Source organism: Psammomys obesus, unplaced genomic scaffold (genome assembly GCF_907164565.1).
Source record: "Psammomys obesus unplaced genomic scaffold, mPsaObe1.curated_primary_1811, whole genome shotgun sequence".
NCBI lineage: Eukaryota > Metazoa > Chordata > Mammalia > Rodentia > Muridae > Psammomys > Psammomys obesus.
Window position 1 is genome coordinate 55,889,984 of NW_026585895.1, and position 144,179 is coordinate 56,034,162.

Genomic DNA, 144,179 nt, shown 5'->3' on the forward strand with positions numbered 1-144,179 from the left:
AAGATAAATGTCGATTGCTGAAGACACCACATATTCAAATACAGGACTTGGAGTATTTGAGCTGAACTTAGCTTGGAAGTCTTTTCCCTAAGAACTAGCTATACAAGTTGTGCTGTGCAAGTTGCCAATGGAGAAAAGCAATCACTAATCCAATCCACTTGTGACACCTACAAACCACAACAATGACCAGCATGGCAAGATGTTCTTAAATGTGCAATAGTGGCACTCAGTTCTTTCTGGTACCTAACAGCTCCCTACTTGTACTAAACGTCCACTCAATTGGAATGAAATCATGCTTGGTACTGGAAATAGAGGCAACTATGGGCTAGCAGGTCATGGGTCTTAGAAGAGAACCTACTACTGCCATGTACTAAATCTGCATTTACTTAATTGCATTCTAAATATTTATTTTCCATATACCACTGATAAGTCTATCTCTCAGTTGTAGATTTTTCAAGAAACCTACTTTATTTAGGGGTTCTTAAACATTTCTACTTCCCTTCCAACCCACTGACCAGAACTAGGGGACAAAGAATATTATTAGGAAAAGGGGGTTGTAGACCTTTTTAGAAGTAGTTCCTTGGGGTGAGTCCACTTTTCATTGTCCAGATACCACTAGTCCAGTCCAAATACTAACACCAAGCAGCAACAGGAATCAGCAACAGCAACAGAAATCAGCACAATTCAGCAGATAGGAACAAGCAGTGAAAGCCGAAAGACACAGTTGGATTGCCCTGAACATTTTTCTCTGTGAAGTGAAGTGTTGATCCCAAAAGTGCTATCTCACTGTTCATGAGCTTCTATATATCTCCTCAGATGTTTGCAGCTGGCCAAAGTCAAGCCCCTAGACAGCTTGCAGCAAAACATCACCTGCAATGCCCTCTCATAAAACAATTCCAGAAAAACATCACGACACACCCGAGTCTTCAAAGAAACCAGAAACCTCCACTTCACTCAGTTCTCTTCAAATAATCTGATATTTGCAGCAGATAAAGACCATTACAAGAAAATTACAACTGGTCAATATATATCGAACAAATGACGGTAGATTACTCAGCACTAATCGAAACATCTGCGAACCAACTTCTGAACCTAGAGCTTAGGAAACACTTCAGAAGAGGGATGAAAAGATGTAAAACCCAGAAGGCTGCTAAGCCCTTGCTTGATGAGACGGTGTCTGCTATAAATGATAGTGAAGCTACAGTGTGATACTGCAATACTCCGGCTGCCTAAACAATGATAACGCCAGTACACATGCTAATATGGATGAGGCAAATCTCCCAAGGCTCCACCCTGGACAAAGAACTACAGGAAACTCATGATGGCTGAGAAAGAACTGGTCAAGGGCATGGAACAGTACATATTTTAAGATTAAAGCTATGCATTATCTTAGATAATAAAAGATTATACATTATAAAAGATTATAGAAATCCAAGGTAAATAAGGATGGTTGTTAGACTGTTCTCTTAAAGACAGGTTAAATAAGCAGCTGAGTACACAGTAGGATTATGTGGCCAGGTTTTAAGTGACCTCAAGGTTTATTAACTTGGCTGTGAGGTCCAGCAAAAGTTCCTTTCTTTTAATTTAAGACACATTTTCATAATAATGTACCACACACTTTAATCTTCTAGTCAGAACAAAATACTATGCATTTCCAAAAATAGTTTTCAGACCTATTTTGCATTCATGTCTAACAGCATCTTGTGGTATATTTACTTTTCTTAGACATGAATCTCCACTTGGTTTGATTGGTTGTCAACTAGATTCCACCTGGAATCAACAAAAACCCAACTACCTTTGGAAACCTGAGATGAATTTTCTTATTTGGATCATTGAGTTGAGAAGATTCAACTTAAATCTGGTCCATTTGAGGTCAAAAGAACAGGGCCATACCTTCTGGTAGCAGCCTACATGAAAGAATGTGGAGTAAGAAAGCTTTTACTTTTTGCCTGATTACCCACACTCTCATCAGCAAGTTTCTTTATACTGCAGCAGAGGAATTCCTTTGCTGCTATTAAAACCCACTTCTTTAAGATTGCCACACAGACTGAAGACCAGCTGAGGCATGCAGCCTTATGGATTACACAACTACTGGATACTTAACCCCTCTGTCTGACAACAGCCATTATTGGAATAGCCAGATCCTAGCCTCACACTAATAAAGTACCTAATTAAATACATGGAAGCTGTTGTCCAATTTGCTGGCAATTCTTCTGTAAGTATGCAGAATACTAAAAATTCATGATGTAAACTATTTCAGAACTTAATTGAGATAAATGCATTAGGTTATCTCTTATGAGAAGCAAGGAATTTCGTGACATAAAACTTTCGACAATTTGTGGGAAAATATAGAAGATTACAGTGCTGGCTGGTTGCTTCTAGCATTTCTTGATAAATTGACAAAGAAAAACTGAGCTCTTTGATAAAATTAAGCAACTTTTAACACCTCAGGATACACTGCAACAGGAAAAAAATAAACTTGGTGATGTACTAAACTGGTTCCAGGTACACATAAACAGTCTAAATGTTTCTAAGGAAAATCAGACCAAACCCTTGTTATAATTTTGGCTGAATTACAATGAAAGTTGAAGTCTCATCCTCAGAGGGCATCAGTTTACTAAAATAAGGGAATTGATATGCAATTACAATTGATGAAAAAATGCCATAAATTTGAAGGAGAGTGGGGAATATTACATGAAACAGCTTTAAGCAAGGAAAGTAAAGAGAGAAATGTTGTAATTGAAACACAATCTCAAAAACAAACAAAAGCAAGGACACTGATTTACCAATCAGGAATTTACCAATCAGGGATGATACCCTGTTATTTAGGTAGGAAATGTATGGGAGAACCCTACTAAAACCCCATGAGCCCTCAAACTATGAACAGTTTGTCTCACATACAGAAACAAAGCATTTAGTCTCTCCCCCTGTAGCAGAGGATGCGCACTCATCCTTACCCCTTGCAATACTGCCCTTTCTCTTTCTGCCTGTTTGTCATTCATTGTCTGACAAGCTGGCAGTGATTTTCCCTGAAGAAATGCCAGGCAAGATAATAATGATGTCCCTCAGGGACCACAAATTTCTGCCCCTAGACCTATAGCCAGACTGAAACTAATGAAAAAGATTGCTAGAGAGAAGACAGAAAGTATAGGCCATGAAGAAGAACACTATATCACTAAAGAGCTTAAGAAGTTCACTAATTCATTCAAGCAGAACTCTGGGAGATAGTGTGAGAATGGATTTTCAGAGTGTAAGATAATGGTGGAAGGGACATAAAATTGAATCAGGTTGAGTTTATCTCTATGTGCCAACTGAGTGGACATCCCAAGTTTATATGGAAGTTAAAAATGATATCAAAAGTTTTATTGGTTGAATAAAGCATTTGTTAAAAGATGGCGTACCAAAAAGGAACTGGATGTGCCTGATATTACAGAAGGAATATTAAAGCTCTTGGAAATTGCAGTGCTGGGGTGAATGTGCTGAGTAAAACCTGAACTTCCATAATGGGAATGCTCAAAGACGTCTCTCATCCTATAAGACAGAACGTGATGAATGCTCACTGTTAGAATAAACCTTGAACAAACTCTGCTAAAGGGGAGAATTTCTGTTCCCCTGTGGCTTGCTGAAATTCTCTACCCTGTATTGAAATTCTGGGTCCTTCCCCTTCACTGCCAGGACCTTACTCAGTCACCCACTATGACTGGTATCCTGTCAGTTGGGGGTTCAGTGGTTGGTCTGGTGTTATTTATTCTATTGTTAATTATTTTGCTCCCTGAGGTCTGCTTGCTCTCTTTTATGAGCAGACACTCATGTACCCCAAAATGACATTTGTAACCATGCCTAAGAAATTTTTCCGATTTGCTGAATAAAAGGCCTATACCTGGGAAAGGCAGAATGAGAGGCAGAGCTAAGGTTTGAGGGCTTTGGAAACAAAGGATCCCAGAGACAGGTAGAGGGACAGGAAGGAAGCAAAAGCAGCCATGGATTAGTATGGAAAGAAGCACATGGCTGGATAGGTGTGGATGCAGAAAACCAACCCAGATGAGAAGAATAAACAAGTATTTATGAAATTATAGATGGGAAGTAGCCCAGAAAGAAATTATTAGTGTAATTGGCATGGGATGGGTGCTGGGAGGTAAGGGTAGTTTAGAGGATTAATATCTTCCCAGCCCCAGGTAAAATGAGGCTTATCTAAACTCTATCAGGTGTCTGTGTCCTTTATTGATTTGACAGCTGGTTCAATAATACCATCATAATAATTAAAGATTTTAATAATAAACATTACTTAACCATAGTTTTATATTCTACAACACTAGGGCAAGGCAGTTTCTAGAGATAAAATAGCCTTGCCTGGTCAAACCACCCCAGGAAGTAGTAGTGACTGCAGTCAGACATGTAGCTCCCTAAAGCTGTATTTAACTTATTCATTCCCCAATCTCCTTATATAAACTCTATGTGTCCCCTTTCCTCCTCAAACACACTCCTTGACACACTAGAGAGTGTCTGCTCCTTGCTCTTGAAAATCAAGTCTTCTGCTGAAGACAGACTGATCTTTTTCTGCCTCTTGTCTCTCTACACTGCTTCACAAGTCTAAGTCACCAGTATAATTAAGAATTTTGTCATTTCTCTTTTCCTTGAGCCAGACCTTAGGATTGGAAACACAGCTGCTCAATTGGATGAATTAAATGTAATGGGTTAAACTGAACCCTAGACTAGCAGGGCAGCAATGAATCACCAAGTTTATAATAATTAACATAATCACAGGCAAGGCAATGTCTCTAACGGCCTGACCCATAATGGGTAGCACAGGCAAAGTGAATTTTATAGTGGAGTGATTCCTATAGATGGACATTTGTAACAGGATAATCAGCCATAGTGATGCCTGAGTGAAGCCATAAGCCATTTTTGTTCAATTTGTATAAGCAGAGAAAAAAAAAAATCTCAAATGAGAAATACTACCTTGGAGATATCTTCGTTCATGAACCAATTTCCAGACTTCAGCATTTTCAAAATCAGAATTCTTTGAACGGACAAATGACCAGGTCCTCCTGACAAAAGACCAAAGGATTGGAATGTTAGTCTTTCTTGCATTTTTTTTCCCCAGAGAAACCTACTGCCTTATACAAGGGCGACTTTACACTGAGGTAAAGGAAACAATCAGTCTTTCCAGGGTCTACTAGAAACTGGTTCTGAATGAAGTAAAATTCTAGGAAACCCCAAGAAGTATTATGGCACTTTAGTTAACATAGGGACTTATGGAGATCAGGGGTGTGATGGAGTTTCAGCTGGAGTGGTTCCAGTGGGTCTACAAATTTATCCTGTGATTATTTCCCCAGTTCCAGATTGTATAATATACTTAGAAATTGGCAGAATTCCCACACTGTTTCTCTAACCTGAGAAGTAAAGAATATTGGAATCTTTTAAAATTATCTCTACCAGGGAAAATAGTGAATCAAAACTATTTTCTTTTATTATGACTATTTTCTTTTATTATAGAGAGACAGGGCTAAGGACTTAATATCATATGTTAATTGGCATGCTATGTTAATATACTATACTGTGATTAATTATGCTATTACATATTAATATATAGAATATTAATATACTACATTAACTCCCTAGCCCTGTCTCATAACTTAATTTGAATGGACATTGATATTCCATTTCCCACAAAATATGACACTGGTCCAGTACATTGAAGACATTACGCTGATTGGGCAAAGTGAAAAGAAGGTAGTAACCACCTCAGACATTCTGGCAAGGTATATGCAAGTCAAATAATGGGAAATAAATCCAACAAAAATTTAAGGGTCATCTTCTACCTTAGTAAAATTTTGAAAAGTCAAGTAGTGGGAGGCATGTAGACATTCATTAAGAGCTGACAGAAGATTTATTACACCTGGCCTTTCTCATCACCAAAAGAAAAAAAAAGAAGTGCAACATTTAGTGGGCCTGTTTGGATTTTGGAAGCAGCACATTCCTGCCTTGGATGTGACTGAGAAAACTTCAAGCTTTGTATGGGGCACAGAACAAGAAAGGGCTCTTCAACACGTTTAGGCTGCTGTGCAGGCTCATCTACTGCTTGGACCACATGATCCAGCAAATACAGTGGTACTCAAGGTGTCAGTGGTGATGGGGATTCTGCTTGAAGCCTTTGGTGGGCTCCTGTAAGAGATGTTTGGGATTTTGGAGCAAGGTTCTACCATCATGTGCAGACAACTATTCTGCCTCTGAGAGAGCTCTCTAATGCACTTGCTGAATTGTCAGTGACTTGGAAACAGGACAATTGGAAAACAGTTGAGAAAGGCATTTGGGGAAGAAATGTGTGGATTGATCGTCCCTCCAGATGGGCAAAGGATATTAAGATACTTGTGTCCTATGTAAATGTTCACCCAAAGATAACTTCAGCAGAGGAGTTCATTGATTAAATAAATAAGATGTCCTCTTCTGAGCCAGCCTCTTTCCCAAGCCATATCTGCTCTTCCCATAGTGGGTTCATGAAAAAAGTGGTTATGGTGAGAGGGATGAAGGCTCCACATGGGCTTGATAGTTCTGTTTCCCTAATCATAAGTAATACACTTGATGTATAGCAACTCTGAACATTGGAACTGTTCTTACTCTTACTGCTAAACTCCCTGAATGCAATATCTGATGTTCTTTCTAACCTATGTACAAAGAAAATTAGCCTCTATCATTGAATTCCCTAGACAGAAACCTGAGAATTTTCATCATTTTTGGTATCTTATATAAATATAAATCCTTACTATGACAATTGAGAGGTCTATTTGTAACTTATTATTTACAACTCTATTTAGAAGTATGTAAGAATGACTAAAAAAGTTAAACCAGTTTGTTACAAAAAAGCTAAAAAGACATTTTAAATCTTTGGCCAAAAAAATTGTCACAGATGGCTCAAAATTACCTCCAAGCCAAAGGCACATCTAGGTACACGGTTGAGGCTATTTCTATTTCAAACTTCAAGCTTCTCAAATACTCCTTTTCGTTTGCTGTAATATTTTCTCACATCTACACAAATTCTTCCATTCTTCATATTGCAAGACTAAAGGGGATTGTCCTGGTTTCCCTTACATAAAAACGATGAGGGGGAGAGACACTTGATATACTAGTTAACTTTAATGCATGACATTTGTATCTAGTTCTCTTTCTGATGATTACATTAAAAAAATGGTTTTCGAATCCAAGAACACATCAAAGATATCATCCACTATGACCAAGTAGGCTTCATTCCAGGCATGCAGGGGTGGTACAATATACGAAAATCCATCAATGTAATCCACCATAAAAACAAACTGAAAGAAAAAGACCACATGATAATTCATTTAGATGCTGAAAACCCATTTGATAAAATCCAACATTGATTTATGTTTAAAGTCCTGGAGAGATCAGGGATACAAGGCACTTACCTAAACATAGTAAAGACAAAATACAGCAAGCTTATAGCCAACATCAAACTAAATGGAGAGAAACTTAAAGCAATCCCACTGAAATTAAGGACAAGGCAAGGCTGCCCACTCTCTCCATATCTCTTTAACATAGTTTTAACATAGTTCTGGAAGTTCTTCCTAGAGCAATAAGACAATTAAAATAGGCCAATGGGATTCAGTTTGGAAAGGAAGAAGTCAAAGTATCACTATTTGCAGATGATATGATAGTATACCTGGGTGACCCCAAAAATTCTACCAGGGAACTCCTACAGCTGATAAACACCTTCAGCAAAGTAGCTGGATACAAAATTAACACACACACACACACACACACAAAAAAAAAAATCAGTAGCCCTCCTACATACAAAAGACAAAAGGGCTAAGAAAGAAATTAGGGGACAGAGGGTGGGGCAAGATGGCGATGCCGGGAGGACTCTCATTCTGACCAGCAGCACAGCAGGATCGGTACAGTGACCAGCAATCAGAACTCCCAGCCATAAAACACAAGTGATTGTGTTTCACAGGTGAGAGGATACCCCACGGTGAAGGATTCAATCAGCTTTAACTCACCCAGCTAAACCTCAGAAGAGATCCTGGTTCCCCCAGGCACTTGGTCGCCAGCCCAGAGCCACATGCCAGCATGATCTGGTCACTGTCCCAGACTGAACTGTGGGCCCACAACATCACAGACTGGATTTTCCAGTCGAGAGATAACCCCACGGAGCAGGAAACGATTTGGACTGACCTTAGGTCACCCAGACATCCCCTGGAAAAGACTCGGGTTCGAGGGCGCCCCAGGAGCCAGCCCAGAGCCAAAGCCGGGGACCCAGGTGCCTGCACAGAGCCCGGCCTGTGCTCCTGATTCGCCGCCTCAGCTAGAACTGTAGGCCCCAGGGCACCAGGGCACCAGAGACTGAGTTTCACTGTCAGGTGCAAACCCACAGGGAGGGAAATGGCTGGTCTGGTCTCAGAGCACTCAGCTGATACCACCACCTCAAAAAGATCTCGGGAAAATTACCCAGTTTAGGCAGACACCCAAGCTCCCAATGGCCAGAAAGGCAGAGCCACAGGCGGGCGTCTGGGCCTGCAGGTTCTACTCGACATCCCAGACAGAACAGCGGTTCCCAAAGCAAAGACTGGGTGTCTCTGGCAGGAGGAAACCCCACAGCAGGGGGAATCATCAGGTCTAACGCTCAGGACACCCAGCACCAAAAGACTTTCTGGATTCACACGAATCTAGACTGTAGCTTTCTACTGCAGGCAGGAGCGCTGTGCTCAGCCACCATTATTGAGTACCCCTAGGGCACTGGGGCACACAGCTGCATCCTCAGGCCTACAAAAGCCAGAGAGCCAATACAGCAGCCCTCAGATACTGTGCAAAAAATTAACCAGTTATCCCTAGATAGACTGACAAAACTGTGGGAATCCCTGGTCCTTCAAGAGGGCTGCACCCACAGTGTCCGGACCAGAGCAGTGCCTGCAGCTGCCATCCCAAACAAGGACACACAGCTTCTGGTCCAGAGTGAGGCACCCAGCCTCCAGACCAGAGCGGCACCCCCAGGCGCCAACTCAAACTAGGTGCACATTCTCCAGACCCAGAGTGGAGCACTCAGCCTCTGGCCCAGAGACTTGCTGGGCATTCCTCTCACTTTCCCGAACAGAACTCTGTGCCCCAGGATAACAGACTGAGTTTCCCTGTTGGGAGAAAACCCCACAGCTAGGGAATCAGCAGGTTCTTCAAGAGGACTGTACCTGGAAAACTGTAACAACAGCAGCAGCTCACTAAATTTATAATGAGAAACCCAGCAGTGGGGCAGCTGGCTTGAGAACTTCCAGGGGTAAAAGGAGAGCCATCCCTGCCTAACAAAGACCACAGCTACTACTCAGATCTATGCACCTAAGGTGAGCAGTGGCAATTGCTGAGAAACACTGGCCATACAGTGACCATACAAAAAAGCAGAGGAGGACTCCTTCAGGAAAAATCATCTTCTGGCCAAGGGAATTCTCCCTACCTCAGGACTCCAGGAAGCACAGAAACTAACAGCCAACACCTAAAACAGCCCAATGGGTAGAGGTCAGCATAAAAGCTCAACCAACAAAAGACAGAACAATATGGCATCTCCAGAACCCAGCCATCCAGGGACGAACAGCCCTGGAAAATGCAGCATAATAGAAAATCAAGAAGATGACCTTACATCTATGCTGATGAAGAGAATAATAGAGGAAACAAATAAAATATGCAAAAAATTAGAGGAAGATAAAACCAAAAGATCATGGCTATCCATAAAGAAATGAAGTTAAAGACAAGCAAATTATGGCCATCCATGAAGAAATACAGGAAGATGCAGCCAAACAGTTTGTGGCCATTAGAGAAGAAATAATTAAATCACTGAAAGAAGTAAAAGAAACAGAGTTGAAGGAACTAAAAGAAAAACAGGAAAATACAACAGACAGGTGAAGGAAGTAAACAAAACAACTCAAGACCTGAAGATACAACTGGAAAAATTAAAGAAAACATAAATGGAGGAAATAATGGAGAGGAAGAATTTAGGGAAGAAAACAGGAACTACAGAGGTAAGCATAACCAACAGACTACAAGAGATGGAAGAAAGAATCTCAGGTGTAGAAGATACAATGGAAGAAATCAATGTATCTGTCAAAGAAAATGTTAAACCAAAAAATTCCTGACACAGACCGACCAAGAAATTTAAGACAATATGAAAAGACAAAACCTAAGAATAATAGGTATAGAGGAAAAAGAAGACTCCCTTCTCCAAGGCCCAGAAAATATTTTCAACAAAATCATTGAAGAAAATTTCCCCAAGTTAAAGGAGAGGCCAGTAAGAATACATGAGGCCTACAGAACAACCACCAAATTTGACCAGGAAAGAAAATCCTCCCACCACATAATAATCAAAACAGTAAGTATACAGAACAAAGAAAAAATACTAAAAGCTGGAAAGGAAAAAGGCCAAGTAACATATAACGGCAAACCCATTAGAATCACACCTGACTTTTCAACAGAGACTATGAAAGCCAGAAGGGCCTGAACAGATATCATGCAGACCCTAAGAGAACACAGATGTCAGCCCAGGCTACTATACCCTGCAAAACTCTCAGTCCTCACTGATGGAGAAAACAAGATATTCAATGACAAAAACAAATTTCAACAATACCTACACACAAATCCAGCATTACAAAAGACACAGGAAGGGAAAATACAACCCAAGAAAATTAGGTTCTGTCAAGAAAACACAGGAAATAATTAACCTTACTAGAGTAAAACAAAAAGCAACCAAGCACACAACCTTATGACCACAGCCAACATCAAAATCAAAGGATCTAACAACCACTGGTCATTAATCTCTCTCAACATCAATGGACTCAACTCTCCAGTAAAAAGACACAGATTAACAGAATGGATACATAAACAAAACCCAGCACTCTGTTGCATACAAGAAACACACCTAAAACACAAAGATAGACATTACCTGAGGGTAAAAGGTTGGAAGACGACTTTCCAAGCAAATGGACCCAAGAAACAAGCAAGAGTAGCCATTCTAATATCTGATAAAATAGACTTTCAACCAAAATTAATAAAAAGAGATGGGGAAGGACACTTCATACTCATCAAGGGAAAATTCCACCAGGAAGACATCACAATCCTGAACATCTATGCCCCAAATACAAGAGCACCCACATTTGTAAAAGAAACATTGATAAAATTTAAACAACATATACATCCCCACACATTACTACTGGGAGATTTCAACACCCCACTCTCAACAAAGGACAGGTCAACAAAACAGAAATTAAACAAAGAAACAATGTCTCTAACAGAGGTCATGAATCAAATGGACCTAACAGACATTTACAGAACTTTACACCCAAACACAAAAGAATTTACCTTCTTCTCAGCACCTCATGGAACCTTCTCAAAAATAGAACATATAATTGGTCACAAAGCAAGCCTCAACAGATTCAAGAATATTGCAATAACCCCGTGTATCTTGTCTGATCACCATGGAATAAAGCTGGACTTCAACAACAACAGAAATAGCAAAAAGCCTACACACACATGGAAACTGAACAACTTGTTACTAAATGACAGCTGGGTCAGGGAAGAAATAAAGAAAGAAATTAAAGTCTTCCTAGAACTCAATGAAAATGAAGACACAACATACCCAAACTTGTGGGACACACTGAAGGCAGTGCTAAGAGGAAAGTTCATAGCACTAAGTGCCTTCAAGAAGAAATTCGAGACAGCTCATTCAAGCAACTCCATGGCTCACTTAAAAACCCTAGAAAAAGAAGAAGAAGACACACCAAAAAGGAGTAGATGGCTGGATATAATCAAACTCAGGGCTGAAATCAATCAATTAGAAACAAATAAAACTATTCAAAGAATCAATAAAACCAAGAGCTGGTTCTTTGAGAAAATCAACAAGATAGACAAACCCTTAGCCAAGCTAACTAAAAGGCAGAGAAACACCACCCAAATCAACAAAATCAGAAATGAAAAGGGGGCATAACTATAGACACTGAGGAAATCCAAACAATCATTAGGACTTACTTCAAAAGTCTATATGCCACAAAATTTGAAAAGGAAAGAGACAATTTTCTTGATCGATTTGACTTGCCAAAGCTGAATCAGGACCAGGTAAATCAACTAAATAGTCCTATATCCCCCAAAGAAATAGAAGGGGTCATCAAAAGTTTCCCATCCAAAAAAAGACCAGGACCAGATGGCTTCAGCGCAGAATTCTAGCAGACCTTCAAAGTAGAGCTAACTCCAATTCTCTTCAAACTATTCCACAAAATAGAAACAGAAGGCAAATTACCAAAATCATTCTATGAAGCCACAGTCACCTTGGTACCTAAACCTCACAAAGACTCAACAAAGAAAGAGAATTTCAGGCCAATCTCCCTTATGAACATTGATGCAAAAATACTTAACAAAATACTTGCAAACCTAATACCAGAACACATCAAAGATATCATCCACTATGACCAAGTAGGCTTCATCCCAGGTATGCAGGGGTGGTTCAATATACGGAAATCCATCAATGTGATCCACCATATTAATAAACTGAAAAAAGAAAACACATGATAATCTCCCTAGATGCTGAAAAAGCATTTGACAAAATCCAACATCCATTCATGTTTAAAGTATTAGAGAGATCAGGGATACAAGGCACATATCTAAACATAGTAAAGGCAATATACAGCAAGCCTATAGTCAACATCAAACTCAATGTAGAGAAACTTAAAGCAATCCCACTGAAATCAGGGACAAGACAAGACTGCCCACTCTCTCCATATCTCTTCAACATAGTGCTGGAAGTTCTTGCTAAAGCAATAACACAGTTGAAGAAGATCAAGGGGATACAGATTGGAAAGGAAGAAGTCAAATTATCACTATTTGCTGATGATATGATAGTATACATGAGTGACCCCAAAATCTCTAACAGGGAACTCCTACAACTGATAAACATATTCAGCAAAGTGGCTGGATACAAAATTAACTCAAAAAAAATTAGTAGCACTCCTGTATGCAAAGGACAAAAGGGCTGAGAAAGAAATTAGAGAAACAACACCCTTCACAATAGCCACAAATGACATAAAGTACCTTGGTGTAACCCTAACCAAGCAATTCAAAGATTTGTATGAAAAAAATTTCAAGTCTCTGAAGAAAGAATGAGAAGAAGATATGAGAAGATGGAAAGATCTCCCATGCTCATGGTTTGGCAGGATTAACATAGTAAAAATGGCCATCTTACCAAAAGCACTCTATAGATTTAATGCAATTCCCATCAATTTGCCAACACAATTCTTTACAGACCTGGAAAGAAAAATTCTCAACTTCATATGGAATAACAAGAAATCCAGAATTGATAAAACAATCCTCTACAATAAAAGATCTTCTAGAGGTATCTCCATCCCTGATCTCAAGCTGTACTATAGAGCAACAGTTATAAAAACTGCATGGTACTGGCATAGAAACAGACTGGTGGATCAATGGTACCGAACAGAAGACCCAGAAATAAACCCACACACTTACGGACACATGATATTTGACAAAGATGTCAAAACCAAAACAATGGAAAAAAGATAGCATCTTCAACAAATGGTGCTGGTCCAACTGGATGTCTACATGTAGAAAAATGAAAATAGATCCATACTTATCACTCTGCACAAAACTGAAGTCCAAGTGGATCAAAGACCTTAACATAAAACCAGACATATTAAATCGGCTAGAAAAAAAAGTGGGGAATACCCTAGAAATCATTGGTACAGGAGAAAACTTCCTGAACAGAACACCAACAGCACAGGCTCTAAGAGCAACAATCAATATATGAGACCTCATGAAACTGAAAACCTTCAGTAAAACAAAGAACACCATCATCAAAACAAAGCGACTGCCTACAGATTGGGAAAGAATCATCACCAACCCTTTATCTGACAGAGGACTCATATCCAGTATATATAAAGAACTAAAGAAGCTGAAAAGCAGCAAATCAAGTAATCCACTGAAAAAATGGGGAACAGAGCTAAATAGAGAATTCTCTGTAGAAGAATATCAAATGGCAGAGAAGCACTTAAAGAAATGCTCAACCTCATTAGCCATTAGGGAAATGCAAATCAAAACAACCCTGAGATTTCACCTTACACCCATCAGAATGGCCAAGATGAAAAACTCAAGGGACAACACATGCTGGAGAGGTTGTGGAGAAAGGGGAACCCTTCTCCACTGCTGGTGGGAATGTAAACTGGTACAACCACTCTGGAAATCAATCTGGCGCTTTCTCAGACAACTAGGAATAGCGCTTCCTCAAGATCCAGCCATACCACTCCTAGGCATATACCCAAAAGAGGCGCAAGTACACAAAAAAGGACATTTGCTCAACCATGTTTGTAGCAGCTTTATTTGTAATAGCCAGAAGCTGGAAACAACCCAGATGCCCCTCAACTGAAGAATGGATGCCAAAATTGTGATACATCTATACAATGGAGTATTACCCAGCAATGAAAAATAAGGAAATCATAAAATTTGCAGGTAAATGGTGGGACCTGGAAAGGATCATTCTGAGTGAGCTGTTCCAGAAGCAAAAAGACACATACAGTATATACTCACTCATATAAACATACACCATATGGAGTTTCCTTCCCCTCCAGCGCTTACTATTTCCCAGTTCTTACATAAAATTCCATTCACTCTGCCCATCAGTTGTTCATCAGGCTCAGCATCTGCTTTGACAGTCTATACTGCAAAGGCTTTCAGAGGCCCTCTGTGGCAGGTTTCAAGGTTGTTTCCTGTTTTCTTCTGGCTTTCAGAGGCCCTCTGTAGCAGGTTCCGAGGTTGTTTCCTATTTTCTTTTTCTTCTGATGTCCATCCTCTTTGCCTTTCAGGATGGGGATTGAACATTTTAGTTAGGGTCCTCTCTTTTGCTTAGTTTGTTTGGATGTACAGATTTTAGTGGGTTTATTCTATGGTGTATGTTTATATGAGTGAGTATATACCGTGTGTCTTTTTGCTTCTGGGACAACTCACTCAGGATGATCCTTTCCAAATCCCACCATTTACCTGCAAATTTCATGATTTCCTTATTTTTCATTGCTGAGTAATACTCCATTGTATAGATGTACCACAGTTTCTGCATGCATTCTTCAGTTGATGGGCATCTGGGTTGTTTTCAGCTTCTGGCTATTACAAATAAAGCTGCTACAAACATGGTTGAGCAAATGTCCTTTTTGTGTACTTGAGCCTCTTTTGGGTATATAATTTGAACACAGGGAACTTCCCAGAGACTCATACTCCAACCAAGGACTATTCGTGGAGATAACCTAGAACCCCTGCACAGATGTAGCCCATGGCATTTCAGTGTCCAAGTGGGTTACCTAGTAATGGGAAGAGGGACTGTCTCTGACATAATCTGATTGGCCTGCTCGTTGATCACCTCCCCCTGAGGGGGGAGCAGCCTTACCAGGCCATGGTAGAGGACAATGCAGCCACTTTTGATGATAACTGATAGACTAAGATCAGAAAGGAGAGGAGAACCTCCCCTATCAGTGGACTTGGGGAGTGGCATGCATTCAGAAAGGGGAGGAAGGGTGGGATCGGGAGGGGAGGAGGAAGGGGTTTATGGGGGGGATACAAAATGAATAAAGTGTAATTAATAAAATATTAAAAATAAATAAATAAACTCCTATCTAGAGGGTTCTGAAAAAAAAACATACACCATAGAATAAACCCACTAAAATCTGTACATCTAAACAAACTAAGCAAAAGAGAGGACCCTAATTAAAATGTTCTATCCCCACCCTGAAAGGCAAAGAGGATGGACATCAGAAGAAAAAGAAAACAGGAAACAACCTTGGAACCTGCCACAGAGAGCCTCTGAATGCTTCTGCTGTGCAGACTGTCAAAGCAGATGCTGAGCCTGATGGCCAACTGATGGGCAGAGTGAATGGAATTTTATGTAAGAACTGGGAAATAGTAAGAGGTGGAGAGGACAGGAACTCCACAGGGAGAGCAACAAAACAAGAAAATTTGAACACAGGTAACTTCCCAGAGACTCATACTCCAACCAAGGACTATTCATGGAGATAACCTAGAACCCTGACAATGCAGCCACTTCTGATGAGAACTGAAAGACTAAGATCAGAAAGAAGGAGAGGAGGACCTCCCCTATCAGTGGACTTGGGGAGGGGCATGCATGCAGAAAGGGGGGGAGGGTGGGACCGGGAGGGGAGTAGGGTGGGGCTTATGGGGGATATAAAATGAATAAAGTGTAATTAATAAAAGTTAAATAAAAAAATAAAAAAAAACAAATTAGGGAAACAATACTCTTCACAATAGCCACAAAGTACATAAAATACCTTATAACTCCAACCAAGCAAGTCAAAGACTTGTATGAAAAAAAAAATTCAGTCTCTGAAGAAAGAAATAGCAGATATCAGAAGATTTGGAAAGATCTCCCATGCTCATGGCTTGGCAGGATTAACATAGTTAAACTGACCATCCTACCAAAAGGAGTCTACAGATTCAATGCAATTACCAATAAATTACCAACAAATTTTTTTACAGAACTTGAAAGAAAAATTCTCAACTTCATATGGAATGACAAGAAACCCAGAATAGCAAAAACAGTACTCTACAAAAAAAGATCTTCTGGAGGTATCTCCATCCCTGATCTCAAACTGTACTATAGAGCAACAGTTATAGAAACTACATGGTACTGGCATAGAAATGGAATGGTTGATCAATGGAATTGAACAGAACAGGCAGAAATAAACCCACACACTTATGGCCATCTGATTTTTGACAAAGATGCCAAAACCATACAATGGAAAAGAGATCTTCAACAAATGTGCTGGACTAACTGGATGTCTACATGTAGAAAAATGCAAATAGATCCATACTTATCACCCTGCACAAAACAAAAATCCAAGTGGATCAAAGACCTCAACATAAAACCAGACACATTAAATTGGTTAGAAGAAAAAGTGGGAAAGACCTTAGAACTCATGGGTACAGGAGACAACTTCCTGAACAGAACACCAACAGCACAGGCTTTAAGAGCAACAATTAATAAATGGGGCCTCATGAAACTGAAAAGCTTCTGTAAAGCAAAGGACACTCATCAGAACAAAACAACAGCCTACAGATTGGGAAAGGATATTCACCAACCCTATATCTGACAGTGGGCTAATATCAAGAATATATAAAGAACTTAAGAAGTTAAACACCAACAAACTGAGTAATCCAATTAAAAAATGAGGTACAGAGCTAAATAGAGAATTCTCAATAGAGGAACATCAAATGGCAGAGAAACACTTAAAGAAATGGGACCTCATGAAGGTGAAAAGCTTCTATAAAGCAAAGGACACAGTCATCAAAACAAAATGACTGCCTACAGATTGGGAAAGAATTCTCGCCAACCCTTTATCTGACAGAGGGCTAATATCCAGTATATATAAAAAACTAAAGAAGCTGAAAAGTAATCCAATTAAAAAATGGAGAACAGAGCTAATTGGATTACACCAAGTAATCCAATTAAAAAATGGAGAACAGAGCTAAACAGAGAATTCTCGATAGAGGAATATTGAATGGCAGAGAAACACTTAAAGAATTGCTCAACCTCATTAGCCATTAGGGAAATGCAAATCAAAACAACCCTGAGTTTTCACCTTACACCCATCAGAATGGACAAGATGAAAAACTCAAGTGACAATACATGCTGGAGAGGTTGTGGAGAAAGGGGAACCCTCCTCCATTGCTGGTGGGAATGTAAACTGATACAACCACTTTGGAAGTCAATCTGGTGCTTACTCAGACAATTAGGAATAGCACTTCCTCAAGACCCAGCTATACCACTGCTAGGTATATACCCAAAATTTACTCAAGTACACAACAAGGACATTTGCTCAACCATGTTTATAGCAGCTTTATTCATAATAGCCAGAACCTAGAAACAACCCAGATGTCCATCAATGGAGGAATGGATACAGGAATTGTGGTATTTTTACACAATGGAATACTACTCAGCAATCAAAAAGAAGGAAATCATGAAATTTGCAGGCAAATGGTGGGATCTAGAAAAGATCATTCTGAGTGAAGTATCCCAGGAGAAAGACAAATATGGTATATACTCGCTTATATAGACCTACAAGATATGATAAACATAATTAAGTCTATACACCTAAAGAAGATAAACAAGAAAGGAGACACAAGATAAGATGATCAATCCTCACTTAGAAAGACAAATGGGATGTGCATTGGACGTATGACAGGAGTCTACTGCAGAAGTCATCTGAAAGACCCTACTACACAGCATTTCAAAACAGATACTAAGACTCATACCCAAACCTTCGGCAGAAGGGGAGTTAGTATGACGGGGAAAGGATAGGAGCCCCACAAGGACCAAATATAACTGGGCACAGAGGTTTTTTCTGAAACTGTTTCTCCAACCAAGGACCATGTATGGATATAACCTAGAACCTTTACTCGGACGAAGTTTGTGGTAGCTTAATAACCAACTGGTTTCCCATAGTAAGGGGAACAGGGACTATTTCTGACAGGAACTCAATGGCAGGCTTTTGACCTCCCCACCCCCCAAGGGAGGAGCAGTCCTGCTAGGCCACAGAGGAGGACTTTGCAGCTAGCCCTGAAGATACCTGATAAAACAAGGCCAGACGAAAAGGGAGGAGTACCTCCCCAATCAGTGGACTTGGAATGGGGCAGGGAGAAGCTGAGGGAGGGAGAGTGGGATTGGGAGGGAATAAGGGAGTGGGATACAGCTGGGATGCAGAGTTAATAAAATGTAATAATAATAAACAATAAAAAAGAAAGAATTGCTCAACATCCTTAATCATCAGGGAAATTGAAATCAAAACGACCCTGAGATTTCACCTTACACCCATCAGAATGCCTAAGATGAATAATTCTAGTGACAACACATGCTAGAGAGGATGTGGAGAAAGAAGAACCCTCCTCCATTGCTGATGGGAATGTAAACTTGCACAACCACTTTGGAAATCAATCTGGCACTTTCTCAGACAAATAGGAGTAGTGCTACCTCAAGATCCGAGGCATATATATAAAAGATGCTCAATTATACAAGGACATTTGCTCAACCATGTTTGTAGCATCTTTATTTGTAATAGCCAGAACCTGCAAACAACACAGATGTCCCTCAAATGAGGAATGGATACAGAAATTGTTGTACATTTACACAATGGAATACTGCTCAGCAATTAAAAACAAGGAAATCATGAAATTTGCAGGCAAATGGTGGGAACAAGAAAAGATCATCCTGAGTGAGGTATCCCAGAAGCAGAAAGACACACATGGTATATACTTAGTTATAAGTGGATACTAGACATATAATAGAGGATAATCATTCTAAAATCTGTACACCTAAGGAACTAATCAAGAAGGAGGACCCTGGGTAAGATGCTCAATCTTCATTCAGAAAGGCAAATGAGATGGACATCGGAAGAGGGAGAAAACAGGGAACAGGACAGGAGCCTATCTCAGAAGGCCTCTGAAGGACTTCACCCAGCATGGTATCAAAACATGTACTGAGATACATAGCCAAACTTTGGGCAGAGTGCAGGGAATCTTATGAAAAAAGGGGGAGACAGAAGGACCTGGAGGGAACAGGAGCTCCACAAAGGGAGCAACAAAACAAAAAAAATATGGGCACAGGGGTCTTTTCTGAGACTAATACTGCAAACAAGGACCATGCAAGGAGATAACTTAGAACCCCTGGACAGAAGTAGCACAAGGCAGCTCAGTATCCAAGAGGTTTCCCCAATAATAGGACCAGGGATCATCTCTGACATGAACTCATTGGCTGGTTCTTGGATCACCTCCATCTCAGGGGGGAGCAGCCTTGGCAATCCACAGAGGAAGACAAAGAAGCCAGTCCTGATGAGACCTGATAGACTATGGTCAGATGGAAGGAGAGGAAGACTTCCCCTATCATTGGACTGGGGGAGTGGCATAGGAGAAGAAGGAGGAGGAAGGGTGGGATTGAGAGGGGACAGGGGAGGGGGCTACAGCTGGGATACAAAGTGAATAACCTGTATTAATAAAATAAAAAAGTAAAAAAAAAACTGGTTTTACACAGTTATTCTGATCTATACTTAAATATATTTTCTCTTAGTGGGAATTGATTATCAAACAAATCTCTCCAATGTGACTGGAGCTATTAGACTTTTGTTCTTCTTGTTAGAAAATATAAATCATAATTAAGAGGGTTTTCTTTTTGGTAAGTCTAGAGCCCAGTCCTTGGGAACAAAGATACAGCTCAAAATTGTTGAGTTATAATTCAACACACACACACACACACACACACACACGGACAAAAAAAAGAAGGAATTTAAGATGGAAGCACTGACAAATCAAGCCAGTGCAGCACAAAGGGTCCCCTGGTAATTTATAGTGTACAGGCAGCCCAGGAGTTTACTATCATGATGACAAATGCACTGTCATTGTTAATAGAATATTTCCTCGCCAGGACTTCTTGTTATGCAAGTCAGGTTTCATATGCCATGTAGCATTATAGCAATAAAGTCTACAGGAATTTGCAGTGAATTTCAATTATGAAAATATTATAGTTAACGAGCAATATGTGCAGTAAAGATACGGGTTTTTGTATGTGCCTTCTGGTAGTCTATGAGTCAATGATTTATACTATAATTTATATTAGCATTTTTTCAGTATGAAGAGGCACAATTTGGTAAAAAAAAACCTTAATTTATAACATATGAAGATGTATCTATGTAACTCTTGTATTTTTATATTTTATTTTATTTTTATTATTATCATTTATTACAATTTATTCAATTTGGGTCCTGGATTTGGCTCCCTCCCTCATTTCCTTCCAACACTACCCTTCCTCCCTCTTCTCCTCTTCTGCCCCTCCCTTTGTCCAAGATAGGGAAGGTCCTCCTCCCCTTCTGTTTGACCCTAGCCTTTCAGGCCTCATCAGGACTGGTTGCTTTGTCTTCCTCTGTGGACTGGCAAGGCTGCATCCCCACAGGAGAAGGTGATCAGAGAACCTGCCACTGAGTTCATACCACTAAATTTATTTATTTATTTATAAATAAATAAACTTTACTAGGGACCCCACTTGGAGCCTGAGTCTATGAGCTACATCTAAGCTGGGGTTTTAGATCCTCTTCATGCATTGTCTTGGTTGGGGTACCATTCTCTTCAGGGCCGAAGGGCTCTGTTTTTATGGCTCTGTTGTTCTCCTTTTGGAGCTCCTATCCCCTCCAGGTCTTTCAATTTCTGTCTTATTTCATAAGATTCCCTGCACTCTGCCAAAAGTTTGGCTATGAGTCTCAGCATCTGCTTTGATACCTCGATCAATAGAGTCTTTCAGAGGCCATCTGTGGTAGGCTCCTGTCCTGTTCCCTCTCTTCTACTGCTTCCGGTGTCTATCACATTTGTGCTTCTGAATGAGGATTGAGCATCTTCCCTATGGTCTTCCTTGTTGTTTAGCTTCATAAGAGTATAGATTTTAGAATGTCTATCCTATAATATGTGGCTAATATCCACTTATGAGTGATTATACCATATGTGTCTTTCTGCTTCTGGGTTACCTCAGTCATGATCTTTTCTTGTTCCCACCATTTGCCTGCAAATTTCATGATTTCCTTGTTTTTATTTACTGAGTACTAGTCCATTGTGTAAATGTACCACAATTTCTGTATCCATTCCTCATTTGAGGGACATCTGTGTTGTTTCCAGTTTCTGGCTATTACGAATAGTGCTGCTACAAACATGGTTGAGCAAATGTCTTTGTTGTATACTTGAGCATCTTTTGGATATATGCCTAGGAATGGTATGGCTGGATCTTGAGGTAGCACTATTCCTAATTGTCTTAGAAAGCTCCAGATTGATTTCCAAAGTGGTTGTACAAGTGTTTACATTCCCACCAGCAGTGGAGGAAGGTTCCCATTTCTCTACATCCTCTCCAGCATGTATTGTCACTTGAGTGTTTGATCTTAGCCATTCTGATGGGTAAGTTGAAATCTCAGAACAGTTTTGATTTGCATCTCCCTGATGACTAGGAATGTTGAGCATTTCTCTAAGTGTTTCTCTGCCATTTGATGTTCCTCTATTGAGAATTCTCTGTTTAGCTCTATACCTCATTTTTTAATTGGATTACTCAGTTTGTTGGTGTTTAACTTCTTAAGTTCTTTATATATTCTCGGTATTAGACCTCTCTCAGATATAGGGTTGGTAAAGACCTTTTCTCAGTCACTAGCCTGGCATTTTGTTCTGATGAGTGTCCTTTGCTTTACAGAAGCTTTTCTGTTTCATGAGTTCCCATCCATTGATTGATCTTAGAGCCTGTGCTGTTGGTTTTCTTTTAAAGAAGTTGTCTCCTGTGCCAATGAGGTCAAGGCTCTTCCCCACTTTTTCTTCTAACAGGTTTAGTGTGTCTTGTTTTATGTTGAGGCCTTTGATCCACTTACTGTTTGGTTTTGTGCAGGGTGATGAATATGGATCTATTTGCATTTTTCTACATGTAGACATCCAGTTAGACCATCATCATTTGTTGAAGATGCTGTATTTTTTTCCATTATATGGTTTTGGCTTCTTTTTCAAAAATCAAGTATCTGTGGGTGTGTGGGTTTATATCTGGGTCTTCATCCAATTGATCCACTATTCTGTTTCCATGCCAGTACTATGCAGTTTTTATTAATGTTGTTCTATAGTACAGTTTGAGATCAGGGATGGAGATACCTTCAGAATATCTGTTATTGTACAGGATTGTTCAGGCAATTCTGGGTTTTTTGTTTGTTTGTTTGTTTGTTTGTTTTTCCATATGAAATTGAAAATTGTTTTTTCAAGTTCTGTAAAGATTTGTGTTGGTATTTTGATGGATATTGCATTGAATCTGTAGATTGCTTTCGGTAGGATGGCTATTTTCACTATGTTAATCCTACCTATCCATGAGCGTAGGAGATCTTTCCATCTTCTGATATCTTCTTCAATTTCTTTCTTCAGAGACTTGAATTTTTTTTCATATGGGTCTTTCACATGCTTGATTAGAGTCACACCAAGGTACTTTATGTTAGTTGTGGCTATTGTAAAGGGTACTGTTTCTTTAATTTCTTTCTCAGCCCTTTTGTCTTTGTATATAGGAGGGCTACTGATATTTTTGAGTTAACTTTGCTAAAGGTGTTTATCAGCATAATGAGTTCTTTAATAGAATTTTTGGGGTCACTCATGTATACTGTCATATCATCTGCGAATAGTGAAACTTTGACTTCTTCATTTCCAATGTGTATTCCCTTGATCTCCTTTACTTGTCTAATTGCTCTAGCTAGGACTTCAAGTACTATGTTGAAGAGATACAGAGAGAGTGGGCAACCTTGCCTTGTTCCTGATTTCGGTGGGATTGATTTAAGTTTCTCTCCATTTAGTTTGATGTTAGCTATAGGTTTGTTGTATATTGCCTTTAGTCTGTTTAGGTATATGTCTTATATCCCTGATCTTTCCAAAGCTTTAAACATGAATGTGTGTTGGATTTTGTCAAATGCTTCTTCAGCATCTAAGGAGATGATCATGTGGTTTTTTCCCTTCCATTTGTTTATGTAGTGCATACAATGGTAGATTTCCACATATTGAACCACCCCTGCATGGCTGAGATGAAGCCTATTTGGCCATGGTGGATATTTTTTATGTGTTCTTGGATTTGATTTACAAGTATTTTATTGAGTATTTTTGTATCAATATTCATAAGTGGGGTAGGTCTAAAATTCTCCTTTTTTGTTGGGTCTTTGGCTGGTTTAGGTGATATGTAGGCTTATGTAGGTGATTGTGGTTTCATAGAATGAGTTTGGTAATGTTCCTTCTTTTTCTATTTTGTGGTATAGTTTGGAGAGAATTGGAGTTAGCTCTTCTTTTAATGTCTGGTAGTATTCTGTGCTGCAACTATCAAGCCCTGGGCTTTCTTTGGCAGGGTGTATTTTTATTTTTAATGAACTCAAGAACATTGTCCTTTTTCCTGAATAGTACTCTTGGTTAAAAATTTTTGTTATAAAGCAATAGTGTGAAAGATAATGTCTTTAAATTGAATTTATCATCTTTTGTGTTAATTTGTTTGTTAACTCTATTCTGCAATTAACATTTATAAATTAATATGTGATTTGATGTGTGCTTTTTCAAATATTAGTATAAATTCAAAAAATGTGTAAGCATTCATGTTAAATTAAGATTAATTTGTAATCTACAACTTATAGTTTCTTTTGATATGGAGAGCAACAGCTGTATTTTAAATATCTAGATGGTGTGTGTGTGTGTGTGTGTGTGTGTGTGTGTGTGTGTGTGTGTAGCACTCAGACATGTAGATTTAGTTATTATTATAATGGTTAGTTTTTGTCGATTTGACAGAAACTAGAGTTACCTGGGAAAGGGAACCTTTATTGAAGAATTGCCTGCCTCAGAGTAGTCTTTATGAATGTTTATGGGGAAATTTCTTTATTGCTGATTGATGTGGAAGGACACATTCTCCTGTGGATGGTACTGTTCCTGGGGGAGTGACTGTGAGCTGCATAAAAAAGGTAGAAAGTCAGTAAAATTTCATCTGTGGTCCCTGCTTGAATACCTGCATTCAGGTTCCTACCGTGGGTTTCTACAAGGACTGTGACACAGAAGGGTAAACTAAAATAAACTCTTTCCTCCCCAAGTCACTTTTGTCAGAATGTTATATAACTGTATTAGAAAGCAAACGATAACCACACATTCACATATGCCATCTGACAAAAACAAAAGAAGTTAAAATATAAACAGTAACTTAGAAAATAGCCAGGCAGTAGTGACCCATGCCTTTAACCCCAGCACTCAGAAGGCAGAGGCAGGCAGATCTCTGAGCTCAAGGCCAGTCTAGTCTACAGAGCAAGTTCCAGGACAACCAGGGGTACCCAGAGAAATTTTGTTTCAAAAAAACAACCAACAAGCAAGCAACAACAATAAATACAAAAAAAATTACAAAAATAAAAATAATTTACTAAGAATTTCCAAATTTAAAAACACTGTGATGTTGGAACTGGAGAGATGGCTTAGAGGTTAAGAGCACTGGCTGCTCTTTCAAAGGTGCTGAGTTCAATCTCCAGCAACCACACAGTGGCTCACAACCATCTATAATGAGATCTGGTGCCCTCTTCTGGTGTGCATCTGTACATGCAGGCAGAATGCTGAATAAATAATAAATAAATAAATCTTTTTAAAAGTAAAACACTGTGATGGATAATCTTGGTTGTCAACATGACTACATCTGGAGTAAATTAAAACCCGAGCAGTTCTCTGGTTTTCAGATCCTACTGATTATGAGTGATTACAAAACTGAGCTTAATTTCTATTTAACACACACCCTTGGTTAAGGGTGTTGGTTCTCAAAAAATTTCCAGTGTAGGTATTTTCATATAACAAGGAGGACCCTGTGGAGGGTGCACAGTTCTAATTCCGGTCAAATTGAATAGGCACTGGAAGAGCTATAGTCTTCGAGCCTTGAGACAGCAGGTGATGTAGGTATTCATTTAGGGCTGAATCTTCAACGGTTACTTAGTCTCACCCTCAAAGTAGTTTTGATTCTCTGTTTTAACTCTAATCACTGCAAAAAAGAAGTTTATCTGATGAGGGGTAATATCTACACTAATCTATGGTAATAGACATGAATGTTATAAACATCAAAGCAGTTTGATGCCATGTCAATTTAGCAAAATAATAGTAGGATGTTTTTCCTGAGGATTTGTTACCTCTCCAGCTATAGGGTCCTAGCCAGTAATAAAATAAGAGAGAAGAAGTCCCTTTTATGGAACTGAACTAAATTATTTAACATGTGGTTGGTAACTCCCAAAGTGTCTATGACACTATTGCAGCAACAGGCACATTTGGCCAGGCCAGTCATTATTGTATAGTGAATGGATCACAGCCACATAAGACTTCTGAAGACTTTTCTCCCCCAGCATCCTATGTAGCACCTCATCACCCTGGCAAAAACTGGATAGCTTGGAAGAAACTTCTAGTTCAGTATGAGCTTGATTTCTGTGACCAAAGTATGTGGTGTCTTCAGCAATGAGATCTGAGCACCAAATTGTGGTGGGAAATGGAAAGCAAGGCAAATAGCCAATTTCTTTTGGAGTTCTCTAGCACCCTCTTGACCAGTACCTTGAAGGAAGCTGTCTCATACTTGACACAGATTTTTGAACAGTGGCATCTTGTGCCTGTATCAATATGTCTGAGTGTATGTCACATCACTGTGTAACAAACTTTTCCTAAGGAGACATAACACACACACACACACACACACACACACACACACACACACTTCAGATGAGGAGCTCATGACAGATTAAAGATAATACCAACATTGAACATGGTAAACTAATTAGTAAGTTTTATTGGGGTTATTTACAAGAATGTGGGTGAATGGTTAGTTACAAGTGCAGAAATGGCTCGGCAACAGCTGTCTCACCAAAGCCTAGCATAGATGACAGCTTACAAAAGCTAGAAACTTGAAGCATATTGCAGACTGAAGGCAGCTCAATAGCTAGAAGACAGTCCTGTCAAAGTGGATCGGTTGGTATAAATCCTTCAGGCACCAAGGCTGGTTTTTGCTTATTTTAGGTAGCTTGTCTAAGACTCTCCTTTGGCTTGTATATGACTCTCAGCAGTCTTCATTGTTTATTTTTGTGTTGCCTTTGCTGTCCTGGATGGACTCAAGTTTTAGACAAGGCTGGTCTCAAATTCACAGAAATCCACCTGCCTCTGCTTCTGAGTTCTGGGATTACAGGCATGTGCCACCACGTCCAGTGTCAGCATTCTTTCTAATTGCATTCTAAAGGACAACCTGTCTCTTTCTATGTCAATACCATGTAGTTTTTATTATTTTTGCTCTGTAGTACAACTTGGAATCAGGGATGGTGATACCTCCAGAAGTTCATTTACTGTACAGCATTGTTTTAGCTATTCTAGATTTTTTTGTTTTCCATATGAAGTAGAGAATTGCTCCTTCAAGGTCCATGAATTATAATGTGGTTATCTTGTATTATGTGGCTATTATCTGCTTAGTGAGATTATACACATTGTATAAGTGAGTTATACAATGAGTTTCTTTCTGGTTCTGGGTTACCTTATTCTTTTCTAGTTCCATCCATTTGACAGCAAATTTCATGATATCCTTGTTTTTAATAGCTGAGAAGTATTCCATTGAGTAAATGCAGTATATGGGAACTGTTAACAGAATCTCTCAATGGTAGTGTCTCTCTTTTTAAAAATGAAACTAAAAACCATGAAGGACAACTATGTCTTCTGGTCAGTGACTATTCACCATTGTGTAAATTAAGCATATAGAATCCAGATGAGTGATAAAATGACTACACTTCTTACCAAATAATTGTGGCCCTATTTGAACAAAAGGAAAAAAATTTTCTTCCCAAAAAATGGTTAATCAACTTGCCTAGCGATAATGCAAACTATTTAATTTTTCAATGTTTATTTCAGTAGTTAATATGTATTTATTATAGTTTTTGTTTGAAATTTTCTTACATATTTCTACTGTATTTTGATCATATTATTCTGTTAAATGGACATAACATTAATTTTTCCTTAATTTCGTATTTTTATTTCAATAGATTTTTTTTTACCTCATCAGAATTTTTTTAATTGAAGCATTTCACAATATTCTTCTTTGTCTACTTGACAGATTAGTTTTAAAAAACAAAACAAAAAAAAAAAACAAAAAAAAACTTTAAAAGATAGGAAAGGTTAGAATTTTATTAACCCTTGCTCATACAGCATGAATTCAGCTGCTTTTCTTCAAAAGAGCTGACATTATACATTCAGGGTTGAACTCTATTATCTGTTATATAAGAATGCTCTCCTTAATGTGTCCATTTTGCCCCTGGAAAAAGAGATAGCTGGTTATGCCTTGTTGATCTTCATTTCCTGATTATTGCTTCTCTTGTGTACAATTGTCTAAGATAACTCACTACATACACATTTCAGTAATCCAGGAAGAAACACTTTATTTTATTGTCAGCATGTCTCAAAAATTGGAATTCTCAAATCTTAGTTAGTAGAACTTAATCATATCTAACTCAAAACAGTATAAGTAATGAGATCTTTACTTGGACTTCCATTTAAGTATTTGAGATGGTTTGAGTGAGAATGTCCCTCACGGGCACATGTATTTGAACACTTGATCCCCAGTTATTGGTATTGTTTGGGGAGATTTAGGAGGTGTGGCTTTGGTGGAGGAAGTATGTCACTGGAGTGGGCTTTGAGAGCATGGACTCACCAACTGCCAGTTGGCTCACTCTGCTTCCTACTTGCAGTTCACCATGTAAGCTCTCAACTACTGTTTTTGCCTCCATGTTTGCTGCTTGTTTTCTACTTGTGCTCAGCCATCATGGACTCTTGTCACTCTGAAACTGTAAGTTCAAATAAACCTTTTATTCTATAAGTTGACCTGGTCAAGATATTTTATCATAGGAAAAAAAAAAGGTACCAGGGAGTAGGTTTTCACTTTTACAGGCCTAACTGTAAATTTTTGTGTTTATTTGTTTGGGAAATTGAAACTTTAGCACAAAAGAAAACAATATACAGTTGTCTGCTATAAGCAGAATCTGTATTATGGTTATTATTAATGACTACTATTCAGGCACAACAAAAAAGAGAAAGTGAGGAAGGAAAAAGTATAAAAGAAAAGGAACACTAGAAAACAGTATTACACCCAAGGCTTGTGCTTCAGGAGATAAGGAAATTAAGGGGAGACCTGATCTACACAAGAAAAAGTGGAAGGGTGTTTTCTGGTCAAGGCTACAGCCAGCTAAACTATCAACTTCTGGAAGTCAACTGCAATCAAAAGCTACTGCTAATGTGGTTCAAGGTGATCATGGTCCATCCGAAGACAGCAGTGGAACTTGAGAGTGTCATACATGTGGTACTGACTTTAAAGTCAAGAAGCATGTATGAATAAAAGTAACACAGAATCTCCCTTTGTGGTTTCAGAGGGCTGCTAAAGACAGACCAAATAAAATGTGACAGGGGACTCCCCCAGTGAAGGCCCAGAGGGGCCACTGTATAAAGCTAAGAAAGTGAAGCCTGGGGTGCATTAGTTAGCCAAGATGTTAGAGGTACCAGAGACATGAAACATATTTCAAGGAGAGCTGCACACGGGGAGTGGAACGAACCTGAGAGAGAGATGTATGTTTCAGGCAGCATGGCTGGAGGGACAAAGCCATCTAAGCCCTTTCACACTCTACATAGAGCTACACCAGATTTGTTCTTGCTGTTTGTCCTTCTGAGTTTGGTCTTGCTTTGGTCTAGTATTTCCTCACCATGCTCCCACACATCTTTTTTTGTAATTATATGCTGGAAGTAAATCATTTGCTTTCTGGTTTTATAAAGGGTTAGAAAAGAGGCTTTGGACTTGAACTTTTAAACATAATTGACACTGTATAAAATTATGAAGTATTTTAAAGTTGAACTAAGTGCATTTTACTTTATAATATGGTCATGCGCCTCTGGAGTCATGGAGTGGAAATTTGGGGGCTTGAATGATAATGTTCCCCAAAGGCTCATGGTTTTGAATACTCGATCCCTGGTTGGTGGTGCTCTTTGGGGAGGCTTAGGAAGTAGAGCCTTGCTTGAAGAAATATGCTACTTGCTGTTTGTTGTTAGTTGAGGCTAGTCTGCCTTCTTAATCGGATGGGAAGGTGTCCAGAAAACTCACAACTCCATGGGCTGGGAAAGTATCACAGGTCTGAGGTGGGACAGTGTCCCAAGAATATGCTGAGACTCAGAAGCCCAAGAACTTCACATCTCTGGTGTGGGACAGTGTGCCAAAGGTATCCCAAGGCATGGAAATCCAGGAACCTCACAACTCTGAGGTGTGACAGTGTCCCAAGCATATCCTGAGGCATGGAGACCAAGAACCACACAGCTCTGAGAAGAGGCCCCCTCAGCAGAGATGTTGCAGCTCGCAGGGGAGGGTTTCCCCAACCTCTGAATAGTTGAGGAGCTTTGGAGCCTGAGCTTCCTTCCTTCTTTGTTTCTTTTTTCTTCTCTTCTTCTTCCAGCAAGAAAGTCAGAGCAGGCAGTTAATCTCTTAAAAGAGATGTATTGGAGGGACAAATCTAGGAGAGGAGGGATGAATCCAGGAGTGGCTGCCTCTGCTCCCAGGAAAAGGCAGCAGAGAACTGGGCAGACACAGCCTTTATAGAACATTTCTTAGGAAGCAGAGCTTTCTAGGGCATGGATGTCTACAGTGTGGATAGGTGGGATTTAAAGTTCCAAGCTTGGGGAGCTTAGGGATTGGTGGGTCTTAGCGGGAAGCTCAAAAATTGCTCAATTTTCCTGATCAGGGATTGGTGTTTTTTTGTCCAGACCTCAAATTTGGATAGTCTGGGATGTGTCCTACTGAAGGGTTGGAGATGACAGTTACAGAGGTCTTGGGGGAGGACCTGAGCTGCTGGAGCTTCCACAGGCAGGAGTCTGGCCACTTTTCTGCCATGAGGTGTTATAAAGTTTACAAAGAGTCCAATGTGAAGCAGGACACTGAAGCAGGAAAGGTTGTTGTCATCATGGGCAGGCCCGTATGAGCAGCAGTAGGCATTCTGAGGTAGGAAAGCTGTGGTTAGTTCACATAGTAGTAGGCTGAGCCACAAATAGCCAACATGGACAGCTCCACTAAGGTGCTTACATGACTATTTTGTCTCCCATCTCCACAGCCCCAGGGAAGGAAGGAGAAGCTGATTGCTCTGAGACAGGAAGGACTAGCAATGAACCACTTGTGAGTTATTAATATTTATTTTTTATTTATCTTTTAGTTAAACAGTGGTTATTCCTAAACCAGCTGTATACCCAAATTACCACACAGAGACTAGGATTTATGTAATTAAACTCGAGCACAATGCGGGGCAATAGTTAACTCCATCCTAAATCTTTAACCCTGCATAGTTTCCTTCCATTTAGATTTTCCACATTATACTTGCTTTTAGTTATATCTTATGTCCAGTTCATCTCTCCTGGTGGTTCCAAGTTCTCTCCTATCAATCTCTCCTCTCCAACTCCTCCCCCTCACTTCCTTCTCCTCCCCTCCAGACCAGGATGTCCCACCCTATTCTCTCCATTGCTCATTGGCTGGTTGTTTAATTGAAAATACAGAGAACAAATGGTGGCATGTTTACACAAGCTTGAGACAGATGATGCTTAGAATAAACATCACAGTGCAATGTCCAGACTGAAACCAGATAGTGGGGTAGAGAAATCAGCATGTGAATGAACAAGGGTAAATTGTATACATTCAATAAGAACATTATACCAACAGAGGTGATGGACAGGGGGCCAGTGGTCAGCAGGTATTCCCCAGTGCCACATGGAAGAGAGATGGCAAAGGTCACCATGTCTTGGAGGCATTGAGACTGCTTGGGTGGCCACCTCACCTTGGGATGGCCTGCCAGTTTAGGGCACTATCTCCACTGCAGGACTGCTAGTGTGGGTCCCCTGCTGTCAACACAGATCAAGGCTGTGGCAGCCCATCTGTTGTGGCAATGGTTTTAGGTGGTCTTAGGTGTTATGGCCTTAGGTCTCTCTGGTTCTTTCTCCTGTGGTGGTGGAGGGGTGGCAACTTTGATCACTGCAGCAGGCAGGGGTGGCTTTGATCACTGCAGGGATAAAAGCCTCACAAGGCCGAGGCCCCAGCAGCAAATCTGCAGTGGCATCAGGCCATGCCTACGGAGGTTGGGGACCTGATGCTCCCTAGGGATCATGCGCTGGGAGAAAGCAACACCTGCAGGGCTGGGCAGTAACTTAAAATACAAAGGGCAGAATTTAAGGCTAATGATGCTATCAGTGTGTATTCTCTCCTTCATCATTCCTGCAGTTCAAGATGTGAGCCCTCAGTTTCTTGCTGCTTGTTGCCATGCTTCTACTCTGCCTTCATGGGCCCTTATATCTCTGAAATCTTAATCCCACGTATATCCTTTCTTCTACGAGTAGTCTTGATCATGGTGTTTTATCACAACAAACAAAAAGTAAGCAATACACTACTTAATTATGTAAACATTCCATTGCCATAGAAGAGTGGATAAAAGGAACTGTGATGGTGTCTACCAGGTGCCTGATGCCATGCCAGTTGACAGGTAGAGCTATACAGACCTTATTGATTATGAAAATGTCTCTTGTTACCAGGTGGGCGTGGTGGCACATAGCTGTAATTTCAGTACCTGGGAGGCTGACATACAAAGATGGTGAACTCAGCATTCGTGTGGACTATATAGTAAGATGTTGTCAAAAGACAAAACAACAAAAATTCTTATTATAGATATTCAAATTTTAACTATGTATTTTCCAAAGATCAAAATAATTGATTAATTAATTGGGATTGTTCTTCCATGCCCCAAAGGTATGCCAAAGTCTAGAATGTCAAATTCCCTTGTAAGGACAAATATGGAGTATCCTTTGATGTCTTGTAAGTTAGTGGTAGATGTGAACAAAGATGCCTTCAGCCAAAATGGTATCTGTGTTCAAGATGGATGTACACAAGAATTAGAAACAGTGGAGAGTGTTCTTTGCTATTCTATTCTAAAGCTTAGTTCCCATCAAGTTCTTGGTGGCTTACATTCCTGGTATCTTCCACTTGCTCCACAAGTCTATTCTGTTCATTTCTTTCAAACTCTTATTCTTTAGGAAGTCCAGTGGTTACTCTGGATTATATCTCTATGATATCTATATGATAATCTTTCCATGTATCTACATAGGAAGCCACCAAACCTGATTACTATTCTCCAGATAAACGAGGCCCCCTTCTACATCAGGGCTTTTGTACTTGCATTTCTTTCTCCTAAATCTTTGCACATCTTACTCGATTATACATCACTTAAATAAATTTCTATTCACATTAACTGTTAATTTAAAAAAAACCATTATGTTGTATATATTAAGTATTTGCCTGTATGTGTATTTATGCGCCACGTGTATACCTGGTACCCTCAGAGGCTAGAAGAAGGTGTTGGAGCCCTGATAGTTACAGCTAGTTGTGAGCTTCTTAAAGAAGGGCTGCAACAGCTGTTAACTGCTGAGCCATCTCTCCAGTTCCCATTTGACCTTTTTGAAGTAATCTTTTCCCTGACCACTCCACAGAGTTTCATATTGTTTTCACTGACTTTTCTTATTCACTTTTATTTACATAAGTGTTGTGGGTTATCAGTATTTACTGTTGATTTATCTTTTAGTTAAGAAGCAGTTATTCCTAAACCAGCTGTATACCCAAATTACCAAACAGAGACTGGTATTTATTTAATTAACCTAGAGTACAGTGCTGGGCAATGATTACTCCATCCTAAACCCCCAAGCCCACATAGTTTCATACCATTCAGATTTCACCCATTATACTTGCTTTTAGTCATATCTTAGGTCTGGTTCATCTCCCTCATGATTCAAAGTCCTGTCCTGCTGACCTCTGTTCCCCTCCTCCACTCCTTTCTCTCCTCTCTCCCACTTGCTTCCTTCTCCACCCCTCTGGACCAGGATGCCCCATCCTATTCTCTCCATCACTCAGCTTTGGGGCTGGTTGTTTTATTGACAATACAGAGAACAAATGGTGGCATGTTTACACAAACTTGAGACAGGTGATGCTTAGAATAAGCATCACAATGCAATGTCCTGATTGAAACCAGAGAGTGGAGTAGAGAAATCAGCATTTGAATGAACAAGGGTAAATTATATACATTCCATAAGAACATTGTATCAACACATAAGTCTATTTTATTTACATTCAGGTTTGTGAGGTGTCCTGGCTTGCTTTTCTTGCTGTGAAAAACACCATGAATACAAGCAACTTGAAGAGGAAAGGACTTATTTCTTCTTACATGTTAAAGTCCATCATTAAGGGAATCTAAAACAGGAACTCAAAGAAGAAAATGAAAAACACTGCTTAGAGGCATACCCCATCCTCCTTTTGCGTGTTGTTAGCTTCTGTTCATAACCCAACACCAGGGTAAGGTGAACTTTCTCATATCAATTAGCAAGTTTTAAAAATGTCCTACAGGCAAGCCCACAAACCAATCTGATCATGCCCTTCATCACTTAAGGTTCCTACTTCCCCACAGGACTTTAGGTTTGTGTCAAGTTGACAGTGAGGCTAACTATTACAAGAGATCAGAAATTTTTATTTTAATCATTTTTAAATTTTGCAATTATTATCTTATATCTGTATGTACATGTAAAGGGTTGCACACACATGTCAAAGTCAGACTACAGATTGTGGGAATTGGTTGTCTCCTCCCACTACTGGATCCTGGAGGTTAAACTGAGGTCATCAGACTTGGTAGCAAGCATCTTTATGTGTTATGCCACCTCACTGCCCTACAAGATTTTTTAACAACAGTATTTTCCTTGCTTCAAAGAAATTAAACATATGAGACCTTAGTAAATATTGGAGAATGTGTTATTACTTCCTGAATGAGTAAATAAATGACCAACTGTTTATATTTATTATACAAAATTACTTACCAAACATTTTCACAAACCTATTTCATAGTTTCCAAGAGAAACTGGTCTAATACATTTCTGGATGATCTGTGAGTTGTTAACCACCTCTCTGCTGTTCATATCTTGCAGGGATAAAAAGGAACCACTTCACTCGGTGCAGAGACTCTTAGGACACTAGGGGCTATGGAACCTTAATGTCTTTGCCCTGATGACAGGTTGTGCTTCCTGAAGTACAAAGTTAGCTCACAGAGAACGCCCTGGATAAAAATCTCATTTGTAGAAACTACATTGGCTCCTCTAAATACTAGCCCTTTGTCTCTAGCTTTTATTTTTCTTAATATATTTTTAAATTTTTGTCTTAGGTGGGTTTCCATTGCTGTGAAGGGACATTGTAACAATGGCAACTCTTACAAAAGAAAACATTTAATTGAGGATGGTTTACAGATTCAGAGAATTAGTCCATTATCATTATGATAGGAAACATGGTAGCATGCAGGCAGACATGGTGTTGGAGAAGGAAATACGAGTTCTATATCTTGATCCACAGACAGCAGAAGTAGACTCTGTGCCACACCGGGCATAGCTTGAGCATACAAGACCTCAAAGCCCACCTCTACGGTTACACAATTCCTCCAACAAGAATACACCTACTCCCACATGGTCATACTTCTTAATAGTCCCACTCCCTAAGGGCCAAGCATTCAAAGACATGAGTCTATGGGAGCCATACCTATTCAAACTACCACAATTTTCTCTGTATTTTATATTTCTATAAGCAACTAATCATACTTGAAGTTATTATTTTTAAGTAATCCTTATGAATCTGGCACTTTATAAGAAAGACTTTATTTTAATTTCTAAAATTTTATCTGAAACAGTTACTATGGGTAACTTTATTTTTCATATAACTAAATATGAGATTATAAAGAATAAAAGTTGTCTCTGATCATGTAGTTGGTAATCAACATATCTAGGACTCGAACCTAAGAAGTAAACTGCCATCGCTCTGTCTAACTGGACTACATTATTCATTCATCAGAAAGTAGTCTTTATTTTTCTTAGAAACATCATCCTGATGAGGTAAACGTATATAAATACACTTTTATCACATTTTTATTTATTTGTGATGCTGGGGATTAACCTACACTCATACAAGCAAAGCAAGCACTCTACTAACTGGACTACATACAATAAAATTTTTAAATGACAAAATATTACTCAAACAGTGTTACGTTCTAAGCCCAGGACAAATGGCTGACTGAGTTTGTCCATTAATATTACAAAGGGGACCACTAGGTTCCCCCTGAATCTCTCAATTTCTACCCGTTACAGGGCCATCCTGGTGCATACTCCATCCTTACCCTAAATTTCTCCAGCCCAGGGGTTGGGCTGCCCTGCCCCAAACTAACCTTCTCTTTATAATCAAGCTATTTTTGCTGTCACTTGATCAGTCTCTTAGGCCAGGCTGCCCCTCTTGGTTGGCAGCTGCGATCTCCTCTCCTCTTACCCCCTCCTAACATGGCCCAGCTCAGTCTGGTTGTGTCCACTCTGGACTTTCTCAAATGTAAGGGCCTCCTGCTATGCTCTTCCTCATATCTACAATAAACTTTCTCCTCCACTGTTATGCCCAAGTCTTGCAGACCCCAAAGACCATCAAGGAGCCAATTCCAGTGAAAATTCATTGGGTCTTTATTACAAGCTCGAGATTGGGCCCACACTGTCACTGACACAGCAGTTCTCCAGAGTAGAGCTCAGAGAAAAGCAGGTTATTATTGGGCTTCGAGCAAGGACTGGGGAATTCCAGCTTGGCAGTTCTATGATTGATTGCCATTTAGCAAATATAGGGTGATAAAACCTGATTGATTGTGTCTGGAGGACCAAAACATAATTGTTTTACTCAACCTATTGTAGAGAACACCTGGGTAAACTCCAAATTCACTGATTAGCCATTGATAGCGGTAATGTTAAATATTACCAGAGATGAGTGGTCAAAGCACATTTTTGTGGGGTTTTCTCCTTTTTTTTGAAACTGGAGTTCATTCCCGGGTCATTTACCTTTAAGATGGAGTTTGTTTTTCAGAAATGGGGTTACACAGGCCTCACATTTCTTCCTTCTCATGGTCATTCGAAGGCCCAATCATGGGTCTTCCAGAAGGGTCATTACTGTGTTGCTATATGATCCCTCAGTGTCTTCCAAATTTAACCTTCCATAATGGAGTCTGAGTACCATTTACCGTATCACTCCCAAGCTTTCCTTCATAAAAGCTATCAAGTGATTTAAAATGCAAGGCACAAAAGTAAAAAACAAAATCAAAATGAGTATGGGTCTCAGCAGGGTGGATATAAGGATAGTAGCCAAGGGTAACTAATATACCAGATTAAAAACATCTTCTGAAATCCTCTCTCTCTTTCTGGTGTCTCTCTAGACTTTCTCTTACTCTTGCTAAGGATTCCCTAATCACTTCTGAGTGGTTTACATAAAAGCAACATTCTTCTCTGAGGGCCTCACAAGGCTTCCTGTTGTAGGAACAGCAGGTCTAAATCCCTCCTATTCTGCAACACTACTTCTGCTAAGGAATCAACATTTTTTTCTAAGTGGGTGATTGAGTTCTCAAGGCATTTACTATCTTCATCAATATCTGCCTTTAAGATGCTACAAATCTGGCTTTGTACAGCCAGTACTGCAATAGCAGTTCCTGCCCCTGCCAAGTCAGCTCCCAGGATTATAGCTTTCTCTTCATTGTGCCTGGTTCCCCGATAAGTGCCTTAACTACCTCTTCTTTGGGGTGGTCAGTAATCCGTGGGACTAGTTGGACTAGCATACAGAAATCTTGAGTATGGTTAAGTACTGTTCTATGGACACATAGGCCCAACCCTGTGGAGCATGCCCACTATGCCAGTGTCGGAGGCACCCGGTACTTTGTTGTCTGGTCCGAGGACAATTGCAAGATATGATTACAGATGGCAATAGTGCTGATGGGAGGATGGTACATGCCTCACACATAACCCTTGTCCTGCTACTGACTGAAGGGTGAGTTTTGCACCCTCCTTTTGCTGTCATCTGCACCCACTGGAGTTGGCAGAGAAGTTGATAGTGCTGCTGAGTGATGCCCTCATATTAGGGAGGCTTAGAATTATAACATAACCAGCAGGACTCTGTAAGATCAGGTCTAGGCTGTTCCTTGGCAAGGGGATTTTAAGGTCTTATTCCTGGAACTGATGACTTGGGGGGTGGGGGCGCTTGGTCCTCTCACCACCATATTTAGAAGCAGTCATGTCCTTTCCTTTTTTAGTTTTTTTCATTCAAAAAGTATTATTACATAAACACCTGAAAACATTAACTATATACTTGGATCTGCGTAGTTTTATAGACTATGAATATTAATTCTTTATAAATTTTCAATCTCATTTTATGAATGTGGAGATTATTTAATTTTTCTTGGCTCATGGTAGCAGAGCTGACTACAGGCTGCAAATTTTTACCATAAGAAAATATTAGGCCTTAAAATCTTTAAATACTGTATAACACAGTATATTTTCTCTTTGGATTTTGACAAAAAGCTCTAAGAGCAAGTGTTAGAAAAGGTCCTAGGTAAGAGCAAGTTTATACTAATTCTAAGGGAAACAACCCAATTTAGGCAAGAGGGTATTTTCTTTTTAAATGTTTCTATTGTTCTTGTTTCTTTATTTTGCTTTGCTTTTTGTTTGTTGTGTTGGGGATCAAACTTGGGGCCTTAAGTATGCCTTGCAATTGCTCTAGCACCTGTTTAATTTCTTGAGCCATATTTACAACACTAAACACAGAAATGCTTTCTTCTGAGCAGATGGCTCAGAAGAAAAGTTATCCTCTTTATCATCTCTCATATAGAAGGTACCATGCTACACTGAGAGATTCATAGTGATATACAAAACAGTATTCCAAATTTATGTTTTGTTTTTTAATTTTAATCATAAAAACAAACTGAGAAGTCAATATTTGACTACCTCAAATTCTTTATAATGTTGGGTAATACAGGGGAAAGGCAATAGCTGCATCCACTGAAACTATATGGCCTTCTGTTGTGACTGCGTAAGACAATGTAAAGGTTCCTTCTTGCTAAGACTATTTCAGGTTGAGCTATACTTTGGTCTCCTTGGTGAAGAATTCAATGAAAATTATCCCTACTATGATCTAGGAACTCAAGGTTAGGAGCTAATTTATCTTAAGCCTGTTTGTGTGGAAACCCCCTACAACTAATGACTTAATTTAGCTGCTTCTGTTAAACTGCTTGCTTCTGGAAAGCCTGACTCCCATCCTCCTGTGGCTGTTGATTGAGGTGGCAGGATATGGTTTTTGCCTTTAAAAACCCTGTGCTCTGGACACCTAGATCCGCCCAAATACAGCTGGAATAAAGCCTTTCAATTGACTATAAACTGGTCTGAGTGGTCATCTCTGGTGGGCTACCTGTAACACTATCACGAAGGTTTAGGCATTTGAGGAGACGGTTTTCTGTGTAAAACAGTATCTAGTAAAACAGGCATGACTTTACTCTTGTAATCTCAGCATTCAGTAAGTGTATATAGCAGGCTTGCCATGAGGTAGAGGGCAGCCTAGGTTACACAGTTTAAAAACTGTTTGGTCTATAAAACGAGAGTCTATCTCCAAAAACAGACAAAATTCAAAAAGGAAAAGAAAAAAGGCTTGTGTGAAATGATCCATGTGAGAAAATTACACCCCACTTTATTAAGCAAATTAAGTCTATTGAGTTTTCTAAGGCGCTGACCTAAAGCAGGTTTGTGTCTGAGAAAAACTCTTGTGCCTAAACAAAAGATGGTAAGGTTTTTAAAGTCAATGGCCTGCAATCACCTCACACTTGGTGCAGGCCAGGGCGTCTTTATAATTGTAAACTTTGATGTGTAACTGTTCTTAGCATCAGGACCTTTTGTCAGCAAGGAAAATAGGGCTTTGTTGTGGTATAAAACAATACCAAGAAGAGTGAAAAGCCATTTATTTACAGGCAAATGTAGCTCCCAAAAAGAGGAGATACAAGGTCATGGCAATTTGACCTTTCTTAAGCTATTTCATTGTATTTCCATTATATTAAACAAAAGTAGATAAGAATTAATTTATCTGTGCATTTTCTAGAAAAGGCCAGTAGAAATGAGGAAAAGGCCACATTTATAAATAACAGTCTGTGAGCTTATTTATTTCTATCATTAAATAGCATGTCCATTCTCTTTCTACAAAAAGCCATAATTGCTCTAGAATCTTGAATTCTATCCTGCTGAAATTGCCCATCCCCATCAATCATTCATGAACCACAGATTTACTATGCTTTTTCAGTAGTCTCATTCAGGAATCTAATGAAGCTATCCAATAAAATACATCAATATAAGTCAGCTTTACTGATTATAAACAATGTTTGATTATTTGTTAGTGTAAACAGATTCTAAGCCACAGAGATGAGCTTTAAGTTAAGGGGCATAAATATCTCAAAGTGACTATCCCATTACATAAAATGATAATGCTATCATGAGAAAGACAAAACAGCATCAATGAATTAAGGTTTCTGTACTGTAAAATAATGGGAAGTACCATTTTATAGTTATGAAACTTATTTATGAATTACTAAATTACTTATTTACTAACTTAAATATTATTATAAAAATTCCTGAACTATTTCAAGTAAAAAAAAAATCAAATCCCCAAATTCTCTGAAATCTTACTATTCAAACATAACTTTCTAACTTTCTAAATATAAACTTTTATATTATAGTATAAATATAATATAAGTATAGCATAATATATTTATATCTTATATAATCTATAAAACATAAATATTTAATATATATTATTTATACATATATTTATACAATATAAATATAAATACTATAAAAATTAGTGTTTTAAACTTTAGAATACCTTTTAAAATGTTTCAGAAACTTAAAAAAGAAAAAAGTAAATTGATTTTCACAAAACATAAGTTTCAGTATATTAAAAAGAAAAGACGATTAAGTCTTAAATAAATTAGAAGAAAAATCACATAACAAAGAGTCAATTTTGTAATAATATTTTTAAAGATTTATTTTTAACTATGTATATGGGGTGAAATCTGTGCACATAAGTATTGATGACCACAGATGTCAGAAATGGCATGAGATACGCTAGATCTGGAGTCACAGTTGGCTGTGAGGTGTAGGATATGCATTCTGGAAACTGAACCCAGGTCCTTTGGAAGAACCATCCCATCAGCCTCTAATTTTATGATGATATTAATAAAAAGTATGATAGAAACTGGCATAGAAGAAAGTAGGAAGACAAATATGTCATCAAAAGTAGAAAAATCTCTCTTTTTTGTCATCATCAAATAATCAGCAAGGATCACTTTACTATTATTCAAAGAATGGGTGGCATATATTTTATTACTATTATAAGAATTTCTAGTACAAAAAGAAAATGGAAAAAGTTTTCTTATTAGTAATTCAAAGAAACTAAAGTCACATGTTTCCAGTTAGGCAATGTTTAGCCTGTTTACCTTTTAAGGACAAAATACAACTAGAAGTAGCCCACATGATTCTTAAAGAAGCCCAAAAATGCTTGGAAATTAGTAGATTTCACTTATAAGAGATAATACTGCACCATATTATAAGGTTAATTTTAACTTCAGTATGTATATATTATGTGTTTAATATGTAAATAAAACAACAATTGTTCACAATATAAGCTCTGAATACTGTTAGGATTTATACATGTGCCTCAACCACTATAAAACTCAGATTATTGTTAAAAAGTACCTTCCCCTCCTTCTTAACACTAAATTCAGGCTCTTGAAGATCTTTCATGATTTCTGCTTTGAGATCTGGTGGTGCTGTTTTGCTAAAGTTGCAGGTTTCTGTCAAAAAATCCCAAAGCAGTTCTCCATTTTCATTACCATCAATAAAACAGTCTGTTATGTCCATGGTGGACAAAAGGTCATAGCACTCATACTTAATCCCCAGGTCATCCAGCATCTGAGCGAGATCAGAGGATGTGACATACTGACAGAGGTCATCCCTGGGTAGGCGGGAGCCGTACTTTTTCCATAGCTTGTCCCAGCCACTAGTGCCTATGGAAAAAAACAAAGTTCATGTTTTCATTATTTTTTCTTCCAATCATTATACGAGACATTTAGAGTAGAGCAGCAAACATAATAATATTCATACCATTTGTAGGGCTTAATTCAAGTAGCATAACAAAACCAGGGAGGAGATTAGCTAAGTAGCTAAATATTTATCATATGATACAAAGTTGTAATTGAAAAACAGAGGAAGAAATAGGAATGGTCAAAGGAATTTCAGCATTGCTGTTTTGCCTATGGTGCTCACAGAGTCTGTTTAATATGATAACATTTGAACACATTTGAAATCTGCAGCAACCGTGTAGACATCACAGGGAAGGTTACTCCAGACAGAAAGAACAACCATAAAGGATTGAAGCAAATGCAGAACTGGCACATTTAAGAACTGACCAGCCAGCCAAGGAACTTCGAGTTGAGTGGGCGAGTAGGAGAAGTGAAAAACACATCAGTGAAATAATTTAGTATAGAATACTCTTCACTTAGAACAAAATTCAAGTACTTTATACTTCTTTTTATTTTACTTTTTCATACTGATTCACAAAGTGAATATTTATTGAGTTAACACTGCTCTATGACAGAAGCCTAGAAACACAGAAGATCTATTATCGTACACTGACAACGAAGTGACCTGATTTTATTCATTTAAACCTGTCTTTCTCGTGCCAATTAGTTTTACTTGTTTAGCCTACATTTTTTTGTTTGACTGTCCCCATATGCGCATATATGCACATGATATTGTGCGTTTGTTTTTCACTGAACCTTTTATTTCGATGTAAACACATCTGCAATACACAGAGTTTCTGTGTGTTACATGTAGTCATTATTAAATCATCCTCTTCTTTTGGATGGACTTTAGAACCTTGTGGTTCTGGTTTCACAAAATACAAATAAACAACTCTTCAGCTGAATTCAAACCCATGTGACCATTTTCTGTGTACCTGGGGCTTATACGCAGGCATAGTAATAGACCGAAAGGCAAAGGCACTGATCTTTACTTTCCTATGCTCTTAAGAGCCTCTGAAGTAAAACAGCAGGAAAGTCCCAGGGCAGAGAGTGAGGAGAGGTTATTCAAGGTATTATGGGTAAAAACTAATGCCATTTACTCCATGATTTTAATTGGTATGTGTGATAGAGTGTGCCTAGGTAAACTAGGGACAGTCCAGTTAACTAAATTAATGAAAAATGACCAACATTTTTTGCAATAATATTTCTTTTCACAGGTTGAATATCTTAGTTAACTCCAAACTAAACTATATAAAAGAGTGATTTTTTTGGTATTTTACAATTTATAATTATTTATTTAATACTTCTGACAAATATAAAAAAATTTCTGAAATATTTTCTTGTTTTGTTCACTTTAAGAGGTTAATGTGACATTTCTTCTCTGTGGTAACATACTCTTCCATGAAATGGTGAGTTTGATAATAGGAACACCTCCTCTCAGTTACAGCTTAATGGCCTGAAAACTCTTAGCTGCTCATTCTCATTTCTAGGAACAATAACAATTAAAAATGCTTACTTCTTTCAGATAACAATCTCTTATTCTCAATCAGTAATAAAAGCTTGTGAACAACTTATAAAAAGTGAAGATTATTTCTACCATTTTTTTTAATACAAAGTACTTTTTACCAAGTGTCCTAATTTAGACATGGGGTCATAGAAAAGATTGGATTTACATAATCTCTTCAAAATGGAAAACCAGACATTTCCCATATAAATGACTAATTTTAATTAACTAGAGGTAAAAATAGTACATGGTAATGTTCTCTTGATGAGTCACTTGAATGCAAGAGTTCCTGGCTCTAAATCCTCTAAATCTAAAAGTAAAGGCCACGATTATAAGCAACAATTGTACCTGCCATTTTAAAAGTTATTCTTTATATGTGAAGACAAATTTTGTAGCACAGAGTTTGTGCGTTTGGAACTGGTGATAATGGTAAGTACTGTGGTGTATTTAAAAACAGATCGTCTAGCAACAAGTGGACAATCCACGAAATCCATCAAAGAACTCGTACAGGGATGAGGTGTGGTGACAGGCGCCTTTGCTACTAAAGTAACTGAAATAGAAGGACCATTAATTTTGAATCCAACCTATACTACATAGTGAAATCTTATGAATGACATTAATGTCAATGTTTCATTTTCTAGTATTAACCTGTTTTTTGTATGACACTTACTATGACCCTGGAAGCAAAAATCTAAATGTCTTCTTTGAAAAATAAAACTATACTACAAAGTAAATAAATTAATTATTTTATAGGTGTATAAAAAGACTATAATGGGGGGGCAAGATGGCAGCACCAGGAGAACACTGTGTCTGAGAAGCAGGACAACACTCTCCGTGCAGCGACCAGGAGACAGAACTCTGGGCCCTAAAACTACAGCGATAGTGTTTCCCAGGACAGGGGAGGCTCCCACAGCATGGGAATCGGTCGGGTCCACTCTTGGGCTGCCCAGCCAGAACCCGGAAGAGATCCCGGGTAACGCGGGCTTTGGGACTCCAGGCTGGAGCCACAAGCCTGCGTGTCCCGATCAATTTTTCAGGCTGACTGGTGGGCACAAGACTGCCTGAGACTGAGAGTCTCAGTCGCAAAAAAAACCCCAGGGGGAAGGAAAGTTGCGAGACTGATCACGGGTCACCCAGTCTTTCCCTGGAAGGTCTCGCTGACCGCGGGTACCCACCTCCAGCACAACTGAGCTCCCACCCCCCGCAGCTCAAAATCCCTACTCCCTCTTCAGAGGAGGCAGGAGGCGTCCAGCAGAATCTGCCACAGACCACATTGTCTGTACCCCAACCCGAGATCGGGGCTGAGAAAACCCAATCCTTTTGGGCACTTCCCCAAACGCCACCTTAACCGTGCTGCAGTGGAGCAGAAGGATAAAGAGACACACAGTGGCTTCACAGCACCGGGACCCCAGTGCTGCCAGCTGCTCCTAGCAAACAAACTTCAGCTTGGGATCTGGGACTGTGGTCATTCAACACATCCTGAGACTCTCTTGGGTCCAGCACAATAAGGTCTAGCACCAAGTCCTATCACCAGTGCCACCCCCCCCCCCCCCCCCGGGTTAGAGAAACTCCAGCTCAGGAACGAACCCAGAAGTCCCAATCCCTTCTGGCACTCCCCTGAGAGCACCACCATAAGCTTGCCCTAGCTGAGGGGAAGGTCAGAGGGGAAGGACTGAGAAGCAGCCTGCCACAGGACACAGCACACCCTCTCCAGCACACCCAGCAGCCCCTAACAGAGAAACCCAAGCCCTGGATCTGAGGACACTCAACCCTACCTGGTACTCTCTCGGTATCAGCAAACTAGTAGGGAAACTCCAAACCAAAGAAAACAACTACATCTAAGGAAACAGAGGAAATAGATAACTGCACAACAAAAAAATCAAAAGAATACAAGCAATGAAACTCAGTAACACCACCAACTCCACATCAAAAGTAAGAACAATTCTTGGTCACTAGTATCTATCAACATCAACGGACTCAACTCCCCAATAAAAAGACACAGACTAAGAGAATAGTTGCGGAAACAGGATCCAACATTCTGTTGCATCCAAGAAACACACCTATGCAACAAAGATAAACACTACCTCAGAGTAAAGGGCTAGAAAAATGTCTTTCAAGCAAATGGTTCCAGAAAACAAGCTGAAGTAGCCATCCTAATATGTAATAAAATAGACTTTCAACCCAAGTTAATCAAAAAAGATAAGAAGGGACACTATATTCTCATCAAAGGAAAAATCCACCTAGAGGATATCACAATTTTGAATATCTATGCCCCAAATACAAGAGTACCTACATTCGTAAATGTAACAATATTAAACCTTAAATCACACATTGATCCTAATACCTTAATAGTGGGTGACTTCAACACTCCACTCTCACCAAGAGACAGATCAACTAGACAGAAAACAAATAGGGAAATAAAAACACTTACAGAGTCCCTAAATCAAATGGACCTAATAGAAGTCTACAGATCTTTAAATCCCAAATCAAAAGAGTATACCTTGTTTTCAGCACCACATGGAACCTTCTCCAAAACAGACCATATAGTTGGTCATAAAGCAAGCCTCAACAGATACAAAAAGATTGAAATAATCCATTGTATTCTATCGGACCACCAAGGACTAAAGCTGGACTTCAACAACAACAGAAATAACAAAAAGCTGACACACACATGGAAACTGAACAACTTGTTACTCAATGACAGCTGGGTTAAGGAAGAAATAAAGAAAGAAATTAAAGACTACCTAGAATTCAATGAAAATGAAGGCACAACATACCCAAATTTATGGGACACATTGAAAGCAGTGCTCAGAGGAAAATTCATACCACTAAGTGCCTTCCAGAAGAAATTTGTGCCATCTTATACAGGCAACTTAATGGCCCAACTGAAAACCCTAGAAAAAAAAGAAGCAGATACACCCAAAAGGAGCAGACGGCTAGAAATAATCAAACTCAGGGCTGAAATCAATCAGTTAGAAACAAATAAAAGTATTCAAAGAATCAATGAAACAAAAAGCTGGTTCTTTGAGAAAATCAACAAGAAAGACAAACCCTTAGCCAAACTAACTAAAAAGCAGAGAGAATTTATCCAAATCAGCAAAATCAGAAATGAAAAGGGTGACATAACTACAGATGATGAGGAAATTCAAACAATCATTAGGTCATACTAAAAAAGCCTATATGCCACAAAATTTGAAAACCTAAATGAAATGGACAATTTTCTTGATAGATTCCATCTTCCAACATTAAGTCAAGATCAGGTAGAAAGACTGAATAGCCCTATATCCCCCAAGGAAATTGAAGCAGTCATTCACAGTCTCCCCTCCAAAAAAAGCCCTGGACCAGATGGTTGCAGTGCATAATTCTACCAGACCTTCAAAGAAGTGCTAACACCAATTCTCCTCTAACTATTCCACAAAATAGAAACAGAAGGTACATTACCAAACTCATTCTATGAAGCGACAGTCACCCTGATACCTAAACCACACAAAGACCCAACAAAAAAAGAAAACTTCAGACCTATCTCTCTTATGAACATTGATGCAAAAATACTCAATAAAATACTTGCAAACCGAATCCAAGAACACATCAAAGATATCATTCACCATGACCAAGTAGGCTTCATCCCAGGCAGGCAAGGGTGGTTCAACATACGGAAATCCATCAATGTAATCCACCACATAAAAAAACTGAAGGAGAAAACAACATGATCATCTCCTTAGATGCTGAAAAAGCATTTGACAAAGTCCAACACCCATTCATGTTTAAAGTCTTGGAGAGATCAGGGATACAAGGCACATATCTAAACATAGTAAAGGCAATATACAGCAAGCCTATAGCCAACATCAAACTCAATGGAGAGAAACTTAAATCAATCCCACTGAAATCAGGGACAAGACAAGGTTGCCCACTCTCTCCATACCTCTTCAACATAGTACTTGAAGTCCTAGCCAGAGCAATAAGACAACTAAAGGAGATCAAGGGGATACAAATGGAAAAGGAAGAGGTCAGGGTGTCACTATTTGCAGATGATATGATAGTATACATGAGCGACCCCAAAAATTCAACCAGAGAACTCCTCCAGCTGATAAACACCTTCAGCAAAGTGGCAAGATACAAAATCAACTCAAAAAAATCAGAAGCCCTCCTCTATACCAAAGACAAAAGGGCCGAGAAAGAAATGAGGGAAACAACACCCTTCACAATAGCCACTAATAACATAAAGTACCTTGGGGTGACACTAACCAAGCAAGTGAAAGACCTGTTTGAGAAAAACTTCAAGTCTCTGAAGAAAGAAATTGAAGAAGATCTCAGAAGATGGAAAGATCTCCCGTGCTCATGGATTGGTAGGATTAACATTGTGAAAATGGCCATCCTGCCAAAAGCAATCTACAGATTCAATGCAATCCCCATCAAAATACCAACTCAATTCTTTACAGACCTTGAAAAAAAAAAGATTCTCAGCTTCATATGGAGAAACAAAAAACCCAGAATCTCCAAAACAATCCTGTACAACAACAGATCATCTGGAGGTATCTCCATCCCTGATCTCAAGTTGTACTACAGAGCAATAGTAATAAAAACTGCATGATATTGGCATGAAAACAGAAAGGAGGAGCAATGGAACCGCATAGAATACCCAGAAATAAACCCACACACTTATGAGTACTCGATTTTTGAGAAAGAAGCCAAAACCATTCAATGGAAAAAAGACAGCATCTTCAACCAATGGTGCTGGTCCAACTGGATGTCTACATGCAGAAAAATGAAAATAGCTCCATATTTATCACCCTGCACAAAACTAAAGTCCAAGTGGATCAAAGACTTTAACATAAAACCAGATACTCTAAATCTGTTAGAAGAAAAAGTGGGGAACAGCCTAGAACTCATTGGCACAGGAGACAACTTCCTGAACAGAACACCAACAGCACAGGCTCTAAGAGCAACAATCAATAAATGGGACCTCATGAAACTGAAAAGCTTCTGTAAAGCAAAGGACACTGTCATCAAAACAAAACGACTGCCTACAGAATGGGAAAGGATCTTCACAACCCTTTATCTGACAGAGGACTAATATCTAGTATATACAAAGAACTAAAGAAGCTGAAAAGCAGCAAACCAAGTATTCCAATTAAAAAATGGGGAACAGAGCTAAACAGAGAATTCTCAATAGAGGAATATCCAATGGCAGAGAAACACTTAAAGAAATGCTCAACCTCATTAGCCATCAGGGAAATGCAAATCAAAACGACCCTGAGATTTCACCTTACACCCATCAGAATGGCCAAGATGAAAAACTCAAGGGACAACACATGCTGGAGAGGTTGTGGAGAAAAGGGAACCCTCCTCTACTGCTGGTGGGAATGTAAACTGGTACAACCACTCTGGAAATCTATCTGGTGCTTTCTAAGACAGTTAGGAATAGTGCTTCCTCAAGACCCAGCTATACCACTGCTAGGTATATACCCAAACTTTGCTCAAGTACACAAAAGGGATATTTGCTCAACCATGTTTATAGAAGCTTTATTTGTAATAGCCAGAACCTGGAAACAACCCAGATGTCCCTCAGTGGAGGTATGGGTACAGAAATTGTGGTATTTTTACACAATGGAATACTACTCAGCAATCAAAAAGGAGGAAATCATGAAATTTGCAGGCAAATGGTGGGATCTAGAAAAGATCATTCTGAGTGAAATATCCCAGAAGAAGAAAGACAAACACGGTATATACTCACTTATATAGACCTATAAGATATGACAAACATAATGAAATGTATACACCTAAAAAAGATTATCAAGAGAGCGGACATGGGGTAAGATGATCAATCCTCGTTTAGAAAGACAGATGGGATGTGCATTGAACGTATGACAGGAGCCTACTGAGCGCATCTGAAAGACTCTAACTAGCAGTGTTTTCAAAGCAGATACAAAGACTCATGACCAAACCTTCGGCAGAGTACAGGGAATCATATGAAAGAAGGGGAGTTAGTATGATGGGGAAAGAATAGGAGCTCCCCAAGGACCAAATATATCTGGGTACAGGGTCTTCTCAGAGACTGTCATTCAATCAAGGACCATGTATGGATATAACCTAGAACCTCTGTTCAGATGTAGCCTGTGGTAGCTCAGTAGCCAACTGGTTTCCCATAGTCAGAGGAACAAGGACTATTTCTAACAGGAACTCAATGACTGGCTCTTTGACCTCCCCACCCCCCAAGGGAGGAGCAGTCCTGTTAGGCCACAGAGGAGGGCTTTGCAGCAGTCCTGAAGATACCTGATAAAACAGGATCGGATGAATGGGGAGGAGGTCCCCCCCATCAGTGGACTTGGAAAGGGGCACAGTGGAGATGAGAGAGGGAGGGTGGGATTGGGAGGGAATGAGGGAGCGGGATAAGGCTGGGATACAGAGTTAATAAAACATAACAGATAAGAAAAAAATTAAATTTAATTTAAAAAAAAGACTATAATGAACTGTGTTGCTGATGGCATTAGAAATTCAATTTAATATAGTATTAGGATATATAGTACCATACAAAATACTTAAAAGTTTATTTACTTATTAGTAAATCTCAAAGAATGGGAAAGATATTCAAGTGACATAAAATACGTAAATATAATCAATGTATTTGTTTGTTCTCACATTAAAAATATCACTTGAACTTTCTGTTCATTAAGACAGATGCTGTGCTGCTTGGGTTTTATCAACTTGACTCAAATCTAGACACTGGAAGAGGGATTCTCAATTAAGAAATTTCCTCCATCATATGAGCCTATGAGATGTTTGAAGGCATATTATTTTTTTTTATTGCGAATTAAAGTAGGTAGGCCCGGTGTGAACTGAGCCATCAGTAGGTAGGCAGGCCTAGAATCAGCCAGTAAGCAACATTACTCTACTGTCTCTTCTTCAGTTCCTACTGCTTGGTTCCTGCTTTGAGTTTTTGCTTTGACTTTTTTCAGTGATAGACCTGTAAGCCAAATAAACCTTTTTCTCCCCAAGTTTGTTTTGGTCAGTGTTTCATTACAACAGCAGATGTGGATGCATACATACAAGGCAAAGAATTTTTCTTTTCTTTTTTTGTAAAGTTCTATTCTACTTTCAGTTGTGTGTGCTTGTGTGTGTGTGCACGCCCACTACACACGTGCATGTGCAGGGATGTGAACATGCATTAAGCTAGAGTTACAGGTAGGTGTGAGCTTCCTGAAGTAGGCAGGGGCTGGGAACCAAATTCCAGTCCTCTACAAAAGCAGTATGTACTCCTAAATACTGAGCCATCTCTCTAACTCCTGGAAGGATGTTTTCTGAGAAGATGGAAGCAAAAATATTTTGATTCCACTAGGTTCTCTAAATTGAATACTGTTGTAAATGACATTTCTACTAATCTAAAAATTAATTTAAAATGAATTTTATAACAAAGACAAAATATTCTAACTTTATCTAAACACATGAATCCATGCATATGTTCACAATTGCTTTTTAAAATGCAGGCTGATTGAAATGGCTTACCTGATACAAGAATAATGAGAATTTTAGCATTGGCAGCTAAGAGACCATGGAAGAATCTCAGGGTAGCTGGAATGTCCTTCACATAATACAGCATCTAAATAGGAGGGAAAGAAATGAGATGCCTTTCTGTGCTGCTTTGGACTACATAGTTTGTATGCCTGTTGTTTGGACTACATAGTGGAAGTTCTGATTTTTCACATTGAGGGAATTTTTATCAAGCAAACTCTTTAAATGTTTAAAGGTTAAAGATGTTACAGAGTCAGAACAATAAGATATCTGGGGAAGAACAAATATTCCATTCATCCAACTGAGGTGGTCCCTGCAGAAATCCAGGCAGAGAAGTGAACCCTCAAAGAGATAAGAATAAAACCCAGGTGCAGACTGACTTCATCAACCTGGATGAGACTTTGGGAAGTCTAATAATAGGCAGTTTATTCCCAATGTATTTAAGCTCAGTATAATTTGGAGGGAAAAAAAGTTTCTGGTGTAATACAATCCTCAGTGCACAAGGAAGTATAATTACATTTAAACATAACTACAGGTAGCCTATCTCTAGATAGCTCAAGGGTCTAAGAGTCTGGCCTGGTGTTGGTCATACAGATATATAGATGTCATTTGGGCTATTGGCCACCTCTGGTGTGGTAATCTGAACAAGAATGGCTCCACAGGCACATATACCTGAGTGCTTAGGAAGTGGGACGATTTATTGGAGCATGTATGGCCTTGTTGGAGGCGGTACGTCACCGGAGGTGGGCTTAGAGGTTTCAAAAGTCCATGCATGGCCATGGCCACATCTCTCTCTCTCTCTCTCTCTCTCTCTCTCTCTCTCTCTCTCTCCCTCCCTCCCTCTCTCCCCTGCCTGCAGAAGGAGATCCAGAACTCTACTTCTCCAGCACTGTATCTGCCTACATGCTGCCATGCTTCCTACCATGTAACAATTGACTAAACCTCTGCAACCTAAGGAAGCTCCAGTTAAATGTTTTCCTTTATAACACTTGTCACGGTCAAGGTGCCTCTTCACAGCAGGAGAACCATGACTGAGACAGAAGTTAGTACCAGGAAAAGAGGTATTGCTGTGACAAACATGACCATGATACTTGGAAGAACGCAGATTTGGGGACTTTGGATTAGGAAAGTGAATGCTGAAGTATGGCTTAATGGGTCAAACTAGTAGGAACATGGAAGATAGTGGAACTGAGAGTACTACAGATCATGACAGCCAGGCTCAAAAGTTTTCGGAGGAGAAGAATATTAATAAGTGACCTAGAAACTGTTCACTCGTGATATTTTGGTGAAGAATGTGGCTGTTTTCTGCCCTTGTTTAAAAAAAAATCTGCCTGGTGCTAAATTGAAGAGCATTGGTTTAACAGCATTAGCCGAGGAGATTTCAGGAGAGCCTCGGATTGACTACGTTGCTTGGTTATTAGTTTCCACTACTAGGCAGATCTATAATGAAAACAAGCAAGCTGAGCAAGAAAAAATACAAAATGTAGTTTGAGCAGAAAAGGAGTACCAGGAAATGTAATGACAATAGGTCCACTGCTCAAGTAGATAAAAAGCTGAAAGAAAGGCTTGATTCTAAGTGGAAAAGCATAGTGACCCCAAGGCAAAACTCTACCCACCAAAGCTTCCAACTGTGGCAAGAAATTAGAGAAAAGCTTAGGTAATGAAGGAAACAATCAAAAACAGAAATCTGATATAAAAAACTTTTATTTTAATGAGGGGCCCATGTACTAGCCCCAGCAAGCAGAAGAACTTGGCAGTTTCAGTCACGTGGTTCTGACTTTGAAGTCAGGGACTCAAGAAAAGGGTTACGAAATCTCCTGCAGTGACTAAGGAAAGCTGCTGAGGCAGGAATGTACAGGAGTGCCCCTTCACGGAGGCCTGGAAGCTGTGAAAGTGAATTCTAGATTTTGTTGGAAACCACAAGATGTTGAGTCATGGGATGCCTGCCAAGGAGAGTTGCTAAAAGGGTGTGGACCCAGCCCAAGATAAAGAAGTATGCTGCAATCAACAAAGATGAAAGGAGTAGAAGATCTGAAGAATATTTTGACCTCAGACATGGAGATTCAAAGTTTAGAAATTTCCCTGCTGGGTTTTAGTCTTGCTTGGATCCACTATTTCCTCAATAGGCTCTCTTTCCTTCCTTTTGGAAAGTAATGATTATTCTGTCTGTTGTGTGTTGGAAGTATGTGATCTGCTTTTTCATTTTGACTTTACAGGGGATTACAGTTAAGAGATTTGCCATGACTCTGAGAAGAGACTTTGGACTTTTAAACAAGGTTGAGACTGTTATGGACCATAGGCACTACTGGAGTTAGACTGAATGCATTTTTCATTATGACATGGCTATAATCGTATGAGGTCAAAGGAGTGGAATGTGTTGATTTGAATAAGAATGGCCCCCATAGAATTACATTTTTGAATGCTTTCCTTTATAAGAGTTGCCATGGCCGTAGTCTCTAAACTGTAACAGAGCATTAGAACACATAGACAGTAAAAGATTAATCTTCAATGGGCTCTTTTCTTTAAAACTATGAAGTGACCAATGAGGAAGACTAGGAAACATCTGCATAAGGGCAGTAAACAAATCTAATAAAGAAATAGTGTATGATTGCTGAAAACACTAACTGTCTCCTGACAAATAAGATTTGTTTTCTAAGGAAGTATAAACAGGTTTAGGACTGCTTAAATATGCTGGCTTTAGACTCATTTTTTTTCTTTTTTGGCTTCTTATAATTGTAATCCTTTGAAGTCACTGTGAATATGGACTATAAGAAGAGTTTTGTTTATTAAACGTTCTACACAAAATAAGACCATTACCTAATACTAACCAACTTCCAACACTGATGCACTTTTACTATCCAAAAATTTCAGTGATGCCTGGATTTAAAGCCTCATGCCATTTACTCAATAATCATTACTTATTAGTCCATTACTCCTGAGTCATACAAGTAAAGTCCTTCTAAATGACTGGGTCATATAAGTAACATATTGTGGATCTAATATTATAAAGCATGTCCCTTCTATTATATACATACTATTGAAGATACCTACTAAAAAAAAAAAAAAACAAAAACGAGGATTCAGAAACTGTTTGGAACATACACACACACACACACATACATATTTTTACTAGTCATCTATACCAACAGAGACATTGAAAACTTGCTAGAATGTATTATCATTCTACAGTTCTAAACAACTGTCCTTTTATATGTCAGAGAATATTTGTATTTACCAACACCTTTTTAAAGCAGAAAGTGCTAACTTATAAAACTAGAAACCAAAGGATTTTCATTTTAAAACACTAAAATATTATGTATTCTCCACATAGATTTGTGAAAAGCATCTTTTTGGGAGCAATTGTAAGACTATTTTTTTTACCTGAATCATATGAATGAAGTCCCACTTTTGAGGCTCTTCTTCCAGCACACGTTTTTGATATTCAGATGATGTCTCCTTGTGCCAAGCAAATTTTATGTTCTCCATGTTTGATGTCTTGGCTACAAGCTCTAAAATACCCAGCAAAGGTAACCTATTATCAATTTTCATTTAATTACATATGGAAGCCATTTTCATTTAAAACTTTAGTGCAATAATGTTATAGGACTATGATGGCTAATCTTGGTTGTCAATTTGATAATTTCTGGAATCAACTAAAACCTTAAGAAGCTGATCACATCTGTGGTGGGCTTCTTGGTGAAGAAAGACCCACCTTAAATTCAATCATTTGAGGTCAGAATGGGCCTAAGAATCAAAGGCCATACCCTCTGTTGGCAGCACTCATAAACAGATGTGAAAACGGAAGCTTTGCTTTTAGCCTGTGGGTGTTAACTCTCACTGGCAAGTTCATTTATCCTGCTGCTGAGGCATTCTCTTACTTTTATAACCTTAAAATAACCTACTTCTTTGGGATTCCAACACAGACTGAAGATCAGCTGAGTCATCCAGTCTTACAGACTGAACAACTACTGGATTCCTAAGCCTTTGAATCCAAAGGAAGCCATTATTGGAATAGACAGATCACAGCATGTAAGCTACTCTGCTACATCCCATTTCAGTAGATATACATTAATTCTGTCAGTTCTGTTCCATTAGGGAATCCTAGTAAAAGGACATAAAAAATAAAAGGTACATTTTTTTCTTTATTATGTAGCTAAGGAAATTAAAAGTTTTGTCTAGACTTTTCTTTTCTCTAGAATTGGATGAAATTGGAAGAGAAAGGAAAAAAATTAAGAAGTAAATCTGAGGATGTGGTTAAATATAAGTTATATTATCTTAATACAGGATTAAATCAATTGCAGAATTTTGTGAATAGAAATTTTATATAAAACAGAATGCATGAAGTCAATGAAGAATTCAAGTATTCACTGTCATTGGTTTCAGATGTTTCATTTCTGCCTTCCAAGAATTAGGTTTTTCTCCAAAAAATTTACCAAATACATAGTAGTCAGTGTGTTATTAACCATTTGAGTAAGACAAAAGAAATCCCAAAACAAACAAACAAACAAAATGAGAGAATAAGCCTCTGAAAACAGAATTTAACACATACCTTTGTACTTGACAATTTGTTCAGCACTTGGCTCAACAACTTCATTGTTTATACAGATTCCTGGGTATTGAGCCTGGACTTTGGAGAGAATTTGAAGGTCAATTTCACCTAGAAGGTAAATAAATAGGTTACTTTGGATGTAGTAATTAAGAACAACTTAAACTGATTCACTTTTTGACTTATATTTACAAAGATTTACAAAAATATTAACACTTAACTGTTGCACTGACTTAATACATACGATGTTCAAACACTGGATTAGAAGTAGAAATAATAATTGACATAAGGAGGGGTATGAATGTCATTCACTTGTTCTTTCATTCACATAATCTTCATTCATATATCTGTTACTGTCCTTCATTGGTTCGAAGTTGTCAGGGACTACAGGAGGCAATCACTAAGTTTTGTTGTTGACAAATATAATTTTAAAAATTTGTCAATTGAAAAATGTATTTAAGCCAGAAATATTAAAAAATGAGAAAAACACAACTTAGGACTGATAATTAATCTAGGCCAGAAAAACACTTTAAAAAAGGTTTAAAGTAAAAATATAAATGATGTACATACACAATACAAAAGCATGGTGGATATTTCTTTTCAAAATTCATGCCAAGTATCAAGTGCTCTCTTCTCAGGGTGAGAAGAGCATTTGATGATCAAATGTAAGGACTTGAGGTCAATCCCCAGATCCATGGTGGAAAGAGAAAAGCAACCCCCGAAAATTGTCTCCGACCACCTCCATTTGCACACACATGAACACACACTCACAGTTATGGTAACCAATTGAGGCTTTCATGCCATTGAACGTCTTCTTCTATGTCTGACTCATTATTCTTTTACTGGTATCCTCTATGTCTGACTCCTTATTCTTTTACCTCCCATATCTCCTAATACTATGCCACATGTTTTTGGTGCTCATTAAGTCTAACTTTGGGAAGGTTCTGTTAACATCATTCACACCAAAATAGGCTAAGATAATTTTCATATCTTGCCAAAAGATATTTACATTTTAATGAAGGTTAACAGGTAACCTAATTAAATAAAAGTGTGAAATTCAATTTGAATATATTAGCAAGAGGGAAAAAAAAGATAGTTTTTGTATTAATTTATTTTTTAACTAATTACAATTTATTCTTTTTGTATCCCAGCTGTAGTCCCCTCCCCCACCCCCTCCAAATCCAACACTCCCTCTTTCTAATACTCTCATGCCCCTTTCCCGGTCCACTAATAGAGGAGGTCCTCCTTCCCTTACATCTGACCCTAGCCTATCAGCCCTCATCAGGACTGGCTGCATTATCTTCCTCTGTGGCCTGGTAAGGCTGCCCCTCAGCACCCCCCAACCCAGAGGGAGGTGATCAAAGAGAGCCACTGAGTTCATGTCAGAGACAACCCCTGTTTTCCTTACTAGGGTACCCACTTGGACACTGAGCTGCCACGACCTAGATCTGTTCAGGGGCTCTAGGTTATCACCATGCACAGTCCTTGGTTGGAGTATCAGTCTCAGAAAAAAAACCCTGGGCCCAGATTTTTTTGTTCTGTTGCTCTTCTTGTGGAGCTCCTGTCCCCTCCAGGTCTTTATTTCTCCCCCTCCTTTCATAAGATTCCCTGAACTCTACTCAAAGTTTGGCTCTGAGTCTCAGCATCTGCTTCAATACCCTGCTGGGCAGAGTCTTTCAGAGGCCCTCTGTGATAGGCTCCTGTCCTATTCCCTGTTTTCTCCCACTTCTGTTGTCCATCCCGTTTGCCTTTCTGAATAAGGATTGATCATTTTACCCAGGGTCCTCCTTCTTGATTAGCTTCTTTAGGTGTACAGATTTTAGTATGTTCATCCTATATTATATGTCTAATATCCACTTATGAGTGAGTATATACCATATGTGTCTCTGCTTCTGGGATACCTCACTCAGGTTCTTTTTTAGATCCCACCATTTGCCTGCAAATTTCATGATTTCCTTTTTTTTTAATTGCTGTGTTCCATTGTGTAGATGTACCACAATTTCTGTACCCATTCTTCAGTTGAAGGACATCTGGGTTGTTCCCACGTTCTGGCTATTACAAACAAAGCCTCTATGAACATGGTTGAGCAAATGTCATTGTATACTTGGGCATATTTTAGATATACGCCTAGGAGTGGTACAGCTGGGTTTTGAGGTAGCACTATTCCTAATTGTCTGAGAAAGTGCCAGTTTGATTGCCAAAGTGATTGTACAAGTTTACATTCCCATCAGCAATGGAGAAGGGTTCCCCTTTCTCCACAACCTCTCCAGCATGTACTGTCACTTGAGTTTTTGATCTTAGCCATTCTGATAGTTGTAAGGTGAAATCTCAGGGTCGTTTTGATTTGCATCTTCATGATGACTAAGGGTGTTGAGCATTTTTTTAAGTGCTTCTCTGCCATTCAATATTCCTCTGTTGAGAAAGGGCAATGTGGCTGTGACCTCTGTCACCCCTTTGACAACCAGGGTTGATTTGGCTGATCTGTCTGGCTAGGCGGGTGTCCCCTTCTTTTCTCACCCACTCGATGTGTGTCCCTCCCCAAGCTGCGTCCTTGGTTGAAGAGGACAACCTTCCCCGAATAGAGGAGAACTGGTCTTCCGTCAAGGGTATACGAGTATCTGCGCTCCCCTGCTAGAACCTCCAAACAAGCTCAGGAAATAGTTTTTAAACATAGGGGTTCAAAAAAAAAAAAGAACAAATAACGTTTATTCAGTGTCAACTCTATTTTACATTGTACTTTATATTCATTTTACCATTTAGCCATCACAATGAGTGAATTTGGTGGTATTATTAATAATAATTATTTGCTACTGCTACTATATTATCATTTTCTGGTGAGTAAAATAAAGTTTGAGTAGGTTGTCTTAATTAGGTTTTTATTGATATGATAAAACACCATGACCAAAAGCAACTTGGGGAGGAGAAAATTTGTTTTACCTTATACAACTTGTAAGGCCATCACTAAGGAAATCCAGCACAGGAACCTGGGAGAACGAACTGGTACAGAAGCCATAGTAATGTTGATTACGAGATTTCTCCTTATGGTTTGTTCAGCCTGCTTTTTTATAGGACCTACGATCCCCTGCCTAGAAGTAGCATTGCCTACAGTGAGCTGTATCCTCCCACATCTATCATCAGAAAATACCACACAGACTTGCAAATAGACCAATCTGCTGGAGGCATCTTTCCCAATGAGGTTCTTTCTTCACAAATGACAGTAGCTTGTGTCAAGCTGAATAAAACTAGCCAGCACACCAGGAGAAAAGACCCTCTGAATCAAGCAAGGCACATACGAGCTCACAGAGACTGAAGCAGCAAGCATAGAGCCTATATGGGTCTGCACCAAGTTTTTTTCCTGACAGTAAGAACAAGTGGGTCTCTGACTCTTGTGCCTGCTATTAAGACTCTTCCTCACGTTGGTGTGCTGTGTTGAACTTCAATATGATTGGTTTGGTTGTTATCTCTTAGAAGCCTGGTCATTTCTAATGAGAGAAAGAAAGTGGATCTGGAGGAGAGGGGAGTGGGGGGGGCTAGAGGAAGAGGAAATTGTAATTAGGATGTACTCTATAAGAAAAGAATCCGTTTTCAATAAAAAGGAAAGAAAAAACACTGTCTGGCACAAAGGTCATATACACATCATGCATGCTTAAGACATGTTTGGAAATGAAATTCCTTTGACCTACACCATCAAAACAGAGATTTATCTGCTGATAGTTCCAAGTTTGTCGCTTTCACTAAGCAACGGCATTTTGAGAAAAAAGACATCTGATATCCCTTTTATCCTTATTAGCCCTTGCCTACAGCTGTGCCTGGGCATAGTTGAATGTGCCGAATAGAGAGAAATGACTAACTAATGACTATTCTTCCCACAAGCTCCTTTCTAGTTATTTCTCCAAGCTCTTCTTATTTAGAGGCTTTGCCCTGACTAATGTCCTGAATCTGACCTGTTAGTGCTTCCATATGTGCTCTTCTTCCTGAATCTGTGCTTCTCTTTCATCCTGACCTCTCTACCTACTGCCATTCTTTCCAAAAGTCTCTTTAGGCCATGCCCCATCATTTGGAGAGGCAGAGCTCAGGAGTAACCAACCCCGATGGAGCCCTGCATCACTTTGTTCATATACTGACCACGTAAGAGCTCACTAAACACTGGGCTACGACAATTTATCTGTGTCTTCTAACATGATCTTGACTGCAAGCTCTACCATCTTATTACTAACCACACAAGCAATCCAAATACTGTGATGTGCCTAAGTTTAAGATACGCTCATCTAAATCTAAGTTATTTATTCTTTAAGTCCTCCGTACTAAGAACTAAAAAGCTATCAATTCCTAAGAAGCCATCTTTAAAGCAAAGCAAATGATGTTTAAAGAAACAAAAGTAAAAGGAGGGCAAGAAACTGGCAAAAGAAACTGAAGTCTAATTAAAAAGAGAGAGAGAGAGAGATACCAACTTGCCCCAAGGGACTACAAAAGGAAAGTTAAATTAAAAAATCAATTATAAAGATATAAAATTCAGCATAGAAAGAAATAACTGACATATCATCATGTTCCCTCCTGAGACTTGATGATATTTTCTGCTAGGATGAATCCAGATATATTAGAAGTTCTCAAGTGGCAGATCATATCTAGCTCAGCCCTAGGCATGTATAAAAAAGGCATTCTCTTGGGATATTCAGAGAGCATGCAATTCTTTAACTGTAACTGCTAGAAAACAAGCAAAGTGGGCAGTAACCACTTTGGAATCTGAGCTCTGGGCATACAGGATCCTTCACAAACCTGAATACATAACAGGAGGAGACAACAGAACTGTTTCTTCAAGAGTAAGCATACACAATTTACTTTTAACTGTACAGGCGCATTAAAGAAATCTCAGATAGACACATCCTTAAAATGGCTGTAAGGTCTGGCAAAAGTACATTCTCTGAAGACAAGAGACATTTTCAGAAAAATATATCACCAAACAAGTTGGGTAATCATAAGTTCCTATTTCTCAAGGATACTTCCACTTTATGCCCTTTGTCTTATTTGATGGTAGTGTCTCCCTTTTTCTTTTCTCATTTTTCATTTTTCACACAAAATGTGATTAAGAACACAAACAGCAAAAAGTACAATGAAAAGACAACTCTCAATACAGACCTTTCAATAATAACTTTATATATTAGTGGCTTCAACTCCCCAGTCATAAGATAGAAGTTAATTGGATGGATTTAGAAAGTCCAACTATTTATTATCTACAAGAAATTCCTACAACTCAAAGGAGGCACCACTTTGGGGAGAAATATGAAGAAAAAGAAAGAAAGGAAAGTAAGGAAAGAAAGAAAGAAAGAAAGAAAGAAAGAAAGAAAGAAAGAAAGAAAGAAAGAAAGAAAGAAAGAAAGAAAGAAAGAAAGAAAAGAAAGAGGGAGGGAGGGAGGGAGGGAGGGAGGGAGGGAGGAAGGAAGGAAGGAAGGAAGGAAGGAAGGAAGGAAGGAAGGACGTGTTCCAAGCAAATGGGACCAAGAAACAAGCAGATGTCACTATTCCACTAGCTGACAAAAACAGACTTCCAAATAAAGATTAATCAAAAGAGATTTAAAAAGAAAAAGATTTTTGACGAAGGAAACAATTAAATAAGGAAACATTACAATCCTAACCATAAACTCTGGCTCAACCAGTTTCATAAAAGCTGACTTGAAGACACAGATAACTTGCCAAAACAGGCATATTATCTGAAGAAAAATAGACAGTGAAACATGATGTCATACATCAAATCAATATAACAGGTATCAATAGACTACCTATTCCACCTAAATATCAAAGAATAGAGAACTAAAATAAACCTCATTCTAGAACACAAAATAAGTCTCAACAAATACAGTGAAACTGAAGAAATTCTGTGTATCCTGACCTCAATACAATAAGGCTTAAAATTAGCAGCAAAAGAATCTCCAGAAATCACACAAATTCATGAAGATTAAATAATATACTACTGGATGATGAATGGGTAGTAAAAACTCAAAAAGGAAAACAAAAGGTTACTGATTTTCAATGCAAGGAAAGCAAAACACAATCAAACTTATGGGACACAGTAAATGTAGCCTTGAGAGGAAAGTATATATCTTTAAGCACCTACTATAGAATTAGAAAGAGCACAAATAAGTGACTTAGTGATGCAAATCAAGAGTTTAGAGAAACAAGAACCAAATCCAAACCCACAAGATAAGGAGAAATAATAAAAACCAGGGAAGAAATTAATGAAATAGAAACAAACAAAAAAATCAAAACAAAGAATCAATAAATCTGAGAGCTGTTTCTTTGAGAAGATAAAAATTGGCAGACCCTTAGTCAAAATAATCAAAAGAAAGAAAAAGAAAAACAAATTAACAAAATCCAAGTAGAACAAAGGAACACTACAACACCAAAGATAATCAGTTTATCATAAGGGAATGTTTTCAAGACCTATATTCTTGGGTTAGAGATATGGTCCACAGATGAAAGAAAATAAAAGAGACTTGAATTAACAAACAATTCAGAAATTTACAGTACATTCAGGAGTAAATGTGAACTTGGGAGCCATGGACTTGCTTCAGTGAGAAAGACAATGTTTGGTGTTTCCACTCATGTGCAAACTTGGGAATGGGCCATTTAGGCAACTTATTTTTGACATTCTGAGACTTGAAGCACATAAACACCTAAAGTTTTTTGCATTCACTAAAGCCTTATCAAGAAATGGTATTAAATATCTTCATTTTTAAAAAGTCTACAAATTTTCCTGTGAAAATGGAGATATAATTGTTGTATTTGAATATCGAACTTTTCTAGTCTTCTTTGTGAATAACAGAGCAAATTAATGATTTTTAAACTGATTTTCTCTGTTAATCATTTTGTGGAATTTCAGCAGTTAGTAAAATCCAAATATGTGTCAGCATAAATCAGTGTATTATAGAGAACATCTGTCAGCATATAAGCAGCCTGACTCTAGGTTGCTTAGCAACCTGTGACATCATCATCAGTCACCCCAGGGGCCTGGGATCAAAAGACCCCATATCTTACTTCTCTCTCTCTTCTCTCTTGTTCTCTCTGCCTCGGTTTCTCTCCCCTCTCTGGTTTTTCTCTCCTGAGGCGCCTCTCCCACCCCCCTTCTCTCTTCTCTTAGACTCTCCCACTGTCTCTCTGTCTCTGTGTGTCTCTCTCTCTCTCCACCTCAGTACAATAAATCTCTTCATACCAAATCTGCATTTTAAACTTTTGTGGAAATGTTTTAATTTATAAATAAAATACAAAACAAAATAAATGCCAAAAAAATACCAAAAAATACAAAAACAAAAAAAAAGAGGGTTATCTCTTCCAAGATGTTCATTGTGCCCTCTGTATTCTCGTTTGCTTTTTATTAGTTATAACTCAGCCTTTGTATTTTCATTGTTTGCCCTGAAGAACTCCATATGGTGTTGTAATACTTTTTTTGCGCTTAATGTGTTAGAAGTGTACCATTACCAATCTGTTCATTTTTCAAAATCCTGTTGTGTGTTTTATGTAATACTGCATTGTAGGGAACGTAAATATTGTTTTCATTTAGCTCCCTTGAGTTCTTAGCTTGGTGGATCCTTGGACAGAAGACAGAGAAATGAGAGAAATACATGTTGGTATTTATTGATCTGAGCAGTGTTCACCATGTAAAAGAAACCTCCATGAGAGGTAACTCAACACGGTGGCTTAATACTCCTGTGTGTAGCCTCTTCTGGGTTATAAACCATTACACTAAAAATCTGACATAATTTTGAATAACTGGTAGATTTAAAATATATAACAATATCTTCTCAAATTACGGTGCTTACAAAGAATTAATTACAACCAGTGGTAAGCTCAAGCTGCTAACATTACTGATTATTTTTTACTCAAGTTCATTATTTTTAAAAATTAACCTTGATTGCTCATATTATATATCAACTTTTCCATGACATATGCCCAGAAGTTTAGTTAAACAGTCTTGTAGATATATCTTCAAAGGTGTTTCTAGATAAAGTAATACTTGAGTCAATAAATTAGATGAAATATATTGAAAACTAAAATATAATACTCTGAACTGGGGCATTGGTTCTTTTTTGAAGCTCTAAATCTTAGTCTGATAGTCTGTGATAATCAATACATAGAATTTAAGCAGTTGTGCAAATCCATATATGTCAGCATTATAGGTTCTTCTTGGGACTCCAATTACCCAGCCTTTGTATTGGTAACTGGAATCGCAAACTCCAGTGTCTCCAGCCTAAGACCACAGTTTGTATTATTTCAGCTCTCAATCTGTCACCTTCAACCCGATGATAAATGTCTTTTTTTTTTAAATTTATTTTTCTCTCATATATTACATCCTAACCAGTTTCCCCATCCTCCTTTCTTCCCAGTCCCCTCACCCCATCATTTACTCCTCCTCCCCTTTTCTCAGAGAAGCAGGTCTTCCAGGAAGATCAAACAAACCTGGCTTATCAAGTTGCAGTGAGACTGGGCAGCGCCCCTCATACCAAGGCTGGCTGAGGTGAACCAGTACAAGGAAACAATGAAATGGTCCCAAAAGCAAGCAAAAAATGTCAGAGACAGCTCCACAGCACTGTTAGGAGTCCCACAAGAAAACCAAGCTACAAAACCATAATATATATGTAGAGGGCCTCAGTCAGGCCGATGCAGACTCCCTGGTTGTGGGTTCAGTTTCTGTGAGCCCCTGTTAGCCCTCTGGCTTTGACAACTCTTCCTCCCCTTTTTCCACTGGATTCCCCAAGTAATAATAAGTATCTTAAACCTTTTAAGATCTTAGGCAATTGAACATTAGCTTCTTCAACTTTAAATGAAGCCCCCAAGAGATGTGTGGAAAATAAAACATAGTAACACCTAGAAAGTATCAAGTAATGCCCTCACAAAATAATAATCCTATAATACTTCAACTCCTCTGTTAGCCCTTTTCTAAAAATAAAGTGCATAAATCGTGCTATTACAGCGTATAAAGAAAAAAAAAACATTTTAAAATGTCTTTGTTACTAGTCAGGTGCATACTTGTAACCCAAACACTAAGGATGTGGAAGCAGCAGGATCGTGAGTTCAAATCCAGACTGAACTATACAATGAGACTTCATCTAAAACAGAGACAAAAACAAACAACAACAACAAAAAAAAACCCACAAGACAACAAATGTACTAGTAAATATTGGAAGGCTCCCTAGCTATTACAAGATCACACGTCATTTGCTGCTCTTTCTGTCCTTTATGTTTCACATCTGTAAACTGGGCTGAATATAGTCTATGCTAAAGAATTATTATACATATTATAGTATATGGAGATAATTTTTCAGTTAATGACATGTAATAGGTATTAAATTAAAGCAATTATATATTAATTCAATCGTTTAACATTTTTAAAGATTTATTTGCTTTTACTTATGTGGTATGTGTTTGTCTATGTGTACCTGTAGTGGAAAAATTAGTAAAGCCTTTGTATCTGGCATGAGTACTGGAGAGTTGGGATTGTTTTTATGTGTATCTAACCTGAGGAAATCTTCTGTATCTGATCAGTGACTGTTATCTGAGATTTATGGAGATGCATTTCTGAAGAAGTTTTATGGCCTTCTCATAACGTCACTCACAAAACATTCCTGGCAAGCCTGGATGGAATTCTTGCATTACTGAGCACTGCAAAAAGTTCCCAATACGTACGTACTGAGAAGTGTGTGGGTCATGTGTTCCTTTCAGGCAGCACATAGATCACATCAGAAGCTCTGAATGAGGAACTTGACTCACTCTAAAATTAACTTTTGTGTAACAATCAATAAATATGCTTCCACAAAGCTGCTCAGTCCACCCTTGTGCTGCAAAGCCTTATTCCACCCTCGAGTGTCTCTCTTTATTTCATCATCCTACATATTTCAGATCACCAACATGTACCATGTACATGCACATGTCCACACACAGGCCAGAAGAGCACAGTGGATCCTCTGCAGCTGGAGTTAGAGGATACTATAAGCCCTCTGACATAGGTACCCATGTGCCAGTCCTCAGCAAGAACAGGATTGCTATCTCCCCACTCGAAAGTTTGTATACTAAATTGAATTGTCTTATTTAATGGCAAAGGTCATGTAGACTCCCATTCCCCAATTAAGAGACTAAATCCCAACAGGTACAAGGATCTATAAAATACAAATATAAATTTCAGGAAAATTACAATGCCACATCATAATCCATATATATGCATGTATACAGGTGGGGTATATGTATATATGCATATGTGTATACATGAATGTACTGTACATATGTTATATACGTATATGCATATATTATAAGTATACATACATATACAATATCTAATATCAGACCGTAGCCTTATTCTTATTACTTCTATTGCTATACAATTGAACTTATTTGCTTTTCTAAGTATATATTTTTAATTTTTAAAGTTAATTTATCATTTTGTGCATGTTTGCCTGTATGTGTATCTGTGCAACATATATGTGCCATGTCCTCAGAGGCCAGAAAAAGGACATTTATTCCCCTGGGAATGACTTACCAATCATGGTAAGCTTCCATGGTGGGTGGTGGGATCCAGCCCAGGCCACTGAAAAGGCAGCAGTGTCTCCCAACCAGTAATTCATCACTCTAAAACAAATATAGTCTTTTCATTTACAAATGATGATTTTTTTTCTTCATTTTGTCCATTATCATTTTTGTTTGTTTGTTTCAAGCCTTAATTGGCTCAAAGAATCTTGCTTCTGCCTTTAAAACAATGGCTCCAATGTCATGTACTCTTATGCTCCATTCTTCCAAATGTGTAATACACTTGTAGACAGTCCTAATTTTATAGACTATATCACCAAGGCCTACATCTGCCTCAGAATATAACTTCTATTTTGCTATATATTAAAAATTCAAATTTGAAATATTTCAAGTTATATATCATCAATACTTTGCCTAAAGGTTGAGTGCATGTCTAGAAGCCCATGGGAGAGGAAAAACATGATCTAAATATATTAAATGAAAAAATTAAGTTAAAAAAAAGAGTTCATATCTCCAACAGAACCAAACATGGAAACAATCATGTGAATGGAGAGAGGCCTACCTCTTTCCAAAAGGGCTACTCATAAAACCATAGATTTTTAGACTAGAAGCAACTCTGATGGCTCAAACATTCACAGTATTCATGTCTAAGCCCTTTTCTAACATATGTGAACAGGTTGGGTCCCTCCCCTCCACACCCCTGCCAACATGTACTTCACTTCCAAGCAGGTTTAGTTACTGGCAAATTCTTATAATGAACTGAAAAGTCACTTTCTTGGGCTTTCCATTTCTGGGAACAAATATTTTTCAGGTTTTTCACAGAAAATACTTGAAGGCAGCAATAAATACATTCAGCTTAATTTTTCTTGCTCTGTCATCCTCAAATTCTATGCTTTCCATCATTTTCAATTTATTGATCTAGACAGTACAGCATTAACCTCTGCTTTCTGTCATCTCCTAGTGAAGTAAGAAATGGAAGTAATAAACCAATGTTGTGAAAGATTGATCAATAAACTTGCTTTAAAAGTTGCTATACAAAAGTGAAACTTAGCTAAAAGAGTATGGCTCTGCCCGGGACTTGAAGAGGTCACAACCTAGGCTGACAGCCACTAATTAAGTCCCGTGCCTCTTATCAGATAAAGAGTAATTACACCAGGCAGGGATGATGACCCTAGTTAACAGTCACTCAGGAAAAGCAGTGTTGTTAAATTGTAAATCTACCCATTTATCCAAACAACCAAACTTTGGAATTTTTGTGTCTGTAAAACAATTGTACAAAGTGTAACTTAGCACCATGAACCCCTACAATCTAACAAACGGGTTTTCAGGGCTGGTTGATCTTTGTTGAATTAGTCAGAGCAGGTCACATATTATTATTATTTCTGAAAAGACATAGTACTATAATGACACTGTTTTCTAAGTCCAAGAGTCACATCAGCCCATTAATTATATTTGTTCTGCTGCTATCCTCGCTTAAAAGACTTACTAGCCCATTTGCCTACCTAACAACTGAAATCAATAAACTTGTGTTCCCTTAACATTTTATTTGAGAAAGGAGATAAAATTAAAAAGCTGCTAAGATCATATTTTCTCTTATTCAACTTTTTAAAAATTTACCTATTTTTATTTCACATGCATTGGTATTTTGCCTGCATGTATGTCTATATGAGGCTGTCAGATCCCCCTATAACTGGACTTACAGACAGCTATGATCAGCCATGTGAGTGCTGGGAATCAAACCCAGGTCTGCTGGAAGAGCAGATAGTGCTTTTAACCACTGGATCATCTGTCCAGCCCTAAGAATCATATTTTCAAATATTTAGTCATTACTAAATGATTTTCTCTTTTATCAGGTTAATAATTTTTACATCGATTCTGTAAAATTTGTTGGACCCTATCTTTATCCTACCTAATAATGCTCAAGTTGGTTATTTGAATGAGGATGAATTACATTTTTTCCTATTTTTTTCCTCTATAGAAATGCTAGTGTCTATGTGCTGCATAACAAAAATTCACCTCATACAAGTGTTCTCAACTGATAACCATAAAATTTTTACCAAAAAATTATGAGAGGGTTCATACCACCTGTACATGAAGTAATCGAAATACAAATTAAAAGCTGGATAGAATTAGACTGTTGAATTTAGTTCTAATTCTTATCATACTTTCTGATACTCAAATATAATAACTGAAAAAATAAATTTCATATATGCAAAGCCCATAGCAAGAATGTAATGCTAGGGCTGGAGAGATGGCTCACAGGTTAAGAGTACTAGTTGCTCTTCCAGAGGTCCTGAGTTCAATTTCCAGCAACCACATGGTTGCCCTGGTCTAGCATGCAGGTGTAGATGCAGGCAGAACGTTGTATACATGATAAATAAATAAATCTTAAAAAAAAAAAAGAACAATGTCAATAAATCCTTTCTGGAGCATGTTTCAGGCATAAGTGTTAAGTTTGTAGCATTATAAATTAGTAGCATTTCCCCTTACCAAAAACACTATGAATTTCTTGTTTTTCATGCACCATCTAGCATGGAACAACACTCATAAAAATGAAATGATTGTGAAGCCCTACCAGGTTTAATTTTAATTTAAGGAAACATCAATGTTGAAATGAACCAAAAAGCAAACTCTAAGATTTAGAGTAAAAATAATGTTACTATTCTAAAAAGTAAAAAGTGATTGTTGAAGTCAACATGATAAGACTTAAAGAAACCCTGATAACATACAACAATAAAAACATCCCTGACTGCTCACTGCTTCTTATTAAAGCATACATATGTAAACAACTGCTCAGGGTGGGCTCTGTAAAAGTTACATGATCTAGGATTTTGCCCATGATTTGTCTTCCTTGTGATTTCCTCTCTTTTTTATTCATATATGTTTCATACACGTCTCCATCACTAGAACATATAATTTGTAGATAACAGAGCTACGAATGTAGAAAATTACTTAAAAACTACCCCAAGAAGTTTTTCATCAATTTCCTTTCTTTTGAACTATATCAATCCCTAATAATTGCTTGAATTATGAATAAAAGTGTCATAAGATCTTTTTGAACACTACATTTTTCATAAGGTACAGTTGACATAAACACTAGTTTCTAAACAGAAAAGTGTACATAGGCATATTTCCTTCTCATAATTCTGACAATAATAAATGACCAAAGAACATGAGCACTCAGTGGCATAAAGCAGTGTTGCTAAAGTTCCTTCCCAGAAGGAGATGAAAGGAAGGTGTAGCCCTTCTCCTAAGGAAGATACTGAGCTTCCTACAGAGCACAGATAAGGGATTAGCTACAGGGATGCCGACACTCCTTTAATGGCCACACCCAGAAAGCTGCAATCAGTAGGAATGAGGGCTTCCCACAGCCACCTAAAAGGATGCTCCTTAGTCGTCCTCTTGGCATATATATGAATTTATAGAGATTCTAGTTCTGCCTCTGTGCTATGTACAAACATGCCAGTTGGTAACAAACAGTTGAATACAGGCGGTTGGGGGGTGGAGGGGTTAAACTGTCGACAAGGCCAGCTGGGATGACTGTTTTGCAAGGGAGGGGAGGTGAATGGCCCCAGATGGCAGCTGCTTGGCCCTGAACACAATCACTCACGATAAGTTGCAATTTCACTTATGGAGTTTGTAAGTTCGTTTGCTTTGGGTAGTTGTTTCTCAACTGTGCTGGGAGAAATGGTATCACAGCTTTGAATGGAAAGAACATTTTTACCAGAAGTATGTAGAAAATCAGCTGAAGTTGCCTATGCATCTGAGAACGGAACATCTAGACAGTAAACCCAGACTCCAGTGAGCTAAGATAGTGATGAGATCCTGTGAAGTAAACTGGGGGAACTGAGAACAAAGCACAGCAAAAGACCAACTGCTGCACTTGCAAGAGATAAGAGTTCAGAGACTGATTTAAAAGGACAACCAAGTTCAAGGACAATACAAACCTCTTAATTGAAAATGATAAAATATGAGAGGCACTGTTTCTCTAAGGCAAGAATATATGATTCCTCAGTGGATAGTGTTTGCCTTTAGTTTGTCAGATAAGCATTACCTAGTGGCAATACAAAATTTCAAACTATATGAAATAACTCACTCATAACAAGGACACCTTGTCCAAGCAATTGTTGAATTAATACTTATTTATTTCATTCAGTTAATGAAAGCTAAGTATACAATTTGAATTTTTCAAGTTCTCTTTATGTTTCTGACCACTTTCTTAGGAAAAATAACCCTGAGAAATTCCATATTCTCTCCATGATAGAGCCTGGTAGCAATACAATGTTCAGCCTCCAACAAAAGGACTCAAAGTATTCTTCCCTTTATTTTGATGAATCCTATTAGTGCCTAGGTGCATCTTAATGTAAAGAATCAGTGTACAGGCCGGATATTCTTAATAAGATAGTTCATAAGAATGTGGATACAGAGCTGAAAGGTGGTAGTGCAGCCTTTAACCCTAGCACTAACTCAGGAGGCAGAGGTAGGCAGATCTCTGAAGTTCAAGTGCATCCTGGTCTACAGAGCAAGTTACAGGACAGCCAGGGCTACACAGAGAAACCCTGTCTTAAAAAAGAAAAAAGAAAAAGAAAAGAATGTGGATACATTTGCATTAGAAATTCAACTGTCTTTACATTAAAAAACAATTAACGAAGTCATGATATAGACTATTTTTTAATCATTGTTGCTTGTAGAACTTTTCTCTAAGTCCATGTGTGACAATATGAAGTCATAGTCCTGATGAATGGAGGGTATCTGAAACTCATAAGCAAAACACTGGAAATGACTCTCTATTAAGTGAGCTAATAGGATATTCTTTGGGTAATCTATCGCTATTACAATCTTTTCAACTTATACTATCAGTAAGCAATAAATACAGTATCATGACTTAAACATTTCTCTATAGCATGATTTACGACAGAAACCCTCTTGATTTGTCCTTGCTGCTCTCACTTATCTGTATGGCTAAAGATAACAGGGCAAATAGATTTAAGATTAGTCCTTATTACATTATAACACAGTAAATTTTATGAAAATTGAACAAATAGTGCTACCATAAACTAACTATTCTTTTTCACTTGATTTTATGTGCGTTAATATGGGCTATAATCTACCCCATTCATATGGCAAGGAACACTTGTATTTAACAGGCTCAAGGACACTAACAAGTGTCAGTGTAGGCTCCTCTTAGTAGGCTGTAATCATAACTATGTCAGCATATTTTATATTAAATCAAAGATGACTACTACCTTAAAAATGAAACAAATACTAACTGTTGAGAAAAAACTGTCATTTCAGTGTTTCCAAGAGGCAAACTTTTGTCTTACAGGAGGAACAGCACATGCTGAGCACTTTATAAATGCTTGCTTATTACAAGCCTGTAGATAAGAGGCAGCATTTCCGTTTTACTGATGACAAAATCTCATCTTACACCAGCTAAAGTTATACAGTTCGTTAGGATAGTTACAAATGACACATATATCAATCTGCTTTGCTGCGGTTATTACTTTTCTTCCTGAATTAAAAACTCTGAAGAATAATACAAGCAAGTGATGTTAATAAAACATAGATAAGAAAGTAGTTTGAATGATTAAAAATTACTTTCAGAATTCACTCAGAAGGAAGTTAAGAGGTCAATTCATTTCAGAGATGAGGCTACAAGAATGTAAATTAACTATGATACTAAGTAATTTTTGCCCACATTGAGATGTTTTTAATGACGGGAGCTGTGTATCAATTTACATTCTGGTGAAAGTTTACAGTCCTCAGTAACAATCTTCTAAGTTTTCCTGGTTTTCTACTTTCAAAAAGAATAAGAAAATCTCACCTTGAACCTATCCTATACACTATAATGAAGGCTAATGTCCTAAAGCTTATAAGCTTATTAAGAGTGATTAATATGAGTTGAATGGTGCTGATAGTATTTATAACTTGATCTTTTACAAAAGCAAAGGAAAGTGCATTCCTAGAGCATAAACATGGACTACCAAAAACCATCATGCCTATAAGAGAATATAAAGTTTACATGTGTTTTTCATACCTGCACCTCCACCTACGCTCAGAATCTTCATTTCTGCTTTTGTCTCTCCAATTCTGAAAAGCAAGCAAACAAACAAAATTAAATAATTTAAGAAACACATGAATGGTGCTTTGGCAAGTCTTCCTATCAAGTCTGTTGAAAAGCAAAAGATTAATCAATGGATGGACAAGATGCAGACATGTAAGTGACAGTCATGTCTGTGGCCCTTTAATTATTTCTATTGCTATTTTTAGAATACCTAAAAACATGGGTGAAGGGACCTACCTCAAACATGACGAGCATGGTTCTGAAAGGTCTTGCCCTTCTCCCCCATTCCCTCTGCCTTGCTAAAAATTATTATGTTGCATTCCTAAAGCTAGCCACTAAGGTCTACTTCCTTATTTCACTACTTCCTCCTCCTGAGGCTGACTACCAAGGTCCAGGTATCAAAGTATTGAAGTCCAGCAACCAAAAGCCCTCAGTTCACCTAATTAACATGCCCAATCAAATACTACCACATCCTAGTCCATCCTAACACAGACCTTCTGTTTTATTTTCTTAAAAATTACACCTGCAAAAAAAAAATTAAAAAAAAAATTACACCTGCAGGCTCACTTGCTGCTATTTTTCTGCCTGTGACAGAAAGCAGCCACTTTAATTTTTCTTCCAAGCTTAATAAAGGATCTCTCTGTGAAAACAGGTGTTTGGGTGAGTTTTATGCTTAGTCAGGGTCTGGGATGGAACCCCCACAATTGGGGTATCTCCTTCAACAGGATCCATTTCTTCCTTGAACTTGGAGACAAAAACACACTATAAACATCTCACAGGTAAAAGGTGGCATTTCTTTGAAGACTAGAAAACAAGAGCACATTCTTGTGTCAACCTCTGTGAACATTTTACACTGAAGGTAGAAAGCTTGGGGCTGGCAAGAACTTGGTGCTTCACGCCACCTTTATGATGTCTTTTTCCTCCTCCTTCCTGGGTTCCATTCAATAAACAAATTTGTATTATGTGTTTACTGTATACCTATCCTAAGAATTATATTTTAAAAACATGAATAAGATAGAACTATCAACTTAAAATCAGAGTGCAAAATTGAACTTTCATGAGCCTTTCACAGAGTCTACTGTCAACATTCCTTCTAGGCTGGATGCACTCAAAAGACAGTGAGTGGGTCAGCACTGTGTTAAACATTATTCATCTTCAGTCTGTGCTGTGAGACTAAAGTAAGTCAAGAACCCGGCTAAACTAAAGGCTGAATGTGTACTATGCAAAAAAAAAAAAAAAAAAAAAAAAATGTTTTAAACTATTAAGAAAGTAACCCATAACCTATATTTTTTGAAACAAGTAGAAAGCTCCAAAGAATGAAATTATAATTTCAGATAAAAGTGTCTACTTGGTATCTGCTTTAATATTTTCATGTTCTTTAATTTGAAAATGTTACACAGGCACATAATGGGTTTTCACCCACTATTCCTTCCCCTCCAATTCTCCTCTGTCTTCCCACCTGTTTCCCTCCCAACTTCTGTGCTCTGTGTGTAAAGCCTAAGTCCACTTATACTTAGGGGCACCTGTGTGTGCATCGGGTGGGGTGTAGAGCCCATGCGTTAGTTTTTATATCTTTATCCTACTACATGTCAATTAATGAACCTGGTTAAGACACAAAATACAAGGCTGGGGAAATGACTCTGTTGGTAAAGTGCTTGACAAAAGAAGAAAAAGTAGAAAAGACCTGTAGAATTTTGTGTTTGCAACAAGTCTGCTCTGATTGGGCAGAAGTGCCCCACAGGGAACTAACTCCAGAAAGAAATTCAGACAGCAAAAATAAAAAAAACAGGTTGTTGTTGTTGTTGTTGCTTGTAAACTTGGTCAGTGTCTTTTTACTAGTTTTCTATAGTTACTTTTAAAAAAAAAGAGTCACAACAATTTACCCATTTGGTGACTTTACTCTCTTCTGTTACCTCAATAATACTTAATCAGCTTTGAGACAAATTGACCATATTAATCAAAAATAAATGCTAAATAAAGGAGTCTATGATAAGGATAGAAACAAGTCTCACTGGTAATGGTAAAATAATCTTTTCAAGATCATATTGATAATAAGTTGAAAGGAAAAGACAGTTTGGAGGAGAGCGGTAATAGATAAAATAAATTTAAATCAATAGCATTAAAATTGGGAAGCACTGATTCTATGCTCTGGAGCAAACAGTATTATGCAGCTACTTCCATTTGATTCTAAGAAAAATATCAGAATCCACATGAGACTGTTTTTAAAACGTAAATTTTGAAAGGAGGCTAGAAAATAAATCTGAGTTTAATGATTTGTATGTTATCTTTTTCCAAATAGGTTGGGCTTGTGCCGTTAAAGCCTTCAAACGGTTAACACTTAGCTTGTACTGCCAGCTATGCAGCACAGACCGGAGAATTTAAAGCAAACAGAGCTGCACAAGCGAGGCCAGCCGGTGTAGGCAAGGCCGGGCAGCAGCGGCCGGCAGCTGGGGTCGATTTGGCCATAATCCCAGGGTCTCCTCCACCTCTGTCTATGCCTGGGCAGGGTTCCACCTATTTATCTTTGGCCCACAGGTCAGTCCATTAAAAGAAATGCTTCTTTTTATTACCTTGCTATTATGCCTGGCAGCTTCTTGTCCATGAATTCCTGCATGCACTGGTGTTCCGTGGAATTATTTAGGAACCTCCGAAAAGATTCAACGTATCTGCTGTGGTCAGAAAACAAGCTCCTCATGCAAGATGCCATATTGGGATCTTTAATAAAGACAGGGAGTGGAGCTACATTTAACTTCCTCTCTTCCTAGTTCCTTCTTTTCCCTCTTTCGCTCCCCTCCCCCACAAGCTTCCAGAACCGTGCCGTCTGTCTCCCAAACCACGCCAAATAAGGTAAAACTAACACACGAATAAGAAATCAGTGACAGCACTTAAACCTGCTTAGCATTTCACATGCACCAACAAACAGCTCAGTGCACCAGTGTACATAGGACTTTCCGCTGGTACTTTGCCCCCTACTAGGCTGTAAAGCAGTCCAGCGTCACAGTAAAGCAGTAAAAGCCTTCCAGTCACTTCCTGTTTTTGCAGCAGCGGTCACTAGTAAATTCCAAGTAGGAAAGAGGATTTTTGTCTTTTTGGTTTTTTTGTTTGTTTGTTTGTTTGTTTGTTTGTTTGTTTGTTTAGGTAAAAGGTCAGTTTTTAGATTGACCAGGATTGCTACAAAGCTGCATATCATTTTCAAAAACCTGCAGTTGCTAAAATCTACACCAACCTCGAGCTGGCTCTGTGTGTTGTACAGGAGTTCCCTGCCTTCATCTATCTTAGCTTTTGACTCTAAAGCTCAACTGCTGATTTCTTCAAATATTTGAACAAATCAGGAAAATGTTTAAGTCAAGGAAGATCATGAGAGCTGGAAGCTAAATTTAAAGCGGGATTCCATATGGGAAGAGCATTCAATAGCATTCCCATTATGGGAATAGAAGGGTTACTACATCTACTAATTCCTGGGCCTCCTAAAACTGAAAATTTCATCCACTGGTCTGAAGTCCCACTTTTATCTCTATGTGGTTGCTCTCCCGACAAGTTGCACATAAGCTTCTGTTTCCTTAAATGGTTAAAAATGTGCTTATGTGTTTACTTTAGCATTAACAATGTTGAATACTTCCACTAGTGAGATGTTCTGTACTGTTACATGTTCTCCCAACAAGTTGCACATAAGCTTCTGTTTCTTTAAATGGTTGAAAATGTGCTTATGTGTTTACTTTAGCATTCACAGTGTTAAATACTTCCACTAGTGAGATATTCTGTACTGTTATATGCTCTCCATCTCTTTCATTATCAGGCATAGAGTGTTATTAATAACTGAGATGATTCTATTGAGGACTTGTGTGCCAGAAATAGTGCAGCTCTTGAAAATTGAGTTTAAGGGTTGCTTTTTTTCTGTGCCTCCAGGAGCTCCCCTTCCCCGCAGTGCAGGTGCGAAGGCGGACACGGTAAGCGCTTGGGCGGTTTGCTCAGCGTGGCAGGGAAAGGCGGAAGGGCTGGGGAATGTTGACTGCTGTCTGAAGCCCTAGCACTCTTGCTCTCATAGCCAATCCAAGCAATCTCCTTGGACCTCCTAGATGGTGCTCCCATTTCAGTTTGCCTAAACTAAACAAACGGTATCCAAACTATCTCAAAAGAAAAGACAAAAATGCTAAATTCAATCACACACACAGGCACACACACACGGGAAATACTTTTACACCCAAAACTTAGGAGAACTTCTAATCATTACCTTGCAAGGGTGCCATTTGTTTAGAATTTGAATTGCTCATTTTGAACATTTTTATGACTCTTAATCCAAATCATTAATTTGATTCCCAAATTCTTTGTCCAAACTTAAACTCCCAGGAACAATGCAAGAATCTGTTCATGATCTCTTTAATACATTAAAAATATCTTGCTTGTCTATGATTATGTTAATTTGTTGCATGAAATTGTGAATATTAAATGTTTTCATTTCATTGATGATAAGTGAGAATAAATAATGTTTATTCTGTTAAGAATTTGTACTTCCTGCTCTGGGTAGCTTTCATTCATTTCCTTAACTCATTTAAGTTGAATCCTGATGCTTTTCCTTATGTGTATGTGCTCTTTATAACTTCAATATGTTAATCTTTATATTTTAGCAGGCATTTTTTTCTCAATATAACATTTACCTTTATAAAAATAAAACAGTCAACCTGGTCTACAGAGTGAGTCCAGGACAGCCAAGGCAGAGAAACAGAGAAACTCTGTCTCTAAACAAAACAAACAAGCAAACAAGCAAATAAAAGTCATTGAAAAATTTAAAATCAAGACTTTACAACATTACTTACTCCATAAAGTATTATATCTTTATACAATTTATTTCTTGATCCTCTTTGTTGGAAAGACTCTAGTTTACGTTCCTTTTACAAATAGCAATTGTAATAAGTATACTATACCATAGGCTGTCTATTGATGCATTATAAGTATAGTATACTATATAGTATACCAAAGGCTGTCTATTGATGCACTATAAGTATAGTATACTATAAGTAGACTATATTGATACACTATAAGTATAGTATATTCTGTATAGTATACCAAAGGCTGTCTATTGATGCACTGTGACCAGAGCATTGTTTCACAATGTTCTATTTACTCCAAGATTTACTTCAAGGTTTCATTAAATGCTCTAAAGAATAGAACTTATGCAGTTAAATAACTTATAAAGTAATAATTCAGGATGCTGTTCTGGGCATTCAAGATATATTAGCATATCAAAATGTTATATAACCATTTTCACATACTCTCTTGAAAAACATACCTTATATCTATAGCATTTTTCTCATTAGTTTTGCATACAAAATTCTTTTTTAAGAGTAAATCTTGTTGCTTTTAGCATAACTTGCACTTTATTAAATGCTGGTTTCAATGTAACAACTTCCAGTTAAGATTTCACAGAAAATATTTCCCAATCAGTATGTCACATGGCATTTTTCTGGGAATTGGAACATCCCCAAGCTGTCTGGGTAGAATGACCAAATCTGGGGACTCTTCTTTTCCTTCCCTTTGGAATATTAATTAAAAGCATCACACATTGCACTAACTTTTCAATGATAATTAAATCATTATTGCCTTATAAGTCTTTCAGGTACATGAGGATATAATTCTAAGACAATTTTAAAATGAACTTAAGATTCTTATGTATTGCCTAACCAAACTGGAGTTCCCAGCCCATTACTTACCATTTATTAAGCTCTTCTCACATCCAGTCTCCTAGAAGAAAAACTCATGTTCATAGACCTAGCATTTCCTCTACTTCCTCAGATAATCATCAGCTTCAATTTTATCCCCTCTATTTTTAAATTTTGTAGAAAAAAAGACATATGGAAACTACTTTTTATTACTTGCCTTCTTTTGCTAAGCCTGGAATTATTTTAAATGGTCCCCATTAGTATTTATTTCTTCCTTTTCTTACAATTTATTTCTTCTTATAATTTGCATTATACTACTGTAGCATAATTTAAAAAATCATTTTCAGTTGTCATGTGAGCTGTTTTGACTCATAAATTAAACTCATATAAGCATGTTTGCACTTGTCTTGATGCATATGCAAATTAATATCTGCTCTCATAAAAGAAATGCCTGTGTTATAGACTAAGAAAATGTTTATGGGAAATAGGAACATGGTACAATTCTCCCAGAACACCAAAGTTTAAGAGTATTAGTTGTTCCATATCTTTACCCATTGTATTGCTCATCATTTTGTGCATCTCCTTCCAGGGCTATAAAATAGCATCTGTATTTTAGTTAATTAAAAACAAATTAACTGAAGTGAGAAATGATTTAATCTCAAAAAAAGAAATAATTAAAAACAATTAATTCACTAATTTATTTTGAACTAATAATATAATGGAGCTGACTTATACCTTCAAGAATACTGGTATGCTTAGCACCACATGAAGGGTTCTAGAAGGCCTGAGCAGGGCAGACATTTCCTGTATGGTCCTTTATCTATATGTCTTCTTTAAAATCTTTGAGTATTTTGATGAAATTTATAATTTTTTTTAAATTAATTCTGTGTCCTGGGGTTCAGAAAATTCTCATTGTAAAATATTTCTACAGTATTGGTAGGTGTTAAAGAGGATACTGGCTTAATTCTTTATATTGTTGGTATTTTTATAATGAGATCTGAGCGCACGAACTTCTTGAGCATGTTGTGGCAGAGGAGAGAATGAGTGAGCAGACTGCACCTTGACTTTGGAAATGGCTTGGGCACTGTAAAGTCATTTGCACAGAGGGAACTGCATTGCGATCTTATGATGTGCCTCCTCGGCCAAGTCTGAAGATCTAAGCTAGATCTAGTTATATGGAAATGTTGGGAGTGGTGTGGGAGGGTCCTGATTTGGGTGATAAGTATGCAAGGTCCTGAAACTTGAGGTACCAAAAAAGAGCTAGACTGAGGAAGAGGCATAACCGTTCTGGTAGTTTGTGACTACAAGAATTAAACGAGCAAAATAACAAGCTCTCCTCTCTTCTATGCATCTATTTCTCCAGTTTCTGCGAGAACAAACAGAAAACCTGTTGACAAGAAAGTTTGGATGATGTGACTTAAAAGACTCAAACTTTTGAAAAAGCAGATAGATTAGGGAAAGTACCAAAAAAATAAAAATTTAGTAACAAATAGTCAATGACCTATACAGTGTTCACAGTGCCAATTTGTTGTGAAACTATTTTAATTTTTCAAAGTGTAAAACAAAATACTTAAAAAATGTTTTTAATTAATTCTAAACAATAGAATATAACAAATAGGATATAACTATTTTCACAGTTACATATCAAGAGAAGATTGATATATAATCATATAAGTTAACCTTACAATAAATGGTATATGATAATAGTATGATAGTAAAATGATAATGAATTTTATATATGATATAATGATAAATATATAGGATATAATATTAATGATAGCTTAAAGGAATGAGAAGCTCTCATGGGACTATTGACCCTTAAGAGCATTAAGAGGTCTTACTTTATTTTTTGAGCAGTGTATTTGGTTAGAAACTATTTTTTGGAAATCTATCAGGATTTTGTTGAACTCATCTGGAAGATGATGAACCAGAGCTTGGCACTCCTTAGAAAGACTGTAAACAATGGTGTGGAACTCCTATAACTTCTAAATCTCAAAACTGACCAAGAGCAGAAAGAAATGACACCACTCCCTTAAGAACTCACAGAATCACGAATTATTGTCTGAGTTCTACCACTACTTGAGACTCTACGTTACTCTCCAGCATGAGTTTGGGAAAATATTAAGTTTAGTTGGGTTTGCATGTTTTCCCAATAAATTCACATCTAGTTTTCAAATTATAGGATTATTTGACTTAAATTTGTGTCCTCTTTTTCTTATACAAATTTTTACTGCTTTCTGTTTTTAAGCATTTAAAATATATAAGAAGACTATAATAATTATATGCACGCTTTCAAGCAGAAGTAAATAAAATTTGTTTATTTGTATGGTTAATTAAAAACAAGAGGCATATACATTTAATTTTTATTATCTATATGAGTCAAAGTATCTTAAATATTCTTAACTTTAGAAGAAATATCTGAATTCTTAGTATGTTCTGTAAGAAGTTATTACACAGCATTTGTGTGTGGAAGGGTGTCAGTGAACGTCTTTTCAGATTGCTAGAAGCTGATTTCCTAGAAATACAATTGTTGTTACAATTTAGCACACAAGCAAATCAAGTTTGTAATCAATAAACAGTTAAAGGCAGAAGCATCCTATATACAAAGTGCATTTAAGCACTCCCTGTTCTGCTAGTTCAAATTATCACGCTCCACTGGGACAGATATAGCAACACTGAAATATTGATTAAGTGAAAGATGGTGAGGTATGTGGGATAAATTCAGTGACAAGAAAATCTGCTTCTTGAAAATTCAGAATTACACTGTAGGTTGTCTTGTCTCCAAAACTCTGAAAGAGAAAAGGAAGAAAGGAATGTAATTTTTTTTTTTTTTTAAAGGAAGGGGAAGAGCTGATGCAAAATACAGCTTCAATCTAAGAGTTTATTCTGGAACCAATATGAATAACTGTGGCCTATGAATATACATTCAGGTTTTCACAAATACCATGCTCCAACATGCTAACAGTTTCATGAAGATTCTACAGTAACAGGACAAAAAAAGTGATAAAGCACTTTTAGAATATTGTTGTATAAACATCACACAGATGGGTTACAGAAATGAGGAGAAATCCTTGCTATAGACCAGAGATGGTTCATTATATTTTGATGCCTTTGATTGGTAGAAGCTCTTAGTGTTATTAGTATATTGCAAAACTATTTAACCAATGGTAACTAGTGTTAGTATTTTGGAACACAATCTGCTTCTGGGTTGCCCAGCAACCTATGACGTCATCATATGTCGCCTGCCAGGTGGTCACACCTGGAAGGCGTGGTTACCATGCCCTTGTAAAAGGGCCCATCCAACATGTGGTCCCTCTCTTACTCTTGCTCTTACTCTTACCCTTACACCCTCTCTTCTCTCTCTTGGGGCACCCCTCCTTTCCTCTTCCCTTTCCCTCTTTCTTCCCCCACCATGTCCTGCTACCCACTTCCTCCATAACCCCCTAATAAACCTCTCGCAGAGAATACCAGTTGTCCCCCTGCTTCATCTATTTTTAGTTTTTAACAACTAGCATGTTCAGTGTGGATACAGCAATGGATGGCAGTTGAGGAAACTAAAGATAGCCAAAGGTAATTTGGATCTGGACCTGCACCATTTCACAGTCACAAAAAGTTTAAGGAGAAAAATAGCCTTGGCCTTGGACAATCCTTGTCATGGGATTTTCATTCCTCAGAGTTTAATTCGAAGAAGTAGAAAGAAGGAAAGGAGCAATAAAAACAAAGAACAGAAAGAAAAATGAACAATAATTTTTGTTTCCCAAGTTTACCTTACATCCCAATTGTAAACAAGTACACAGTGTTGTTTATAGTTCAGGTGCCAAATAGAAGTTAGAATTTTAAAGCTAGTCACTAGTCAGATAAATACCAAAAGGCTGACATGGGATAGACATAGGCCCTTGGCATATATGTAACAGTTGTGCAGCTCTGTCTTCATTTGGGACTGTATCTGACTCTGCTGCCTGCCTTTGGATCACCTTACCCTTACCTGGGCTGCCTTGTTTAGCCTCAATAGGCACCTAGTCCTACTGCAACTTGATATGCCAAGGCAGGTTGGTATCTCTGGAGGCCTCCCTTTTTCTGAGCCTTTTGTGAGAAAAAATGCAGGGACAGGAGGATGCCAGGAAGATGAGGTGAGAGGAAGCTACAGTTGGGATGTAAGGTAAATATATTAATTAATACTATTGCCTGCTTTTTGATCACCTCCCCTTGGCAGGGGCTGCCTCTCCAGAACACAGGAGAAGAGGACGCACTCAGTCCTGAAGCCACTTGATGCACTGGGGTGGGTGGCGGGGGGCTCTCCTTTTCTAAGGAATAGGGGAGGGAGGGAAAAAAGAGAAAGGGTGGGACCAGGAGGAAAGGAGGGAGAAGACTACAATCTGGATATAAAGTTAATTAATTAATTAATTAAAATATTTTCTGTGAATCTGACTGGTTTTTCTCTATACTTATGATTCATAGACTTTGCTTTTACAGACTTTCCAATATTTTCTTGACTTTTATGCCCGAATTTTTCTTTTCTTTTTTAAGATTTAACATTTTCTTAAACTAAGGTAGCCATTTTCTCTACTTTGTCTTCAGGACCTGATAGTCTCCCTTCACATCATTCAATAGGTTCATGAGTTTTTCCGTTAGCTTCTTGTTTGACCCCCTGAGTTTTTCATTCTGAGTTTTATTTCAGTTTGGCTTTTCTTTATCAATTCTACTTCTTTCTTAAGTTCTATTGTCATGCCTTGAGTCATCATTTCATTCAAATATTTGGTTTTTCACAGTCTTTATTAAGGCATTCATTCATATATTCTTTAGAGTTCTTGAACATATTCACAGTTCCTCTTTTAAAGTCCTTATGTTGTGCTTCAGCTAAATTAAATTGCTCTCTAGGGTAATTTTACAATAGGTGAGCTGGCTTCTGGGGGACAAAAATCATCTTGGTTATTATTTTTTTCATTTGTTTCCAATTTGATCTAGGGTTCTGGAGGTATGTCATCTGTGGTGTTTCTTGACATGCATATCTTGTCTTACATTTGTATAGTGGTATTCAGTTCTTTTGATACTGTTACCCCATTCGGCAGGTTGTCAAACAGTAGAATTATGCTTGTTCTTTAGTCTTGGGGCCAGTCTGTTTCAGGTTTCAGACTCTGCCTGGTCATAGATCTGAAGTTCTGGTTGGAGCTCTGGGTACAGAGCATAGGCCGTCTCCCATCAGTGCAGTGGTGATGTGATAGGCTAGCAGACATGAGAAGAGGACTGACTCTGATGTCTGTTAAGTAGGCTTTGAGGAGTGGATCCATGGTCACTGGCAGAAGCAGAAATAGGGATGGCATTGAATTTCAAAAGGTTGTTATATTTTTGGTTGTGAGCCTAGCCTTTAACGGCTGAGCCAAAATTAACTCAAAAAAATCAGTAGCCCTCCTGTATACAAAAGACAAAAGGGCTGAGAAAGAAATTAGAGAAACAACACCCTTCACAATAGCCACAAATGACATAAAGTACCTTGGTGTAACCCTAACCAAGCAAGTCAAAGACTTGTATGAAAAAAATTTCAAGTCTCTGAAGAAAGAATTAGAAGAAGATATGAGAAGATGGAAAGATCTCCCATGATCATGGCTTGGCAGGATTAACATAGTAAAAATGGCCATCTTACCAAAAGCAATCTACAGATTTAATGCAATTCCCATCAAATTGCCAACACAATTCTTTACAGACCTGGAAAGAAAAATTCTCAACTTCATATGGAATAACAAGAAACCGAGAATTGCTAAAACAATCCTCTACAATAAAAGATCTTCTAGAGGTATCTCCATCCCTGATCTCAAGCTGTACTATAGAGCAACAGTTATAAAAACTGCATGGTACTGGCATAGAAACAGAATGGTGGATCAATGGAATCGAACAGAAGACCCAGAAATAAACCCACACACTTACGGACACCTGATTTTTGACAAAGATGCCAAAACCATACAATGGAAAAAAGATAGCATCTTCAACAAATGGTGCTGGTCCAACTGGATGTCTACATGTAGAAAAATGAAAATAGATCCATACTTATCACCCTGCACAAAACTGAAGTCCAAGTGGATCAAAGACCTCCACATAAAACCAGACACATTAAATCGGCTAGAAAAAAAAGTGGGAAATACCCTAGAACTCATTGGTACAGGAGAAAACTTCCTGAACAGAACACCAACAGCACAGGCTCTAAGAGCAACAATCAATAAATGGGACCTCATGAAATTGAAAAGCTTCTGTAAAGCAAAGGACACTGTCATCAAAACAAAGCGACTGCCTACAGATTGGGAAAGAATCATCACCAACCCTTTATCTGACAGAGGACTCATATCCAATATATATAAAGAACTAAACAAGCTGAAAAGCAATAAACCAAGTAATCCACTTAAAAAATGGGGAACAGAGCTAAAGAGAGAATTCTCTGTAGAGGAATATCGAATGGCAGAGAAGCACTTAAAGAAATGCTCAACCTCATTAGCCATTAGGGAAATGCAAATCAAAACAACCCTGAGATTTCACCTTACACCCATCAGAATGGCCAAGATGAAAAACTCAAGGGACAACACATGCTGGAGAGGTTGTGGAGAAAGGGGAACCCTTCTGCACTGCTGGTGGGAATGTAAACTGGTACAACCACTCTGGAAATCAATCTGGCACTTTCTCAGACAACTAGGAATAGCGCTTCCTCAAGACCCAGCCATACCACTCCTAGGCATATACCCAAAAGAGGCACAAGTACACAAAAAGGACATTTGCTCAACCATGTTTGTAGTAGCTTTATTTGTAATAGCCAGAAGCTGGAAACAACCCAGATGCCCCTTAACTGAAGAATGGATGCAGAAACTGTGGTACATCTATACAATGGAGTATTACTCAGCAATGAAAAATAAGGAAATCATGAAATTTGCAGGTAAATGGTGGGACCTGGGAAGGATCATCCTGAGTGAGTTGTCCCAGAAGCAAAAAGACACGCATGGTATATACTCATTCATATAAACATACAACATAGAATAAACCCACTAAAATCTGTACATCTAAACAAACTAAGCAAAAGAGAGGACCCTAACTAAAATGTTCAATCCCCATCCTGAAAGGCAAAGAGGATGGACATCAGAAGAAAAAGAAAATAGGAAACAAGCTTGGAACCTGCTACAGAGGGCCTCTGAAAGCCAGAAGAAAACAGGAAACAACCTTGGAACCTGCCACAGAGGGCCTCGGAAAGCCTCTGCAGTATAGACTATCAAAGGAGATGCTGAGCCTGATGGCCAACTGATGAGCAGAGTGAATGGAATTCTATGTAAGAAGTGGGAAATTAAGAGCTGGAGGGGACGGGAACTCCACAAGGAGAGCAACAGAACAAGATAATTTGAACACAGGGAACTTCCCAGAAAATCATACTCCAACCAAGGACTATTCGTGGAGATGACCTGGAACCCCTGCACAGGTGTAGCCCATGGTAGTTCAGTGTCCAAGTGGATTCCATAGTAATGGGAAGAGGGACTGCGTCTGACATAATCTGATTGGCCTGCTCGTTGATCACTTCCCCCTGAGGGGGGAGCAGCCTTACCAGGCCACAGTAGAGGACAATGCAGCCACTTTTGATGAGAACTGATAGACTAAGATCAGAAAGAAGAGGAGAACCTCCCCTATCAGTGGACTTGGGGAGTGGCATGCATGCAGAAAGGGGAGGGAGGGTGGGATCGGGAGAGGAGGAGGGAGGGGCTTATGGGGGGATACAAAATGAATAAAGTGTAATTAATAAAAAAAAGAAAAAAAGAAAATTAAAAAAAAACATTTTGAGCATAAAAAAAAAAAAAAGGTTGTTATATAGCAGTTTCCTCCGAGATTGAAACATTCCATCCTGCAGGGAAGTTCCCTGAGCAGGAAGGTAAACAACTGAAGATAGCTTTGGAAAAGCCCCTAAAGACTCACTAAGCCCTTCCCTGAGGGTAAATAATAAAACCTAAGAGTCCCTCTCAGACCAAGAAGCCACAAAGACTTTCAAACCAGACCAGCTGCCTGGAAGAAGCAGAAATAACCCAAGCTTCCTAGAAGAGGTTCAGACCAACTGAAGCACCTAAAAAGGTCACCCTTAACCCTGTCGAGCTGCCTGCAGGCTGTAGAGTGGGCGCTATGTTACCCATGCTGGCGTGTGCTTTTGTAGAAGATGTTTTTGAGTCATTTATGCATTCACCTCCCAGCCACCATCCAATGCCATCTCATCTGCCTTAACCATTCTTATCTGGGCTACCGTCCACCCCAAATCTTATAAATCCTTGCTTATTCTTCATCTGGCTCCCTCCTTTCCACACTGCTTTTGGAGGCCTTCTTCTGGTTTCACAAGGTGCCTTTTCTATGCTAACCTGTAGTGGCTTTTCCCTCTCTCCTCTCTTCCTGTCTGTCTCCTTCTTCTCTCTGTTCTCCTGTCCCTGAGCCAGGGAACCTTAGTCACGCCTACCTCCTTCTGCCCAGCCCAAGTGCAGGCCTTTTTAATTAACAAATCAGGAATAAAGTTTTAGGCAGATTTACACAATAAGGATAGGTGTATCTGGGCAGTAACCAGATCTTGAGGGCCAGTAATTAGCTTCAAAATACAAGCATCAGACCAACCCCCAACACAGCATTCTGATACGCAAAGATGTATATAAAATAAAAACCACAGTCTAAATCCTAGTCGAGTTATATCTGCCATGGAGCTAGACACTATTTTTTTTAAGGTCGCTACAGTGATTTGGTTGGCATTCTAAGAAATGCGCCTGTCTTAGTCAGGGTTTCCATTGTTACGAAAAAACACCACTGCCACAGGAACTCTTATTAAGCAAAATATTTCATTGGGGCTGGATTATAGAGCAGAGGTTTAGTCCATTGTCCCTACGGCAGGAGGCGTGGCAGCACACATGCAGACACGGTACTGAAGAAGTAGCTGAGAGTTCTGCATCTGGATTGGCAGGCAGCACAGACAGAGAGATTGGGCCAGTTTCAGAATTTGAAACTTCAAAACCCAATCCCAGTGACACAACTTCTCCAATAAGGCCACACCTACTTTAACAAGGCCACGCCTCCTAATAGTGCCATTCCCTAGTGACCAAGCATTCAAAATCTATTGGCCTATGGAAGCCATGCCTAGTCAAACCACCACAGTTCCTTAAGCTGAGGTAGACACTCTGTATAACATAACATACATTGTATTTTTAGAGTGCTTAAAAAGTTAATCACACGGGGTGGAGAGTTGGCTCAGAAGTTAAGAGTACTGGCTATTCTTTCAAAGGTCCTGAGTTCAATTCCCAGCAACCACATAGTGGCTCATAACCATCTGTAATGAGATCTGGTGTCCTCTTCTTGCCTGCACACATACAGGCAGAATACTGCATTAATAATAAACAAATCTTTAAAAATGTTAATCACACATGTTTTATCTACATTATACCTATAGTGAGCCTGTCTTCCACAGATCACCGGCTCTCAATCAAACACAGGTTAAATCAAGCAAGGCACAATGCCTTCCCTATTTTCTTGAAACATTATTAACCCCTGGGGCATTTTTTGTTCGGTTGGTTAGCTGGTTTTTGGTGTTAAAAAAATGGAACTTTCAATTTTATTGTCTTACAAAGGTGCCACATTGCATGAAAACAAATTTTTTCAGTAAAAAAAAAAATGAAAATTATGAGGTATTTACTTTTATTCATGTTCACAAAAACATGGTTTAGTGAGTGTGCTTTGCAGAGACTTTGGGGATTTATACTGACTGTTAAAAGAAAACATGGTATCTATGTAACTAAACATCTTTAAACTCAGGGCCCAAACTGTGGGCTGTAGCACTTCCTTTTCGAGGTCAGGTTGCCCATTGCAGAGATCCACAAACTGTTATTTCCAGCAACCCTAACTTTGGTATATATAGGCTTTTTACACAAAGTGGCCACACAACATCTAGTTCTTTCTGGCCTAATTAAGTTATACAGAGCTATTTTGTAATCCTAGTTGAGATTCAAATAGGGTTAATATTAAAATTTTCTGAACTTGGCCAGGTTTAGTAAAAAAAATGGTAGTGATGAATTACTAATTAGTAAGAGTGCATTGAGTCTGTTGAGGCAAGAATGAAGGCTGCCAACATGTTTTACATTCCAAAACAGTGTAGATAAAGACACCTACAACTCCCACCACAGTTTCCATGATTTCATGAGGCAGTACCCCTCCCCAGCTGTCAGGATTCTGAAAACTGCAATTCCATCATTCACAGTCACTCTATAGAGGTTTCTGAACACAAGGCCATGGGGATGTTGGCTTTCACACAATTATACATTAAAAGCTTTGTGGTAAGATGAACTGTTCTCAGGCTTAAACGATAACTTGTTTACATGTATGCAGCAGCTGGGAAAACTAGAGGGAGAAAAGGGCCTCCTCCTGCTCTACTGGTACATCTTCATAGTGATGTTCCTCAGAAGCTGACTGTCACTAGCATCATAAAACTCCAAAACTGATAATCACTACTGGGTCAAGAACTCAGAAGTTCATGATGACATCCTGTCTTTAGGAGACCCTCTTGGAAAAAGATGAAAAAACATCTTCAGGAAGGCTAACAGCCTCAGATTGCTGGTTTAAAACAGGGTTGGTGCTGTCAAGCAATCAGCAGTAGGGAAGAAAGGTCCTGCCTTCCGCAGACACTTCACATCCACTAGCACCTCTTCACATCCACTAGCACCTCTTAAGAACTTCACAAGCACACGTTTGCTCACTGTAGGATGGTGTAGGAAATGCTTGAGCCAGGTGTTTCTTAACACATGATGGAGCTCGTAGTTATTGAAAGCTGACAATACACCAACTACCACATCATAACTAGATTTCCACTGAGGAAATGAGGCAATTGATCTGTCAGGAGGCACAGACTAGTGGCAAGCAGCTCCCTTGCACAGCAGCACCAGCCAGTTTCCACTCTCCCACTCCCTAACCACACCCCAGCACACACCACATGGTGTTATCACCTCACACCTCCATATTTCTGGCCCAGAGCAAGGAGACCTGTGAGCACTAACTGCCTAGGACCTGAGTGATCAGTTTCCTGTGCCAGTGCTGGTGCCCATGCCTTGCTCTCAGCATCTCAGGTTTTTCCTACCACTGGTGATGGCTCCATGATGAGCCATCACTCAGAATTCACAGCCAGGCAGCAGCCTGCAGGCAGCATGCTGCAGGAATCTTCACCTGCTCTTCCCTCACAATGAGAAGCGTTCTGAGGGGCATCAGAAGAATAATTCTCTAATTCTCTAATTTCTCCCTTTCCATTCCAAATCACTGTAGAATACTCTCACTCTGCATATACCATATATCTTCTCAGGTATTTCCTTAATCATTAGCAAAAATTTGAGACCCAGTTGAAAGGCACATTATGTTTTATTTTACTTTACTACAAACCAATGGATATAGATGGCCCCAAAGTTGTAGCCTTTGTATAATACTATTTTTAAACTTGAAAATAGAGCAAAATATGGTTTGAAATCACTTATATACAGGGGCTTCATATTTTCTACTGAGACTCCATTTACCAAGAAACCAGAGAACCTCTCCCACTGGGGAGAAGGGGAGGAAGGACTCAAAGCTTTACCTTGACATTGAGGATAACCCAGTGACAAGCCCACATGTCTATAAGAAAGAACACCTAATCATTTTCTTCCTGATGATTCAAATAATTTTTTTCAGAAGACTCTCTTCTAGTTCATTCTAGAGCCAGTCAAGTTGACAGCCAATATTAACCATCACCATGCCCTTGGCATTAGTTGTATATGATTGTGTAATAGAGAGAAAGCTTACAATCGTATGTTACTGTAGGAGGTCAAAGTTTTATCAAAGAAATACATCCTTATGGCTTGACACACAAAAGACATTATAAAATCTGTACTGGGGATGCAATGGAGGACAGGGTTGGTACTATCTTCTAAGAATGTAAGAATGTTTTCTACAAGGAAGCACAGCCTGAAATCTTTCAGGAGGAAAATGCTCTTCTTGATATTGTAATATACCTTCAATAAAGGCAGTTACAAATTATGGGAAGCCCAAGAGCATAGATTCACTTTATCCCAGAGCTTTGTTATTAAGCATTTCATAGCTATGGTATATTCTCTGATTCTACTTCCCTGGGCCTTACATTGTATCAGACAATGTTCTTAGCCCTTCAGTTAGGGAAACTAAGGATCTGTACCTGTTAGTCTGCATGTGAGCTATGTGTGTATGTGTGTGTGGTGGGTTGTTCTTGCCTCAGTTACTCATCCACATACAAGTTCTACAGGCAGCCTCATCTGCTCCAGTATTCCACACAACAGGAAGCAGAGTCCTAAAACGTTGGAACTTTTGAGCTCATCTTCTTGTTGATGGAGGAAATAGAGACAATGCCTTTTGCCTATGGCGTCAAACTATGACCACATAGTGGAGATCCTGACCCAGGAGAGCCAATGCTGCTACTCTTCCTTGGTCACAGTTCTCCTTTTGTTGTTGTTTTAGAGTTGTGTGTGTGTGTGTGTGTGTGTGTGTGTGTGTGTGTGTTTGCAGAACTTGAATTACAGGCTGAACCACCTGACATGAGTGATAGGAACCATACTACCCAAATACTTTCTTTGCCAACCCAGAAAGAACTCCTAACTTCTGAGTCATCTCTCTAACTTCCATAGATATTTTTTTGTTTTGTGGGGGCTTGGTTTCGGGAGGGGGGTTGTTTGTTAATTTTTGAGATGGGGTCTATGTAGCCCTGACTATCCTGAAATTTGCTATGTAGACAAAGCTGGCCTTGAATTCCAAAGAGATCCGCCTGCCTCCGCCTCCCAAGTGCTGGATTAAAGTTGTGTGCCACCATGCCAGACATTTCAGGTCTCGTTTGTTTGTTTGTTTGTTTTTGTTTTGTTTTGAGATTTCTCTGTAGCCTTGGCTGTCCTGGACTCACTTTGTAGACCAGGCTGGCTTTGGACTCATAGAGATTTGCCTGCCTCTGCCTCCCAAAGTGCTGGGATTACACTGTGTGCCACCTCTCCCAGATCAGGTCTCCTTTTTGAATGGTTTCTAAAGCAACAGTATTTAAAGACTACATCTTGGGGAGTGTGCTATGGAATAGGAAAGGGGGTCGTGTTTGGAATCTGCTGATTGGCCTGGAGACTAAGCAGTACCTTTGAATGTATTAGAATGAGAAGCATTTTGTTGCCAGGGGAATGGATCTCAACACTCAGCCAGTGTTGCTTTTAGAAGTAGATGAAGCTTCCTGCACAGTCTTCATCCCCTTAGTCACAGCCCTGGGCTCTGTCACCTTTGAAATTCTTATAAGACCCTGTGTCAAATGTACATCACCCTCTCAAGAGTCCTTAATGAAATGATTTTTTTTCTGCAATTTTTTATTTACTGAAGCATATTTTAGAATTGAAGAATGAATTAAGTGGGAGGCAGGACTTCTTGTTTTGTTTTGCTTTGTTTTGCATGTATACAAGAGTGTTCGTGTGTGAGCACCATAAACACTGAGAACAGAAGTTGACCTCTGGTGTCACCACTGAAGTTCTGTCTTAGATAGGGTTTTATTGCTATGAAGAGATACCATGACCATAGCAACTATCATAAAGAATAAACATTTAACTGAGGCTGGGTTATAGTTTCAGGGACTTGGTCCATTATCTTCATGGCAAGAAATATGGTGGACCTGCAGGCAGGAATGGTGCTGGAAAAGATGCTGAGCATTTACATCTTGATAGCAGAAGGCAGCAGAAGGAGACTTTCACACTGTACACTTCCTCCAACAAGGTTACACCTATTCCAACAAGGCCATATCTTCTAATAATGGTGCCACTCCATATAGGCCAAGCATACACACACATATGGTCTATGGGGCCATTCCTTCTCAACAACCAGTGTCACCTATGAGCCAACGTGTCTTATGAGCCAAGGTCTATCATTGGCCTGAAGCTTGAAAATTAGTTTAGATGAACTGGACTACATGCATTAGTCATCTGCCTGTCTCCATATTCTCAGTGCTGGAATTACAAAGGCATGCCATTATACTTGCTGTTCATCAGTCACTAATTAAGAAATGCTTTTCTATAGACTTTTCTATAAACCAATCTTAAGGAGGCATTTTCTTACTTGAAGTTCCCTCTTCTCCAATGAATTTAGTTTGTTTCAAGTTGATATAAAACTATCCAGCACACTGCTGATGCCTCCTTTGCCCATCTTTCCTCTTGCGGCTTTCATGGCTCATATTTCCTTTCCTCTTCCTCTACATATAGTATTGTTTATTTAAGTATAGAGGAAAACAGGAAATAGTCAGGGAAGACAGGCCCTCCAGGACACTTCCCAGCAACCTACTCCCCACCTTCTTGGTTGCTTTTCCCCCCAAACAATATGAAACTCATTTTAACTTATACACCAAATTTCTATATTTACAAAGTTCTGTTTTTTTAAATTTATTCATATAGGTTGGTTTTAATAAATATACAATTTTCTAAAACTAAACTAAAGTGTTGTTTGACTTGTATTTGTTTTGGCTTCTGTCATACATACCCACAGAGAGCCTGGATACCCCTATCCCTGCTGAGATGACCTGCTTGAGAGGTCCCAGGTCTACTTGCCACCATACTGGCTCTGCAGGGTCACCCAGCCACTGACTGAACAGCCTGCCCAACCCCTCAGAGACAGATAATTCGCTATATACCCACCAAAGCTCAGCAAACCCATCATACAAGCTAGACTCACCAGGCGCTGGGCCTCCCAGGCCTGGAGAGCACAGTGGATGGCACCCAGGACCTCCCAGAAGGCATCTGGACTGGCATCCAAGTCTCCAACTGCAACTGGACTTTCTAACCTGGCTGCGGCAGCAACATTGAGCTGGCAGAGCCTGTCAGTCCTCCTGCGGACCAAGCAGGGCCAAACCAGAGAGCAGAGAGCCCTGATCCCTGCTGATGAGACCTGCATAAGAGTGAGTATGCCCTTGAGTATCTGCAGAGCCCCAGATCCAGGGTCCTTCTAAAATAAAAGCCTGGCATCGGACCCCTCTCACCCACATACCCACTGTGGGAAACAGAGGGCCACTTGAGACAATGAAGCCCCTACCTTACAGGCCCAACTGAGGAGTTAAGGCAGTTAATGCGAGAAATTGCGCAGCAACCATCACCAGCACCTGCTAGTGCCCGCAAGCCTACATTTGCCCTTCTGCGCCTGCGTACTTTCCTCCCACAGGTACACATAGTGCGCCAACGCACACGCTGAGGCCACAGGACCTCTCTCAGCTTCCTGAAGAACTCTCCAGACACCAGAAAGAGACAGTACCTCTCTGACCTGCAGAATCCAGAAACAAACAGGGAAGTTTTCAGATAAGCCGATGGCTATGGGTAGGAAAAAGAACACATCCAACATGAATGAGGACATCATGACTTCACCAGCAACCCCCAAAATTGATGGATACTCCAATTCATCAGAAACACAGGAAAATGACTTTAAAGCTATGCTTACCGAATTATTTGAGGCTCATAAAGAGGAAACAATTTTTTTCAGAGCAATAGCAAATTCAGACAGTTAAAAATGAAATTAACAAATCTATCAAAGATTTGGCCAGTCATTTGGAGGCACAGAAAGAGGAAGTGGACAAAATTTTTAAAGAAACACAGGCAAATATAGCCAAACAAATAGAGGCACAAATAGAGAGACAATTAGTGGCATATAGAAAGGAAATAAACAAAAAAATAGAGATCATCGTAGAGAGACAGGATGAAGGAAAAGGTGCAAGGCATGCAAACAGAATTAGAATCAATAAAGAAAACACAAATTGAGAAAACCTTGGAGTTGGAGAACTTGGAAAAAAGATCAGGAACCACAAGGGTAAGCATCACCAACAGAATTCAAGAAATGGAAGAGAGAATCTCTGGAACTGAAGATACACTCGTAGAAATTGACACGTCTCTCAAAGAAAAAGTAAAATCAAAAAAGTCCCAAACACAAAATATCCAAGAAATCAAGGACGCCATGAAAAGATGAAATTTGAGAATAATAGGAGTTGATGAAAAAGAAGACTCCAGGTTCTAAGGTCCAGAAAATATTTTCAAGAAAATTACAGAAGAAATTTTCCCAACTTAAAGAAAGAGATGTCCATAAATTTACAAGAGGCTTACAGAACACCAAATAGGCTAGACCAGAAAAGAAACATATCATGTCACATCAAAGTGAAAACACTAAATCTACAGAACAAAGAAAAGATATTAAAAGCAGCAAGGGGAAAAGGTCAAGTAACATATGAAGGTAGACCTATCAGAATCATACCAGACTTCTCATCAGAAACTATGAAAGCCAGAAGGGCCTGGGCAGGTGTCATGCAGACTCTAAAAGACCACAGATGCCAACCCAGATTACTATACCCTGCAAAGCTCTCAATCAACATAGATGGAGAAAACAAAACATTCCATGACAAAACTAAATTTATGCAATATCTACACAGCAAACCAGCCCTACAGAAGATACTAGAAGAAAAACTCCAATCCAATGAAAACAACTTCACCCAAGAAAACATAGCACACAGATAATATCCCAACAAAAATTAAAAAGAAAACAAGCAATGAATCACAGTAAGACCACCGACTCCAATATAAAAGGAACTAACGTTCATTGGTCACTATTATCTATCAACATCAATGGACTCATCTCTCCAATAAAAAGACACAGACTAACAGAATGAGTGTGGAAACAGGATCCAACATTCTGCTGCATCCAAGAAACGCACCTCTGCAACAAAGACAAACACTACCTCAGAGTAAAGGGCTGGAAAAATGTCTTTCAAGCAAATGGACCCAGAAAACAAGCTGGGGTAACCATCTTAATATCTAATAAAATAGACTTTCAACCAAAATTAATCAAAAAAGGTGTATAGGGGCACAACATTCTCATCAAAGGAAAAATCCAGCAAGAGGACATCACAATTCTAAACATCTATGCCCCAAATACAAGAGCACCTACATTCATAAAGGAAACATTATTAAAACTCAAATCACACATAGATCCCAACACCTTAATAGTGGAAGACTTCAACACCCCACTCTCAACAAGGAAGAGATCATCTAGACAGAAGATTAATAAAGAAATAAAGGCACTTACAGAGGTCCTAAATCAAATGGACGTAACAGATGTCTGCAGAAATTTCCATCCAAACTTAAAAGAGTATACTTTCTTTTCAGCACCTCATGGAACCTTCTCCAAAATAGACCATATAGTTGTTCACAAAGCAAGCCTCAACAGATACAAGAGGATTGAAATAATGCCCTGTATTCTATCTGACCACCATGGACTAAAACTGCACCTCAACAACAATGGAATTAGAAGAAAGCCTACAAACACATGGAACCTGAACAACTTGCTGCTCAATGACAGCTGGGTTAAGGAAGAAATAATGAAAGAAGTTAAAGACTTCCTACAATTCAACGAAACTGAAGGTACAACATACCCTAATTTATGGGACACAATGAAAGCAGTGCTCAAAGGAAAATTCATAACACTAAGTGCCTTCCAGAAGAAATTTGTGACATCTCATACAAGCAACTTAATGGCCCAACTGAAAGTCCTAGAAAAAAAGAAGCAAATGCACCTAAGAGGAGCAGACGGCTGGAAATAATCAAACTCAGGGCTGAAATCAATCAATTAGAAACAAATAAAACTATTCAAAGAATCAATGAAACCAAGAGCTGGTTCTTTGAGAAAATCATCAAGATAGACAAACCTTTAACCAAACTAACTAAAAGGCAGAGAGAAACTATCCAAATCAACAAAATCAGAAATGAAAAGGGGGACACAACTACAGACAGTAAGGAAATCCAAACAATCATTAGCTCTTACAAAAGCTTATATGCCACAAAATTCGAAAATTTAAAAGAAATGGACAATTTTCTAGATAGAGTCCATCTACCAAAAGATCAGGTAGAAAGATTCAATAGTCCTATATCCCCCAAGGGAATAGAAGCAGTCATCAACAGTCTCCCTTCCAAAAAAAGCCCTGGGCCAGATGGATTCAGTACAGAATTCTACCAGACTTTCAAAGAAGTGTTAACTCCAATTCTCTCCAAACTATTCCACAAATCAAAAACAGAAGGAACATTACCAAACTCATTCTATGAAGCCACAGTCACCTTGATACCTAAACCACACAAAGACCCAACAAAAAAAGAGAACTTCAGACCTATCTCTCTTATGAACATTGATGCAAAAATACTCAATAAAATCCTTGCGAACAGAATCCAAGAACACATTAAAGGTATCATCCACCATGACCAAGTAGGCTTCATCCCAGGCATGCAAAGGTGGTTCAGTATACAGAAATTGATCAATATAATCCACCATATAAACAAACTGAAGAAGAAAAATTACATGATCATCTCCTTAGATGCTGAAAAAGCATTTGACAAAATCCAATACCCATTCATGTTTAAAGTCTTGGAGAGATCAGGAATATAAGGCACATATCTAAACATAGTAAAGGCAATATACAGCAAGCCTATAGCCAACATCAAACTCAATGAAGAGAAACTTAAATCAATCCCACTGAAATTAGGGACAAGGCAAGGCTGCCCACTCTCCCTATATCTCTTCAACATAATACTTGAAGTCCTAGCCAAAGCAGTAAGGAGATCAAGGGGATACAAATTGGAAAGGAAGAGGTCAAAGTGTCACTATTTGCAGATGATATGATAGTATAAATGAGCGACCCCCAAAATTCAACCAGAGAACTCCTTCAGCTGATAAATACCTTCAAAAGTGGCTGGATACAAAATCAACTAAAAAAAAATCAGAAGCCCTTCTGTATACCAAAGACAAAAGAGCCGAGAAAGAAATCAGGGAAACAACACCCTTCATAATAGCCACTGATAACATAAAGTACCTTGGGGTGACTCTAACCAAGCAAGTGAAAGACCTGTTTGAAAAAAACTTTAAGTCTCTGAAGAAAGAAATTGAAGAAGATCTCAGAAGATGGAAAGATCTCCCGTGCTCATGGATTGGTAGGATTAACATTGTGAAAATGGCCATCCTGCCAAAAGCAATATACAGATTCAATGCAATTCCCATTAAAATACCAACTCAGTTCTTTACAGACCTTGAAAGAAAGATTCTCAGCTTCATATGGAGGAACAAAAAACCCAGAATCTCCAAAATGATCTTGTACAATAACAAGTCATCTGGAGGCATCTCCATCCCTGATCTCAAGCAGTACTATAGAGCAATAGTAATAAAAACTGCATGGTACTGGCATAGAAACAGAAAGGAGGATCAATGGAACCGAGAAGACCCACAAATAAACCCACACACCTATGAATACTTGATTTTGACAAAGAAGCCAAAACCATTCAATGGAAATGAAAGGGTTAGACTAACTTTGTAACCTGTATGTCTTCTAAAGCCTATAGTTTTGAGTTTTAGGTTCAGGTTAAGCTAAAGCCTCTTAGTACCTTTCCAGAGAATGGAAAAATGTGACCCTATCTATGAGGACAGATAGAAAAAAAGGCAAGCAAGCAATGACCTTCACTCAGCAAAAAGAAAAACTCCTGTCTTTGAGATAGCATTTCTTAGCAACAAACCTAGACTTCTTCTGAGTAGCTTTTGACCTCCAGCCAAAAGTCTGTAGCCCCTAATCTTCAAGGATGAGCTAACCACCCCCACCTTCAATTGCAGCTGCATCCAACACTTGGCAGGACTGACCAAGCTTGAGCACCTAAGACTAACCAATTATCTTACTTTATAGCTTCCTCATCCAATCCTAAATTGCCAAGACTGCAACTTCAAATCTCCCACAATTTTTCTTTTAAAAACCTAAAGGCCTTTGTCTCCCGGTGCCACTCTTTGCTGACCGGCAGGGGTGACCCCATTGCACAAAGGTTAATAAACCTGTTGCTTTTGCAACGAGTCTTGGTCTGGGGGAGTTTCTGGGAAGGGCGCGATCTTGAACTCCTGAGGTGTGAGACCCCAGGTCTTACATTTTAAAGACAGCATCTTTAACAAATGGTGCTGGTCTAACTGGATGTCTACATTCAGAAAAATGAAAATAGAACCATATCTATCGCCCTGCACAAAACTAAAGTCCAAGTGGATCAAAGACCTCAACATAAAACCAGATACTCTAAATCAGTTAGAAAAAAAAAGTGGGGAACAGCCTAGAACTCATTGGCACAGGAGATAACTTCCTGAACAGAACACCAACAGCACAGGCTCTAAGATCAACAATCAATAAATGGGACCTCATGAAACTGAAAAGCTTCTGTAAAGCAAAAGACACTGTCATCAGAACGAAATGACAGCCTACAGACTGGGAAAGGATCTTCACCAACCCTATATCTGACAGAGGGCTGATATCCAGCTTATACAAAGAACTAAAGAAGTTAAAAAGCAATAAATCAAGTAATCCAGTTAAAAAATGGGGTACGGAGGTAAACAGAGAATTCTCTGTAGAGGACTATAGAATGGCAGAAAAAAAACTTAAAGAAATGCTCAACATCCTTAGTCATCAGGGAGATGCAAATCAAAATGACCCTGAGATTTCACCTTACACCCATCAGAATGCCTAAGATGAATAATTCTAGTGACAACACATGCTGGAGAGGTTGTGGAGAAAGGGGAACCCTCCTCCATTGCTGGTGGGAATGTAAACTGGTACAATCACTTTGGAAGTCAATCTGGCACTTTCTCAGACAATTAGGATTAGTGCTTCCTCAAGATCCACCTATACCACTTCTAGGCATATACCCAAAGTTTGCTCAAGTACACAACAAGGGCATTTGCTCAACCATGTTTTCAGCAGCTTTATTTGTAATAGCCAGAACCTGGAAACAACCCGGATGTCCCTCAATGGAGGAATGCATACAGAAATTGTGGCATTTTCACACAATGGAATACTACTCAGCAATCAAATACGAGGAAATCATGAAATTTGCAGGCAAATGGTGGGATCCAAAAAAGATCATTGTGAGTGAGCTATCCCAGAAGGAGAAAGACACACATGGTATATACTCACTCATATAGTCCTATAAGATATGATAAACATAATGTAATCTATTCACCCAAAGAAGATAAACAAGAAAGAGGACCCGGGGTAAGATGATCAATCCTCACTTAGACAAATGGGAGGTGCATTGGATATAGGAGAAAACAAGTAACAGGACAGGAGCCCACCGCAGAGGGCCCCTGTTGGTATAATGTTTTCTTTTAATGTATACACCTTACCCTTGTTCATTTAAATACTGATTTCTCCCCCACCCCACCCCCAACTCTCTGGTTTCAATCCGGATATTGCATTGTGATACTCATTCTAAGCATCTTGTCTCAACTCTTGTGTAAACAGGAACAAAATAAAGCAACTGGACACAATGTTGAGCAGGGAGGAGCCAGAGGACAGGAAAGAGGGGAGGAGCCAGAAGGCAGGAGATGAGTGGGAGGAGAGGGGCAAGGGGAGAAGGAGGAGAGCAAAGCTGGAGGAGAGATCTTGGAGGATGTGGATCATGAACCAAACCTAAGATCACAAAAAGCAAGTATAATGTGGGAAATCTAAATGTTAGGAAACTGAGGGCATGGAGGTTTAGGAGGGAGTAAATATTGCCCAGCATTGTGTTCTAGGTTTACTAAAAACCCAGTCTCTTTGTGGTGATTTGATTATACAGCTGTTTAAGATTAACCGCAAGCTTTATTAGAGGATAAACCAATAGTAAATATTAATAGCTTCTTACAACAGGCCCCTGAGAGACTCTACCTAGCAGTGTATCAAAGCATATACTAAGACTCATAACCAAACCTTCAGCAGAGTGCAGGGAAACATATGAAAGAAGGGGGAGTTTGTATGATGTGGAAAGGATAGGAGCTCCACAAGGACCAAATATATCTGGACACAGGGGTCTTTTCTGAGGCTGACACTCAAACAAGGACCATGTATAGATATAACCTATAACCTCTGCTCGGATGAAGCCCGTGGTAGCTCAGTATCCAACTGGTTTCCCATAGTAAGGGGAACAGGGACTATTTCTGACAGGAACTCAATGGTAGGCTCTTTGACCTCCCCACCCCCCAAGGGAGGAGCAGTCCTGCTAGGCCACAGAGAAGGACTTTGTAGCCAGTTCTGAAGATACCTGATAAAACAGTATCAGATGAAAGGGGAGGAGGTCCTCTCCAATCAGTGGACTTGGAAAGGGGCAGGGAGGAGATGAGGGAAGGAGGGAGCAGATACAGCTGGGATACAGAGTTAATAAAATGTAGCTAATAATAAAAAAATAAAATATAAAAAAATAAAAAATAAAAATAAAAGTTTTCATCCAAAAAAAAAAATCAATTTTATAGTCTGCCACACTCTAACAGGATACATTAACTTAGCCCAGTCTGGAATCTGGGGCTTTTGGAGGCAAAAGAATATTGGGAGGCCTTATCTCCAGTACCTCCTGATGTTTGTGCATCCATCTCCAAAATACTAATTTTAAAATTTTTTATGTATTATTGTGTCTATGTATATAAGTGAGTGAATAAGTGTATGTGTATATGTACCATAATTTTCAGGTCTTAGCTTCTACCATGAGTCCCAGAGATTGGACTCAGGTCATCAGACTTGTACAGCAAGGATTTATTTTATCTGCTCAGCCATATTGATGCTATTGTACAGGTGTGTGTGTGTGTGTGTGTGTGTGTGTGTGTGTGTGTGTGTGTGTGTATCTGTGTAATTTTTATATTAGTATGTTGGGCGTACTCTCTTCCTTAACACTACTATCCTCCCTGATTTCAACTCTTATTTTTCTGGACAATTTTATTTTTTTCACATATCTGTACAGAATCTAGAAGTCACGTATGAGATAATGCATGTCATATTGATGTCAGGAACTTGTCTCAGTAGTTAAGTCCTTACAGAGGATATGGGTTTGATCCCCCAGATCCCACATTGTGGTGGTTTGAATAAAACCAATGACCACCACATTAGGAGGCTTGTCTTGCTGGAGGAAGTGTGTCCCTGGGGGCTGGCTTTGAGGTCTCAGATGCTCAAGCCTGGCCAGTGTGTCACTGTCTCTTTCTGCTGCCTGTGGATCAAGAGGTAGAACTCTCAGCTACCTCTCCAGAACCATGTCTGCCTACATCCCTTATGCTTCCCATCATAACTATAATGGAATAAGCAGCTAAACTGTAAGACAGTCTCAGTTAAATGCTTTCCTTTATAAGAGTTTCCATGATCATGGTGTCTCTTCACAGCAATAGAAACCCTAACTGAGACAGAAGTTGGTACCAGGGACTGGTGTATTGCTGTGATAGACCTAATCATGCTTTTGTTTAGGGGAATGCAGACTTTAGAACTTTGGATTAGAAGTGCAGCTGAATGTTTTAAGAAGAACTTAATGAGACATAATAATAGGAGCATGGAAGACAATGGTTTTGGAGGTCTTCCATCTGAACTGTGGGGGCATGGCTCAAGATGTTTCAAAGGAGAATATGAAAGAATCAGACTAACTCTATAACCTATATTTCTTTTAATTGTCATGAAACCTATATGTTTGAGTTTTAGGTCTGTATCAATTAAAGCCTCTTAGTAGTCTTCCAGAGAACAGAGAAATGTAACCACCTCTGACCCTGGCCATCTGCTCAGACAGAGATAAGGAAGCAAGCAAGCAAAGACCTCCACTCAGTAAAGAAAAATGACCACACCCACACTTGTGTGATAACATTGTCTAGCAACCAGACCAGATGGCCTCAGTTCCTCTCCTTAATAACCCCTGACCTTTGACCAAAAGCCCACAGCCCCACTCCTCAGAGAAGACACAGGATGAGCTAGTCACCCTCCCACCTCATCCAATCCTGAATTGCCAAGACTGCAACCCCTGAGCCTTCCCACCCTTTATCCTTTAAAAACCCAAGGCCTTTGTCTCTCAGGGCTGCTCTTTGCTGACTACAGAGTAGCCCCTTCAAGTGTTGGTCTGAATACACCTCTTGTGTTTGCATCGATATACAGTCTCCGAGAGTTTCCTACAGTCATCTCTCAGGTTGTGCCAGGCCTAACAAATATTAGTATGTGGACTAGAGACCATTCTTGTGACATTTTGGCAAAAATATGGCTGCTTTCTGCCATTGTCCAAAGAAATCTGCCTGAGGCTAAAATTAAGAATTATGGGTTAAGAGAAGACATCTCATAACATCATAGTATGGACTTTGTCCTGTGTTTATTACTGTTCACTCATATGCAGATCTATAATGAAAAGACTCAAGCTAAGCAAAAACAAAACAAACCAACAAAAAAAACCTCAAAACCAAAAAACAGTAAAATGTATAATTTGAGAAGGAAAGGGGCACCAAGAAGTGCAATGGACCCAAGTCTTGTGTTGTTCCAGGAAATAAGCAGATGAAAGAAAAGACTAATGTTAAATGGAACAAAGAGAGTGGTGTCCTCAGGGCAAGACCCCACCCAGCTAAGGTTCCAACATGTGAAAAGGAATTAAAGAAAAGCTCATGTCCATTGTGGAGTATGCACCTTTAATGCCAGTGAATTTCAGAGTTAAAGGTCAGCCTGGTCTAGAGAGCTGTTCCTGGACAACCAAGTTTTGACAGTGAAGGAAACCATGGAAAACAGAAATCTGGTAAAGATGTAATTGAACAAGTGGGCCATGCTCCAGCGCTAGCAAGCAGCAGAACTTGGCAGCTTTGGCCACATGGTTCTGGTGTTACGGTCAAGGACAGAAAAAGTAGGTATGTCCCTACTCATGCAGGGACATAGGGAATGTCCCTGCATGAGTAGGGAAAGCCACTGAGGCCAAGTGTGTGGGAGTATCCTTAATGGAGGCCTACTGAGGCCATTGCGTGAAGCAGTGAATATGAAGTCTGGATTGTCTTGGAGACCCCAAAATATTGGAGATGCCAGAGCTATGGGATGCTCACTGAAGAGAGCTGCTAACAGGGAGTGGAAACAGCCGAAGAGAAAGAAGTGTATTGCAGTCAAAAAATGCTGGAAAAAGTTAATGATCCGAAGAGCACTTTGACATCAGTCAAGGAGATGCAGAGTTAGAGTTTGCCCAGCTGGTTTTCAGTCTTGCTTTGGTCCAGTATTTCCTAGTATGCTCCCTTTTCTCCCTTTTAGAACGGTAATATATATCCTATCCATTATATATTGGAAATATGCAATCTCCTTTTCATTTTTATTTTACAAAGTATTAAAGTTAAGAGATTGGCATGAGTCCAAGAAGAGACTTTGGACTTCTAAATAGGGCTGAGACAATGACAGATTACAGAGACTTTTGAAGTTGGACTAAATGCAGTTTTGCATTATGGGGGCAAAGGAGTGGAATGTGGTGGTTTGCATGAAAATGGGTGGCCCCATAGGCTAGTAGGAAGAGTCACTTATTAGGAGGTGTGGCCTTGTTGGAGTAGGTGTGCTCTTATTGAAGCAAGTATGTCACTGGAGGTGGGCTTTTCAGTCACAGATACTCAAGCCTGACAACTGTTTCAGTGTCTTTTTCTGCTGCAGATGTAGAACTCTGAGTTACCTCTCCAGCACCTTGTCTGCATGTATCCTACCATGTTTCCTGCCATGATGATAATGGACTTACCCTCTGAACTGTAAGCCAGCCCCTACTAAATGGTTCTCTTTATAAGAGTTGCTGTGGTCATGGCAACGGAAACCTTAAATGAGATACATGTGGTAGATTACAACTCTAATTTCAAGTTATCCCACTGCTCTTTTGGCTGGTCTCCTCTGGCACCAGGCACACATGAAGTGACATACATACAGGTAAAAACAGCCATTCACATTAAAAGAAACAAACAAAAGAAACGTGCTATTTGCCTTTCTGAGAATGGCTTATGTTCATTAATAGAGTTCTCTCCAGTTACATCTATTTTTTTTTTTGCAAATATATGTTCAATCTTTTTTTATGATTGAGGGAAAAAAAAACTCATTGTGTATATAGCCCACGTGTCCTTTATGTTCCTCTGTTGTCGGGTATCTAAGCTGTTTTCACAACTTAGCTGCAGTGAAAAGTGATATGCAGTTATCTCTCTGACATGCTGAGTAAGATCCCTAGGCAGAGTCCCAGCAGTAGTATGACTGTCATGTTGAGGCAGAAGGTAGCTGTCTGTAGGTATTAAGAGAAAAGAGTCTAAGGTAAAAACTGAAAGCTGCTCACAGATCTTGCAGTGAGGGCCAAGGCTGTAGTTAAGAGGAAGATTAAGGGTTAAATAGCAGAATCTGCAATGCTGAGGAAGACAGACAGGTGAGAGGGCTTTTAGCAGTATGTGAGATGATCAAGTTAGACAGATGAGAGTAAGGATTAGTCTCTGTGCAAGTCACAGTAGCCCAGGTGGCCACTTAAGGCCCTTTAGAAACATATGTAAGGCATTATTGTCCTTTCATATATCTTTTCTTCTAATATGACTAATTTTAACTGGTTAAATAAGATATCTTCTAACAAGCCTACACTCACTTCTGGAGAGACACCAGACTATAGAGTATACAGGGAACTAAATATGAGCTAAAGAAAACATAGTATTAACCTATACCTACATTTTGAAGGTTTTCCTTGTATTCCTAACAGGTTCAGAGTTTCTGGTATTGTATTAAGGCCTTTAGTTAATTTGAGCTGCCTTTTATGCAAATTGAGAGATAAGGACATGGATTTTAAGTCTTCCCAATAATGGTTGAAGATATTCTTTCCTTCACTATTTTTGTCTTTGCCAAAAATCAAGCATTGGTAGCCCATCTGTGTTTGTCTCTGGTTATTGTAGTTCCTTTCAGTCAATCACACTGATCTTTAAGTCCAAACAATGGATTCATCTCAGCATTTCTCATCAACATTTACACAGATGTTTACCTGTTTGAAGCTACCAGTTTTCCTGTGAGGTCTGTTCTATCGTTAGTGTTTGGAGGCATCTGTGTTACATCGATATAATTAATTATTTTCATCTCTGATCACTTTAAAAAGACTGATTTTTCATCTACCTGGGCTCACTTATTTCCACACATGTGCCTGCCCCACCTTGTAGCTGGCAGGCATAGAACCAAAGGCTGTTTCTGGCTAGCTTGAAACCCACACTAGGGTACAGGATACAGAGTACAGGGTGCAGGGTACGGCTGGCTGCTACTGTCAGGAGGAAAACTCCTCCCTGTCCAGTGCCACCAGGCTAAAAAGCATTCCATACAGACTCACTGAAACTGCAAGAGCACCTTTCTCTGAAAGCGATTCTCCTCTGCCCTCTCCTGGCAAAGATCCATACCACAGGCACTGGAACAGCAGAGGCAGCAGGGAGGGAGGGCTGTTCTGAGACAGTCAGTGGTGTCCACATCATAGGGTGCTGTCATTTATGCAGTGAGGTTGGGACATACGTACCTGCTGCTCCCCGCAGGTCTGCTAACGATTGGCAGGAGGTGCTAGAAATATCCAAAATGACCCATGGAGCAGGAGAAGGGTGCAAAGATTTAGAATTTGGAAGCAGTTCCAGGCAATCCATAACATAAATAAAATTTTAATCAGATTTAGAATTAGACACAAAATAAAATAAAAAGACCCATGTGTTACATGTGACACTGTAAGCCTGAAGTAACTCTCCACATAGTAGAATGACATTTTCTCTTTTTGTTTCATTTTGGGTTTTTTTGTTTGTTTTTTATTTGCACTATGTTTTTAAATTTCATATTTCTCCCCTCAAAGTCCTTTCAGACAGATCCTCTCCCTGTCACTACCCACCCAACTTTGTTATTTCTCAAAAAAAATCCTAGTAAAACAATACAAAACCCAAAATCAGTGAAATAAAATAAAAGCACACCCAAAAAGAAAAATAACATAAATAAACAAATAAATAAGAACCGACCAAACTGTAACCAAATAAAAGTACACACAAACACAAGAAAAAAATGGGGTCCATAATATGTTGGTCAATACTCCTGAACATAAGATCTATTCTGGAATGAGTGCTATACCCAGCTTTATTCTATTAAAGGAAAATTATTTTCTCTCTCCATAGATATAAGCGACAGGTCAGTTGCTGACCTTTAACCTAGTGACTAGGTTTTAATTCATTCATTTCTTTTTTAAGATTTATATGTTTAATAGTTATGCAGCATTCTGCCTGCATATGTGCCTGCACACTGGGAGTGTACACAAGATCCCACTATAGATGGTTATGAGCCACCATGTGGTTGCTGGGAATTGAACTTGGGACCTTTGGAAGAAGAGCCAGGTGTTCCTAACCTCTGAGCCATTTCTCCAGCCCTCATTCATTTCTTTAAAATATATCAAAACAAAGGTTATACAAAACTATCATCACATGGAATTGGACAAGATAAACAAGCATAAAGTAGAAAGCCCAAAGAGAAGGCATGAGAATCAGATATCTGCTTGTTCAAACACTCAGGAATACCATAAAAACACTAAACTGGAAGCCATAATATAAAGGCAGTGGACCTGGTGCAGACCTGTGAAGTTCCAGTTGGACCTCCCCATCTTCAGCAATGGGGTCTTTCTGTCAGTTTGTGGAGAGCAACCTATACTACTGGCCAGAGCCTGTGTTGTCTGGGGATACCCAGAGGAACCCTTTGGCCAACAACTCGTTAGATTTAACTCAAGCTCAGTATTGGAAGCTTCTTTCTGTGACAAGAGATGGCCAGTTGGAACTCTGTCCCCACCATTATTTGGTGATTTAGATCACCTTCATATATATGTATTAGGTTTCCGTACTACTCATAAAATGACATTTAATTTTAGATGTCTCTCTCCATATTCTCTCCCTCAAGAGATAGCCAGTTGGAACTGTCTTCACCATTATTTGGTGATTTAGATCACCTTCATATATATGTATTTGGTTTCCATACTACTCATAAAATGACATTTAATTTTAGATGTTTCTCTCCATATTCTCTCCCTCATGTCCCTTCTCCCAAAACTTAATCTCTTACTCCACTCATCCACATCCACTGGACTATCTATTCTATTTCCCTTTCCTAATGAGATCTATCTGTTCCCTCCAGTCCCTTACTCTATCCCTAACCTTTGCTGCTCTATGGATTGGTTATCATTGACTTAACAGCTGATGTCTAATATAAGCAAATGCATACCGTATTTGTCTTTCTGGGTCGAGGGTACTTCACTGAGTATAGTTTTTTTTAAATTTAATTTTATTTTTTCTTATCAGTTACATTTTATTAACTCTGTATCCCAGTCATGTCCCACTCCCTCATTCCCTCCCAGTCCCTCCCTCCCTCATCTCCACCATGCCCCTTTCCAAGTCCACTGATAGGGGGGGACCTCCTCCCCATTCATCCAATCCTATTTTATCAGGTATCTTCAGGACTGGCTGCAGTGCCCTCCTCTGTGGCCTAATAGGACTGCTCCTCCCTTGGGGGGTGGGGAGGTCAAAGAGCTAGACATTGAGTTCCTGTTAGAAATAGTCTGAGGACAGTTTTTTTTTAATTTTTTATTAATTACACTTTATTCATTTTGTATCCCCCCATAAGCCCCTCTCTCCTCCCCTCCCGATCCCACCCTCCCTCCCCTTTCTGCATGCATGCCACTCCCCAAGTCCAATGATAGGGGAGGTTCTCCTCTTCTTTCTGATCTTAGTCTATCAGTTCTCATCAAAAGTGGCTGCATTGTCCTCTACTGTGGCCTGATAAGGCTGCTCCCCCCTCAGGGGGAAGTGATCAAAGAGCAGGCCAATCAGATTATGTCAGAGGCAGTCCCTCTTCCCTTTACTATGTAACCCACTTGGACACTGAACTGCCATGGGCTACACCTGTGCAGGGGATCCAGGTCATCTCCACGAATAGTCCTTGGTTGGAGTATGAGTCTCTGGGAAGTTCCCTGTGTTCAAATTATCTTGTTCTGTTGCTCTCCTTGTGGAGTTCCCGTCCCCTCCAGCTCTTAGTATTTCCCACTTCTTACACAGAATTCAATTCACTCTGCCCATCAGTTGGCCATCAGGCTCAGCATCTGCTTTGACAGTCTATACTGCAGAAGCTTTCAGAGGCCCTCTGTGGCAGGTTTCAAGGTTGTTTCCTGTTTTCTTCTGGCTTTCAGAGGCCCTCTGTAGCAGGTTCCAAGCTTGTTTCCTATTTTCTTTTTCTTCTGATGTCCATCCTCTTTGCCTTTCAGGATGGGGATTGAACATTTTAGTTAGGGTCCTCTCTTTTGCTTAGTTTGTTTAGATGTACAGATTTTAGTGGGTTTATTCTATATTGTATGTTTATATGAGTGAGTATATACCATGCGTGTCTTTTTGCTTCTGGGACAACTCACTCAGGATGATCCTTTCCAGGTCCCACCATTTACCTGCAAATTTCATGATTTCCTTATTTTTCATTGCTGAGTAATACTCCACTGTATGGATGTACCACAGTTTCTGCATTCATTCTTCAGCTGAGGGGCATCTGGGTTGTTTCCAGCTTCTGGCTATTACAAATAAAGCTGTTACAAACATGGTTGAGCAAATGTCCTTTTTGTGTACTTGCGCCTCTTTTGGGTATATGCCTAGGAGTGGTATGGCTGGATCTTGAGGAAGCGCTATTCCTAGTTGTCTGAGAAAGCGCCAGATTGATTTCCAGAGTGGTTGTACCAGTTTACATTCCCACCAGCAGTGCAGAAGGGTTCCCCTTTCTCCACAATCTCTCCAGCATGTGTTGTCCCTTGAGTTTTTCATCTTGGCCATTCTGATGGGTGTAAGGTGAAATCTCAGGGTTGTTTTGATTTGCATTTCCCTAATGGCTAATGAGGTTGAGCATTTCTTTAAGTGCTTCTCTGCCATTCGATATTCCTCTACAGAGAATTCTCTCTTTAGCTCTGTTCCCCATTTTTTAAGTGGATTACTTGGTTTATTGCTTTTCAGCTTGTTTAGTTCTTCAACAAATGGTGCTGGTCCAACTGGATGTCTACATGTAGAAAAATGAAAATAGATCCATACTTATCACCCTGCACAAAACTGAAGTCCAAGTGGATCAAAGACCTCAACATAAAACCAGACACATTAAATCGGCTAGAAAAAAAAGTAGGGAATACCCTAGAACTCATTGGTACAGGAGAAAACTTCCTGAACAGAACACCAACAGCACAGGCTCTAAGAGCAACAATCAATAGATGGGACCTCATGAAATTGAAAAGCTTCTGTAAAGCAAAGGACACCGTCATCAAAACAAAGCGACTGCCTACAGATTGGGAAAGAATCATCACCAACCCTTTATCTGACAGAGGACTCATATCCAATATATATAAAGAACTAAACAAGCTGAGGACAGTTTTTAAGAGTCATTTCATTTGCCTCCAAATTTCATGTCATTTTTAAATGGCTGAGTATTACTGCATTGTATTAAACATATCACATTTTTTATGCATTCTTATGCAGAGACACATCTAGGTTTTCAATTTCTTGATATTATGAATATGGCAGCAAAGAAAATTATTGGGAAAGTGTCTCTGTGGTAGGATGAAGCTTCCTTTGGGTATGCCCAAGAGTGGTGTAGATAGATCTTGAGGTGGATCTATTCCCATCATTCTGAGAAGCCACCACGTTGATTTCCATAGTGGTTGTATGAGTTTGCACTCCCATCCACAATGTTAAGTGTTCTTCTCCACGTCCTCACCAGCATGAGCTCTCACTTTTTCTGTTAGTCTTAGCCATTCTAACAGGTGTAAAATGGAATCTCATAGTAGTTTTGAATTTGTATTTCCCTTAAAGCTGCAAATGTTGAACATTAAGTACTTCTCAGCCATTGAGTTTCCTCTATTGAGAATTCTCTGTTTATATCTGCACCCCATTTTTTAATTGGGTTTTTTTCTTGACATATACTTTCAAGATTTCTTTATATATTTGTATATTAGCTCTCAATCAGAAGTAGAGTTAGTTAAAAAAAATCCCATTTTGTAGGCTGCAGCTTTTTCTGAATGACTGTGTTGTTATGGCACGGTTTGGTACTTTGTATTGAGATGTTAACTGCTCCAAGATTCTTACTGTTCTAGGAGCAAACCCTCAAATAACCAAAATGATGCTATGTAACTTTGCCCCACAAATTATCCTTGATTGGCTAAATAAAGTTGACTACATACCTGGGTTGGGCAGAAATAACATAGGGGTAGCTAACTAAGGTTTGGGGCCTTGGAGGACAAAGGATCAGGGGAGGAGGAGAGGAAGAAGACAGGAGAGGAGAAAGAAAAAAGCAGAGCTGCTATGGGTTAAATGTGAATTAGAAGAATGTAACCGAGAAGAGCTGCCTCTGAAGATTGGGAGATGGAGATAATCAGCCTAAATGGAAAGCATGAGCAAGTATTTATGGGAATTGTGGATGGAAAGTAGCCCAGACAGAAATAATTAAAGCACTTGGCATGGAACATGGGGCTGGGAGATACCAAGATAGCTTAGAGGGTTAGTTTCTGCCTAGTTCCAGTGCTTAAGACATATTAAAAATCTAACAGGTGTCTGTCTTTTATTTATATAACAGCTGGTTAAATAATAACCACCATAATTATTATGTGTGCTAACAGTAGATATGAACAACCATTTCATACACGGTGTTGTAGAAGTTTTGGTTTATGATATGTAAACAAGTTTGTGTTTTAATCCCAGGTGTGGGATATGGGGCTGATTCAGACTGTCCAAAGCAGCAAACTATTTGCCTCTTGCAGGATGTGAGAGGGGGTTCTTGCCAGCTGCAAACAGTTTAATTCTGAGGACTCTGATAAGGAATGAAGAACAGAGCCTGGAGAGAGAAAGGGTACTCCGAGGAAGAAGAAGGCTGCTGGTGCTGCTCCTGGTTGTTGTTGCTGCAATGTGATGAGAAGAAGTTGGAGATATCCTGAAACACAGTTTGGACTTGCCTCAAGGAATCTGACAACCCTAATGAGCTGATTCCACAATCAGCTCCCCTTCTCCCCACTAACCTTTCTCTCCTACCTGGTGTTGGAGGGATTAAGGTGTGCCAGGAGCCAAAGCTATTTACTGAAGCCAAAGCCAATTAGTGGAAAAGTTACCAACAGCTGCACTAGGACCCTAGGTCATGGGTGATAGATTTATGTGAGAACATCTGCTCGTTAGTCTTGGAGCATCCTTGAGATATCTTAAGGAAACATTCTTGAGGTATCTTGCAGGAGGTATCTCAAACCATAAAGCACTCTTGCTATCTTCAGCAGTAAATTAGCCTTCCCACTTTTCCTGCCTTCTCCCTATAGAAGTTGAGTAAAAATTTCAAATAAACGAGGCTTTGATCAGACAAACTGACTTATCCTCCTTCCTTGTGTCTCTTTGTCCCCCATTCTTTCCACCCTCTCTCTTTAGGAACCCGTTGAACTCCTGCGGGTCGGGACAGAGGTGGAGTAGGGAGAAAGACCTTAAGAAACATAAATAAAATAGTCTTTAAAAGTATGTTAACCACACTGAGTCCTTTTCCTTATAGAAAATTTTCTAATTCATAAGGTACCATTTATTAATTGTTGGTTTTAGTGGCTGCACTGTCAATGTTCTGTATAGTCTATTCCAGTGCTAATGAGGTCAGTGTATCTGGTTGTATATTGAGGTCTTTGATCCATTTGGAGTTAAGTTTTGGCAGGGTGATAAGGATGTATCTATTTGTATTCATCTAAATGCAAGCATCCAGTCTGACCAGAACCATTTGGTGAAGATGCTTTTTTTTTTTTACAGCTTTTCTGTCAACAGTCACGTGACCATAGTTGTGTGGACTTATGTCTGGGTCTTCAATTCTATTCCTTGGATCAGTTTATCTGTTTTTGTGGCAATACCATGCTTTATTATTATTATATTACGATAGTGCTGTGGTAAACTTGAAATCAGGGATGGTGATAACTCTAGCAGTTATTTATTTTTAGGATTGTTTTAGATATCCTGGTTTTTCTGTTGTTGTTTCTTTTTCCATGTGGAACTGAAAGTTGTCCTTTTAAGCTCTGTGAGGAATTGTGTTGGAATTTTGATGGTGATTTGCATTGAATCTGTAGGTTGGCCACATTTAACAATGTTAATCCTATCAATCCATGATTTTGAGGGATCTTTCCTTATTCTGATATATTCAAATTCTTCCTTTGATGACTTGACATTTTTATTATATGTCTTTTCCTTGCTTGATTAGAGATATTATATATTATTCGAGGCTATTATGAAAGGTGCTATTTCCCTGATTTCTTTCTCAGGTCATTTGTTGTTTTCATATATGAAAGCTACTCATTTTTGTGAATTAATTTTGTGTCCAGCTACTTTGCCAAAAGTGTTTATCAGCTGTACAAGTTTCCAGGTGGAATCCTATCATAGCATCTGAAGGGAAAGATGCTTTGACTTCTTTCTTTCCAATTTGTATCCCTTTGATCTCCTTCAGTTGTTGTATTGCCTCAGCTAAGACTTTAAGTAGTATATTGAATAGGTATGGAGAGAGTGGACAGCTGTGTCTTGTGTTGTTTCTGATTTGGGTGAAACTGCTTTGAGTTTCTTTCCATTTAATTTGATGTTGGCTATAGGTGTGCTGAAAACTGCCTTTGTTTTGCTGAGGTATATCCCCTTTATCCCCTAATCTCTCCAAGATCTTTATCCTGAAGAATGTTGGATTTGATCAAAGGCCTTTTCTTCATCTAATAGGGTGATTCTGTTGCTTTTGTCTTTCAGTCTGTTTATGTGATGAATTGAATTTATCAGTTTATGTATGTTGATACATTCTTGCCTTTCTGGGATGAGGTATGCTTGATCATGATGAATTATCTTTTGATGGGTTCTTGGATTCTGTTTGCAAGTATTTTATTGAGCATTTTTGCAGTTAGATTCATAAGAAAAATTGATCGGTTTCTTTGATTTCTTTAATTCTTTTTCTTTGTTAAGTCTTTATGTGGCTTGGGTATCAGAGTACCTGTGGCCTCATAAAAGAAATTAGGTCATGTCCCTTCTGATTCTGTTTGGTGGAATAATTGAAAAAAACAATTATTAATAAAAAAGTATTGGCATTAAGTCTTCCTTGAAAGTCTGGTAGAATTCTGCACTAAAACCATCTGGCTCTGAGTTTTTTCCTTGGGAAACTTTTAATAACTGCTTCTATTTCCTTGGGGTTTATGTTTATATTTAAAGTGATTATCTGATCTTGATTTAGCTTTCATTTAAATTGATAGGTAAGTGGTATCTATTGAGAAATTATTTCGTTCATAGTTTCCAGTTTGAGGGAGTACAAGTTTTTCTCTGGACTTTCTGGTGTCATGTCCTGTTTTGTCGAAATTTCTCTTTTTATCTCCTCACTGGTATACTTGCTTCTTTGTGCTCTAGAGTTTTCAGGTGTGCTGCTAACTTTTGTTATGAGATCTCTTCAATTGTTTTAAGTAGGCAATTAGTGCTATAAACTTGCTTCTTAGAACAGCCTTCATTGTGTCCCATAAGGTAGGGTATGGTATATTGTTTTGATTTAATTCTAGAAAATCTTAAAATTTCTTTATTTCTGTCTTTACCCATTTTTTTATTCAGTAGAGAGTTAGTTGGTTTCCATGGGTTTGTAACATTTCTGTTGTTTCTGTTATTGTTGATACACAGCTTTAATCTGTGGTGGTCAGATAGAATGCTGGGTATTATTTCAATTTTCTTGTACCTGTGGAGACTTGTTTTGTGTGTATGTGTTCAGTTTTAGAGAAAGTTCAATAAAGTGCTGAGAAGAAGGTCTATTCTTTACTGTTTGGGCAAAATGTTCTGTAAATATCCATTAGGTCCATTTGATTTATAACTTTAGTTGACTCCAGAATTTCTCTGTGTAGTTTTTGTCTGGATTACCTATCAATTGGTGAGAGCGGGGCATTGAAGTTTCCCACTTATCAGTGTTGTGGATCAGTATGTGATTTAAGCTGTTGAAGGTCTTTTACAAATTTGGATGTCCTTGTGTTTGGGGCATAGATGTTAAGAATTTAATGTCATTTTGGTGGGTTTTTTTTTTGTTTGTTTGGTTGGGTTTTTTTTGTTTGTTTGTTTGTTTTTGTTTTTTTTTTTTTTTGTAGTGTCCTTCCTTATCACTCCTGATTAGTTTTGGTTTGAAGTCTATTTTGTTAAACATTAGAAAGGCTATGCCAGCTTACTTCCTAAGTCCATTTGCTTGGAAAATATTTTTTCAGTTTTTTACCATGAGGTGATGTCTGGCCTTGATGTTAAGGATACAGCGCTTTGGATACAGCACCAGGATAGATCCTGTTTTTGTTTCCATTCTGTTAGTCTGTATCTTTTTAGTGTGGGAATTGAAACCACTGATATTGAGAGATATCAGTGACTAATAATTGTTGATTACTGTTATGTTGGTGGTGGTGGTGGTGGTGGTGTGTGTGTGTGTGTGTATGTATGTACATATGTACATGCACACTTCTTTTCACTTGACTTTTCTGGTCTGGAATTATTTATTCCTCATGATTCTTTGGATAGAGTTAACCTCTTTAGATTGGAGTTTACTTTCTAACATCTGCTGTAGGGCTGGGTATGTGGGGGTATGTATCTTAATTTTTTTTTTTTTTTACCAAGGAATATTTTATTTTCTCCGTTTATGTTGATTAAAAGTTTTGGTGGGTATAGTAGTCTGGGTTAGTATTTGAGGTATCTTAGAGACTACAAGACATCTACCCAGGCCCTACTGAGTTTTAAGGTCTCCATTGAGAAAACAGGTGTCATTTTAATAGGTTTGCCTTTATATGTTACTTAGTCTTTTCCCCTGGCAGCTTTTAATTTTTTCTTTGTTCTGTGTGTTTAGTGTTTTGATTATTCTGTGCAGGGATGTAGGGAGACATTTTCTTTTCTGGGCCATATCTATTTGGTTTTCTGTATGCTTCTTGTACATTTATAGGCATCTCCTTTTTTAGGTTAAAAAAAGTTTTTCTGTTATTTTGTTGAAAATATTTTCTGAGCCTTTGGCCTGGGTTTTTTCTCATTCATCTATTCCTATTATTCTTAGGTTTGTCTTGTCATAGTGTCCTAGATTTATTGGATGTTTCCTATCAGGAGGGTTTTGTTGTTGCTGTTGTTTTTGTTTTGTTTTGTTTTAGATTTAACATTTTATTTGATCAATGTATCCATTTCTTCTAGTGTGTCTTCAATGCCTGGGATTCTCTCTTACATCTCTTGTATTCTATTGGTGAAGCTTGCCTCTGTGGTTGGTTTCTATTCAAGTTCCTAAATTTTTCATTTCCAGATTTCCCTCAGTTTGGGTTTCTTATTCTATTTCCACTTTCAGATCTTGAATAATTTTATTCATTTCCTTCCACTGCCTATTTGTGTTTTCATAGACTCCTTTAAGAGATTTTTTTCCTCTTCATGGAGCTTTATCATATGCACAGAAGCTTTTTAAGGGGCTGTTTTAAGGGGGCTAGGGCTGGGGGGTCACATCTCTTTCTTTCCTTTTTCTATCTCTCCACCTCCATCCAATAAATCTCTTTCATATAATATCTGTTGTGTGCATGGCATCATTTTAAAATAAATACTAACACTGATGAAGAACACTAAACAAAGCCTTCTAAATAAATATGAACAAAGCTCATATGAGTTCGCAGAGACTGAAGCAGCATAAGCAGGGCCTACACAGGTCTACAGCAGGTCCTTTGTGTGTGTGTGTGTGTGTGTGTGTGTGTGTGTGTGTGTGTGTGTGTCTGTGTTTTATGGCTTTCAGTTTAGTGTTTTTAGGGGATTCTTGAGTGAGTGAACAAGTGGATCTCTTGATTCTTGTGCCTTTTCTTGGGTTCTTTTTCTTCTTGTTTATCTTGTCCAATTTATGTGTTAGTTTTTGTTTTATCTTGTGTTTTACTTTGTTACATTTTATTATTATCCTTTAGATGTCTGTTCTAACTAGAGAAAGGGAATAGACCTGTTTGAAATAGGATGTGGGATATACATGGGAAGAGTGTATGATCAGAATGTATTATTTGAGAAAATCTATTTTTAATAATAATGAAGGAGAAGGCAGATGAGGAGGAGAAAGGGAAGGAGGAGAAACAAGAGAATTCCTCTTTAGGTTAAAGTGTAGTGCCTTTTTTACAAGAATTTACAAGAATTACAAGCAAGTAATTCTTGTTATGTACATGAGGGTATTCCTGTGCTTTCAGGCTGCAGGAATTTGATTTGCTACAGAATTCTGATGTTCTGTGCCTCTACTTGTGTAAAAGTGAATCTGGGGTTTTCTAATGAGGGAATGCTTTTAGGACTTTGGTTGAAATTAGGACCTGTACCCCATCTCTGCCACATCCCCCCCCTCAATTTTATTTTATTACATTTATGGGTGTTTTGACAGCTTGTACCAGTGGGTACACTTCCTGACTGCCAGGTGCTGAGTTACAGGTGGCTGTTAACCTCTCTGTGGGTACTAGGAACCAAACACATGCCCTCTGGAAGAACAATTAGTGCTCTTAACTGCTGAGATATCTTTCTAGGCTCCACCTAAGCCCCTAACCTACCCTGTGTGATATCATACCTACTGACAGCTCTTCCTGTACACTTAGGTCTTGCCATAGCCTCTTTGCTCTTTACTATTGGTGTTTCCTACATATACATATGTAGAAGAATATGTAATCTACATGAAAGCTAGGAAACCTAACTCAAGTGATTCCCAGAGTTACACCATATTACGATCTGTGCTGCAGACACAATAAAATCACATCTTGTGACATCTCACATGGGAGGTTTATTAAAGGAGGAGATACAGAGGCTGTGTCTGGGTGAGGATGGAGGGAATGAGAGGTGGGGTCAGGGAGGAACAGGCCTTTTATAAAGGAATGTAGCAAGTGCACAGGGGAAGAATACACAATTCGTGGTGACAGTGGGAATGCGTCACTTCTTGGAAGCTAGTGATGACATCCCTCTGAGTCTCTGGGCCTGGCTGTGGAGGTGCCTGATTGCTAACACAACATCCATTTAAAAAATGGCTACCTTCAGACTTAACTATGGTTGTAAATATCCTTTTGTTTTATTGTGGTCTTCTCACTCCTAATGGCAGGAGAGAAGCAAATGGAAGCAGTGGGGCTATCTTGTGGATTAGTGGACACCTAGAAACAATTTTAATGTTGTCTTTTCTTTTTTAAAATTAATTTATTTTTATTAATTATAGTTTATTCACTTTGTATCCCAGCTGTAGCCCCCTCTCTTATCCCCTCCCAATTCTTCCTCTCCTCCCATGCCACTCCCCAAGTACAAGATAGGTGAGGCCCTTTTCCCCTTCCCTCTGGCCCTAGCCTATCAGGTCTCATCAGGACTGGCTGCATTGTCTTCCTCTGTGGCCTGGTAAGACGGCTCCCCACTCAGGGAGAGGTGATTAAAGAGCCACCCACTGAGTTCATGTCAGAGACAGTTTCTGTTCTCATTACTAGGGAAGCCACTTGGAGACTGAACTGCCATGGGTTACCTCTCTAAGAAGCCTGTGCAGCCCTCAAACCTGCTGTGGCAGCCTCCTGAGCAAAGTGCCCCAGCAAAGCCAGAAAACTGTGTGCTAATGGCTTTTGTCTTCCCTACCCACTGGGCCATGCTTTAAGAGAATCTGTACTCATTACAACTTCCTCTAAATTTCTTTAGAGAAAGTGGGTTTATATCAGATCATTGGATTTAAGTCATAGCTGGAGGACAGAGAGGTGGGACTGCATGTCTAGTTGGACAAATGATCTCAAGGATAGCATTGGTAGGCTGCCCATTGTTAAAAGCTCTGAATTCAGTGGGACTTTCTCCCCTGACTCACACATCCCAGCACTCAGCACTGCCTTCTAGGCACCAAGTGGTATTTTCTATGTATTCTACCTGGTGAATGAAATCTACCTTAGAAGGGACAATGTCAGTAACCATATTAGGGCTAGAGCCTGATTCACAAGAGCATGTGCCCAAACTTCCCATGCTCAATTCAAATGTTAGTGTCTACAATTCAAATGTTAGTGTCTACAGCCTACCTAGATCTTTGACCTGAAATCTATGCTACTTCTCCAGGGTATGTTTAAATACAATCAGGTGGTATTGAAAAAGTAATTTTAAAAAGCCCAAATTCCCTGTGTTGTTTTCTAACTGGCTTTCCCTAAACTGTAATGACTCCTGAAAGTTTAAGATTTTAAAATGTAGTGAATGTGTCAAAGTGCACTTTTGGCTACATAGTACACCTTGTATGTAAAAGAAGGCAAAACCAAACAAAACCCACAATTCCATTAGCATAATAACAGAATAACAGGCTGGTTGCTACTGGAGAACAATTTCAAATAAACAATTTGTTTATTTCAAACAAAGAATTTTAAAGTTTGGTTTATTTCATTGGCTTTCCCCAAGGAATTTTCACAGTATTTATCACCAAAGGGTTTGAATTCTGCTTCTTCCTTACTTCACATGAAAAAAAAAAAAGAATTAAACATAACTTTCTATGGATAGGCTATGATTTTACAGGTAGTATCAAGATATGAGTCACTTGAAATTTCTATGTATTAATACACTGCAGACTTAAAAATAAAAAATAAAGCATGGACTCAATGCCTTAGCCTAGCAAGTCCTGAAGTATTTCAAATTCTGAATTAAATTCACTTGTTCTTGTTTTTTATAATTAAGTAACATACAAGAGTCATTTTGAGCAAGAATTTTTCATTTTTTAATCATAGCTATTTACACAGAATCATTCTGTAAATCAAACTGCACTTTGGACATAACAGACCTTATTTCCAAACAAGGCAAAAATCAAACAAAACACCCATAACCTATTAGCATAGAAACAGGGGCCAGTGTCTTCTAGAAAACATGGGAGACGACTTCTAGAGCCATGTGTAGAAGAAAGCAGCTCTTTCACTGCTATGCTTCAACACATATCCAAACCATTACTAGAAGCCCAATGATACACTCAGAATTTCTTAACACTCTCTAGAATAGGATACATGTTTTCAAATGCTTCATAAATTGCAGAACGCTCTTTGGCACCTATAAAGAAATCAAAGTATATATAAACTTTAACATAACAGCACCAATATTTTTTAATGCTAAAATTGCATTTTGCCATGTTCAATTCTTGTTTCTTTTATTTTGGGAAATGATCTAGCTAAGCAGCCCAAGGAGGCCTCAGAACAGATCCATCTGTGTCTGCCTCCACAGTGCTGGGAGTACAAGGATGCCCAGTTTTGTGATGGTTTCAAGATGGCACCTTTTTAATTGTTCCCAGTAGGTGGCATTTCTAATAAAGGAAAAAACTGGAGAAGGAACACTATAGCCGTACAAACACATGCCTTAGGGTAGAGGTTCCTTTAGCATTTTCTCCACATGGATGTTGTCTTCAGTCATTCAGGGCTCAGTAGAAATATGGATGGACTGTACTGCAAGTGACCTAAGAGTGACATCTCCAGCATCCTGACCTAGCTACTGGCAAAATGACTGTCTTGGATCCATTCATTTCTAGTTAGTGTCCTGTTTTTATTGTTCTAGACTAGGTAAAGCCATTTAAGGAGATTCTAATTTTAACACATTGGAAGCAATCAGAAGGAAATTTATAGCATTTTAATTTTTGGATTTTAGGTGTCAGCAATTGTGAACTATAATATGACAAATGTGGGCATATAGCACTAAAAACAGATTAGATTCTCTCCCTTGAGATACGTCAGTCCCTATTCATCTCTCATCTCTCACCAACAAACATCACACTCTCCACCTTCAAATGTAGATAGGGGACAGCCTAGTAAGTGTTATGGATTTGTTCTTTTTATGTGAATGTGTGGCTTCAGCTAAACAGGAGTAAATATCTAGCGGGCAGAAAGCTAAGAAGAAAAGAGGTTAATGGAAGAAACAGTAGAAACTGTTAGCACCCAATGCATGCTTATATCTATTGCTTGGAAGGCTGAAGCAGGAGGGTCATGACTTCAAAGCCATCCTGAGTTACATAGCCAGCCCTGTTTAAAAGACAAGACAACAAGTAAACAAAACCAACAACCTATTGGTGTGTGAATAACTTGAAACATCTAAAGTCATAGGACCCTTCCTTAAGATATGTGGAGCTAGAAAGGAAGAAAGAAGGAAACCTGAGAGTGACTATGTGGCTTAGCTCTAGGCCTAAAGCGGGAGATAATTCAAAAGGAGGATCAACCAGAATGCAGTACCATGGATCTCAGTCAGAACTGCGTAATAGTGGCTTGCAGGCCACTGCAATAGTCAGAGAATCCGAGCATGCACACTGCGCCCGCTATAAGCGCACACGAATAGCGCTAGCGTCACATTCCTTACTTAGGCAAAACTGAAAACACAGTGCACACTCCCAAAGCAGTGAACCTCTCTCATCTTCCTGAAAAAACAGTCCAGAAAACAGAAAGAGAGGATCATAGCCCAAACTACAATCTCGAGGAACAACCAGTGAGGATTATAAATAACCAGATGGCTAGAGGCAGACGTAGAACACTCCCAACAAAAATCAGGACATAATGACCTCACCAGCAACCCCACAAAACAATGGACACTTCAATTCACTAGATATACAAGAAAACGACCTCAAAACTATGTTTCTCCAACTATTAGAAGCCCATAGAGATGAAATGAATAAAGCCCTCAGAGAAATAACCAAAGAAATCGAGACTAACCAAGAGGAAACAAATCGTGCTCTCAGAGAAATGACCACGAAAATTGAAGCAAACAGAGAAGAAATGCACAAAGCTCTCAAAGAAATGTCCACACAAATGAAGGCAAATAAAGAAGAAATAAACAAAGCTCTCATAGAAATACAGGCAATTATACCCAAAGAAGTAGAGGCACAATTAGTGATACATAGAGAGGAAACGAACAAAAAAATAGAAGCTATCATTGAAAAGCAGGAGTCCACATTCAAACAGATGAAGGAAATGGTGCAAGACAGGAAAACAGAATTAGAATCAATAAAGAAAACACAAATAGAGAAAAACCAGGAGCTGGAGAACATAGAGAAAAGATCAGGAACTACAAAGGTAAGCATCACCAACAGAATACAAGAGATGGAAGAAAGAATCTCAGGAGCCGAAGATACACTTGCGGAAATTGACACATCTCTCAAAGAAAAAATAAAATCAGAAAAGTTCCAAACACAAAACATCCAAGAAATCAAGGACACCATGAAAAGACAAAACCTAAGAATAATAGGAGTAGAAGAAAAAGAAGACAACAGGCTCAAAGGTCCGGAAAATATTTTCAAGAAAAGTATAGAAGAAAACTTTCCCAACTTAAAGAAGGAGATGGCCATAAACATACAAGAGGCCTACAGAACACCAAGTAGACTAGACCAGAAAAGAAATTCTTCACGTCACATCATAGTCAAAACACTGAACCTACAAAACAAAGAAAAAATTCTAAAAGCAGCAAGGGAAAAAGGCCAAGTAACATATGAAGGTAGACCTATCAGAATCACACCAGATTTCTCAACAGAAACTATGAAAGCCAGAAGGGCCTGGACAGAAATCATACAGTCCTTAAGGGACCACAGATTCCAACCCAGACTACTATACCCAGCAAAACTTTCAATCAACATAGATGGAGAATTCAAGATATTCCAAGACAAAACCAAATTTAAACAATATCTACATAGTAACCCAGCTCTACAGAAGTTACTAGAAGGGAAACTCCAAACCAAAGAAAACAACTACATAGAAGGAAACAGAGGAAATAGATAACTACACAACAAAAAAACCAAAAGAAGACAAGCAATGAAACTCAGTGACACTACCAACACCACATCTGAAGTAACAATTGTTGGTCACTAGTTTCTATCAACATCAACGGACTCAACTCCCCAATTAAAAGACACAGACTAACAGAATGGTTGCGGAAACAGGATCCATTATTCTGTTGCATCCAAGAAACACACCTATGCAACAAAGATAAACACTACCTCAGAGTAAAGGGCTGGAAAAATGTCTTTCAAGCAAATGGTTCCAGAAAACAAGCGGGAGTAGACATCCTAATATCTAATAAAATAGACTTTCAACCCAAGTTAATCAAAAAAGATAAGGACGGCCACTATATTCTCATCAAAGGAAAAATCCACCAAGAGGACATCACAATTTTGAATATCTATGCCCCAAATACAAGAGCACCTACATTCATAAATGAAATAATATTAAAGCTTAAATCACACATTGATCCTAAAACCCTAATAGTGGGAGACTTCAACACTCCACTCTCACCAAGGGACAGATCAACTAGACAGAAAACAAATAGGGAAATAAAAACACTTACAGAGACCCTAAATCAAATGGACCTAATAGACGTCTACAGATCTTTTCATCCAAACTCAAAAGAGTATACCTTCTTTTTAGCACCACATGGAACCTCCTCCAAAATAGACCATATAGTTGGTCATAAAGCAAGCCTCAACAGATACAAAAAGATTGAAATAACCCCTTGTATTCTATCTGACCACCATGGACTTAAGCTTGATCTCAACAACAACAGAAATAACAAACAGCCTACACGCACATGGAAACTGAACAACTTGTTACTCAACAACAGCTGGGTTAAGGAAGAAATAAAGAAAGAAATTAAAGACTTCCTAGAATTCAATGAAAATGAAGGCACAACATACCCAATTTATGGGACACATTGAAAGCAGTGCTCAGGGGAAAATTTATAGCACTAAGTGCCTGCAAGAAGAATTTCGTAACAGCACATACAAATAACTTAATGGCCCAACTGAAAACCCTAGAAAAAAAAGAAGCAGATATACCCAAGAGGAGCAGACAGCTGGAAATAATCAAACTTAAGGCTGAAATCAATCAATTAGAAACAAAACTATTCAAAGAATCAATGAAACAAAAAGCTGGTTCTTTGAGAAAATCAACAAGATAGACAAACCCTTAGCCAAACTAAATAAAAAGCAGAGAGAATCTATCCAAATCAACAAAATCAGAGATGAAAAGGGTGACATAACTACAGACACAGAGGAAATTCAAACAATCATTAGGTCATACTACAAAAGCCTATATGCCACAAAATTTGAAAACCTAAATGAAATGGACAATTTTCTTGATAGATTCCATCTTCCAACATTAAGTCAAAATCAGGTAGAAAGATTGAATAGCCCTATATCCCCCAAGGAAATTGAAGCAGTCATTCACAGTCTCCCCTCCAAAAAAAGCCCTAGGCCAGATAGTTTCAGCACGGAATTCTACCAGACCTTCAAAGAAGTGTTCACACCAATTCTCCTCAAAATATTCCACAAAATAGAAACAGAAGGTACATTACCAAACTCATTCTATGAAGCAACAGTCACCCTGATACCTAAACCACACAAAGACCCAACTAAAAAAGGGAACTTCAGACCTATCTCTCTTATGAACATTGACGCAAAAATACTCAATAAAATACTTGCAAACCGAATCCAAGAACACATCAAAGATATCATCCACCACGACCAAGTAGGCTTCATCCCAGGCATGCAAGGGTGGTTCAACATACGGAAATCCATCAAAGTAATCCACCACATAAACAAATGAAGGAGAAAAACCACATGATCATCTCCTTAGATGCTGAAAAAGTATTTGACAAAGTCCAACACCCATTCATGTTTAAAGTCTTGGAGAGATCAGGAATACAAGGCACATATCTAAACATAGTAAAGGCAATATACAGCAAGCCTATAGCCAACATCAAACTGAATGGAGAGAAACTTAAATCAATCCCACTGAAATCAGGGACAAGACAAGGCTGCCCACTCTCTCCCTACCTCTTCAACATAGTACTTGAAGTCCTAGCCAGAGCAATAAGACAACTAAAGGAGATCAAGGGGATACAAATCGGAAAGGAAGAGGTCAAAGTGTCACTATTCGCAGATGATATGATAGTATATATGAGCAAACCCAAAAATTCAACCAGAGAACTCCTCCAGCTGATAAACACCTTCAGCAAAGTGGCAGGATACAAAATCAACTCAAAAAAATCAGAAGCCCTCCTCTATACCAAAGACAAAAGGGCCGAGAAAGAAATGAGGGAAACAACACCCTTCACAATAGCCACTAATAACATAAAGTACCTTGGGGTGACACTAACCAAGCAAGTGAAAGACCTGTTTGAGAAAAACTTCAAGTCTCTGAAGAAACAAATTGAAGAAGATCTCAGAAGATGGAAAGATCTCCCGTGCTCATGGATTGGTAGGATTAACATTGTGAAAATGGCCATCCTGCCAAAAGCAATCTGCAGATTCAATGCAATTCCCATCAAAATACCAACTCAATTCTTTAGAGACCTTGAAAAAAAAGATTCTCAGCTTCATATGGAGAAACAAAAAACCCAGAATCTCCAAAACAATCCTGTACAACAACAGATCATCTGGAGGTATCTCTATCCCCGATCTCAAGTTGTACTACAGAGCAATAGTAATAAAAACTGCATGGTATTGGTATAGAAACAGAAAGGAGGATCAATGGAACCGCATAGAAGACCCAGAAATAAACCCACACACCTATGAATACTCGATTTTTGACAAAGCAGCCAAAACCATTCAATGGAAAAAAGACAGCATCTTCAACAAATGGTGCTGGTCCAACTGGACGTCCACATGCAGAAAAATGAAAATAGATCTATATTTATCACCGTGCACAAAACTAAAGTCCAAGTGGATCAAAGATAAACATAAAACCAGATACTCTAAATCTGTTAGAAGAAAAAGTGGGGAACAGCCTAGAACTCATTGGCACAGGAGACAACTTCCTGAACAGAACACCAACAGCACAGGCTCTAAGAGCAACAATCAATAAATGGGACCTCATGAAACTGAAAAGCTTCTGTAAAGCAAAGGACACTGTCATCAAAACAAAACGCCTGCCTACAGATTGGGAAAGAATCTTCACCAACCCTTTATCTGACAAAGGACTCATATCCAGTATATACAAAGAACTAAAGAAGCTGAAAAGCAGCAAACCAAGTAATCCAATTAAAAAATGGGATACAGAGCTAAACAGAGAACTCTCTGTAGAGGAATATCGAATGGCAGAGAAACACTTAAAGAAATGCACATCCTCATTAGCCATCAGGGAAATCAAATCAAAATGACCCTGAGATATCACCTTACACCCATCAGAATGGCCAAGATGAAAAACTCAAGGGACAACACATGCTGGAGAGGTTGTGGAGAAAGGGGAACCCTCCTCCACTGCTGGTGGGAATGTAAACTGATACAACCACTCTGGAAAGCTATCTCACGCTTTCTAAGACAATTAGGAATAGTGCTTCCTCAAGACCCAGCTATACCACTGCTAGGTATATACCCAAACTTTGCTCAAGTACACAAAAGGGATATTTGCTCAACCATGTTTATAGCAGCATTATTTGTAATAGCCAGAACCTGGAAACAACCCAGATGTCCATCAACGGAGGAATGGGTACAGAAATTGTGGTATTTTTACACAATGGAATACTACTCAGCAATCAAAAAGGAGGAAATCATGAAATTTGCAGGCAAATGGTGGGATCTAGAAAAGATCATCCTGAGTGAAATATCCCAGAAGGAGAAAGACAAACACGGTATATACTCACTTATATAGACCTATAAGATATGATAAACATAATGAAATCTATACACCTAAAAAAGACTATCAAGAGAGCGGACATGGGTTAAGATTATCAATCCTCGTTTAGAAAGACAGGTGGGATGCGCATTGAACATAGGACAGGAGTCTACTGAGTGCATTTGAAAGATTCTAACTAGCAGTGTTTTCAAAGCAAAGACGCATGACCAAACCTTTGGCAGAGTACAGGGAATCATAAGAAAGAAGGGGAGTTAGTCTGATGAGGAAAGAATAGGAGCTCCACAAGGACCAAATATATCTGGGCACAGGGTCTTTTCTGAGACTGACATGCAACCAAGGACCATGTACGAATGTAACCTAGAACCTCTGCTCAGATGTAGCCTGTGGTAGCTCAGTAACTTAGAACCTCTGCTCAGATGTAGCCTGTGGTAGCTCAGTAACCAATTGGTTTCCCATAGTGAGAGGAACAAGGATTATTTCTAACAGGAACTCAATGACTGGCTCTTTGGCCTCCCCACCTCCCCAAGGGAGGAGCAGTCCTGTTAGGCCACAGAGGAGAGCTTTTCAGCCAGTCCTGAAGATACCTGATAAAACAGGATTGGATGAATGGGGAGGAGGTCTCCCCTATTAGTGGACTTGGCAAGGGGCACGGTGGAGATGAGGGAGGGAGGGAGGGACTGGGAGGGAATGAGGGATCGGGACACAGCTGGGATACAGAGTTAATAAAATGTAACTGATAAGAAAAAAATAAAATTCAAAAAAAAAAAAAGAAATTAGACAGCAACAAACCAAACAACCCAATTAAAAATAGAGTGCAGAGCTAAACAAAAAATTCTCGACAGAGGAATCTTTAGTGGCCAAGAAGCACTTAAAGAAATGTTCAAGATGCTTAGTCATCAGGGGAATGCAAAGTAAAACAACTCTGAGATTCCATCTAACACTCATCAGAATGGCTAAGATCAAAAACTCAAGCCCACAGTTCATTCTAGAGAGGTTTTGAAACAAGGGGAACCCTCCCCTCCATTGCTGGTGGAAGTGTAAACTTATAGAAACATTTTGGAAATCAATCTGGCAGTTTCTCAGAAAATTGGGAATTTCCTGAGAAAAATTTTTTCAACACCCAGCTATACCATTCCTGGGTATATACCCAAAAGATGTTCCATATCAAAAGGACACATGCTCAACTATGTTTATAGCAGTTTTATTTGTAATAGCCAGAAACTGGAAACAATCTAGATGTCCCTCAGCTAAAGAATAGATAGAGAAAATGTTGTATATTTACACAATGGAATCTCACTTGAACAGTGACATCATGAATTTTGCAGGCAAGTAGATGGAACTAGAAAAGATCATGTTGAGTTAGGTAACCTAGACCCAGAAAGACAAACATGCTATGTACTCACCTATAAGTTGATTTTAGCCATGAAGTCCAATAACTACAATCCACATACCCAAAGAAGCCAAGGAACAAGTAGGGTCCGAGGGAGGATGCTTCATTCTCACTGAGAAGGGGAATGTGGTAGATGGAGGGCGAGAACTGCATGGGGAGGGGAGGGGAGGGAAAGAGTAGGAGTGATCAAGTGTGGGAAGGATGGTGGGGGAGAGAACTGGAATCAGTTGGGGGATATCTCTGAAGCAAGCTAGAAGTCTAAGACAGTGGAAAATCCCAGGAATCTATGAGGATGATCCTCGCTAAGACTCTTAGGACCAGGGTTTATAGAACATGAAAAGTGCCTCCTATAACCAGGCAAGACTTTCAATGGAGGGATGAGTATACCATCATAAACACAAAACCTTCCATCCACAATTTTCTCTGACTTGTAAAGGTACAGTGATAAAGAGACAGCAGAAAGTGAGGGAATAGCCAATGAATGACTGGCCCAAATTGAGTTTCATGCCATGAAAGAGAGCCCACCATGACAATAATAATATCCACTCTACTTGCAGACAGGAGGCTATCATAAATGTCATCTTAGAGGCTTCATCAAACAGTTGATGAAAACTGATGCAAGACCTAAACATTAGGTGGAGCTTGGAGAATCTTATGAAAGAGTGAGAGGAGGGATTGAAAGAACCAGAGAGGTCATGGACACCACACAAAAACTACAGAATCAACTAACCTGGGCCCATAGGAACTCACAGAAACTGAACTACCAACCAGAAAACACGGATGGGACAGACCTAGGCCCCTTACACTTAAGTAACAGATGTACAGCTTTGTCCTCATGTGGGACCTCTAACAGCAGGAGCAGGGGCTGTCTCTGACTCTGTTGCCTGCCTTTGGAACCCTTGCCCCTAACTGTACAGGCTTGATTAGCCTCAACAGAAAATGCACCCAGTCCTACTACAACTTGATATGCCAAGGCAGGTAGATATCCGTGGGAGGTCTCCCTTCTCTGAGAAGAAAGGGGGGGAGAGTAGAGGTAGGGTCTGGGAGGAGAGGAGAGAGGGGAAGTTCCAATTAGGATGTAAAGTAAATAAATAAATTACTTAATGAAAAAACAAACACGAAGAGCATACCACCTGGAGACTCCTGAGAAACAGAAACCCTGCTGGTATTTTACATCATAGAAAAAAAAAAGATTTCTGATACAAAATAATGTACATTTTCCTCATTTTATAAATGATAGAATCAAGGACCAAGAAATTGAAGTTACCTAATCATAAAGCAGCTACTGTGAGGAAGACGTGGAGCCAGTGTTCCATCCTTTACACTGAAAACCATCAACTGAGTGCCACTTGTGTGCATTCCCATGTGTTAAAACAAGATTTTGTAACATTAGTATTAGTTCTGGTGCTGGGGAGCAGGCCCAGGCTCTTTTACATTCTTATATTTATGGTTGTGAGGCTAACCTTTAACGGCTGAGCCATCTCTGCAGCCCTGGTCTTTTACATTCTAAGCAAACACTTTTCCCTCTGACTGTGGCCCAGACCTCATCCAACATTTCCTTAGTGAAGTATGGACATCAAAGGAAAACTTAGTCTTATAGTCTAGTTAACATCAATAATGAGTGCCCATATGTTATAGCAGCATCCCCAACTAGGTGACTCTGGCATTTTAAGTAAAGCTTACCAAGCCTTTCCTATGTACCTCAAAGACTGCCTCTTTGATATACACACTCTTTCTAACCCTGGCCATAAGGTAGCAAGACTTGGCCTGGTGTACTGAGAAAGGGCTGGCTTCGAAATTGGGTAAGAGCTCAAATGTCAGCTCTACCACTAAATAACTTTGCAATCATAAGCATCTCATCTGACCTCCAAGTTTCAGTTTCCTTACCAGCAAGACATCAGTCTCTCTCACAGAAAAGTGGGAAAGCTAAATGCACTACCATTTTGTGAAGTCTTTTGAAAAACCATACCATTTTACAAATACATAGACCGGTTTATTGTCCTTGAAGAGCATCAGACAGAATTAGGGGCATCGGATGGTTGGCCTAAGTACATATGGCATAACTTCTGGTTCCCTAAGATTCAGTGCAACATAATTCCACAGTGTTAGATTGCTTCCAGATGGCTATTTGCATCCTAATACAGTACATGTACTTGCTAGGTACTTACACTTAAGAGTCTGCCATTTGAACACCAGATTCATGAATTCATCTCCATATCTTAGCAACAGACACACCAACTACGAATACAATGACTTGAATTAGCCAAGTTGTGTGTGTGGTGGGGTCTTGCTCGGTATACCTGGTTGGTGGCCTAGAGCTATACAGATCAGGCAGAAGTTTGCCTACTTCTGCTACCCAAGTGCCTGGATTAAAGGCAAGTGCCACCATACCCAGACTTTTTAAAATGCTGCTGGAAATTTGGTTAAACATGTTCAGATAAACTGTTTGGAAGGAAAGTTTGATGCAGGAGAATATATAGTAGAGGCCTTTAAAATACCTTGATAATTTATGCTAAGAACTTTGAAAACAGTAATATGCTTAAACCAAAGTTTGACTTCTAAGCACTTACACTAATAATTCTCAAACAAAGTAGTCAAATGCTTGTTCAATTTATAAGTAACAAGCACAAAGGAAAACAGAAGTGTCTGCAATGGGAAGCCGTGTTTTATACAGTAGCCTGATAGAGTAGAAGTCAGGAAGTGTAGGGCAGCTCCAAAAGCCAGTGTACTGACTATATTTGTCAGCTTGTGACCCAAGAACGACCTGTACATTAAGTGATTTGAGAGGAAATAAAAGAGTACTTTTATGTGACATTTTTAATCATAGGCAAATAATTCCCAAGCCAAACCCTCTATATGATGCTAGTTCCAGCAGGGAATATTGGGGCCATAAAGTTTAAATATTTAGCGTTTGGTCCTTTACAGAGAATATGCCAATGCCTGCATTAGAACATTGTGCAGCTTTATTAAAAGCCTTCTTGAAGAGATTGAAGTAGCAAGTTAGGTTGCGTGTGTGATAATGGCTAATATAAAGCAGGATGGCAAGTTAAAAATACACATCAAGCAATAGGAATTTTAAGAATTGAGATCTGAAGGTAATGTCATTTTTCCTTTATTTTTCTTTTCCCCAGGATAGCAAAACCTCATTGTTATGGAGGAAACGCCTTCCTACATGTACACCTGAACGCCAGAAGAGGGCACCAGCTTTCACTACAGATGGTTGTGAGCCACCAGAACTCAGGACCTCTGGAAGAGCAAACAGCACTCTTAATGTCTGAGCCATCTCTCCAGCCCAGAAAACACCTTCATACATGTAGCACATACGTAGCATACATGTAGCTTTCCATGTTATGGAGTGAGATAGTAACTTTATAACTTACCTGTCAACACAACTTTTCCAGATGTAAAAATGAGCAACACAACCTGTGGTTTTACCATCTTATAAATAAGGCCAGGGAACAGCTCAGGTTCATAGCTGTTGACACAAAAAGTGATAAATAGCACTACTATTCACTACTATTCCAGAACATTCAAGTTCCCACATATCAAACTTCATCGCACAGCTGTAAACAAGTGCCATTTTACTAAAAACTTTTGAGCTATCTCAGTAAGAGTGGTGTCTTGAGTGCAGACTTTTCTTCATGCTAGGATTAAATCTAAAACCTCACACATTTAGGCAAGTGCTGTGACACTGGGATACAATCCTAGCCCTGAGTGTAAACACTTAAAACATTCAAAACTGAGTTTTTGGTTGATCCAAATCTGGTGGTTCATACCTGTAATCCCAGCACAATGGAGGCCAAGGGAGGATTGAAAATTTAGAATAAGTCTGGGCTACATAGTGAAACAGGCTTAAAAATGATTAAATTTTATCTGTTTCTTTCTTTCCTTCCTTTTTCTTATTTTTCAGTTTTTGGAGATAGGTTTCTCTGTATAGCCTTGGCTGTCTTATGTTCACATTGTAGACCAGGCTGTCCTTGAACTCACAGAGATTCTTCTGCCTCTGCCTCTGCCTCTGCCTCTGCCTCTGCCTCCCTGAGTGCTGGGGTTACCAGTGTCTTCCGGTATGTTTCCAAGACTGGTCTAGCACTCGCTATGCATAGCCCAGGCTGCCCTTGCACTTGTAGCCTTCCTGCCTCAGCTTCCTGAGTACTAGGACCAGCTTAAGAGATAACTTCTGATTATTGTTTCTCCCATTTATAAGCCATCCTAGATGAAGAGGAACTGAGATTAACATTCAGCATCAGATTTGATACTTGAAGATCTTGTTAAACATTCTTCACCTTTTACCACTGAACTAAAGCTTGCCAGTAATAGTATATAAGCATTTTTAAAAGAATTTTCCAAGTTCCCAATAATAAGCACATTTTGTGTATATTAATAAATTGTAAAAAAATTAGCAAATAAAAATAAAAGTAGTTTAAGGCCACAGCTACTTGTAAACATGTGATTCACAGTGTGATTCTATAAGTAGGAAATCACTAAGATTTATTTGAAACATATGCTGGATCTCCATGGAGCAAAGGAAGGGCACAAAGCCACAGAAATGGTTGAGCTGTCCACCCCAGAGAAGTTGGTAGAGCAAGAGGAGGGTACAAAAATACAACTGTTCTCAAAGTAACAGCTCAAGGAGAATAGGTGTAAGAAAAACAAGGCGTGAAAACCGGTACATCAGGAATAACCTTAACCTTTGTACAAAGAGAATGAACACACTGACAAGTGCCTGCGGTTCTTCAACCAATAAAACTGTAGAAGCCATTGCTGGAAACAGAAAAGTGACCACAGCAAGATTATCGTCATAAAGCATATGAAGGTCAGTTCCAAAACCATGTTTCTAAAGTAACAAGCACAATGAATTCCTGATCAAAGATGTATTATTTATTTTGTGTATCACTGTAAATAAAAGAGAGCAGAGACCATCCAATAGAGAATGAATTTCAAACACCTGATGATTTTTTGTCCAGTTCAACCTTGAAGTGTCTTACAGTATCACTTCTCAGAAGTGCTTTCCTGACTCTTCATATCCACAGTAACACAAAGAGTCCCATAGCACACAGAACAGTCTTAGCTCCAAAGCGACTACCACAGTTGAAGACTAACATTGACAGTGTGTGTCTTTATTTTAGTCAGCATATTCCATGTGGACAAGGGACTAAGGCCACATAGGTGGCCAGGTGCACATCATCATCTACTACATAATACTCACCTGGATTTTAGACCCTTAGCAAGTATCTTATTAGCACATCTTTTTAGGTTAAAACTGAAGTGGTAATTCTCATAGAAAGCTATAAAGATCATTGTGACATAGATTGATAGAGAAGGTAGTGAGAGAGAGAGAGACTATGGTGGTGTAGCTCAGTGGTACAATACTTCCCAAAGACACATGAGGACATACTGGTGCATGCTTATTATAATCCTAGCAACTCAGGAGTGACACAGAAGAATTGCTATAGGGTGAGACCAGGCTGGATGACATAACCAGACCCGATTTCAAAACTTGATACAAAACTGGGACACACCTGTATTAGATGTTGAAATGCAAATTTTCAGACCCTAAACTACACTTGACCTGATGATCATGACTGGTAGGTGTCGTTTCACACAAGCTATGGATATGGAACAAAAGCTAAAAAGAACTCTCTCTGCTTAGAAAAGTCCCTAAGGCTCCCAAAGTGAACAATAATGCTGGCCTGATGGGGCAGTTCTGAGGGAGGCCAAAATGAGACTAGAAACAGATAGTCTCTGGAATGCAAAGTATACTTTCCAGCCAGACACAACAAAAGTAACTGTTTTGTGATAGTTCATAAACCCGGCTGGCTAGGAACACGAGCCTGGTGTAGGCCACTTCGAGAAGATAACAGCCAGGTTGCTGACTCTGATCTTGCCCTTTTGGCATTTTCATTTTTCAGAAAGTGAAAATGTTAACAAGTGACTTTTGCTGTCAACAGCACTCTCTCTGTATGTTGTTGAGAAAGGAAGTGAAAGAAGCCTGCACGGCCTGAAAGGAGGACCAGGAGTCTACCTCAGCCATGCTTTGAGTTGAGGTGGAGATCATTCCTGTGGTCTAAGAAGGGAGGCTGGAGACCCGTGGCTCGAGAATATGAATAAAACATCTATGTTCACATATTTAAAAATAGAGTATTACTAAGTCTATAAATGACCATAGCATGGAAAAGAAAACTCACCCAGAGGTAATATATATTGCATGAAGAAGTGAGGGAGCTATCTACAAAACTCAGACTTTTGAAAAATAAAAAAGCATAACAGATGTCATAACCACTCAATAAGCAAATTGTGTGTAAGAGGAAATAACACAATTAGGAGGAGGAAGAAAGTATTTTCCAAGCTAGATCTAGAAACGAACTATAGTTTGACAGTTAAGAAAAGTCCAGACTAACAGGAACCTAACACAGATGGCCTGAAAGACTCTACTGATTGAGGTATTACATCAGAGGATGAGATTCATAGTGCAGGGAATCATATGAAAGAAGGGGAAGACAGAGAGACCTGGAGGGGACAGGAGCTCCTAAAGGAGACCAACAGAGCCAAAGAACTGATCCTTGGGGGCCCTGAAGAGAATAATACCCCAACCCAGGACAATGCATGGAGAGGACCTAAAACCCCAGCTCATATGTAGCACATAGACTCAGTCTCCAAGTGGGGTTCCTAGTAAGGGGAGCAGGGCTGTCTTTGACATGAACTCAGTGGCAGGCTCTCTGATCACCACCCCCTGGGGGATGCAGCCTTGCTAGGCCACAGAGGAAGACAATGCAACCAGTCCTGATGAGACCTGATAGGCTAGGGCCAAATAGAAGGGAAGAAGGACCTTCCCTATCAGTGGACTAGGGGAGGGGCACGGGGGAAGAAGAAGAAGGGAGGGTAGGATTGGGAGGAGATGAGATAGGGGGCCATAGAAGAAATACAAATTGAATAAATTGTGATTAATAATAATAATAATAATAATAATAAGTCCAGACTAGTAGCTGGGCATGGTGGCACATCCTTTAATCTCAGCACTTGGGGAGGGAGAGGCAGGTGGCCAACCTGGTCTACAAAGTAAGATTCAGCATAGCCATGGCAGTTATAGAGAGAAACCCTATCTCAAAAAAAAAACAAAAAACAAAAAGAAGAAAAAAGGAAGAAAGGAAGGGAGGGAGGGAGGGAGGGAGGGAGGGAGGAAAGAAGGAAGGAAGGAAGGAAGGAAGGAAGGAAGGAAGGAAGGAAGGAAGGAAGGGTCCAGACATTTTGAATTTCTGTTGGGGTTAGGTCTGAAAAGAAAGCTAACAAAGCTCCTTTCCACTGTACCTTACCTACTTGAGTGAGCAGATTCAGCTCTTCCAAAGGTTGGGACAAGACTGAACTGATCAAGAGAAAGTAAAAGCACCTGTCATTCTATAGTAGGGCAGGCACTTTGGCCCATATGTATATTCAGGGATGGAGGGTGTGATCTCTGAAGCCTGAACTATCCTCTCTGAGGGCTGAGCTGAGGACAGGGAGTCACCCTGGCTGTGGAGATTAGGCTTAAAGAAGCAAAGAAGGCTAGAATGCTCCCTTAGGATAGCAATACTATAAATACTGCATTGTTGTGACAGTTACAACTACACAAAGATGCCCCCTCCCAAATAAACACATCAGGATAGGATCATACTCACAGGATATGCCCCAGCCATCTTTCCCCCATCCAATATTTCCCCCTCCAGCTATCATTCCCACCCCTTCACTTCTCCCACTGCCATTTCCAAAGCTACTTAGGCCTATTTTAAAAATCTAACCAGTTAGTGGATCTGGACATAGAGAGCTTCAGGCCAGCAGTACCAATGTTGGGTATGAACTTTGTAGGACTGAGTATCTCCTGATGGAGCCGCCCAATCAGAGATGTGGGCTAAAATGGCCCAAGTGATCACCATGCAAGTTTGCTGTGAGAACCACGCTTTCAAAGCACTGACACAGCATCATGATCCAGTCAGCCACCTGCCTCCTCCTATCTATCTATCTATCTATCTATCTATCTATCTATCTATCTATCATCTATCTATTTATTTATTGATTGATTTGGTAAATGGATACTTTCTCTGAACACTATCTTGTATAAGCAGCCTGAATTTTCTAACTTCTTAATAACCACCATACCTACTGAACTGCTGGTGGGTTAGTGCCAAAATCTCCAGCCTGATGGGAAATTTCACATCGCAGCTTCCAACCATGTTCTGAATTTTAAAATTGAGAAATCTGGCAGGGAACCCAAGCTTCTGCACCACACGAGCATACTTTCTTGCTGCTAGTCGAGACTCCTCTTCACTGGGGAGATGAAAATATGATTAAAGGCATTTTTGGTTGTTTTCTGAGATAGCCTGGCTCTTTGGTTCTTTAGGCTGCTGGGTAACTCCTGGCAATCTTCCTGCTTCATTTCCCAAGTGCTAAGATTACAGGGATGCATCACACACCTAGTTGACTAACAACATCTTATTCACTCTGACTCCTTTACTATTTCTATTACATGTGCATACTATGTTCATTTTTCAATGTACCTATGAGTCTGTAGGCTGCTATGTAGCTCAGTGAATTTACTTGCTTAACATGTGCAAGATGTGATCCTCAGAATTATAAAAATAAAAGAAAAATAAGTGAAGTTCCATGGGAAGGACCTTCCTTTCATACCTTTGTCTATAATGTCTTCCCAAGGATCTGATACAATGGACAATTTAGTTGTTGAACTGAACCAAACCTCAAAAACCTTGATTGGTCATCTCTTATCTAGAAAGTACTTTTGTTTTAGTTGTTTTAAATGTTATTTGAAAAACTAACTACTGCACCATTTCTCAAAGTGTGTACTCAGACCTAAAATCTTGTTTGAGGAGCCGTGACCAGGTTTGACGTCTGACACACAAGAGGCTCTTTATCTGGGGTCTAGCAAATTGCTGTCCATAGCCTTCAAAATGCTTTTGGTACTCATTGTAGCCTAAATGACCTGCTCTAAAAGTGTGTAAGCCATTAATATGGAAACAAAAAGAAGTATGAAGACATTAAAAAAATAATCACCAACACAAGGAAGAAAGATATGTGCCAAATGAGTGGCATAGACTTAGGTCTTTTTGAGACAAATTGTCAAAAACAAATTTAAATTTCTTAAAACTTGCCTAAGCATCTCAGCTTTCTCAAACAACTGCTCTGATTCATATTCGACACGAGGGAGAAATGTATCCAAACTTGTAGCTACATTCTTCTAAAGGCCCAGCTCAAATCCATGTCAGAATGTGAAGTCCTAAGAGCTGAGCCTGTAGTTTTCATTTGACATTGTTCCCCTGCCCCAACAACAATGACCAGAAGGGGCTGCTGGACAGCCTCACGCCTGGTGAGTGAATTATGTGAACAAAGTGCTCCTTGTGGTGACCCCATCTTTAAGTTGTAAATCAGCAGTTCCCTAAAGAAAAGCCAGGTTGCCTCGGCTTGCCTGGACAAAGGGAAGTGTTGTATTCTCTTCCCTCAATCCTTCACTGTTCTCTTCTATGAATGGTGTTCATGCACTTTATCCTTCTTGTTTCTCCCAACCCTTTTCTAACTCCTGATATTGCTTAACAAGGCCATGTCACAAGTTAGGAATGGAATAAAGACATTTAAAAAAGGAAGGCTTATTTCATTGTAAATTTCTCATACAGGTTCCTATTTTAACCACAATTCAAAGTGTGTGTGTGTGTGTGTGTGTGTGTGTGTGTGTGTGTGTATACAAACATTAGAAAACAGACTTAGGACCCTAATGTCTTATCATGGATATCTTATACTGAAAAAAAACTTATACCTGTTCAATCCAATTTATTTAAATATATACAGTTTTTAACAGCCACACTGACCAGTAGCTATCCCAATGGGCAGCAGAGGTACAGGGCACTTCCTTCAGATAGAATATGGTCCAGATCAGTAGTTCTCAACCTGTGAGTCATGAACCCTTTTGCAAAATTCTATCTACAAAAATATTTACATTATGATTCATAAAAGTAGCAAAATTAAAGTTCAGAAGTAGCTACAAAAATTGGCACAGCCATATCTAATGGGAACAGCAAAAATCATAAAGCAGCACAGCTGCTTGACAAAGATCCAGCAAAGCTGAGCCGAGTGATGCAATCGCTGTGCTGCAGTCTCCCACTCTTATTGCCTTGATCTCTACATGTCGCATGCGTGGGGGTCTTTTATTATTTGTACAACTTGGGGACATTCCATTGATGGAAATTTTTTAAAAATAATTTTTATTTTTATTTAGTGTGCATCAGTGTGAAGGTGTCAGATCCCTTGGAACTGGAGTTAGAGACAGTTGTGAGCTGCCATGTGGGTGCTAGGAATTGAACCCAGGTCTATTTGCAAGAGCAGACAGTACTCTTAACCACTGAGCCATCTCTCAAGCCCTGGAAATTTTCTTATGAATCATTTATGCATTCTCCCTGGAGTATTGATTGTCCCAAGAAATGTACTACCTCTCCCACTTTTAAGAGGATATCATCATCTGAGCCTACTTGAAGGTCTTTCTTATGCTATGGAGATTGTAATTCAAATAATTCCAGAGACTTCCTTATGAGGCTCTAACTCAAAGAGACTCTTGTAGTCTTCCTCCCCAAGGAGGCCTGTGGGGCACTGGAGCAGCTCTAGGCTCGGGCCTGCTCCCCACCTGCCTGGCCCACCTAGGTCAGAAACAGCAAGCCCACCAGAGACAGTGAACCCAGCAGAGCTGAGCTACACACAGGACCCAAGTCCCATTGTTCATCATCCCAAAGAAGGCTGTGGGGCACTGAAGCAGCTCTAGTCTTGGAGATCTTTCTACCTGTGCCCCAGCTGCCTGGCCTACCTGAGTCACAGACAGTGAGCCAGGAGAGACAGTGAACTCAGCAGAGCGCCCTCCCTTGCTTAGCCACATCTGAATCTCCAACAACCATTCTTAAGCCCCTGGATATATCTCATATTCCTGTAGACTACTCCAGACTCCAGAGACAGGCTCCAGGAACAATCGAGGCTATAGACAACCAGATGGCTTGAGGCTGGCATAAGAATATGATCAATAAAAACCAGGACATCATGACTTTACTAGAATTCCCTTCAAAATTAATGGATATTCTAATGCAGCTAAAACACCAGGAAATTATCTTAAATCTATGATTATGCAGTTATTAGAGGCAAATAAAGAAGAAACAAACAAATAGAGGTCATCATGGACAAACAGGAACCCACAATCAAACAGGTAAAGGAAATGAATAAAGTTGTTCAAGACATGAAATTGGAATTAGAATCAATAACGAAAACACAAACCAAGAAAACCCTGGAGATGGATAACTTAGAGAAGAAATCAGGAACCACAAAGGTAAGCATCACCACAGAAAATGAGAGATGGAATAGAGAATCTCAAGCGCAGAAATTGATACATCTCTCAAAGAAAACATAAAAATGGAAAAGTTCCTGACACAAAACATCAATTAGCACTCTATTAAAAGTTGATAACACACTGCTTGGGACATGACAATCTACCCAGGCTGGCTTGGATGTTTTCTTTGTGTTTAGTCCCTTTGAAACTGCAAGAGCTACTAGTCTAAGAACAGGCTGTTATGCTTTGGCAAAATATGCCCTTAAAATTGCAATATTGTTAAAAGTTGGGTTGTGGGACTGATGAGGGAAAGTGATTCTAAAAGATAACATTGCTCTGTCATGTCATGTCATCAATAATGACTAAACTTATGACCAAGCGAAAGTTAAAACATGTATAGGGACAAACATGGTATGATCTATATTTTGGAACAACATGCATCTATCCCTGCCTACTAAATTCTGTATAAATAAAGAAGTACCTAGACTGCCAGTCAGTCAGGATGTAAAAGTCCTCTTGATCTCTGTGCCTGACTCATTCCTCCCTGCTGCCCTTATATCCACCCTTCTTTAGGCCCTGTTCTCACCCCAGGGCTGGTTCCCAGCAAAAAAATAATTTTATGGTTGGGGGTTAGCACAACATAAGGAATTGTATTAAAGGGTCACAGCATTGGGAAGTATATAATGTTCAACAAAGGGAATGTTTTCCAAACAAGATTCCAAATAATCAAATAAAGGATAAAAATGAACCAACTGACTATGTACCAACAAATTTAAGTTGTATTTTAAAAACCTTCTTTAAAATATGATAAATAGTAATCTGGAAAAATATCTGCAGCATAAAATTGCCAAATATGTAAATTTTATTAACAAAATCTGTTAACAAAAGACAAATATCTCTAGAATACTGAGCAAAAGATATAGTAAGCACTTTACATGCTTCTGAAGAAACGTTAAATCTCACTAATCATGAATATGTAAATTTAAACAATGTAAGCTTTTCAATAAATTTAGCAGATATAATTAAGCATATTGTAGCCCACGTTCGTAGGTAGAAATGAATTATTTGTGCCTCTGTAGCTGAGGATTGGTACTAAAAATCATTGGTCACTAATATCTATCAACATCAATGGACTTAACTCTCCACCAAAAAGACAAAGACTAACAGAATGGTTGCAGAAACAGGAGCTAGCATTCTGCTGTATTCAAGAAACACCTCTGCAACAAAGATGGACACTGCCTCAGAATAAAGGGCTGGAAAAAGGTTTTCCAAGTAAACGGACCCAAGAAGCAAGCTGGAGTAGCTATCTTAATATCTGATAAATAGGCTTTCAACCAAAATTAGTCAAAAGAGATAGGGAAGAAAAATCCACCAGGAGAACATCACAATGCTGAACATCTATGCCCCAAACACGAGGCCTCTCGCATTTGTAAAAGAAATATTATTTAAGCTTAAATCACACATCAATCCCAATACCTTAATAGTGGGAGACTTCAACATCCCACTCTCACCAAGCAACAGAACATTGAGACAGAAGTTAAATAGAGAAATAATGGACCTAATAGACATCTACAGAACTTTTCACCCAAACAGAAAAGAGTATTCCTTCCTCTCAGCACCTTGCGTAACTGTCTCCAAAATTGACCATATAGTCAGGCACAAAGCAAGCCTCAACAGATGCAAGAAGATTAAAATAATCCATTGTATCATATCAGACCACCACATCATATGGTCTAAAACTAGACTTCAACAATAACAGAAATAGCAAAAAGCCTATAAATGCATGAAAACTAAACAACTCTCTACTCAATGACAGCTGGGTCAGGGAAGAAATAAAGAAATTAAAAGACTTCTTAGAATTCAATGAAAATGAACGGACAACTTACCCAAACTTAGGGGACACAATGAAAACAGTGCTATGAGGAAAGTTTATAGCACAAAGTGTCTTCATAAAGAAATTCAAGCTCATACAAGCAACATAACAGCACTCTTGAAAGCACTAGGGGGAAAAAAGCAGCAGCAGCACACCCAAGAGGAGGAGACGGCTGGAAATAATCAAACTCAGAGCTGAAATCAATCAATTAGAAACAAAGAGAACTATTCAAAGAATCAACAAAACCAAGAGCTGGTTCTTTGAGAAAATTTAGATAAACATTTAGCCAAACTAACCGAAAGGCAGAGAGACACTATCCAAATCAACAAAATCAGAAATGAAAAGGGGGATCTAACAGACACTGAGGAAATCCAAAGGATCGTTAGCCCTTAATTCAAAAGCCCATATGCAACAAAATTTGAAAAATGTAAATGAAATGGACATTTTTCTTGATAGATTCCATTTACCAAAGCTGAATCAAGATCAGGTAAATAAATTAAATAGTCCTATATCCCCTAAAGAAATAGAAGTGGTCATCAAAAGTCTTCCATTAAAAAAAAAGACCAGGGCCAGATGGTTTCAGTTCAGAATCCTTTAAGAAGAGCTAACTCCAGTAGTCTTCAAACTATTCCACAAAATAGAAACAGATATATAAAATATAAACATTGGATTATGACAGAAATTAGATAATAGCTGTAGCAACTTTAAAGACTGTCAGAAGGGGAGGTTGCTCTCCATTTGACACAGGGAGGGCACGAGCTCTTCTCCCAGCTTTATAGTGAAAAAGCAAACATCAGATAGGAGAGCCTCTGTAGGAGCTTCATGAAAGATAAATCTTCTCGGAGAGACCCCTGGAGTGAATACTCAAGAACTGTCCCATTTAGAAAGCTCTACCACCTTATCTGTATGAAGAAAATCCACAGTAATGTCCCTAGGTTTATGACATCTTGTCATAACTGCAAATGGGTGCATGTGTGTACTTGTTTTTTAACATAAGTGTTACATATAATATACATAAGTGTTATATATGATCTATACAGATATATATATAATATACAGATTTATATTAGAGATATTAAATATATAACATATGTGTGTGTGTTGAAAACAGGTTTTTATAATCAAGATTGTTGAACTTTAACCAAACACTGGTGACTATCAAGTGTGGAATATAGGTTTGTATTGTATGTAAGACTAAGAACTTTTAATGTCATATTAACTGTTTGGCAATGAAAAATATGTTGCTCCTCCTGTGAGCCTTTACATAAATTCTATACTTCTTTTCTTACACAATGAGTTACCTATAGGAAAGGGGTGGAAACGTCATCCTCATACCTTTTGGCTCCTGTACAGACCAGTTTCCCAGAGCTAAATATGAGGGCTGTTGTCCTTGGCTCTCGGATTCTCATTATGACTGCAGCAAACCTCTGCAAACCAAAGCCAATGGGAGAATTAGTCTTTACTGGGAGTTACCACTAACCTTGTTGGAAAGTTGGGCTATGTACAGAACTCTTGAGGAAACTGGAACTGGATGAGAAAATTAAGCAATATCTGGGTCTGTTCTCACCTCATTAACAAAAATTATAATCATAAAGTATTATTTTATATAAAATATTATATTTTGAAAGTAACAGCTAAAATTAGAGTACCTGTCTTATTTCTTTCAATTATATTCATAACAAGACTAACTTGAGTTCATTGTTGCCCTCAATTAATACACCAAAAAATTAAGTAACCTTCAACATTATCAGAACTTGATAAGGATATGAAATAAAACCACACTTAGCTATATTTATATTGACATACTTCCATTTTCTCTTACAGAACCCTTTTAAGAAGAGAATAAAGTACAGATGAAGAGCTGAGGACATGGCTGCCTCAGCAGGGGGCTTTCCTAGAACACAGGAAGCTCTGAGTTTGATCCCCAGCAGGGAACAAGCCACATTTGGTGCTACACGCCTAGAAGCCCAGCAGTCTGGATGTAGAGACAGGGGAAAAGAAAATTCAAGATCATTCTTAAGCTTCTTAAGTTTGGGGCCAGTTGGGAATTCATGAGATCTTATCTCAAAACTATACTAACTCACATATTGAACTCATATACATATATACATACATATATATATATATATATATATATATATATATATATATACACACATATGTTCAACACGTGGTTACATACCTATAATCCCAGCACTTGGGAGACTGAGGAAGAAGAATTTCAAATTTAAGAAAATTTGAAGTTACATGGCTAAATCCTATTTCAAGACAAAACCAAAACCACCACAGAAAACAAAGCATGTAATCACGTATGTTGTTGTTAAGATTCTAGACTGCACGAAGACAACTAAGATACAGAGCACAATATACATAATGACAGACATGCTCAAAATTAAGAGAAAATCTGTTTCATCAGATTCCAGCCTTCACAATCCTTCTTATTGTGTATCTTTAGGCCTGCTCATTGGTACACCCTTCAAGGACACTAACGCACTTGAGACCAGTCAGCGTATCACAGTGACATGGCACTAAATGACCTCTTACTCCTTCTACACTCTCTTCTCCAACTTTCCTTTACACACTAGGCCAGTAATGATATAGGAGTAGGTCCCACGCAAGATTACCTCTTGTGGGGGCCAGCTACTCCAAAAAATCATAGATCACTTCAAATGACAAGCAGTTGCAATTTAAACTGTAAACACTAAAAAAAAACCTTGAGCCACACCAGATAATTGATAAATCCTCATTGATGCTTTTCATGTGCATTTTAAAATGTATCACCTGGTACTCATTAAAGTGTGTTGAGTGTGTATGTGTCACAGAAACAGACAGAGAGAGAGGAGAGAGAGAGAAAAAGAGATAGGAGAAAGGGAAGGGAGAGTGAAAATTTTCTACAGCCCCCTGTATGATCCAGGCAAACAGTGCCCTGCCCCAGTCTCTCAAATGCACCACCTACTTTGGTTTCTTTTGCTTTTTTGAGACAGGGTCTCACTCTGTCACCCTGGCTGGCTTTGTGACTCTCTGGTTGGCCTTGAACTCAGAGCTACACCTGCTTCAGCCTCTCAAGTGTTGGTATTATAGGGTGTGTAGCACCATATCCAGACTCACCAGTTATTTTTATCTGTAGTCATATATGTGACACATATAAAAGGGAAAGCTATACTGTGTCTGGGTAATAAGTAACACTATATTCAGATGTCATTAAGACCAAGTGCTTCTCTCTAATGATTTGATATGCACTGTCTCTCCTACCATTGTGATTTTTTTTAATCATCTTACCCCTCAAATGTTCCACCACTGAATCCAGAAAGCTGTTTTTCAGTAGGAGCAAAGAATTATGCATCGTTGTATAGGTCTTAGCTTCAAACCCTGCCTTCTTCTACAAAGTATAGACCCTGAAAAATCATTAAATGTAGATGGGACTAAAAAATCCAAATTCTGTAAGCAAACAAAACCAATGAAAACAGGATGTCTGTCCTTGGTGAAACACAGGGAACAGATTTTATTAAACAGCAGGAAGCAGGCAGCAGGCACAGGCAGGCAAATTTCTATGAATGGAGGCTAGCTTGGTTACACAGTGAGAGAAACTTTAGGTGGGAAATCACTAAATCATCCATGAGCAAACAGGCTTGAACTTTATAAACAATTTAGCTTCTGTATAAAAAGAAACTATAAATAGGAAAACATAGATGTGTCAGCTATGTGAGCCAGCATTTAGAAAAATAGTATTTTTCAACCAGGCATGGTTACACTTTATAGCAAGACATTGGCAATTCAAGAAAGCTAGTGTTCCACAGGGCTGAAAATACGTGTAATGAAAAATCTTTTTGAATGACAAGGAATGATCTAGTTTTAGGATTGTTCAATTATTGCTTTATTCAGCCCTGAGAATGATGGTTTTTATAATGTAAGAAATTTTGAGATAGTTAACCTTCTGAATTAACAACATTTTTCACTAAAAATTTATCTTTAGGCCTGGAAAGATGGCTCAGAGGATGAGAGCACTGGGTCCCAGAGGACCCAGGTTCAATTCCCAGCACCTACATGGCAGCTCACACCTGTCTGTAACTCCAGTTCCAGAGGATCTGACTCGCTCATACAGACACATGCAGACAAAACACCAACGACATAAAATAAAAGGAAATAATTTTAAAAGAATTTATTTATTTTTTAGAAAATAAAGAAATAAGCCAATTCCAAAATCATACAATGGAAAATATCCTAAGGAAAAAAAAAATAATGGTTGAAAGTAACACTGAGGAACCTTACCTTTGGGTTATATTCTGTGTTTTTGGCATTCAGAGCTATTTTTCTCAGGTCCAATCTACATGCCAGATTTGCAGTGGAAACTACATTCCTAAACAAACAAGTAAACCCAGAAAGTCATAACAGTACAGCTTCAACACCAGCTTCCTAATTTATCTCATAGACTGCATTAACAACTTGCTAGAGAAAGAATTCTCAGTGCGAAATGTAAAGTACTGTGGTCCCTAGTCAACTGTAAACTTCATGTGCTAAAATAACATTTTCTAACATTTTGTAACCTAAATTAAAACTTAGTTTTATAATAAAAAGCACTGTCTCAAAACAGAAGCCACAAAAGAGTTTGCAAATCAAACTCAATTTTATATCCTTTGTCTTTACCCAGCCTTAACTGCCACTATTAACAACTTGAGTGCATTGGCACAAACAATAAAATCTTATTCTTGAAAGATCTGTTAATCTTGAACCTCCTCTTAGGGGACCAAGAAGTGGTGCTTCCTTTTATAATTAATAACTCATTAGTTATAATCGATTAA

At 38.8% G+C, this 144,179-nt stretch overlaps 2 protein-coding genes across 3 annotated transcripts in view; both read right to left on the minus strand.

Annotated features, from left to right (window-relative positions):
* Nucleotides 1-40,501: 40,501 nt before the first annotated feature.
* Hnmt (histamine N-methyltransferase) lies at nt 40,502-74,641 on the minus strand. 2 transcript variants are annotated; one of them, XM_055599765.1, is made up of 6 exons: nt 74,273-74,641; nt 71,676-71,728; nt 55,130-55,237; nt 53,962-54,089; nt 50,575-50,668; nt 40,502-41,552 (listed from the first exon to the last, which is right to left on the minus strand). In XM_055599765.1, exons 1-6 carry the CDS (start codon nt 74,407-74,409, stop codon nt 41,191-41,193), a joined length of 882 nt encoding a protein of 293 aa, XP_055455740.1. In that variant the 5' UTR covers nt 74,410-74,641; the 3' UTR covers nt 40,502-41,190. The 2 variants fall into 2 exon arrangements, with proteins under 2 accessions (XP_055455740.1, XP_055455741.1); XM_055599766.1 differs by lacking the exon at nt 74,273-74,641 and adding an exon at nt 71,940-72,043.
* A 43,504-nt stretch (nt 74,642-118,145) lies between these two features.
* Tbpl2 (TATA-box binding protein like 2) overlaps nt 118,146-144,179 on the minus strand; it is a 28,635-nt gene continuing 2,601 nt past the window's right edge. Inside the window, exons 3-7 of the mRNA XM_055599759.1 lie at nt 143,650-143,737; nt 140,716-140,807; nt 134,294-134,461; nt 129,544-129,638; nt 118,146-118,222 (exon numbers count right to left, since the gene is read on the minus strand). Of these exons, the coding sequence (XP_055455734.1) occupies nt 118,146-118,222; nt 129,544-129,638; nt 134,294-134,461; nt 140,716-140,807; nt 143,650-143,737 (520 nt within the window). The remainder of the gene's footprint in view (nt 118,223-129,543; nt 129,639-134,293; nt 134,462-140,715; nt 140,808-143,649; nt 143,738-144,179) is intronic.

Coding starts and splice junctions, on each gene's coding strand:
- Hnmt (XM_055599765.1), bottom strand. CDS start 74,409: ATGGCATCTTGCATGAGGAGCTTGTTTTCTGACCACAGCAGATACGTT. Junction 71,729..74,272: donor CTGCCAGGCATAATAGCAAG/GTAATAAAAAGA, acceptor CTTGCTTTTCAG/AATTGGAGAGACAAAAGCAG. Junction 55,238..71,675: donor GAGCGTAGGTGGAGGTGCAG/GTATGAAAAACA, acceptor TTTACCTTCTAG/GTGAAATTGACCTTCAAATT.